The sequence below is a fragment of the Molossus molossus genome, unplaced genomic scaffold, assembly GCF_014108415.1.
Source record: "Molossus molossus isolate mMolMol1 unplaced genomic scaffold, mMolMol1.p scaffold_m16_p_1, whole genome shotgun sequence".
NCBI lineage: Eukaryota > Metazoa > Chordata > Mammalia > Chiroptera > Molossidae > Molossus > Molossus molossus.
Genome location: NW_023425344.1, coordinates 119,928,082 through 120,068,926, shown reverse-complemented (window position 1 = coordinate 120,068,926; position 140,845 = coordinate 119,928,082). Strand labels below are relative to the sequence as shown.

Below are 140,845 nucleotides of genomic sequence, written 5' to 3'. Positions count from 1 at the left end.
TACAAAAACCTATATCTACATGTTTATAATAGCATTATTCACAATCACCAAAAACTAGAAACAACATAAATGTCCATTCAGTTAGTGAATAGATTTAAAAAGCCAGTGGCACATCTAGACTATGGAATACTACTCAGCAATAAAAAAGTACTAAGCTGCTGAGACACAGAACGTAGAGAAATCTCAGAAGCATTATGCTGAGTGACAAGTAAGGCGACCTACTTTTTAGAAAAACAACCCAAGACAGCCATGCCATGCCAGACCCCTCAAATTCAGAGTAATATAAAATAAATAATTATACACATAAATGCTATTACTTTTAAAATATTATTACCCATATATTAAAATGTGTTTATATGAAACTATATATTATTCTGTACTGTTTTCTTTTTATTACATAAATTCCATTAATTAAACTAAACAACATTTAACAGTGGCAATTAGTACTAATGGTAGGAGTAATTTAAAATATATGTATAAGAAAAATATATAACAATATTTTAATACTTTTTCTATCCTTCAATATGGCAATTTATTTTAACTTTTTAAAAACGCTATTGGATATTTAAATCTCATAGATTAATTATCATATAATCTTCAAATACATAAATGTAAGACTTCTAAAAAGAAAAATGTAAATATAGTGGTATTAATTGAACAGATATAATCTATATTTAACAAAAAGGATGGCATGTTTCCTTCTGTCCCTACAGTGGGATATTTTCACTTGGTTTCTTTCCCAATAATACTTCTCCAATTTGCCTGCAGCCTTTAGGACATCCTTCTTTTCTTTGGTGGTAAATAGAGACCAATGTAAAATTCAGTTTGACATTGAGCTCTGCTCTTCTCAAGCCCACATTACACTGGTTCCTGGAGTCCGTTCAAGCTAAATATACTCTCAGCAAAAGTGTTTGAGCGTGGACTACTTTGGATTTTACTTACTAACATCAGCAGATATTTATTTATTGGATTCTAGAACTTTATTTTGGACTTTTGGACTTCAGAAGTATAAGATAATAACTTGTGTTGTTTTAAGTCACAAAATTATTGAAATTTGTTACAGTACTGTTTGCATATTAACACCAAAGTCAAGAATGACTATAAGGCTTTTTCCTGGGGAATAGTGCTAATATTTCTCAACGTGGGAAAGGTTAGGGAGGAAAGTTTAGAAGAAGGATAAGAAAAATCTGAAATTGTCCTCTCCAGGCAGACTATTAGTCATCTATGTGGATATGTTGATGAGCAAGTTGGCTGTGGTCTCAGGGGCAGACTGAAAAGAGATGGAAATGTGGGAGCCACCAGCATATAAATAGTATTTAGAAACCTGGGGTTTTATACTCACAGAGAAAACATATTACATTAATAATGGAAAGACAGCTTATTAGCTTCCAAATGGAGACCACATACAGTTATTTCCCCTCATTTCTTGCTGTTTAAATTACAGTTATTCTCTCTCTCTTTTTAAATTTATCTTTATTATTGAAAATATTACAGATGTCCCTCTTTTTTTTCCTAATTGACTCCCACCTTTCTTCTCCCACCCACGCCCTGCTTTCCCCAAACGACTGTCTGTGTCCATTGGTTATGCATATACACATATAAGTTCTTTGGTTTCTCTTCCCACCCCTCCTCCCCCATTCCCTCTGAGATGTGTCATTCTGATCCCTACTTCCATGTCTCTGGATCTATTTTGTTCATTTGCTTATTTTGTTCATGTATGCCACAAATAAGTGAGATGATGTGATACTTGTCTTTCTCTGACTGGCTTATTTCGCTCAGCATAATACTCTCCAGGTCCCTCAATGTCGTCTCAGAGGGTAAGAGATCTTTCTTTCTCACAGCTGCACAGCACTCCATTGTGTATATGTATCACAGCTTTCTTATCCACTCATCTATTGATGAACATTTGGACTGTTTCCAGATCTTAGCTATTGTAAATAGTGCTGCTATGAAAACGGGTACATATATTCTTTCTGATTGGTGTTTCAGGCTTCATAGGTTATATCTCTAGAAATGGGATCACTGGGCCAAATGGCAGCTCCATTTTTAACTTTTTTTGAGGAAACACCATATATATTTTTTTAAGTGGCTGCACCAGTCTGCATTCCCACAAGCAGTGTTCTAGAGTCCCCTTTTCTCCACATCCTCACCAGCATTTGTTGTTTGATGATTTGTTGATGATAGCCATTCTGGCAGGTTTGAAATGATACCTCATAGTTATTTTAATTTGCATCTCTCTGATGATTAGTGGTGTTGAACCATACATCTCTTGGCCATTTGTATGTCTTCCTTGGAGAAGTGTCTGTTCAGGTCCTCTGCCCATTTTTTAATTGGATTGTTTGTCTTCCTTTTGTTGAGTTGTATGACAACTTTAGATATTTTGGAAATTAACCCCTCATCTAATGTATCATTGGCAAATATGTTCTCCCATACAGTGGGTTCCCTTTTCATTTTGATGTTTTCTTTTGCTGTGCAGAAGCTTTTTAGTTTGATGTAGTTCCATTTATTAATTATTCCCATTCGTTCTCTTGCCCTAGTCAATGTATTAGAAAAATTTCTGCTACATGTGATGTCTGAGATTTTGCTGCCTACATTTTCTTCTAGGATTTTTATGGTTTCATGACTTACATTTCAGTCTTTTATCCATTTTGAGTTTATTTTTGTGAATAGTGTAAGTTGGTGGTCTAGTTTCTTTTTTTTGCATTGTACAAACCTGTCCGATTTTCCCAACACCCTTTATTGAAGAAATGGTCTTTACTCCATTGTAAGCTCTTTCCTCCTTTGTCCAATATTAATTGAGCATAATGTCTTGGGTTGATTTCTGGGTTCTCTGTTCTGTTCCATTGATCTGTATGCCTGTTTTTGTGCCAGTACTAAGCTCTTTTGATTACAATGGCTTTGTAGTATAACTTGATATTTGGAATTGTGATCCCTCCAACTTTGTTTTTTTTCAAGATTGCTATGGCTATTTGGGGTCTCTTTTGGTTCCATATAAGCTTTTGGAGTATTTGTTCTAGATCTGTGTAATATGCCATTGGTATTTTAATAAAGATTACATTGAATCTATAGACTGCTTTAAGTAGTATGGACATATTAAAGAGGTTGATTATTTCAATTCATGAACATGGTATATGCTTCTACTTTTCTTTCTCTTTCTTTTTTCAATGTCCTGTAGTTTTCTGAGAACAGGTCTTTTACCTCCTTGGTTAAGCTTATTCCTAGGTATCTTAATTTTTGTGTTGCAATGGTAACTGGGATTTTTTTTTTAGATTCTCTTTCAGTGTGTTCATTACTGGTGTATAAAAATACCACTGATTTTTAGATGTTAATTTCATATCCTGCTACTTTGCCAAATTCATTTATTAGCTCCAGTAGTTTTTTGGTAGTCTTTGGGGTTTTCTATGTACAATATCATGTCATCTGTGAATAATCACTGTTTCCTTTCCAATTTGGATGCCTTTTATTTTTTTCTTCTTGTCTGATCAATGTAGCTAAGTCTTGTAGTACTCTGTTGGAGAAGAGTAGTTAAAGCAGATATCGTTGTCTAGTTCCTGTTCTTAAGGAAAATGCATTTAGTTTTTGCCCATTGAGTATAATGTTGACTGTAGGTTTGTCATATATGTCCTTTATTATGTTGAAGTATGATCCTTCTATTCCCACTTTGCTGAGAGATATATAAAAAATGGGTGCTGGATTTTGTCAAATGATTTTTTAGGATCTATTGATATGATCACATGGCTTTTATTTTTCTTTTTGTTTATGTGGTATATCACATTTATTGATTTGTAAATATTGTACCAGCATTCCTGGGGTAAATCCCACTTGGCCATGGTGAGTAATTTTTTTAATATATTGCTGGATCTGATTTGCTAATATTTTGTTGCAGATCTTGGCATCTATGTTCATCAGGGATATTGGACTGTAATTTTCTTTCTTTGTAGTTCTTCATTTGGTTTTGGAATTAGGATCATGCTAGCCTCAAAAAAGAGCTTGGAAGTCTTTCTTCCTCTTGAATTTTTTGGAATAGTTTGAGGAAAATAGGTATTAGTTCTTCTTTGAATGTTTGGTAAAACTCACCTGTGAAGCCATCCAGACCAGGGTTTTTGTTTGCTGGGAGTTTATTGATTACTATTTCAATTTCCTTAGTTGTTATTGGTCTGTTCAGGTTTACTGAGTCTTCCTGGTTGGGTTTTGGTATGCTTCTAGAAATTTGTCCATTTCACCTAGGTTGTCCAATTTGTGGACATATAATTGTTCGTAGTATTTTGTTATGATTCTTTATAATTCTGTGGTGTTCGTTGTTACTTCACATCTTTCGTTTCTGATTTTATTTATTTGGGTCCTCTCTCTTTGTTTCTTGGTGAGACTGGCTAAAGATTAATCAATCTGGTCTATATTTTCAAAGAACCAGCACTTGTTTTCATTGATCTTTGGGCTTTTGTTTGTTTGTTTTTTCAGTCTCTCTGTCATTTATTTCCACTCTCACTTTTATTATTTTCTTTCTTCTACTTACTCTGGATTTTTCTTTTTGTTCTCTTTCTAATTTTTTAAGTTGTAGGATTAGATAGTTTATTAGAATTTTTTTGTTGTTGTTTCTGGAGGTAGGCCTGTAATACTATAAATTTACCCTCAGGACTGCTTCCGCTGCATCCCATAGACTTGGTCTTGTTGTGTGTTCATTTTCATTAGTTTCCAATAATTTTTCAATTTCTTCCTTGATCTCCTTGGTAACCCATTCATTGTTTAATAACACTCTATTTAGCTTCCATGTGTTTGAATGTTTTTGAGTGTCTTTATTGTAATTGATTTTTAGTTTCTTGCCATTTGATCTGAGAAGATGCTTACTATGATTTCACTCTTCTTGAACTTGTAAAGACTGTTTGTCATATATGTCCTAACATGTGGTTTATCTTTGAGTATGTTCCATGTTCACTTGAGAAGAAAGTATATTCTGCAGCTTTAGGGTGAAATCTTCTGTAAATGTCAATTCAATCCATTTGATCTAGAGCATCATTTAGGGTCTCTGTTTCTTTGTTAATTTTTTGTCTAGAAGATCTATTCAGTAATGTCAATGAGGTGTTAAATTTTTCTACTATGATTGTATTGCTGTCAGTCTCTTCCTTGAAGTTCTCCAGAGGTTTTTAAGTATATTTTGGTGTTCTTATATTGGGTGCATCTCTGTCTACCAGAGTTATATCCTCTTATTGGATCAATCCCTCATCAGCAGATTTTTAGACTTGCAGAAATTAATTTCCAATTCTCCAAAAATATCCATCCTCTTTGTGTCTAAAGACTTGCTTTGTTAGGCCAGCTGTTTGTCAGTTAGGTACTTTGAATCCATGAATTCATCACAGAAGCTCTCCATGTCTAAAATATTCATCATTTAAAAACATTTCAAAACACATAAAATGTCATCACACATTAAACTTCTTTTCTCAGAAAAAAAGTAATTTTAAAGCACAGAGGTAATTTGAATTTGTGAAATTAAAGATGGAGTTTAAATAAGTATTAGGTGTAGTAACAAAATTCAGAAAGCCCTGTTTAACTTGACTGTCCTTAACTGGTGATAATTTTTGTTGTTTCCAAAGCAGTCTTATTTCCAAGAAATTAGTCATTATTTTCCAATGGATGACTTTTTGTCTCAACCTATACCTAAATGGAACTAGTCAGTTGCACCTAGTTTATCTTTTTCTATAGTCTCTTCAAAGATCATCCAAAAGTTTTGGAGAAACAATATACAAATTTCCATTTTGCAGTAACCCCTCTCTCCATTTTCACCCCCAATATATTTCCAAATTAAAGAAGTTTTCACACTTTGAAAATATTATTTTACAACAGGTCAACACTTTCACATCTTTTCTACAAGATATCTTGTAGGTATGTGTCTAATGAGGCTCTTCTTCCACTCCTATAAATAAAAAATATCAGTAAGTGCTTCTGCACTTTGAGAAAATTGAAAATTGACCCAAAAATTTTATTATGAAAGTCTCAACAGCACAGATAAATCACACCTCTTTTTAACAGTCTTATGTAAAAGGTGTGCAGTAAAAGTATGTAAAAGAAAGATTTAAAATGTTTTTCTTTGATAAGAAGTTCATAGACTGAATGGAGTTTTCCAAAATTTACATTTGTAGCATTTGCCAAATATGTAGATAGATGAGCAAAGTCTAGTTTGCATTTGGACAAGATATCAACAATCTTTTGTTTTATATATTCTTCAATTTCATGGAGCTCTTCATAGGAATGAGGACAACAATTTGCAATTCCATCTTTCAAATCAAAATACCTAAGAGTTGGGGAGAACAGGCTTTTGTTGCCATGTTCAACACTGCTTGATGCACTGTAGGATTTATGCCTGCTGGAATAGAAGATTCAGCTCTGCACTATAAAAGAGTCACACATCTGTTAGCAAAATTTCTTGCATTTGTTTCTCAACAGAACATTTTAGTTGCCACCTCTGAACCAGGAAACTACTTAGTTTCATAAAGCAATCAAGGAAAAAATTTAGTAATAAGAGAATTTGTGTGATATGCCCAGGATAATTCCATGGCTGCTGTGTTCAACTCAGCATTTGTGTCTTTTTGGAGGATAAAAAAATATAATTGATTTAAGAATACCTGCCTCATTCTGGACTTGTGAGATTCAGCCTCCATGTGTGATGAACAGATCTCTCCCTCCCCAGCCAGGCTGCTGCTCACAGCCTGGCAGACTCTGGCCCCACTATGAGAACAGTTGAAGCACATCTCTTGGAACAAAATAAGAATGTGCCACCTCTCTAAACTAGAGCTGGTTTTCAGGGTGACTTTTTCCAGGCTGATGCACAACTTATCAACTGTGTAGATGGAAAGGCAGGAGGTGATGCTATAATCATCACTGCTGCTTCTCAGCCTTACACATGACTGAGAGAAGGTGGGGGCATGTTTGGCAATGTGAGTGATGGGAGGATTTCACTAACTTAATATTCTCAATTCTCTGCATTGAGGGAGGCAGATATGAGCAGATTCTGCTCCTGGGGTGCAGTCTGCATTCATGGACCAGACAGCAAGTTGGGTGCACAGATCAGATATGACTTTGTCATCAGTTATCCTTGGGCAGGGTCCTGATCCATTCAGCTTCCTGGGAGCAGAAGGTGCTCTGCTATACTGGGATGAATGAGGGAGAGGTTTGCCGGTTGGCAAGATTCCCAGGAAATACAGAGGGCTAGGCCACCTGACCACAGGTTAGCTACAAACTAGGCCAGTGGAAGGAGTGAAGTGAGCTTCTGCCGGCATCCTGAGCACCAGAGACAGTGTTCTCACCAAGCGGAGAGGAATATCTCTTACTGTTGGATGATTACATTGTTTCTAATTTGTGGCCATTCCAGACAGCTCAGAGAAGGAATAATCAGATAAAAACATTTTTTTAAGTAAAAGGAAGAGAAAAACTCATCAAAGTTAAAATCAAACCATAAAAATACTTAAAGATGGATAAGTGTTTGCAAAACTCTCCACAGGAAAGCCAGTGATTGGGATATTCAGTGACTGGCGACATTCATGTGTGCTCAAATTGCTTTTGACGAGTCAATTTCTTGTCTCAGTGGGATGCTAGTTCTGTTGGACAATGTTGCTGTTCCATGACTCTGAGAGTCATAGACTCCAGGAAGCTGGCAGAAATGTGGGGCTTGTCCGAGGGTAGATATGGGATCCATAAATAGTCCAGAGCCGTCAACAGTGATGAAAAGATAAATGAGGCCCAGCCAAGCTGCCAGGAGGTGGGACTTGCCTCAACAGCAGCTTGCGGGAAGGTGAACAGATTTTAACTGACCTGCTTTGTCAAGAGTAACTAACAGACCCACTTCCTGCCTCAGTCACAGGCGGACAAGGCTGCTTCTGAGACACATGTGCATATCCAGCTCCAAGAAGCTGGAAAAGGTAAATATGAAAAAAGCAAGCAAGGGCTGGCAGGGAACTAAAAAAACTGGTAATAATTTTTGCATCTCCAACCAGCTGTTTTAATTTCATGTGAGACTGTCATATTCACCATGTCAATTCTTGAAGGGGGCAAAGTAAAGAATGAGAATGGTTTGTGAGGAGAGTAGGAGCAAAGGTTAAAGGAGTTTAGATAGAATGTCCCGCCCTAATAAGGGAGAGGGGCAGGCTGGTAATGCTAAAAAAAAGTGGAGAAAGATATAAAAGCCTAAAGAACAAGTGTCTGGTTGCCCTGTGTTGCGATATTTGGCCATCAATTTCCACAGCTGAAACCCCAGAGTGTTGAAGTAGGTTGCCCCAGTATCAATTAAAATGAAATTGGCCTCCCTGCTACCATCAGATTTTCCTGAGGTTCGGAGTTGGAGATGATGGCTGGGCGTCCGTTCCTGGGCACCTTCAGTCTTCAGCCGCAAGACCAATCGGATCAAGGCCTGGATTGCCCATTCTGATAGCCCGAGGAAGGGATGAGGACTGACTTAAGCAGTCTGACTTCCAGTGGGGTCCTCCACATTGAGGACATGGCTTAGGTGGTGGTTGGGGATTGGAGCTTTGCCTCACCCAATGGCCAGTCTGATTGCATTTAAAGCAAGGACCCAGGGGTCGGCTCTGCTGATTCTGGTGGGCACCCTTCTGTCCCCTGAAGATTAGTGCTGACCCTTTGATTAGTGGGGCCTCTGATGGCAGAGGCCAGCATTTGGAATTCTGCTATTATTTGATGTTTAGCTTCTTCATTGCAATTATTAAAAACCTTAAAGGCTAGATTTAGAAGTTCCTGTTCAGGGACCATCTTCCAGTTTTTGTAACTTTCTCCTAATGTCTAGGGCCAACTGAGAGGTAAATCTCAAGTTTAGAATGACAGTTCCTTCTGGGCTAGTAGGATCTAAGTTAGTATATCTTCTCATAGCCGGTGTAAGGCGGGATAGAAAGGTTGCAAATTTTTCATTCCTTTCCTGGATTATTTCAGACAGTTGTTCATAGTTAACAGCCTTGTGTGAGGTTTAAGTCCCTCAATGAGACATATTGCCATATGGCTTCTGGCTTTCCTACCCACCCCATTGTCCTGATAATTCCACCTGGGGTCCTGCCTATGGACTGCTTTGGCCTCTGCCAGGTTAATGGGGGCTCATCATCTCAGATTATTGGCATGGGCCTGAGCATTAACCCAGACTTGATTTTTATCTTCTGGATTAAGGGTGGAGGAGAGAGTAACATGAATATCATTCCAGGTTAGATCATAAAACTGGGTAAGGTACTCAAATTCCTGAGTATAATTGGTGGGATCCTCAATAAAGGATCCTAGTCTTTTATTTATTTGTGACAGATCTGAGAGAGAGAAGGGGACATGAACTCTGACAATCCCTCATGTCCCTCTACTTCCCGCAAGGGGCATTCTAAAATGGGGGCCAACGTAGGGACAAATAGGGACCAAAGATGGTTCTTGATTGCGTGTGTGAGGGAGTTGTTTGTGGTGGTAGAAGAGTCGGAGCTGAAGTTGGAGGTTCAGGGTATGTTGGAGGGTCCACAGAAGGGGTTGGAGAAGGAGGTCGTGACGGAGATGCTGAGGGAGGAGGTGGTGGAGCAAGACTGGCTGGGTCAAAGGAGGAAACAGGAGAAGTTATCGTGTCATCTTCAGAGGGAGGTTTGGGAGAATTAGAGTGGAGTAAGAAGATCTGGGAGGGAGAGTAAGAATTGCATAAAGAGGGGCTTGTTCTGAGTTCATAAAAGGCCTGGATAAAAGGAACCTCAGACCATTTTCCTTGCCTTCAACAGAAATTGTCTAGGTTGGTGAGAATGTTGAAAGTGCCATTCTCAGGCTATTGTGACCCATTGTCTAACTTGTATTAAGGCCACTCAGTGTTGCAGTAAAAAATAAGTTGCTTGGGACTTAAGTCCTGAGTGTAAGTCCTGAGTGAGCGTAGGGTCTGTAGATTTTTTTAGGAGACATCCTAGGGGTGTTGTCCCCTGTTGTGGTGTGAGATGCCACAGCCTAGTGGTCTGATGGATACACTAGTGGTAGAAGAAGGAGTCCCTCCTTCTCCCCTAGAGTAAAGTAAAATGCAACTCACCTATATCAGGTGTCCCTCAATATATAGTGAGCTGAGGGAACCTGGTCCCTGAGAAGCATGTCCCAACCAGCAATGGATTTCGGGAGGGATGACCACACAGACATGACTGAGAGACCTGGCTCTCTTATGACCCAGACAGGGGATAACAGGATAGCCTGGAGAATCAGACTGGTAGGCAAAAACACTCACCAGTGAATTAGTGTCTGATGTTGATGCTCTATCAGCAGGAAAGGTTGGAGGTCTGGTATCCGGCTGAGAATGTAATTGATCCCTGTCTGAAAGGAAGCCTGGAGAACTGCAGGGGCCCACGGCTGCCCGCTATGCGGGATCCTCACAGACCTCCCGGGTTTCGGCACCAAATAAAAGGTCTGAGTTGGCAGGAGATCACATCCACAACACAAGGCCAATGTAGAGCAAAATGATTTTATTGCATGTGCCTGGGTGCAGGCGGGCTGAACCTGAAAAAGAAGTCAGCTTCGAATAACAGTTGAGGTGTAGGTTATATACTCTGCTTCTAGCTTCCAGCAGTTCCTGCTGACATACTCTGCATGGCCCATTGTCCACTGTGCAGTTGGACTGGTCTGGTATCTCATCCTGCATCTGCTGGGTGATTTATTGTCTTGTGGATAATCCACAGTTAAGGCTAAGCAAAAGTCCTGCAAGCAATGCATTTTTCAGTTTTCTCCTTTTGCAAGCTTTTGCTTTTACCCTTTAAAACATTATTAACACTTTCAGTCTCCTGAGTTGAGCAACCATCCATCCATCCATCCATCCATCCATCCATCCATCCATCCAGAAAACATATATTTAGTAACACCTGTACATTAATCAAAGTCTAAGCTCTAGGAAAGATAGGCAAGATAGGCACTACTGCTGCAGGAATACACTTCCAGGTTTCTGATGTTATTGAGTTTTTATTCCCAGCAAACAAGGTCTATAACTTGTCAAACAAACACTAATCCAGTCTCAAGAAGATACTTTAATTAGAAAGAAAGACTACTGCAATAGGGAGAACATGCCCACCTCAGAGATGTGTGAGTGTATTAATATCAAACAGAAAAGGCTCTTCTTTCATAGCCTAGAGAAGAAGTGAGCAGAGATAAGCAGTATCTTTGGAGGGGAAGTTGAACAAGCAAAGAAAAATACCAATAAGGTCTGACAGAAAGGTGTTCTGCTGTGGTCACCTAGTTCCCAGAGGCTGATAAGAGGAACATATTCCACTTATTTAATATTTATTTTTGCTTGCTCAAGCTTGGGAGAAAGCTGGGTTCAGGGTCCTGTAGGACAGAGACACACCTGCCTAAGTGTGTCAAGGCAAAGCAGAGGGTTAGCCATGGGGCAACTGTGGACACTTGATCCATCTCCAGTGACTGATGCTTAAGGTAAGTGTTGGGTGAACGGCAAATACAAGACCATTGTGATGAATTTTATTCCCCAGTCATTTTCCAATAACCATCCACTCACATGCTCACATACAGACAGACCCATGGGCTCCTGTCCTGTGCTGACTTTGATTGCCTTACTTTATATAGTCTTTTATATATTTCTGGGCCACAAACAATACCTTCCCTGCTGATGGGTAAAATTTAACCTAATTATACCTATAGAGCACATCCTATAGCCAAAGAAAAAGGAGGAAATGGTTCAGATATATTCTTTTGTTTGTTGAATAGAAAAGCCAGAAGATGGACATAGAATTTGTAACTTTCAGACCTTGAGAGGAAAAATACAATAAATAAAAAATTTTACAGGAAATTATTAACTACACTTATAATTATTTTTTCAATTACAGTTAACATTCAATATTATATTAGTTTTATAACAGGGAATGAATACACTACACTTATATAAAGCTACCCATATTAATCTTAAATGTTAAACCCAGCCTATTACTCTAACCTGATATTGTTCTCTTGAAGCTAAAGCTTGCATGTTAAAAGATTTTTTTAGTGTACTTTACAATTCAGGAGTTCAATCCCTGTGTGAACCTAAGGAGCAGCCTGACCTATAAGGCCCTGGCTAACGCCAGACACAGGAATTCAACAAGATGGCCAACTCAAAGATGCTGACCATGAGAATCCATATCAGAACCAGCAAGGACATTGCCTGCACATCCATAACTCTTCCTTGTTCTGCTTTTTTCCTCTCTATCCTATAAAAACCTTTGCCTGCATTGAGATCTTAAGATGGGTTTTTCTGAGGACACAAATTCCCCATCTTCTCGAATTGCCAGCAATTTGAACAAACCTCTTTTCTTTTTGTCACCAGCACCTGTCTTTTGAGTTTGACTTTTGTTGCAGCAGGCAGCTGAACCTGGGTTCAGAAAGTTTCAGGTGTATGGTATAGTGGTTAGACATATATATAATTTGTGATGTCTTCCCCCGATATATATCAAGTACTCACCTGACACCATACATAGTTACTGCAATATAATTAACCATGTTATCTATGCCATACTTTACATCTCTGTGATTATTTTTATTTATTTATTTTTTTAATGCTCACCCGAGGATATTCTTCCATTTTTTGTTCAGATAGAGTGGGAGGGAGAGAGAGGAAGGGAGAGAGAGAGAGAAACATCGACGTGAAGGGACACATCGAGTGGCTGCTACCCGCACGACCAACCAGGGCCGGGGACAAACTGCAACCGAAGTACATGCCCTTAGCGGGAACTGAACCCGGGTCTCTCCGGACCACAGGCCGACGCTCTAACCGCTGAGCCAAACTGGCCAGGGCATCTCTGTGATTATTTTGTAACTCCCAATCTGTACTTCTTTTTTAAAAACTTATCTTTAGCCCTGGCCGATTTGGCTCAGCGGTTAGAGTGTCGGCTCGTGGAGAAGAGAGTTCCTGCTAAGGGCATGTACCTCGATTGCAGTTTGTCCCCAGCCCCGGTTGGGGTCGTATAGGTGGCAAACACTTGATGTGTCTCTCTCACATCAGTGTTTCTCTCTTCCTCCCTCCCACTGTATTTTTTTTTTTTTTTAATTCTCAACTGAGGACAGTTTTTTTTTTTTTCATTTATCTTGAAATAGAGCAGGAGAGAGAGAGGGAGAAAGAGAGAGAGATAGAAACATTGACATGAGAGAGACAAATCGAGTGGTGGCCACCCACACGACCTTAACAGGGGCCGGGGACAAACCGCAACTGATGTATGTGCCCTAAGTGGGAACTGAACCTGGGCCTATCTGGTTTGCGGGGCGATAGTCGAACTGCTGAGCCAAACTGGCCAGGTCCCTCCCTCCCACTCTATCTGAAGATAAATGCAAGAATGTCCTCTGGTGAGGATAAAAACAAAAACTTATCTTTATTGTTGAATGTATGACAAATGTCCCCTCTTTTTTCCCCATTGATCACCTCCTCCCCAATTCCACCCCTTCATGCCTTCCCCACACTATTGTCTGTGTACATAAGTTATGCATATATGAATGGAAGTTCTTTGGTTAATCTCATCCCACCCTCCCTCCCCACTTCCCTTTGACATTCATCAGTCTAACAACCGATTTGTACTTCTTAATTCTTTCATCTTTTTCACCCATCCCCTCAGCCCCCTCCCATCTGGCAAGCAACAAAATGATCTCTGTATCTGTGACAATGTTTCTATTCTGCTTCCTTATTTGTTCTGTAGATTCAATTGTTGATAGATATGTATTAATTGCCATTTTGTTGTTCATATTTTTTGTTCTTCTCCTTCAAGAAGACTCTTCAATAATTCATATAATACTGGTTTGGTGGTGATGAACTCCTTTAGCTTTTTCTTGTCTGGGAAACTTGATACGTCCATCGATTCTAAATGATAGGTTTGCAGGATAGAGTAATCTTGGTTGTAGGTCGTTGCTTTTCATCACCTTGAATATCTCTTGCCACTCCTTTCTGGCCTGCAAAGTTTCTTTGGAGAAATCAGCTGACAGTCTTATGAGAGCTCTTTTGTAGGTAACAAACTGCTTTTCTCTTGCTGTTTTAAGATCCTCTCTTTGCCTTTAACCTTTAGCATTTTGATGATGATATGTCTTGGTGTGGACCTCTTTGGGTTCATCTTGTTTGTGACCCTCTGTGCTTTCTGGACTTGTGTGTCTGTTTCCTTCACCAAATTAGGGAAATTTTCTGTCATTATTATTTCAAATAGGTTTTCAAATTCTTACTCTCTTTCATCTCCCTCTGGCACCCCCATGATGGGAATGTTGGCATGCCTGAAGTTGTCCCAGAGGCTCCCTTACACTAGCCTCATTTTTTTTGGATTCTGTTTTCTTTTTTATCTGATTGGGTGTTTTTGCTTTCTTATATTCCAAATTGAGGGTTTGTTTTTTGACTTTATCTACTCTACTATTGATTCTCTGTAAATTATTCTCTTTTCTATTAATTAAATTATTTTTGTTACAGATGGTTCTCCTTTTTTCCCCATTGACACCCTCCTCCTGATTACCCCCCCACACACACACATCTCCAGCAGAGTTGTCTATGTCCATGGTTAAGCATACATGCATATAAGTTCTGTAGTGTAACTCTTTCCTCCTTCCACCCTCCTCTTCTGAGGTTTGTCAGTTTCAAACCCACATCCATGTCTCTGGGTCCATTCTGTTTATCAGTTTGTTTTGTTCATTATATTCCAAAAATAAGTGAAATCATGTGATATTTGTTTTTCTCTGATTGGCTTATTTCTTTCTTTCTTTCTTTCTTTTTTTGTGGCTGGTACATTGGTTTTAATTCAAAAAAGAAATTATGATGCCAATGGCTTGGGTAGACAGCAGCTTGGGGTGGGGGATAAGAAAAAGAAATATAAAGGCTCCCTGGTGACACCCCTCAGACCTGGTCTCAAATGCACACTCTCTACTGATTGGCTTATTTCACTTGGTAGAATACTCTCCAGGTCCCTCCATGTCCTTTCAAAAAATAAAAGATCTTTCTTTCTTATAGCTGCATAGTATTCCATTGTGTATATGTCCCACTGCTTTTTTATCCACTCATCTATTGATGGATACTTGGGATGTTTCCAGAGAGTGTTACTATGAACATAGGGGTACATATGATTTTTTCTGATTAATGTTTCAGGCTTCTTAGAATATATTCCTAGGAGTGAGATCCCTGGGTCAAATGTCAGTTCAATTTATATTTTTCTTTATTTATTAAATTTTTTATTAATTTATTTTTGTTACAGATGTTTTTCCTTTTTTCCCCATTGACACCCTCCTCCCCATCCCTCCCACCCCGTACCCAGCTTTGTTGTCTGTGTTCATTGGCTATGCGTACATGCACATAAGGTCTATGGTTTTTCTCTTCCCTCCCCCCAACCCCCTTCTGAGGGTTGTCAGTCTGTACCCTACTTGCACATCTCTGGGTATACCCTGTTCCTCAGACTGATATGTTCATTATATTCCACAAATAACTGAGATTATACAATACTTGTCTTTCTCTGCTTGGCTTTTTTCACTTAGGATAATACTTTCCAGGTCCCTCCATGTCGTCTCAAAGGATAAGAGACCTTTCTTACAGCTGCACAGAACTCCATTGTGTATATGTACCACTGCTTTTTTATCCATTCGTCTACTGTTGGACACATGGGCTGTTTCCAGATCTTAGCTATTGTAAATAGTGCTGCTATGAACATGGGGGTACATTATTCTTTCTGATTGGTGTTTCAGGCTTCTTAGAATATATTCCTAGAAGCGGGATCACTGGGTCAAATGGAAGTTCAATTTTTAATTTTTTTAAGGTAGCACCATATTGTTTTCCATAGTGGCTGCACCAGTCTGCATTCCCACCAGCAGTATACTAGTGTCTCCTTTTCTCCACACCCTCACCAACACTTCTTGTTTGATGATTTGCTGATGGTGCCCACTCTAACAGATGTGAGGTGATACCTCATTGTTGTTTTAATTTGCATCTCTCTGATGATTAGTGATGTTGAGCATTTCTTCATATGTCTCTTGGCCATTTGTATGTCCTGTTTGGAGAGGTGTCTATTCAGCTCCTCTGCCCATTTTTTAATTGAGTTCTTTGTCTTCCTTTTGTGGAGTTGTATGAGCACTCTATATATTTTGGAAATTAACCGCTTATCTGATGTATCATTGGCAATGATGTTCTCCCATACAGTGGGTTGCCTTTCCATTTTGATGGTTGTTTCTTTTGCTGTGCAGAAGCTTTTGAGTTTGATGTAGTCCCATGTGTTCATTTTTTCCTTTGTTTCTGTTGCCTTAGGTGATGTATCAGTGAAAATTCTGCTGCGTATGGTGTCCGAAATTTTGTATCCTGCCTTTTTTTTTTTAGAATTTTTATAGATTCACGGGTCACATTTAAGTCTCTTATCCATTTTGAGTTTATTTTTGTGTATGCTATAAGTTGATGGTCTAGTTTCACTTTTTTTTTTTTTTTGCATGTAGCTGTCCAATTTTCCCAACACCATTTATTAACGAGGCTGTCTTTCCTACACTGTATGCTCTTGCAACCTTTGTCAAATAATAATTGAGCATACTGCCTTGGGTTCATTTCTGGGTTCTCTATTCTATTCCACTGGTCTATATGCCTGTTCTTGTGCCAGTACCAGGCTGTTTTGATTACAGTCGCTTTGTAGTATAACCTGATATCTGGTATTGTGATCCCACCTACTTTGTCCTTCTTTTCCAAAATTGCTGTGGCTATTCAGAGTTTTTTTTTGTTCCATATGAACTTTTGAAGTATTTGTTCTAGTTCTGTGAAATATGTCGTTGGTATTTTGATGGGGATTGCATTGAATCTATAGATTGCTTTGGGTAATATGGACATTTTAATGATGTTAATTCTTCCAACCCAAAACCAGGGTATGTGCTTCCACTTTTTCATATCTTCCTTTATTTCTTTTTTCAATGTCCTGTAGTTTTCTGCAAATAGGTCCTTTACTTTTTTGGTTAAGTTTATTCCTAGGTATCTTAATTTTTTTGCCATGATGGTAAATGGGATTGTTTTTTCAGTTTCTCTTTCTGTGAATTCATCATTGGTGTATAAGAATGCCGTCGATATCTTGACGTTAATCTTGTATCCTGCTACTTTGCCAAATTCATTAATTAAGTACAGTGGACTTTTTATGGAGTCTTTAGGATTTTCTATGTATAATATCATGTCATCTGCAAATAATGACAGTTTCATTTTCTCCTTTCCAATTTGGATCCCTTTTATTTTTTCTTCATGTCTGATTGCTGTGGCTAAGAAATCCAGTACAATGTTAAATAAGACTGGCAAAAGTGGACATCCCTGTCTTGTTCCTGTTCTTAAGGGAAATATTTTTAGTTTCTGCCCATTGAGTATGATGTTGGCTGTAGGTCTTTCATATATGGCATTTATTATTTTGAGATATGATTCCTCTATTCCCTCATTGCGGAGCATTTTTATCAGAAATGAATACTGGATTTTGTCAAATGCTTTTTCAGCGTCTATTGATATGACGCTGCCTTGGGTGGTTTCTATTCTTCATTTTGTTTATGTGGTGTATTACATTTACTGATTTGCAAATATTGTACCAGCCTTGCATTCCTGGAATGAATCCCACTTGGTTTTTGATATATTGCTGGATCCGATTTGCTAGTATATTGTTCAGAATTTTGGCGTCTATGTTCATCAGGGATATTGGCCTGTAGTTTTCTTTCTTTGTAGAGTCTTTTTCTGGTTTTGGAATTAGAATTATGCTGGCTTCATAAAGTGAGTTTGGAAGTCTTCCTTCTTCTTTAATTTTTTGAAATAGTTTGAGGAGAATGGGTGCTAGTTCTTTTATTGAATGTTCGGTAAAACTCCCCCATGAAGCCATCTGGGCCTGGGCTTTTGTTTGCTGGCAGTGTCTTGATTGCCTCATCAATTTTCTTACTTGTTATTGATCTGTTCAAGTTTTCTATCTCTTCACTGTCCAGTTTTGGGAGACTGTATTTCTAGAAATTTGTCCATTTTGCTTATATTGTCGAATTTGTTGCCATATAATTGTTCATAGCAGCTGTTAATGATCTTTTGTATTTCTGTGGTGTCAGTTTTTACTTCTCTCTTTCATTCATGATTTTGTGCATTTGGGTTCTCTCTCTTTGTTTCTTGGTGAGTCTAGCTAAGGGTCCATTAATCTTGTTTATCTTTTCGAAAAACAGCTCTTTATTTCATTGATCCATTGAATTGTTTTTTTGGTCTCTATGTCATTTATTTCTGATCTGATCTTTACTATTTCCTTCCTTCTACTTGCTCTGGGGTTTTCTTTTTGTTCGATTTCTAATTCTTTAAGTTGTGAGGTTAGGCAGTCAATTAGAAATTTTTCTTGTTCCTTGAGGTAGGCTAGTAGTGCTATGAACTTCCCTCTCAGTCCTGCTTTTGCTGCATCCCATAGATTTTGTGCTCTTGTATGTTCATTTTCATTGGTTTCCAGGAAGTTTTTAATTTCTTCCTTGATCTCCTCGGTGACTCATTAATTGTTTAATAACATGCTATTTAGCCTCCATGTGTTCCAGTGTCTTTGCATAATTTTGTTGCAATTGATTTCTAGTTTCATGCCAATGTGATTTGAGAAGATGCTTGATATGATTTCAATCTTCTTGAACTAGTTTGTCTCCTATCATGTGGTTTATCTTTGAAAATGTCCCCTGTGCACTTGAGAAGAATGTGAATTCTGTAGTTTTGAGGTGTAATTCTCTGTAGGTATCTATTAAATCCATTTGGTGTAGTGCTTCATTTAGAGTCTCTGTTTCCTTGTTAATTTCTTGTTTAGAGGATCTATCCAGTGGTGTCAATGGGGTGTTGAAGTCTCCTGCTATGATTGTATTGCTATCGATTTCTCCTTGGAAGTCCTCCAGAAGATTTTTAATATATTGTGGTGCTCCTATATTGGGTGCATATATGTTTATCAAGGTTATATCTTCCTGTTGGATAGATCCTTTCAATATTATGTAGTGGCCTTCTTTGTCTCTAGTTATGGTCTTCATTTTGAAATCTATTTTATCAGATATGAGTATTGTTACCCCAGATGTTTTTTGCTTTCCATTTGCGTGGAAAATTTTTTTTTCCATCCCTTCACTTTCAACCTATGTGTGTCTTTTGTTGTGAGGTGGGTCTCTTGTAAACAACATATAGATGAGTCATGCTTTCTTATCCAATCAGCTCCTCTGTGTCTTTTTATTGGAGCATTCAGTCCATTTACATTTAAGGTGATTATTGATAAGTACTTATTATTGCCATTTTTGTTTAGTGTGGTTATATTTTTCTTCCTATTTCTTCTACTAATTACAGCAGTCCTTTTAACATTTCTTGTAGTGCTGGTTTGGTGCTAATGTATTCCCTTAGCCTTTTTTGTCTGGGAAGCTCTTTATTTGACTTTCTATTTTGAATGACAGCCTTGCTGTATAGAGTAGTCTTGGATTCAGATTCTTGTTTTTCATGACCTTGATTACTTCATGCCATTCCCTTCTGAGCTTTAGTGTTTCTTGTGAGAAGTCAGCTGAGAGCCTTATGGGGTTTTCTTTGTAGGTAACCTGTTGCTTATCTCTTGCTGCTTTTAGGATTCTCTCTTTGTCTTTACTTTTTGGCATTTTAATTACCATGTGTCTTGGTGTGGACCTGTTTGGGTTCTTCTTACTTGGGGCTCTCTGTGCTTCTTGAACTTGAATGCCTTCTTCTTTCACCAAATTAGGGAAGTTTTCTGTCACTATTTCTTTGAATATATTCTCTAACCCTTGCTCATTTTCTTCTTCTCCGGGGACAGCTATGATACGAATATTATTACGTTTCCAGTTGTCCCACATTTCTCTTAAGCTGTCTTCCTGTTTCTTAATCGATTTTTCCTTTTGGTTTTCTGATTGGTTGATTTTTTCTACCCTGTCTTCTAATTCGCTGATCCAGTCGTCAGCTTTCTCTACTCTGCTCTTCAGACCTTCCAATGTGGTCTTTATACCTGATATGTCACTCTTGATCTCTTGTTGGTGGTTTTTAATTTCCAGTTGGTTTATTTTCAGTATCTCTATGCCCTTACTGATGCTGTTGAGCTTCCTCAAGATCATGGCTCTGAATTCTAGCTCTGTTAACTTGCCTAACTGCTCCACATTAATATCTTCAGTGGAGGTCTCTTGGTCTTTCGTTTGGCTTTTGTTTCTGTGTTTCACCATTTAGGCTATCACAGTGAACTTTGGAGCCTGCCAGGTTTTCCCTGTGGGTATTGGTGTTCTGCTGTTTGTGGCTCCCTCTCCTGTGTTTAGATGAGCGAGGGAGGACCCACATTAAACACCACTGTCAAGTCTTACTTTCATGGCTAGAGTTGCTCCCCCAGGAATGGTACTGTTATCCTCTAGCTTCTTGCCTGCAGGCTAGCAGTCCAGGTTACTTAAAGAGTTTTAGGTTGTCAGTTGATTGAAAAACTCCCTCAGGTGCTCAGTGTAAGGGGATTTCCTGAGGGTGGGGCAGATGCTGGTTGTTATTGAGCCTGAATTTGCATTTCAATGGCCCACAGGGTGGGGTTGAATCTCCGAGGGAGGGGCCGCTGCCTCTCCCCAGAGCCCTGGGAAGGAGCAATATGGCCACTGTCCTGTGTGGCTGCAACTCAGCAAAAATTCTGAGTGCCGTCCAAAGTCCAAGTGTCGCCACAGAGTTCCAGTTCAGTCTGCCCTCCCTCTGTGGGAGCCCAAGGTGAGTGGCTGTGGCTATTTTAGCCTCTGTCCTGGCTCTGCACTGTGGAGCCGCTTGGGAGTGTAACCGGAGGGTGCTGCTCACAGCTAAGGCCGCTGCCGAGGTCCTGACCATAAGCTTCCAGCCCCCGTATCGCGCCTTCACAAACCTACCAGGATCGAGTCAGTGTCCCTGGTTATATGGTCCTCGCAAGCTGCTTTTCTGTTGTGTTTTCCCGTCGATTTGTCTGTGTTTTAGTTGTAATTCCAGTTTAGTCCTGGAAGACGGTCTGTGTAGCTTTCGTTCACTCTGCTGCCATTTTGGAAATCCCCATCAGTCCCTTAAGACTCAAATTGGAAAAGTAAAGGAGAGGGAGTACAGCCCTCTTACACCCAACAATATCTTAAACCTAGCTCTCTATATTCTTAATTTTTAAAATCTGGATGCATCGGGACACTTTGTGGCTGAAAGGCATTGGTGTTCTCACTCTGGTAAGTCCACTGAAGTTTGCTGGAAAGATCCCCTAACTAACGAGTGGCAAGGACCAGACCCAGTACTAATCTGGGAGTGAAGTTATGTTTGTGTTTTCCCTAGGAATCAAACAAATCTGCAGTGGGTCCCAGAGCGACTCATCCGACAGGACGGAACCTCTTTTTTTTTTTTTAGTTTCTCTTTCTGTGAGTTTATTGTTGGTGTATAAGAATGCCATCAATTTTTTTTTTCCGATAGAGTGGGAGGGGGGGGAGAGAGAGAGAGAGAGAGAGAGAGAGAGAGAGAGAGAGAAACATCGACATGAAAGGGACACATCGAGTGGCCACCACCTGCACGCACAACCCAACCAGGGCCGGGGAAAAACTGCAACAGAGGTACATGGCCCTCAGTGGGAACCGAACCTGGGTCTCTCTGGAGTGCAGGCTAGCGCTCTAACCGCTGAGCCAAACTGGCCAGGGCAAGAATGCCATCAATTTCTTGATGTTAATTTTGTATAATGCTACTTTGCCAAATTCATTTATTAGTTCTAGTAGGTTTTAGATGGAGTCTTTGGGGTTTTCTATGTATAATATCATGTCATCTGCAAATAATGATAGTTTTACTTCCTCCTTTCCAATTTGGATCCCCTTTATTTTTTCTTCTTGTCTGCTTGCTGTGGCTAAGACTTCCAGTACTATGTTAAATAAGAGTGGGAAAAGTCAGACACTCCTATCTTGTTTCTGTTCATAACAGAAATGCTTTTAGTTTTTGCCTATTGAGTATGATGTTGGCTGTAGGTTTTTCATATATGGCCCTCATTATGTCAAGATATGATCTCTCTTTTCCCACATTGCTGAGCATTTTTATTAGGAATGGGAGCCGGATTTTGTCAAATGCTTTTTCAGCATCTATTGACATGACCATGTGGTTTTTATCTTTCATTTTGTTTATGTGATTTATCACATTTATTTATTTGCGAATATTGGACCAGCCTTGTATCCTTGGGATGAATTGCACTAGGTCATGATGAATAATTTTTTTGATGTATTGCTGGATCCTATTTGCTAATATTTTGTTAAGGAGCTTTGCTTCTGTGTTCATCAGGGATACTGGCCTGTAGTTTTCTTTCTTTGTAGTGTCTTTGTCTGGTTTTGGAATTAGAATTATGCTGGCCTCATAAAATGTGTTTGGAAATCTTCCTTCTTCTTGGATTTTTTGGAATAGTTTAAGGAGAATGGGTGTTAGATCTTCTTTGAATGTTTGGTAAAACTCCCCTGTGAAGCTGTCCAGGCCTCGGCTTTTGTTTCCTGGGATAGTCTTGATTACATCTTCAATTTTTTTAATTGTTATTGGTCTGTTCAAGTTTTCTATCTCTTCCCAATTCAGTTTTGGAAGACTGTATTTCTAGAAATTTGTTCATTTTGCCTAGATTGTCCAATTTATTGGCATATAATTGTTCATAATATTTTTTATCGATCCTTTGTGTTTCTGTGGTGTTAGTTGTTACTTCTCCCCTTTCATTTCTGATTGTGTTTATTTGCATCCTCTTTCTTTGTGCCTTGGTGAATCTAGCTAAGGGTCCATCTATCTTGTTTATCTTTTTAAGGAACCGACTCTTCTTTTGTAAATTATTCTTTATTTCAGTTAGTGCATCCTTTATTTCTAACTGGTCCTTTTTTATGTTGATGTTCTCACCAGGTTCCTTGGAGGTCTCTTTCAGTTCCTTGAAGGTTTCACTGAGTTCCTTGAGCATCCTTATGACCAGTGTTTTGAACTCTGCATCTGATGGATTGCTTATCTCCATTTTGTTTAATTCTTTTCCTGGATTTTGTTCTTTTATTTAGGACATGTTTCTTTGTCTCTTCATCTTGGCTGCTTTTCTGTGTTCGTTTCTATGTATTAGGTAGAGTTACTATGTCTCCTAGGCTTCATAGGGTGGCCTATGGTTGTAGGTGTCCTGTAGGTTCCAGTGGCAAAGCCTCCCTGATCACCCCAGCTGGGCCCTCAAGGTGCACCCCTTGTGTGGACTCTTTACCCTTCTATTATAATTGAGTCTTGATTTCTGTTGGCACATCAATGGGAGGGATTTACTCAGGCTGATCAGCTGCAAGGACTGGCTGTGCCCACTGACCACTGGCCCCAACTACACCAGAGGGTCAGCTGTGTAGGGGACCACCACTCAGAGCAAGACTTACTTCAGCAGAGTTCTGGTACCCACTGAGTCTACTCATTGAGTGTGTCACTTGTGGAGGTGGTTGGGGATTGGCACCTCCATGTAGTCTGAAGTTGTCCACTGGGTGTGCTATCTCTGGGGCAAGGTCAGCCACTGCCTATGTTCTATCTGGGGCCACCAGGCATAAACCACAAAGTGATCTGCCAATGGCTGCTTCTTATGCTGGGCTTAGAGGTGCCCAGGAAAAGCCAAGTTGCAAACCAAGGCTGGATGCTTCTAGTGCCGGACCTGGGGCCACTTAACAAGAGGTATTGGGCTCGCTGAGACCAGATGCTGCTTGATTGAGAGATTTAAGAAAATCTGAAGCAGAATTCAAACAGGCCACTCCAATGGTAAAGCCATTGGAAACAACTTGGGTGGGCCTGAAAGTTGGGTGGGCAGGGCTTCAGGGAATCACCAAGGTGGGGCAAACAGAGTGAGCTAGGTTGCTGGAGTCCCAGATATGGTGGCCATCTGTAAGCCCTGTGGGAAAAGGGCTCACCAAAGGACAAAGGCTCCACCAGCATGTCTGTCTGAAAGAATGATGCCTCTCCAGCCCTTGTCCAGAGGTCAAACAACTCAGTTCTTTCCCGCATGTCTCCAGTGCCTTTTAGGCTGCCTCCCCTCCATGCTAAAGCTCAGAGGGAGCAAGTCCAAGTAAGTCCATGTACAGGTTCTGTACGAGGAACTGCCTGGGTCTCCAGTAGTCTCAGCTTCCTTCAGCCTCAGTTCCCGCTGGTTTTACAGCCAGAAGTTATGGGGACTTCTCTTCCTGGCACTGAAACCCAGCTCAGTGGGAGGGGGACCCCTTACTCCTGAGAGAGAACCTTCACAGCCAAGGTGTCCCTCCCAATATTTAGCATCCACATGTGGGTGTGAGACCAGTCTGTCCGCACTTCTGCCCCTCCTACTGATCTCAATGTGGCTTCTTTAATTTTGTAGTTGTAGGACTTCCACTCAGCTCAATTCCAGGTGATTCTGAATGATGACTGTTCTGTAGTTTCATTGTAATTTTGATGTGGTTGTTGGAGGAGGCAGGTACCGTGTTTACCTATGCCACCATCTTGATTGGAAATCCCAATTTGTATTTTTTAATCCCTTCACCTTTTTCACCCAGTTCCCCAACCTTCCTCTCATCTGGCAACCATCAGTTTGTTCTCTGTATATATAAGTCTGTTTCTGTTTTGTTTGTTCATTTATTTTGTTTTTTAGATTCCACATATAAGTAGAATCATATGGAATTTGTTTTTCTCTGTCTGACTTCATTCACTTAGCATAATACCTTCTTGGTCCATCCATGTTGTGGCAATTGGCAAGATTTCATTCTTTTTTTATTTTTCATTTTTTTCTTTATTGATTTTTAGAGAGGAAGGGAGAGTAAGAGAGAAACAGAAACATCGAGAAGAGAGAACATCAATTGGCCACCTCCTGTATGCCCCCAACTGGGTATTGGGCCCACAACCTCGGCATGTGCCCTGACCAGAGAATCAAACCAGAGACCTCTTGGTGCATGGATCGATGCTCAACCACTGAGCCACATTGGCTGAGTGTGATTTCATTCTTTTTTATGGCCAAGTAATAGTTCATTGTATATCTGTACCACACCATCTTTTTTATTTATTTTTTTAATCCTCAGCTGAGGATATATTTTTCATTGATTTTAGAGAGAGAGGAAAGGAAAATGAGAGTGTGTGAGAAACATAGATATGTTGCCTCCTTTACGTACCCTGACCAGGGATCAAAACTTCAACCTGGGAATATGCCGTGACTGGTAATCAAACCCACTACCCTTTGGTGCACAGGACAATGCCCTACACTGGCTAGGGAAGTACCATATCTTCTTTAACCAATCATTAATCTATGAGCACAAGAGTTGCTTCCATATCTTGGGTATTATAATTAACACTGCAGTGAACATAGGGAAGCATATATCTTTTCAAATTAGTGTTTTGGATTTTGTCAGATAAATACCCAGAAGTAAGATTGCTGGGTCATATGGTAGTTCTAGTTTTATTTTTTAGAGGACTCTTCATACTGTTTTTCATAGTGGTTGCACCAATTTGCAATCCCAACAACTACACACAAGGACTCCCTTTCTCCACATTCTTGCCAACACTTGTTTGTTGATTTATTGATGATAGGCATTTTGACAGATGTGAGGCAATAGCTCATTATGGTTTTAATTTGCATTTCTCTGATGACTGGGGACATTAAGCATCTTTTCATATGTTTATTGGCCATTTATATGCCCTCTAGAACAATGTCTATTTAGGTCATCTGCTTTCTCTCTCTTTTTAATGTTTTTATTGTTTTTTGTTTGTTTTTTAGAGAAAGAGGAAGGGAGAGAGAAATAAAAACATGGATGTGAAAAAGATGGCAGTGGGCAGAATCAGAGTGAGGGTGTGTAAAAGTGTGAGTGAGTGTGAAAGAGAGGGTGAGTAGATATGAGTGTGGATGAGCAACCTTGAGCAGTGCAGAAATGTGGGGCAGAAGGTTCCAGTGCTGTGGACAGGGAGCAGTCGGCTACCATGGTGAGTAGCTTGTCAGAGTGTTTCTCCCTGTGAGGTCGGAAGGCCTTGCCATTTTGGAAGATCCCTTGTCTTATCTAGGAGGAGGCAGCAGGGAGCAGCCTAGCTGAGTGACCTGAATCCACCAGTGTGCCTTGCACCATGGGACTAGTGGATCCCGCTGCATCAACATCAACCAGCGCATAGCAGCAGCACTGTCAAGGTACCTGCTCAGGGAAGCAGCAACCCAGCCAAGAGCCAGGCACCATTCCCCACAGCAGCACTAGATTGGAGCTGAGCACCACCCTCAGCAACAATAGTGCCAATCCAAGAGCCTAGCACCTTCCCCCACAACAGCAGTGACTGGGCGGGAGTAGAGCCACACCCCCAAAAGCAGCTGAGGCTGAGGAGCCAAGACACACCCCCAGCAGCAGAGGCTTAGGAGATGAATCCCATCCCCAGCAGCATCAGCAGAGGCTGATCAGGAGCAGTGCCCCAGACCAAGCAGCAGCAAGGATCAGGCAGCTGAGACCCGCCCCTGACAACTGCAGCAGCGAATTTGGAATAGAGCCCCTCCCCAAGCAGCAGCAAAGTCCCAGGAGCTGAGCATCCTCAGCTCCCATCAGCAGCAGAGGATTGGGAACTGAGAGCAGCCCCTGGCAATAGCAACAGCAGTAGCAGCACAAACCAGGAGCTGACACTCACCCCCAGCAGCATCAGCAGTGACTGATCAGGAGCTGAGCCCCACCTGGCAGCAGAGCACCCCAGCAGTGTACCAGCTGGACCTATGTATACCAGAAAATACCAGTGGGACCCACACACCCTAGAAGTGCACCAGCTGGACCCATGCACCCCATCAGTGCACCAGAGGGACCCAAGCACTTCAGTAGCACACCAGATAGACCCACAACACCAGCAGTGCAACAGGTGAACCCATGTGCCCCAACAGCTTCTACCATGAAAGACCAATACCAGCCACCAGTGGTCAATCCTCCAGGACCCATAGCAGGCAAGAGGTGCCATGCACCAAAAACAGTCTGGGAGACACAGCAGCTTTATTTGATACACACCAACCTGCCTACACATTCCAACATCCCTCACCAGATCTAAAACTACCGGACTGCTAAAATGGTGAGACAAAAACAACAACACCTAAATGATAGAAAATGAGGAATCACCAGAAAAAGAACTACATGAAATGGAAGCAAGCAATTTGTCAGACAAAGAATTCAAAGCAATGATTTTAAGGGTGCTCAAACAGTTTGGTGAGAACTACAAGTAACTTAATGAGAATTATAAAGAGCTTGGTGGGAACTACATCAGCTTAAAAAAAGAGGTAGAAACTATGAATAAAAATCAAGTGGAAATAAAGAATGACAGCAGATATCAAAAATAACTTAGAAAGTCTCAGTAGTAGATTAGAAGAAGCTGAAGATCAATCAGTGAGTTAGAAGACAAGGTAGAAAAAAATAAATAGAGCAGCAAATGGGGAAAATTTTTAAAAAGCAGGAGGAGAGTTTAAAGGAGCTTTGGGACAATATAAAATGTAACAACATTCACATCATAGGGGAACCAGAAGGAGAAGAAACAGAAAAAATAGAGAAACTGTTTGAAGAAATAATGACAGAAAACTTCCCTAATTTGGTGAAAGAAAAAGTCACAAAAGTCCAGGAAACACAGAGAGTCCCAAGCAAAATGAATCCAAAAAGATCCACACCTAGACACATCATAATTAAAATGGCAAACATTAAAAACAAAAAAAGAATCTTAAAAGAAGCAAGAGAGACACAGAAGCTACCTACAAGGGAGCTCCCATTAGACTGTCAGCTGATTTCTCAATAGAAACACTGCAGGCCAGAAGGGAGTGGCATGAAATGTACAAAGTAATGAAAGGCAAGGGTCTGAATCCAAGACTACTCTATTCAGCAAGGCTCTCATTCAAAATTGAAGAAGAAATAAAGAGCTTCACAGACAAAAAAAAGCTAAAGAAATTTACCACCACCAAACCAGCACTGCAAGAAATGCTGAAGGGACTGTTGTAAGAAAAAGAAGAGGAGAGAGAGAGAGAGAGAGAGAGAGAGAGAGAGAGAGAGAGAGAGAGAGATAACACAGGCATAAAATAAAAATGGCAACTAATAAGTATCTATCAATAAAAACCTTAAATGTAAATAGCTTACATGTTCTAATCAAAAGACATAGGGTAGCTCATTGGGTAAGAAAACATGACCCATATATATGCTGTCTATAAGAGACCCACCTCACAACAAAAGACTCACAAAGGATGAAAGTTAAATGGAAAAAAAATTTCCAGGCAAATGGTAATAAATAAAAGCTGGTGTAGCAATACTCATATCTGATAAAATAGACTTCAAAACAAGGGCCACAATAAGAGACAAAGAAGGTCACTACATAATATTAAAAGGATCAATCCAACAAGGGATATAACCCTGGTAAACATATATGCACCAAATATAGGAGCACCAAAATATATTTAAAAACTTCTGGAGGAATTCAAGGGAGAGATCAATTACAATACAATCATAGTGGGTGACTTTATCACCCCACTGACACTACTGGATAGATCTTCTAGACAAAAAATTAATGAGTAAATAGTCTTTAAATGATAAACTAGATCAGTTGGACTTAATTGATATTTACAGAACATTTTACCCCAAAGCTGCAGAATATACATTCTTCTCACAGGATATTCTTTTTTTTTTTTTTTGTGGTACCTCTAGCAGGAACCGAACCTGGGACTCTCTGGTCCACAGGCTGACGCTCAACCGCTGAGCCAAACTGGCCAGGGCTCACAGGATAGTCTTGATGACAGACCACATGTTAGGTCACAAAGTAAGTCTCTACAAATTCAAGAAGATTGAAATCATATCAAGCATCTTCTCAGATCACAATGGCATGAAACTAGAAATAAGTTACAACAAAAACACTCAAAAATATTTAAACACATGGAGGCTAACAAATTCAACAACCTATGCAAAATGTACAAATTCTTAGAATCATATACTAATCCAAAACTCAACTGGGAAGCGTCAGAAAACCTAAACAGACCAATAACAATTCAGGAAATAGAAGAAGTAATCAATAAAATCACAGCAAACACACACTCTGGTCCAGACAGGTACACAGGGAAGTTTTACCAAACATTCAAAGAACTATCACTGTGAGGTTAGGGGGTTGGAAAATGAACTGTCTTTTGACCTTGTGTTAAGCACTCTCAACCTTGTGTTAATGCGTTCTCGGATTCCTAGCTCAGGGGGGGAAACCTGGCTCAGGTGTACTGGGCACTTCATTTGCATGTGTATAAGGATTGTTATCTTTTGGCTTCAAGGTCTCTTTCCATAAAAGACAAAGCTAGGGTGTATGCAGTAATGCCATCTCAAGGATATAATTCACTTAAAAACACTTGTAACCTGGGGGTACCAATCTGCAAATAAATGAGACTGCATCCAAAGATCTGGAGCATTTTCTCCCTTGCAAATATCCTCCTCACTCCAACCAGCATGTGGTTGTAGGTTCATTGCATTGCACCGATCCTGGCAGGCTGAGATACAGCAACTACCTGTTCTCAAACTATTTCAAAAAATTCAAGAGGATGGAAGACTTCCAAATTATTTTTATGAGGCCAGCATAATCCTAATCCCAAAACCAAATAAATCCACTACAAAGAAAGAAAATTACAGACCAATATCCCTGAAAAACATAGATGCCAAAGTCCTCAACAAAATATTAGCAAATTGAATCCAGCAATATATATTTAAAAATTATACACTACAGCCAAGTAGGATACATCCCAGAAATGCAAGGCTGGTACAATATTCATAAATCAATAAATGTGATACACCACACAATGAAAGATAAAAATTATGTAATCATATCAATAGATGCTGAAAAAGCATTTGACAAAATCCAGCATCCATATTTTATAAAAACTTCCAGCAAAGGAGGAATAGAAGAATCATATCTCAACATAATAAAGACCATTTATGACAAACCTACAGCCAACATCATACTCAATGGACAAAAACTAAAAGCATTCTCCTTAAGAACAGAAAAAAGACAGGGATGTCCACATTCTCCACTCTTATTTAACATAGCACTGGAAGTCTTAGCCACAGCAATCAAACAAGAAGAAAAAATAAAATAAATCCAAATTGGAAAGGAAGAAGTGAAACTGTCATTATTCACAGATGACATGATATTGTACATAGAAAACCATAAAGACTCCCTCAAAAACCCTATTAGAGCTGCCCTGGCCAGTTTGGCTCAGTGGTTGGAGCGTTGGCCTGCAGACCAGACAGTCCTGGGTTTAGTTCCTGCTAGGGGCACGTAACAAAAAACAAACAAACAAACAAAAAACTTAGAACTAATAAATGAATTAGGCAAAGTAGCAGGACACAAAATCAACATCCAGAAATCACTGGCATTTTTATATACCAATAATAAACACATACAAAGAGAAACTAAAAAATCAATCCCATTTACCATTGCAACAAAAAAACTTAAGTATCTAAGAATAAACTTAACCAAAGAAGTAAACGACCTGTTCAGAGAAAACTACATGACATTGAAAAAAGAAATAAAGGAAGATATAAAAAATGGAAGCATATACCTTGTTCCTGGATTGGGAGAATTAACATCATGAAAATATCCACACTATCCAAAGCAATCTACAGATTCAATGCAATCCCCATTTAAATACCAATGACATATTTCCAGGAAATAGAACAAATACTCCAAAAGTTTATTTTTTTTAAAATTTTTATTATTATTATTTTTTATCCTCATCTGAGGACATTTTTCCATATTTTGTTCAGATAGAGTAGGAGGGGGAGATAGAGAGAGAAACATCGACGTGAAAGGGACACATCGAGTGGTTGCCACCCGCACAACCCAACCAGGGCCAGGGACAAACTGCAACTGAGGTACATGCCCTTAGCGGGAACCGAACCTGGGTCTCTCTGGACCGCAGGCCGACGCTCTAACCGCTGAGCCAAACCGGCTAGGGCCCAAAAGTTTATATGGAACCAAAAAAGACGCTGAATTACCACAGCAATCTTGAAAAGGAAGAACAAAGTAAGAGGGATCACAATACCGGCTATCAGGTTATAATACAAAGCCACTATAATCAAAACAGCCTGGTACTGACACAAGAACAGGCATATAGATCAATGGAACAGAACAGAGAACTCAGAAATTGACCCAAGACATTATGCTCAATAAATATTTGATGAAGGTGGCAAGAGCATACAATGGAGTAAAGATAGCTTCTTTAATAAATGGTATGGGTTCCATTTGACCCAGTGATCCCACTTCTAGGAATATACCCTAAGAAGCCTGAAGCACCAATCAGAAAGAATATATGTACCCCCATGTTTGTAGCAGCACTATTTACAATAGCTAAGATCTGGAAACAGCCCAAGTGTCCATCAGTAGACGAATGGATAAAAAAGCCATGGTACATATACACAATGGAGTACTACGCAGCTGTAAGAAAGAAAGACCTCTCATCCTTTGAGACTACATGCAGGGACCTGGAAAGTATCATCCTAAGTGAAACAAGCCAAGCAGAGAAAGACAAGTATCATATGATCTCACTTATTTGTGGAATATAAGGAACATAACAGTCTGAGGAATGGGGTAGTCCCAGAGATGTGGAAGTGGGGTACAGACTGACAATCTCCAGAAGAGGAGGTGGTGGGGGAGAGATAAACCACAGAACTTATATGCATGTATGCATGAACAGTGGACATGGACAACAAAGCTGGGGACAGAGCAGGGAAGGAAGGGGAGGGGGAATCAGTGCGGGGAAAAAAAGAAACATCTGTAACAAAAATTAATAAAATAAATAAATAAATAAATAAATGTATTGGGAAAATTGAACAGCTACCTGCAAAAAAATGTAACTAGACCATCAACTTACATCATACATAAGAATAAACTCAAAATAAATACAAGATTTAAATGTGACATGTGAATCCATAAAAATCCTAGAAGAAAATGTAGGCAACAAAATTTCAGACATCATACACAGCAGAATTTTTACTGATACATTACCTAAGGCAACAGAAACAAAGAAAAAAATGAATAAATGGGACTGCATCAAACTAAAAAGCTTCTGCACAGCAAACAAACAAACAAACAAACAAACAAAAACAAATAAACATCAAAATAGAAAGGGAACCTGCTGTATGGGAGAGCATAACTGCCAACAATCAGATAAGGGGCTAATTTCCAAAATATATGAAGTGCTCATACAACTCAACAAAAGGAAGACAAAGAACCCAATTAAAGAAATGGGCAGAGTACCTAAATAGACACCTCTCAAAAAAAGACATACAAATGGCCAAGAGACATATGAAGAAATGCTCAGCAGCACTAATCATCAGGGAGATGCAAATTAAAACAACTGTGAGGTATCACCTCACACTTGCCAGAATGGCTACCATCAAAAAATCATAATACCTGGAGAGTATTATGCTAAGGGCAATAAGCCAATCAGAGAAAGACAAATACCACATGATCTCACTTATTTGTGAAATATAATGAACAAGGTTGGCTGATGAATGAAATAGACCCAGAGACATAGAAAGGAGTATGGTTCAGATTGACAAACCTCAGAGGAGGAGGATGAGGGAGATGGATGAGATGAACCAAAGAACTTATATGCATGCATGCATAATCAATGGACATAGACAACAATGCTGGGGTGGTGGGGGATGGGATGGGGAGGATGGTGTCTAGGGGGGGAAAAGGAGAAACATCTGTAACAAAAATAAATAAATAAAAATTGGGGAGGGGGGAGAATATATGTATCCCTATGTTCATAGCTGCACTATTTACAATTGCTAAGATCTGGATACAGTCCAAGTATCCATTAATGGATGAGTGGATAAAAACATTGTGGTACATCTACACAATGGAGTACAATGCAGCTGTAAGAAAGAAAGATCTCTTATCCTTTGAGACGACATGGAGGTACCTGGAGAGTATTATCCTAAGCGAAACAAACCAATCAGAGAAAGACAAATATCACATGATCTCACTTATTTGTGGAATATATGAACAAAATAGGATGATGAACAAAACAGACCCAGAGACATAGAAGTAGGGTTCAGACTGACAAACTTCAGAGAAGGGGGTTGGGGAAAGGGAAGAGATAAACCAAAGAACTTATGCATATAAACATAACCAATGAACATAGACAACAATGCTGGGCAGGTGGGCGGTGGTGAGAATGGGAGGAAGGTGTCAATGAGGGAAAAAGGAGAAACATTTGTAACAAAAATACATTAATTAAATAATAAAAAAAAGGAGTGGAACTAAGAAGTGAAATTCACACTGACAAACCTCAGAGGAGTGGGGGGAGGGAGGGGAAAAGATAAACCAAAGTACTTATATGCATATATGCATAACCAATGGATATAGACAACAATGCTGGGGGCGGGGGCAGGATCAGAAGGAGGGTGTCAATGTGGTGAAAATAAATAAATAAATAAAATTGTATTCTGTTATGCCATAAAAAAAATAAAAACAAACAAACAGGACTTCTGGTCATGATGGCACCATAGGTAAACACGGTACTCACCTCCTCCGACCACCACATCAAAATTACAACTAAATTACAGAACAAACATCCTTTAGAACTGTCTAAAATTGAGCTGAATGGAAGTCAGACAATTATGAAATTAAAGAAGCGGCGACATGGAGATGGGTAGGAAGGGTGGAGGCGGGTTGGCTGCTCCCACACCCACGTGTGTTGGATAAAAATCAGAAGGACACCTCAGCTGTGAAGATCCTCCCTGAGGAGTGAGGGGTCCCCTCCCAAACCAGGCTCCCAGTGCCAGGAATAGAAATCCCTATAACTTCTGGCTGTAAAAACCAGCAGGAACTGAGGCTGAGAGAGGCTGAGGCTGCTGGAACCCTAGGCAGTTCCTCTTAAAGGGCCCACACACAGACTTAGACTTGCTACCTCTGAGCTTGGAGGGGAAGCAGCTTGAGGGATGGCAGAGATATACAGGGAAAAACTGAGATGTTGGGCCCTAGGACGAGGGCTGGAGAGGTGGCTTTCTCCTGGACAGACGTGCTGGTATAGGCTGATGTTGCTTTGATGAGCTCTTCCCTGGAGCTGCAAACAGCTGCCATATCTGGGACTCCACTATTTGCCCCACCCTGGTGATGCCCTGAGGCCCCACCCCATCCAATTTTCAGGCCCACTCAAGCTGTTTCCAAAGGCTTTACCATAGGATTGGCCTGTCTTGGATCCTGCTTCAAAGTTTCCTAAAACCTCTCAAACAAGCAGCATCTGGTCTCAGCCAGCCCCATACATTCTTGTTCAGTGGCCCCAGGCCTGGCACTAGAAGCAACCAGCCTTGGTTCACAACATGCCTTTTCCTGGGAACCTCCAAGCCCAGCATAAGAAGCATTCATGTGCAGATCATTTTGTAGCTTATGCTGGTTGGCCTCAGATAGAACATAGGCAGTGGCTGACCTTCTTCCAGAGATAGCACACCCAGTGGACAGCTTTAGACCACATCAAAACACCACCACCCAACCACCTCCACAAGTGACACACTCAATGAGTGGACTCAGTGGGAACCAGAGTCCTACTGAAGTAACTCTTGCTCTATATGATGGGCTCCTACACAGCTAATCCTCCAAGGTAGTCAGAGGCCAGAGGTCAGTGGGCACAGCCAGTCCTTGCAGCTAATTAGCCTGAGTAAATGCTTCCCATTGATGTGCCAACAGAAATCAAGACTCAATTATAATAGAAGGGTATAGAGTCCACACAAGGGGTGCACCTTGAGGGCCCAGCTGGGCTGATCAGGGAGGCTGTGCCACTGGAACCTACAGGACACCTACAACAAACAATAGGCCACCCTACGAAGCCTAGGAGACATAGCAACTCTACCTAATACATAGAAACAATCACAGGGAAGCAGCCAAAATGAGGAGACAAAGAAAATGTCCCAAATGAAAGAAAAGAATAAAAATCCAGGAAAAGAATAAAACAAAATGGAGATAAGCAATCCATCAGAAGCAGAGTTCAAAACACAGGTTATAAGAGTTCAAGGAACTTGGTGAAAAATTCAGGGAACTTAGTGAAACCTTCAAGGAACTTAAGGAGACCTCCAAGGAACTTAGTGAGAACATCAACATAAAAAAGGACCAGTCAGAATTGAAGGAGGCACTAACTAAAATATAAAAATTAATTTACAGGTAATCAATAGTAGAGTAGGTAAAGCCAAGAAGTAAACCATCGATTTGGAATATGAGGAAGCAAAAAACACCCAATTAGAACAACAAAAAGAAAAAAGAATTCAAAAACATAAGGATAGTGTAAGGAACCTCTGGGGCAACTTCAAGTGTGCCAACATTCGCATCATAGGAGTGCCAGAAGGAGAAGAGAGCGCAAGAATTTGAAAACCTATTTGAAACAATAATGACAGAAAACTTTCCTAACTTGGTGAAGGAAACAGAAAGACAAATCCAGAAAGCACAGAGGGTCTCAAACAAGATGAACCCAAAGAGGTCCACACCAAGACACATCATCATCAAAATGCCAAAGGTTAAATACAAGGAGAGGATTTTGTTACCTACAAAGGAGCTCCCATAAGACTGTCAGCTGATTTCTCCAAAGAAATTTTGCAGGCCAGAAAGGAGTGGCAAGAGATATTCAAGGTGATGAAAAGTAATGACCTGCAACCAAGATTACTCTATCCTGCAAAGCTATCATTTAGAATTGATTGATATATCAAGAGTTTCCCAGAAAAAAAAAAAAAAAAAAAAAAGCTAAAGGAGTTTATTACCACCAAACCAGTATTATATGAAATGTTGAAGGATCTTCTTGAAGAGAAGAAAGGCAAAAATATGAAAAATAAATGGCAATGAATACATATCTATCAACAATTGAATCTACAAAAATGAGCAAGCAGAACAGAAACAGACTCATGGATACAGATAACATTTTGTTGCTTGCCAGATGGGTGGGGGCTGAGGGGCTGGGCGAAAAAGATGAAGGAATTAAGAAGTACAAATTGGTTGTTAGACTGATGAACCTCAAAGGGAATGGGGGGGAGGGAGGGCCGGATGAGATAAACCAAAGAACTTCTATGCATATATACATAACCAATGGTCACCAACAATAATGTGGGGAAAGCAGGGGGTCAATTTGGAAAAAAGGGGGAAACATCTGTAATACATTCAACAATAAAGATGAGTTAAAATTTGAAAAAAAGAAAAACAGACAAACAAGAATGTGAGAGAGAAACATCGATGTGAGAGAGAAACATGGATCAGCTGCTTCCTGCACACCCCGTACTGGGGATCTGTCCTACAACCCAGGCATGTGCCTTGACTGGAATAAAAGCAGGACCTCTGATTCTATGGGATGACGGCTCAATCCACTGAACCACACCAGGCATCTGCTCATTTTTTAATCAAATTGATTTTTTTGGTGTTAAGTTGTATGAGTTGGTGAATATCTTGTCCCATTCAGTAGGTTGCCTTTTAGTTTTGTTGATGGTTTCCTTTGCTCTACAAAAATTTTTTAGTTTGATGTGGTCCCATTTGTTTATTTTTTTCTTTTGTTTCCCTTGTCTGAAGAGGCATATCCAAAAAAATAACACTAAAAGCGATGTCAAAGAATTTACTGCTTATATTTTTTTCTGGAAGCTTTATGGTTTTATGTCTTACATTAAAGTTTTTAATCCATTTTTAATTTATTCTTGTACATGGTATAAGAAGGTGGTCCAATTTCCAGTTTTGCACATTATCTGTCAAGTTTTCCTAACACCATTTATTGAACAGACTGTTTTTACCCCATTGTATATTTTTGCCTCCTTTGTCATAGATTATAATTGACCATATAGATGTGTGCTAATTTCTGGGCTTTCTATTCTGTTTCATTGATCTACATATCTGTTTTTATATCAGTACCATGCTGTTTTGATTACTTATAATAGCCATGTTGTATAGTTTGGTATCAGGTAGCATGATACCTCTAACTTTCTTCTTTCCCAAGACTGCTGTGGCTATGCAAGGTCTTCATATAAATTTTAGGGTAATTCTAGTTCTGTGGAAAATGCAATTGGTATTTTGAGTGGTATTTCATTAATTCTCTAGATTGCTTTGGGTAGTATGGACATTTCATTTGTTTGTTTGTTTAAATTATTACCCAAGGATATGTTTATTGATTTAATATGTACAGAGAGAAAAGCATCAATGTGAGAGAGAAACATCTATTGGTTACTTCCTGTATAAGCCCCGACTGTGAATCGAACCTGCAACTTAAGTATGTGCCCTGACCGGAATCAAACCTGCAATCTATTGGTGCACAGGACAATGCTCCAACCAACTAAGCCACCTGGCCAGGGAAGATAATATGGACATTTTAACAATGTTAATTCTTCCTACCCATGAACATAGCATATACTTCCTTTTTTTTTTTTTTTATCTTCAATTTCTTCAATGTCTGTTAATTTTCCAAATAGGATTTTAGCTCCTGAGTTAAATTTATTCCCAGGTATTTTTTTCTTTTTTGATGCAGTTGCAAATGGGATTGTTTTCTTAATTTCTTTTTCTGATACTTCATTATTGGTGTATAAAAATGCAAGAATCAATCAATGAATGCATAAATAAATGAAACAACAAATGGTATTTCTTTTTCTCTTTCTCTCCCTCTCCCAAATCAATAAAAAATAAAGACAAAAATAAATGATCATTTCTCACAACCTTGTGGTTGGCAACTTGAGCAGTTCTGCTGATCTTGCCTGGGATCACTCATGTAGCTGCTTTCAGCTGATGTGGCTCAATTGGAGCTGCAGAGTCCAGTATGTCCTCAAAACTGCATGACAGTTGGTAAGGGCTGTCGTCTGTGTCTCCTATGTTCTCTTCTGTGAGGCCTTTGTACTGAAGGAGGTTTCACAGGGCTTCTTCACAGCATGCTGGTCAGAGGGTTCCAAGAGAATGAAAGAGGAAGCTGCAAAGCCTCCTAAGACCCAATATCAGAAGTCACATGTCCCTTCTTCCACATTCTGTTAGTCAAAGCAGTCACAATTCTAGCTCATGTCAGCTAGTGTGAGAGGAACTGATATTTGGGACCAGATAATATAGATAATAATACTAATAAGTATGCATGGTGTCAGATGGGTACAAGATATATCAGATGATCACTTAGAAAGTTATATAATGTCTAATCACTGGGGTGTACACCTAAAACTAATATAATATATGTCAACTATAATTAAAAAATAAAAAATAGCCCTGGCCAGTTTGGTTCAGCAGTTAGAGCGCTGGTCCTCAGACCGGAAAGACCCAGGTTCGGTTCCCACTAAGGGCATGTACCTTGGTTGCAGTATGTCCTGCCCAGGTTGAGGTTGTGTGGGTGGCAACCAGTCGATGTGTCTCTCTCTCTCTTTTCCTCCCTCTTTCCCTACTGCTCTATCTGAAGATAGATGCAAAAATGTCCTCAAGCCCTGGCCGGTTTGGCTCAGCGGTTAGAGCATTGGCCTGAGGTCCGGAGAGACCCGGGTTCGGTTCCCGCTAAGGGCACGTACCTTGGTTGCAGTTTGTCCCCAGCCCTGGTTGGGTCGTGTGGGTGGCAACCGCTCGATGTGTCGCTTTCACGTCGATGTTTCTCTCTCTCTCTCTCCCTCTCACTCTATCTGAACAAAATATCGAAAAATGTCCTCGGGTGAGGATAAAAAAAAAAAAAATGTCCTCAAGTGAAGATAAAAAGAAAAAGAAGAAATGATTTAAAAAACTGAACTCAGACTTTCTGAGATTCAGTTTTCTCCTCTGTAATAAAAGGATAATAAGAGGATAATATAGTACTCCTAATTTATTAGATTAGGGAGCTATTATAATAAATGAAATTGATAATTCACACACACAAAGAATATATTGAGCTGGGGATACATTTAGTTTAGGTTTAGTGACAAATGTTCATGTGGTCACTTCCTTATATAGTGGTGAAATTGTAAAAATAATGCTTGGGAATACTCCCATCACCCACTGGGTTGACCTACCTGACACTGTGTCTTCAAGAGGCAAGGCCAATGTTGTATCATACTATGAATTTGTTCTATGGTATTTGGCAATTATGTATATGAGTAGTAGAGAACTGGCTGGTTTGGCTCAGCAGTTAGAGCAGTGGCCCTCAGACCAAAGGACTGCGGGTTTGATTTCTAGTCAAGGACACGCAGGTCGGATCCCTGGCTCTGGTAAGGGTCGTGTGGGAGGCAACAAATCGATGTGTTTCTCTCACATCAATATTTCTCTCTCTCTCTCCCTCCCTCCCTCCTTTTCACTCTATCTAAAACTCAGTAGAAAAATATCCTTGGGTGAGGATTAACAACAAAAACAGCAACAAGGTTTGAGATGTATGGAGCCCAAAGCTAGTTGTGAAACGTTCTTTTCATCACCAGATGTACAAAATTGTAAGGAGAGGGTTCAGTTCTTGAAGTTTGGTCAATGCCAATAGCCTCTTCTTTGAGGAATATATCAGATATTATAAATAGACCAACACCTTCCAATTATTGAGGGAAAATGGTCCCAAATCTAGACTTCTATACCCAGACAAATTACGGATTAAATGTGAGGACACTTTTTCTCTCTTTGAGTGGGAATCCCATAAAAGAGAATTTAGTAGGATCCCTGCATCTGTGGGACACAAAACTATAATACTATCAAACGTCAATTCCACTGTGTGAAGTCCCACATTTTATGAATCTCAGCTGGAAATGCCAGAAAAGAAATTTTGATCAAACATGCTAAAGGAAAGACTGAATTATCTTTTTTTTTTTTTTAATTCTCACCAGAGGACATTTTTCAATTTTTTGTTCAGGTAGAGTGGGAGGGAGAGAGAGGAAGAGAGAGAAACATCGACGTGAAAGGGACACATTGAGTGGCTGCCTCCCGCACAACCCAACCAGGGCTGGGGACAAACTGCAACTGAGGTACGTGCCCTTAGCAGGAACCGAACCCGGGTCTCTCTGGATCGCAGGCTGATGCTCTAACTGCTGAGCCAAACCAGCCAGGGCTATCTTTTATTCTCTCAATGGAAAACATAAAATGTTATAAAATTACCATTAAGAAGAAGCTTTCTGCCCTGGCTGGTTTGGCTCAGCGGTTGGAGTGTCAGCCTGTGGTCGAGAGAGACCCGGGTTGGTTTCCCCTAAGGGCACATACCTTGATTGCAGTTTGTCCCCGGCCCTGGATGGGTCATGCGGGTGGCAACCACTCGATGTGTCCCTTTCACATCGATGTTTCTCTCTCTCTCTCTCTCTTCCTCTCTCTCCCTCCCACTCTATCTGAACAAAATATGGAAAAGTGTCCTCGGGTAAGGATAAAAAAAAAAAAAAAAAAAAAAGAAGAAGCTTTCTAGCCCAGCTGATGTGGCTCAGTGGTTGAGCATCAACCCATGCACCAAGAGGTCACTGGTTTGATTCCCAGTCAGGGCACATGCCCAGGTTCTGGGCCTGATCCCCAGTTGGGAGCATGCAGGAGGCGCCCAATCGATGTTCTCTCTCATCGATGTTTCTGTCTCTGTCCCTCTCCCTTCTTTTCTCTAAAGTCAATAAAGAAAAAGAAGAAGAAGAAACTTTCTAATGTGTTAACTTGGCTACCAGGCTGAACTATGTTTCCCAGCATTCTCTTTCTTATGTTTCTATTTAGGGTGACCACAAGAGACATTTTGGAGGGAGATGTGGAGGCAGGCGAGAAGCAGCAGCCACTTTGTAGCTTATAAATGGTGCTGCTCTCTTGCTGGCTTACCTCCTTGGTGAGGGGCAGCAGCAAGGCCTGCAACTACTCCACCTCCCCCAGGATCCTCCTTCGGCTTCTCCAACTCTTGAACCAAGTGTGTGTCCTTAGCTCTGTGAGGTAGGGCACCAATTTTTCCTGTAGGACACTCACATCATCAGGGTGGAGACAGTTCCAGTCTGTCCCCGTGAGTCTCAGCTCACAATTTTGGGTTTTAACTGGTCCTTACTATCCCCCATTTTACATCAATCTTTCTTTCTACCCTGCCTGTCCTATTTACTTCAAGCTCCAGCTACAGATGCAAAGGCAACAGCCTTATAAAACATGCTTAACCAGATTCCACATGTGTAAGGACAAAGCCCTATAACAAATACATAGATAGATAGATAGATAGATAGATAGATAGATAGATACATGTATACATACATAATTCAAAAATACATAAATAGATGGATAGATGATGGGTGGGTGGGTAGGTAGATAGATAGATAGATAGATAGATAGATAGATAGATAGATAGATAGATGATAGATAGATAGATTTTCTAGTGGGATGTTCCTTCTAGTTGAAAGTATTTCTACTTGAACCTCAACTAATACAGAAGTCATCAGAGATACAAGTAAATTTTCAGAACAATTATTATAGAGGTGTGCTATACAGTTTAATGATAGACTATTTTCCTGGATTTGTGATGTTTGCGGTATTTGTAATATTTTAAAAATTGCAATTTGTTGACTTCTCTTCTCCCTCTCAATAAGTATGTTCTGTCACGTGTAACTTTGTACAATTACATACATTTTAGGCCCTACAAAACCAAGATCCTCTTCTACTTCTCTAGAGAATGTGCTCCATCAAAAAGAGGGGATAAAGCGAGAAGAGGAAAACAGAGGGTCCAGGAAACAGGAGGTTCAACATGGGACAGGGCAAAAGCAATCTGGAGGCTGACGGTGCCTGGAAGCTGCAGGGTGGCAGCGGTGCACCAGGGCTAGTGAGCCCGTAGGTGGGAACAAAAGGATGAAGAACTTCAGGGGAGAGTCTCCAAGAAACTGATCATACATCTCATTTAAAATATATATTAACAGGAAATATATATTTATGCAATAAGTTATAGGATATAGTAACAGATATAAAGAAAATAAGCAAATACAAAAATAAGGCAATTATCAGCAGCAGGGAGAACAAAAAGCTATAAAAGAAAAGAAATGTAAGCATATTGAGTACATGAACCAGCTGTGAATAGTGTTTGTGTAATAGTATAAACACTGAACATTGATTTAAGCAGAAATAATTTAATCATATTGGAAGACTAGCGGGAGAAGGGTTGGGAGGGAAAGAGAGAGATCAACACTATGTGTTTGTGAGCTAATTCTTCAACTTCCACAGAAAGTCAAGTCAATAGGTAACACACAAAATTGAAAAAATAACAGAAGAGCATGTTTCTTAAAAAAGTATGGTAGGAAATATTGAAAGAAATAGCTGAAAAAGTTGAAAGTGTTTGCCCTAGAGAACTGAAAACAGGACTTCTAAAAATTATAAACCTTAGAGAATTATATGATTAAAAGTAAATTGTAATATTAGGAAAATATATTAGGCATATAGTTTTTAAAGTAGGAATTGCAATATTAACATCTGAAAAAATAAAATGCAAGGCAAAATGCATTGAAAAAAATAAGGAGGCTATTTTAAATTGATAGGCGATATAACAGGCGTAAACATTTATTCATCTACTAATATCACTTTGACAGAAATATAAGGAGAAAACAAATCTACAATCTAAGTGGGAGATTTTTAACAAATCTTTCAAAAGATCAGATCAGATAATCAGAAAATATGGGTAGGATGGTTTGATAATAATTAAGTAGCTTGATGTAAAACGTGACCTAAAATACTTTTCACAGTAATTGGGAATAACATATTTTCTTCAAGCACACCCCCACCCCCAAATTAAACATTCTTTAGCCCACAAAAGAAAACAATAAAATTAAAAGAACAGAAATCATACCATAACACCTTCACAAACCACATGTAATAAAGTTAAGATTAAAAAAAAATAGCCAAATGAAACAACAGCAACAACCACCACAATACTGTCCATTTAAGAAATTTAAAATACATGTATGAAAGCTCTTGAGTTAAAGAGGAAATTCAAACTGGAATTAAAAACTATTTTATTCTGGTAAAATATACCTAATATAAAATTTAACCATTTTTGATTATAGAGTTCAGTGGCATTATGTACATACTGTTGTACAATCATGACCATTATCCATTTCCACAAGATTTTTATTATCCCATACTGAAACAAACATTTTAAAAGAACAAAAACATTACATAGTAAAACTTGTGAGATTATCTAAAACAATATGCAGAGGATCTATAGCTTTCAATGAATTTACTCAAAAGCAATAAAGGTTAAAAAAAATTAATTAAGTTCTCAACTCAAGGAGCTAGAAGAAAAAATAAATAAACCCAAAGAAAGTAGAAATAAAAATTAGTAAAAATAAAAATTAATGAACTGGACCAAAAATATAAAATACAAAATAATCAAGATTACAATGAAAATTTGATAAATCCACAGATAAATTTTAACTTAACTTTCTCTGAAACCAATAGAGAAAGCAAACAAAAACAAAATAGAAAATATAAACAATAGAATGAACAAACATGGTCTAAGTAGCACTTGTCAGCTCTGCACTGGGACTGAATATATGATTCTGAACCCAACAATCAATAATAAACATTCTTTTCAAACATGTATCAACATTTACAAAAATTAGCTACATACTATTCCTCAGAGCAAATTTTAGTAATCATCAAATAACCAACCATCATACAGTCCATATCCTCTGACAACAATACAATGAAATTAGTATCAACAACAAAACAAAAATGGCAGGCTAAAAAGTATGTGTCAAAATAATTCATGAGACTTCCAGTCAAGATGGCGGTTAGGTAAATGCAGTATGGCATCCTCCCACAACCACATCAAAGTTACAACTAAACTACAGAACCACCACCATTCAAAACCGCCTGAAATCAAGCTGAACGGAAGTCCTACAACTACGGAATTAAAGAAGCAGCCGCATCCAGACTGGTAGGAATGACAGAGGCACGACGGGCTGGTCACACCCACGTGTGGCGGTTAAAAATCAGGAGGACACCTCAGCTGAGAAGGTCCTCCCTGAGGACTGAGGGGTCCCTGTCCCACACCAGGTGCCCCACTCAGGGTTCCAGTGCCAGGAAGAGAATCCCCATAACTTCTGGCTGAAAAACCAGCGTGAACTGAGGCTCAAGGAGGCTGATGCAGCTGGAGCCCCAGGCAGCTCCTCTTAAAGGGCCCACACACAGACTTATCAGATTCACTCCCTCTAAGCTTGGAGGGGAGATAGCTGGAGGGGCACCAGAGACATACAGGGAAGAACTGAGCTGTTAGACATTGGAGCGAGGGCTGGAGAGGGGGCTTTCTCCTGGACAAATATGTTGTCAGAGGCCTTGTTCCTTTGGTGAGCCCTTCCCTGGGGCTGCAGACAGCCGCTACATCTGGGACTCCAGCAACCTGGCTCACACTGGTAGCCCCGCCCTGGTGATACCCTGAGGCCCCGCCCCACCCAACTTTTAGGCTCACCCAAGTTGTTGTCAGTTGCTTTACCATAAAATTGGCTGGACTTGGATCCTGCTTCAGGTTTTCCTAAATTCTTTCTAACAAGCAGCATCTGGTCTCAGCTAGCCCCATATTTCTCGTTAAGTAATACGTAGAAACAAACACAGGGAGGCAGACATAATGAGGAGACAAACAGGTTCTAGATGAAAGAACAGAAAAAAATCTCCAGGAAAAGAACTAAGCGAAATGGAGATAAGCAACCTAACAGATGCTGAGTTCAAAATACTGCTTATAAGGATGCTCAATGAACTTAGTGAGAACCTCAGCGAACTTAGTGAGGGCCTCAAGAGCATAAAAAAGGACCAGTCAGAAATGAAAGAGGCACTAACTGAAATAAAGAATAATTTACACATATTCAATAGTAGAGTAGATAAAACCAAGAAGCAAACCATCGATGTGGAATATAAGGAAGCAAAAAACACCCGATCAGAACAGCAAAAAGAAAAAAGAATCCAAAAACATAAGGATAGTGTAAGGAGCCTCTGGGACAACTTCAAGCGTGCCAACATTCGCATCTTGGGGATGCCAGAAGAAGAGAGAGAACAAAAAATCAAAAACCTATTTGAAACAATAATGGCAGAAAACTTTCCTAACTTGGTGAAGGAAACAGACATACAAGTCCAGAAAGCACAGAGAGTCCCAAACAAGATGAACCCCAAGAGGCCCATGCCAAGACACATCATCATCAAAATGCAAAAGGATCAAGACAAAGAGAGAATATTAAAAGCAGCAAGAGAAAAGCAGTTAGTTACCTACAAGGGAGTTCCCATAAGGCTGTCAGCTGATTTCTCCAAAGAAACTTTGCAGGCCAGAAGGGAGTGGCAAGAAATATTCAGAGTGATGAAAAGCAAGAACCTACAAACAAGATTACTCTATCCTGAAAAGCTGTCATTTAGAATCCATGGCCATATAAAGAGTTTCCCAGACAAGAAAAAGCTAAAGGAGTTCATCACCACCAAACCATTATTATATGAAATGTTGAAGGGTCTTTTTGAAGAAAAAGATAAAATATATGAACAAACAAAATGGCAATGAAGACATATCTATCGACAGTGGAATCTACAAACAAAATGAACAGGCAGAACAGAAACATTCTCATAGGTACAGAGAACATTTTGTTGGTTGCCAGATGGGAGGGGGTTTGGGGGAATGGGCGAAAAAGGTGAAGGGATTAAGAAGAACAAATTGGTTGCTAGACTGACAAACCTCAAAGAGAAGGGGGTTGGAGGGTGGGAAGAAATAAACCAAAGAACTTATATGTGCCCTGGCCGATTTGGCTCAGGGGTTGGAGCGTTGGCCTGCGGACCATAGAGTTCTGGGTTTGGTTCCTGCTAGGGGCACGTACCAAAAAAAAAAAAAATAAGAACTCATATGCATAACCAATGGACACAGACAACAGTGTCAGAAAAGGCAGGAGGGGACGGGAATGGGGAGGAGGGGTCGATGGGAGAAAAAATGAGGAACATCTGTAATACATTCAACAATAAAGATAAAAAAATAATAATAATAATTCATGAGCCAAAGAAGAAATCTCATGGAAATAAAATATTTAAAACTAAATAATAATATAAACACTATGTACCAAAACATGGGGGATGCTAGAAAGTGGTACTTAGGAAGACACTAATAGCTATAAAAGCATATTTTAAAATGAAGCCAGCATGTCTGGCCAGTGTGGCTCAGTGGTTGAGCATCAACCCATGCACCAAGAGGTTGCAGGTTCGAGTCCCAGTCAGGACATATGCCCAGGTTGTGGGCCTGATCCCCAGTGGGGGGCATGCAGGAGGTGGCCAATCAATGTTCTCCCTCATTGAAGTTTCTCTTTCTCTCCCTCTAACTCCCTATCTCTCTAAAAATCAATAAAGAAAAAAATTTTTAATGAAGAAAGCTTATAAATTAATGAATTAAGAACTGAATTCAGCCCTGGCCAGTTTGGTTCAGCGGTTAGAGCGTCAGCCTGTGGTCCAGAGAGACCTGGGTTTGGTTCCCGCTAAGGACACGTACCTCAGTTGCAGTTTGTCCCCGGCCATGGTTGGGTCGTGCGAGTGGCAACCACTCGCTGTGTCCCTTTCACATCGATGTTTCTCTCTCTCCCTCCCACTCTATCTGAACAAAAAATGGAAAAATGTCCTCGGGTAAGGATAAAAAATAAAAAATAATAATAATAAAAAGAACTGAATTCAAATGTAAACATTGAAGAGTATATCGGTCTGAGTCAGAGGGAGCCTGTACCATACATTCTGCAATGCTACTCAGAAAGGAAATTATTATGTTGGTACCAACAGGATTCTGGGCAGCCTCACAAAAGAGTTCCCTGTTCCAGTGTGGCATTATAGCATTATAGCAGCAAAAGACTTTTGTGAGAGGCACCAGTGGGAGCTGACTCATGCCTGCAGATCTTCCAAAATTCACCCAAGCAAGCATCACCATCAGGCTGGCCCTGGGCCACAGGCTAGCTTTCCATGTAGTTAGTATGGAATAAATATTCTCCTTGATTTACAGTCAACAATTTGCTCTGGGAATACCCAATAGAAATAGCACTTGTCAGCTCTGCACTGGGACTGTGCTTGGCCCATCCATCAGACTTGCCCCATGTGACATTTTGTTCTTACAATATCCCAGGACCACAGTAGCTTGAGATGAGGAGGAGTAGAGCCCTGGACCCCTGATGGGATATGGATGGTGGAATAACACCCTCCAGGTGCCCTTGGGGAGACTGGATTGAACAAGATGGAAGCTCCTTGAGCTGTAGTGCTCGTAATGACAGTGCTGTATATTTCATATGGACACATGCATGTTTATAAGTGCATGCAAAAAAATGATCTGAAAAGATACATGCTGCCCTGGCAAAGTGGTCTCATGGCGGGAGAGCTCTGGGATTGCAGGTAGTGGTCAGGGAGAGTTTCAGTTTATCAATATTTAATTACTTTAGGACAAGAGTACATTCATATATTACTCATGCCCTGGCCAGTTTGGATCAGTGGTTACAGCGTCGGCCTGCTGACCAGAGAGTCCTGGGTTCGGTTCCCTCTAAGGGCACTTACCTCGGTTGCAGTTTGTCCCCGGCCCTGGTTGGGGTCGTGTGGGCAGCAACCAGTCGATGTGTCTTTCTCACGTCGATGTTTCTCTCTCTCTCTTCCCCACTCTCACCCCCCTACTCTATCCGAAGATACATGCAAAAAGTAAAAATGTCCTTGAGGATAAAACAAAAACATATATTACTCATGATTTAATAAAAAATCATTTAGAAAGAGATTGGGAGGAGTAGAAAATGTTAACTATGGTCCTGGCTGGGTGACTTCATTGATTGGAATGTCTTCCTATACACCAAAGTGTTTCAGATTCGATTCCCGGTCAGGGCACATACCTAGGTTGTGCAATGGATCCCCAGTTGGGGTGCATACGGTAGGCAACCACTCAATGTTTTTCTCTCACATTGATGTTTCTCTCTTTCTTCCTTCCTCTCTCACTCTAAAATTAATAAAAACATATCCTTGAGTAAGGATTATAAAAAACAAGTTAACTATGGGTGGGCATATTATAAATAATAGGCTATTTTCTATACACTTCTATATTTTTCAATGTATTGTGACAGCACTACATTTGCACTTTCTGTGATGGTGGAAATGCTTTATACTTCTGCTGTCTGATACACAGTAGCCACCGGCAGAATGTGGCTATTGAATACTTGAAATGTGGCTGGTGTGGTTGAGGCACAACATTTTTCATTTTATTTAATTTTAATTACTTAAAATTCAAATGTAAATATTCAAGTGTGGCTAGAGACTACTGTATAGGATAGTGCAGTTCTGTAATAAGTACATATTTGGTTTTTGCCTTATTTCCATTGGTTATTTTTGCAGTTTTAAAAATTGAGGTATAGATTTTCCATCAAGATGGTGGCATAGATAAACACAGTACTCAGAATCTCCCACAATCACATCAAAATTATAACTAAACTACAAATAACCATCATTTAGAACCACCTCAACTCTAGCTGAACAAAAGTCCAATAACTAAGGATATAAAGAAGAAGCCACAATGAGCCAGGTAGTGTGGTAGGCATAGCAGAGCAAGGACAATAGGCCAGGTATAGAAGGTTATCAGGGCAGAAAGCCCAAGGACCTCGCAACAGGCAACTCTCCCTTAGCATATGCCAGTCATGCAGATTAGACCCCCTTAGAGAAGGAACAAGAAGGCAGGAGAATAGCCCTTAAGCATTAAGCCCCAGGACAAGGAGATTCTGACCACATCAAATACATCTAGGGCTCAGTAGTGTTTCAGCTCCAGGCCCAGAAAAGCAGCAAAACCAGAAAATCAACACCAGGACCAGATGCACTGACTAATGATCCCCTGCCCTGGCACTGACCAATCAGTGGAGACCAGGATCCTGAAAGGACACTCCAAGAAAGCTGATAAATACTATATTGGAATCCTTCCCTGGGACCTCCCCTAAAATCCTCACCCTTGCCCTGGCCGGTTTGGCTCAGCAGTTGGAGCGTCGGCCTGCGGTCCAGAGAGACCCAGGTTCAGTTCCCACTAAGGGCATGTACCTTGGCTGCAGTTTGTCCCCGGCCCTGGTTGGGATCCTGCGGGAGGCGGCCACTCAATGTGTCCCTTTTACGTTGATGTTTCTCTCTCTCTCCCTCCCCCTCTACCTGAACAAAAAATGGAGAAATGTCTTTGGATGAGGATAAAAAATAAATAAATAAATAAAGTTAGACTCTTCAAAAATAAGTAAATAAATAAAAATAAAATAAAATCCTCACCCTTAAAAGTTCTGAGGAGGAGGACCCAGCACTCTCCCTCCTGGGAGTAACCTTCCCTCTCTTCCCCCAAAATGCATTTTCATTGCCTCTCTCTTTTCTCCTAAGCTCCAAGGACCCTTCTTTTGCCTCTGTACCTTGTTTCCTAAGCCTATTTCTTCAAATGCTTACTTCTTCAACCTCTGTGACTTTCTAAATAAACGTTCTTTTATAATTTGAGTCTTGACTCTAAATTCTTTCCCAGCCACAACTCAAGTACCATGGTTGTTGAACCAAGGTCCAGTCTGACCCCACAGGTCTAACATCTGGTGCTGTTTCCATCCCTGCCAGAATTAGGAGGAGCAGAGACAGGAATGGGCTGGTCCCACACCCACATATGGCAGTTAAAAATCAGGATGGATATCTTGGCTATGGAGGTTCCCCCTGAGGATCCAGGGGTCTCAGCCTCACACCAGATTCCCCAGCCCAGGGTTCCCACAACTTCTGGCTTTAAAAACCAATTAAGATGCTGAGCCCACCCCCACAAAGCCAGCAGGGAACCATATCTGAGTTTCCATCAACCTAATCCTATTCACCCAGCCCTGGCGATTCTCTGAGACCTCCACCTCACCCAACTTTCAGGTCTACACGCCCTTTCCAGTGGCTATTCCATACAAATGTTCTCTCTTGGCTCATGCTGCTGACTTTCCTAAAATCTCTCGAAAAAGCAGGATTTGGCCTCTTCATACCCTATACCTCTTGCTAGGTGGACCTAGGCTCAGCACGAGCTGAAGCTGGCCTTGTTTCATAGCCAGCCTCTCCCAGGCACCTCCAAGCCCAGCACAAGTAGATGCCATCTGCAGATTGCTTTGTAGCTCATGCCTGGAGGCTGTGGGCAGGGCACAGGTGGCAGTTTACATTGGCCTGCACATCCTGGGAGGCTTCAGAGCCAGTGAATCCAGTGGATAGCTTCAGACCACACCTAACCACTACTTAACCATCTCCACAAGCAACATATTCAAGGGCTGAACTTGGCAGATGCCCGAGCTTCACCAAAGTGAGTCCTGCTTTGTGGCATCAGCACCTGCACAGCAGACCCACCCTGTTGGTTGTGGCCAGTCCTTGCAGCCGATCAGCTTGGGGTAAATCCCTCACATTGACATACCAACAGCATTCAAGCCTCAATCACAACAGTAGGGTGTACACAGCCCACACGAGGGGTGCACCTGAAGTGCTTAGCTTGGGTGACTGGGGAGGCTGCACCACTGGGCTCTAAAGGACAACTACTATATAAGGCCACTTTACCAAGACTGGGAGACATAAATCTACCTAATACAATAGAAACAAACACAGGAGGGCAGCCAAAATGAGGAGGCAGAGAAACATGTCCCAAATAAAAGAACAAAACATAATTCCAGAAAAAGAACTAAACAAAATGGTGACAATCTATCAGATGCAGAGTGAAAAACACTAGTTATAATGAACAACAACAACAAAAAAAACCCAGACTCATAGATACAGAGAACAGGCTGGTGGTCACCAGAGAGGAGGGTATTGAGAGATTGGGTAAAAAAGGTAATTGAGAAGTACAAATTGGTAATTACAAAATAGTCATGGAGATGTAGAGTATAGCATGAGAAATACAGTCAATAATATTGTTGAGGAAGTTTTTCATTCAACTGAGAAACCAAGGCTCTTCAAGTAACTGAGACTAATAGCCTCCAGGCAAAAAAACTAGAGGATAACTGAATCATTCCTGGGCTTGCAAATCTACCCAGGAAAGTAAGAATTGACACTGGTGTTTAACGTGGGTCCTCTCATGCTCATCCAAACCCAGAAGAGGGAGCCACAAAAAGCAGAACACCAACACCCACAGGCAAAATTTGGCAGGCCCCCAAACCCACTGAGATAGCCAAAATGGTGAAACAAAGAAACAAATCTCAAAGGAAAGAACAAGAGACCTCTACTGAAGATGAGATAAATGAAATGCAGTTAAGCAAGTTATCAGAGGTAGAATTCAGAGTCATGATCTTCAGGAAGCTCAACAGCATGAGTAAGGACATGAACACCATGAGTAAAGACATAGAAACATTGAAAATCAACCAATTGAAAATGAAAAACCACCAAGAAGAAATGAAGAATGACATAGCAGAAATAAAGAACACATTGGAAGGACTAAACAGCAGACTACAGGAAGCTGAAGACCAGATCAGTGAATTAGAAGACAGGGTAGAAAACAATCAACCAATCAGAAAATCAAAAGGAAAGAACAATTAAAAAACAGGAAGACAGCTAAAGAGAACTGTGGGATAACGGGAAATGTAATAATATTCGCATCATAGGAGTCCTCAAAGAAGAAAATGAGCAAGAGTTACAGAATATATTTGAAGAAGTAGTGACAGAAAACTTCCCTAATTTGGTGAAGAAGGAAGACATTCAAGTTCAAGAACCATAGAGAGCCCCTAGTAAGAAGAAGCCAAATATGCCTACATCAAGAAATATAGTAATTAAAATGCCAAAAATTAAAGACAAAGACAAAATCCTAAAGGCAACAAGAACTAAGCAACAGGTTACCTACAAAGGAACCCCCATAAGGCAATCTTTTCAGATCACAATGGCAGGAAACTAAAAACCAATTGCAACAAGAAGATGCAAAGACATTTGAACACATGGAGGCTAAATAGCATGTTATTAAACAATGAATGGGTTACCAAGGAGATCAAGGAAAAAATTTAAAAATTCCTAGAAAGCAATGAAAATGAACACACAACAATACAAAATCTATGGGATGCAGCAAAAGCAGTTCTGAGAGGGAAGTTTATAGACCTACAGGCCTACCTCAAGAAACAAGAAAATTTTCAAACAGACTATCTAACCTCACAACTTAAAGAACTAGAGAACAAACAGAAAGAAAACCCCAAATCAAGTACAAGAAGGGAAATACTAAAGATCAGAGCAGAAATGAATGACATAGAGACCAAAATACAAAAAAACAAAAGAACAATTCAAAGGATCAATGAAACAAAGAGCTGGTTTTTAAAAAAGATAAACAAGATTGATGGACCCTTAGCTAAACTCACCAAGAAACAAAGAGAGAGAACGCAAATACACAAAATCATAAATGAAAGAGGAGAATTAACAACTGACACCACAGAAATACAAAGGATCATTAACAAATACTATAAACAATTATATGGCTACAAATTAGACAATCTAAGTAAAATGGACAAATTTTTAGAAACACATAGTCTCCCAAAACTGGACCAGGAAGAGAGAGAAAACTTGAACAGACCAATAACAACTAAGAAAATCAAAGATGTAATCAAGACTCTCCCAGCAAACAAAAGCCCAGGCACAGATGGCTTCATGGGGGAGTTTTACCGAACATTCAAAGAATTAACACCCATTCTCCTCAAACTATTTCAAAAAATTAAAGAAGAAGGAAGACTTCCAAACTCATTTTATGAGGCCAGCATAATTCTAATTCTAAAACCAGAAAAGGACACTACAAAGAAAGAAAGCTACAGGCCAATATTCCTGATGAACATAGATGCCAAAATCCTGAACAAAATACTAGCAAATTGGATCCAGCAATACATCAAAAAAAAAAATTATTCACCATGACCAAGTGGGATTCATCCCAGGGATGCAAGGCTGGCACAATATTCACAAATCAATAAATGTGATACACATAAACAAAATGAAAGATAAAAACCATATGATCATACAATAGATGATGAATAAGCATTTGACAAAATCCAGCACCCATTTCTGATTAAAACACTCAGCAATGTGGGAATAGAGAAATCATATGTCAACATAATAAAGGCCATATATGAAAGACCTACAGCCAACATCATACTAATAGGGAAAAACTACAAGCATTTCCCTTAAGAAAAGAAACAAGACACAGATGCCCACTTTTATCGCTCTTATTTAACAGAGTACTGGAAGTCTTGGCCAAAGCAATCAGACATGAAAAAAAATAAAAGGGATCCAAACTGGAAAGAAGTAAGTGAAACTGTTATTATCCAGAGATGACATGATATTACACATAGAAAACCCTAAAGACTCCATCAAAAATTTACTAGACTTAATAAATGAATTTGGCAAAGTAGCAGGATACAAAAATAACGTCATGAAATCAACAGCATAATTCCAAAATGGCGCGGGAGTGAATGGAAGCTACACAGACCGTCTCCCAGGACCAAACTGGAATTACAATTAAAACACAGACAAATCGACAGGAAAAAGCAACAGAAAAGTAGCTTACAAGGACCATATAACCAGGGACACTGACTCAATCCTAGTAGGATTGCAAAGGTGCAAGACAGAGACTGGGAGCCCACGGTGGGCAGCTCAGCAGCGGCCTTGGCAGTGAGCAGCACCCTTGAGTTAAACTCCCAAGCAGCTACACAGAGCAGAACTGGGACAGAGGCTAAAATAGCCACAGCCACTCAATTTGGGCTCTGGCAGAAAAAGGGCAGACTAGACTGGAACTCTGTGGCGACACCCGGGATTTGGATGGTGCTCAGAACTTTTGCTGAGTTGCAGCCACACAGGACGGTGGCCACATTGGTCCTTCCCAGGGCTCTGGGGAGAGGCAGCGGCCCCTCCCTCGGAGATTCAACCCCACCCTGTGGGCCATTGAAATTCATCTAATAGCCAGCATCTGCCCCACCCTCAGGAAATCCCCTTATGCTGAGCACCTGATGGAGTTTTTCAATCAACTAACAACCCAAAACTCTTCAAGTAACCTGGACTGCGAGCCTCCAGGCAAAAAGCTAGAGGATAACAGTACCATTCCTGGACTAGCAACTCTAGCCAGGAAAGTAAGACTTGACAGTGGTGTTTAATGTGGATCCTCCCTCGCTCATCTAAACTCAAGAGAGGGAGCCATAAACAGCAGAACACCAATACCCACTGGTGAAACACAGAAACAAAAGCCAAATGAAAGAACAAGAGACCTCCACCAGAGATGAGATCAATGTGGAGCAGTTAGGCAAGTTAACAGAGCTAGAATTCAGAGCCATGATCTTGAGGAAGCTCAACAGCATCAGTAAGGGCATAGAGATACTGAAAATAAACCAACTGGAAATTAAAAACCACCAACAAGAGATCAAGAGTGACATATCAGGAATAAAGACCACATTGGAAGGTCTAAAGAGCAGAGTAGAGGAAGGTGAGGACTGGATCAGTGAATTAGAAGACAGGGTAGAAAAAAATCAATCAATCAGAAAACCAAAAGGAAAAAACGATTAAGAAACAGGAAGACAGCTAAAGAGAACTGTGGGACAACTGGAAATGTAATAATATTCGCATCATAGGAGTCCACGAAGAAGAAGAAAATGAGCAAGGGTTAGAGAATATATTCAAAGAATTAGTGACAGAAAACTTCCCTACTTTGGTGAAGGAAGAAGGCATTCAAGTTCAAGAAGCACAGAGAGCCCCAAGTAAGAAGAACCCAAACAGGCCCACACCAAGACACATACTAATTAAAATGCCAAAAAGTAAAGACAAAGAGAGAATCCTAAAAGCAGCAAGAGATAAGCAACAGGTTACCTACAAAGGAAACCCCATAAGGCTCTCAACTGACTTCTCACAAGAAACACAAAAGTCCAGAAGGGAATGGCATGAAGTATTCAAGGTCATGAAAAACAAGGATCTGAATCCAAGACTACTCTACCCAGCAAGGCTGTCATTCAAAATAGAAGGTCAAATAAAGAGCTTCCCAGACAAAAAAGGCTAAGGGAATACATTAGAACCAAACCAGCACTACAAGAATGTTAAAAGGACTGCTGTAATTAGTAGAAGAAATAGGAAGAAAAATATAACCAAACTAAATAAAAACGGCAATAAATAAGTACTTATCAATAATCACCTTAAATGTAAATGGACTAAAGGCTCCGATAAAAAGACACAGAGGAGCTGCTTGGATAAGAAAGCATGACTCATCTATATGTTGTTTACAAGAGACCCAGCTCACACCAAAAGACTCACATAGGTTGAAAGTGAAGGGATGAAAAAATTTTTTCCAAGCAAACGGAAAGCAAAAAAAAAAAAAAAGAAAAGCTAGGGCAGCAATACTCATATCTGATAAAATAGATTTCAAAATGAAGGCCATAAGTAGAGACAAAGAAGGCCACTACATAATATTGAAAGGATCTATCCAACAGGAAGATATAACCTTGATAAACATATATGTACCCAATATAGGAGCACCAAAATATATTAAAAACCTTCTGGAGGACTTCCAAGGAGAAATCGACAGCAATGCAAACATAGCAGGGGACTTCAACACCCCGTTGACAGCACTGGATAGATCCTCTAGACAAAAAATTAGCAAGAAAACAGAAACTCTAAATGAAGCAGTAGAGCAAATGGATTTAATAGGTATCTACAGAGAATTACACCCCAATATTACAGAATTCACATTCTTCTCAAGTGCACATGAGACATTCTGAAAGATAGACCACATGATAGGAGACAAACTAAATCTCTACAAGTTCAAGAAGATTGAAATCATATCAAGCATCTTCTCAGATCACAATGGCTTGAAACTAGAAATCAATTGCAACAAAAACATGCAAAGACATTGGAACACATGAGGGCTAAATAGCATGTTATTAAGCAATGAATGGGTTACCAAGGAGATCAGGGAGAAATTAAAAACTTCCTGGAAACCAATAAAAATGAGCACACAACAACACAAAATCTATGGGATGCAGCAAAAGCAGTTCTGAGAGGGAAGTTCATAGCACTACAGGCCTACCTCAAGAAACAAGAAAAATTTCTAATTGACTTTCTAACCTCATAACTTAAAGAATTAGAAATCAAACAAAAAGAAAACCCCAAATCAAGTACAAGAAGGGAAATAGTAAAGATCAGAGCAGAAATAATTGACATAGAGACCAAAAACAAAACAAACAAACAAAAAAAACAATTCAAAGAATCAATGAAACAAAGAGCTGTTTTTCGAAAAGATAAACAAGATTGATGGACCCTTAGCTAGACTCACCAAGAAACAAAGAGAGAGAACCCAAATGCACAAAATCATAAATGAAAGAGGAGAAGTAAAAACTGACACCACAGAAATACAAAAGATCATTAACAGTTGCTATGAACAATTATATGGGCAATAAATTCGACAATATAAGCAAAATGGACAAATTTTTAGAAATACACAGTCTCCCAAAACTGGACAGTGAAGAGATAGAAAACTTGAACAGATCAATAACAACTAAGAAAATTGATGAGGTAATCAAGGCTCTCCCAGCAAACAAAAGCACAGGCCCAGATGGCTTCATGGGGGAGTTTTACCGAACATTCAACAAACAACTAACACCCATTCTCCTCAAACTATTTCAAAAAATTAAAGAAGAAGGAAGACTTCCAAACTCATTTTATGAGGCCAGTATAATTCTAATTCCAAAACCAGAAAAAGACACTACAAAAAAAGAAAACTACAGGCCAACATCCCTGATGAACATAGACGCCAAAATCCTGAACAAAATACTAGCAAATCAAATCCAGCAATAAATCAAAGAATTTATTCACCGTGACCAAGTGGGATTCATCCCAGGGATGCAAGGCTGGTACAATATTTGCAGATCAATAGATGTGATACACCACATAAACAAAATGAAGAATAAAAACCACATGATCATATCAATAGATGCTGAAAAAGCATTTGACAAATCCAGCATGCATTTCGGATAAAAACAGTAATGTGGGAATAGAGCGATCATATCCTGACATAATAAAGTCCATATATGAAAGACCTACAGACAATATCATACTCAATGGGCAGAAACTAAAAACATTTCCCTTAAGAACACGAACAAGACAGGGAAGCCCACTTTTGCCACTCTTATTTAACATTGTACTGGAAGTCTTAGCCACAGCAATCAGACAGGAAGAAAAAATAAAAGGAATCCAAATTGGAAAGGAGGAAGTGAAACTGTCATTATTTGCAGATGACATGATATTATACATAAAAACCCCTAAACACCCCATCAAAAATCTACTAGACTTAATTAATGAATATGGCAAAGTAGCAGAATACAAAATTAACGTCAAGAAATGAACAGCATTCTTATACACCAATGATGAACTCACAGAAAGAGAAACTGAAAAAACAATCCCATTTACCATTGCGGCAAAAAAAATTTAAGATACCTAGGAATAAACTTAACCAAAGAAGTAAAGGACCTATTTGCAGAAAACTACAGGACACTGAAAAAAGAAAGAGAGGAAGATATAAAAAAGTGGTAGCACATACCTTGTTCATGGATTGGAAGAATTAACATCATTAAAATGTCCATATTACCCAAAGCAATCTATAGATTCAATGCAATCCCCATCAAAATACCAACGACATATTTCACAGAACTAGAACAAATATTTCAAAAGTACATATGGAACCAAAAAAGACCCCGAATAGCCACAGTAATTTTGAAAAAGAAGGACAAAGTAGATGGGATCACAATACCAAATATCAGGTTATACTACAAAGCTACTGTAATCAAAACAGCCAGGTACTAACACAAAAACAGGCATATAGACCAGTGGAACAGAATAGAGAATCCAGAAATTGACTCAAGGCAATATGCTCAATTGATATTTGACAAAGGTGGCAAGAACATACAGTGGAGTAAAGATAGCCTCTTTAATAAATGGTGTTGGGAAAATTGGACAGCTACATGCAAAAAATTGAAACTAGACCATCAACTTACACTATACACAAAAATAAACTCAAAATGGATAAAAGAATTAAATGTGATGCATGAATCCATAAAAATTCTAGAAGAAAATGTAGGCAACACAATTTTAGACATCATACGCAGCAGAATTTTCAATGATACATCACCTAAAGCAACAGAAACAAAGGAAAAAAAGAACACATGGGACTACATCAAACTAAAAAGCTTCTGCACAGCAAAAGAAACAACCATCAAAATGGAAAGGCAACCCACTGTGTGGGAGAACATCATTGCCAATGATATATCAGAAGAGAGGTTAATTTCCAAAATATATAGAGTCCTCATGCAACTCAACAAAAGGAAGACAAAGAACCCAATTAAAAAATGGGCAGAGGAGCTGAATAGACACCTCTCCAAACAGGACATACAAATGGCCAAGAGACATATGAAGAAATGCTCAACATCACTAATCATCAGAGAGATGCAAATTAAAACAACAATGAGGTATCACCTCACACCTGACAGAATGGCCGCCATCAACAAATCATCAAACAAGTGTTGGCGAGGGTGTGGAGAACAGGGGACAATAGTGCACTGCTGGTGGGAATGCAGATTGGTGCAGCCACAATGGAAAACAATATGGTGTTACCTCAAAAAATTAAAAATTGAACTTGCATTTGCCCCAGTGATCCCGCTTCTAGGAATATAACCTAAGAAGCCTGAAACACCAATCAGAAAGAATATATGTACCCCCATGTTCATAGCAGCACTATTTACAATACCTAAGATCTGGAAACGGCCCAAGTGTCCATCAGTAGACGAATGGATAAAAAAGCATTGGTACATATACACAATGGAGTACTATGCAGCTGTAAGAAAGAAAGATGTCTTATTCTTTGAGATGACATGGAGGGACCTGGAAAGTATTATCCTAAGTGAAACAAGCGAAGCAGAAAAATACAAATACCACATGATCTCACTTATATATGGAATATAACAGTATGAGAAATAGGTTAGACCCAGAAACAGAGAAATAGGGTACAGACTGACAAACCGCAGAAGAGGGGGTTATTGGAGGTGGGAAGAGATAAACCACAGAACTTATATCCATATAGGCATAACCAATATGGACATGGACAACAAAGCCGGAGACAGGGCAGGGGGATGGGGAGGAGGGTCAATGGGGTAAAAAAAGGAGCAACATCTGTATCAAAAATAAAATTTAAAAAAATTAAAATAAATAAATAAATAAAAATGTCAAGCTCCAAAAATCAGTAGTGAGTAGAAAGCCAGTGAAGTAGTTATTTTGTTCAGTTGAGCCCTGGTCTATCTTTGGGAGTCAACTACAGTCAGAACTATTTTCTACGGAGTGAAGCAGACTTACAACACAGGATGATTAAAAGCACTATCTCTAAACCTGAGCATCATGCCAAGGAGTAGTCAGGAAACACTTTAAACTCAATGTCCAATTAGTATCAGGAAGCTGAAAGATGTAATTCCATATTTAATCTTATTTCCATTAAATTTAATTTTCATTGATGACCCTACATAAATAAAAGTATTTGACTATGAAAAAAAAAAAAAAAAAGAAATCGACAGCATTCTTATACATCAATGATGAACTCACAGAAAGAGAAACTAAAATAACAATCCCATTTACCACTGCGGCAAAAAAATTAAGATACCTAGGAATAAACTTAACCAAAGAAGTAAAGGACCTATTTGCAGAAAACTACAGGACACTGAAAAAAGAAAGAGAGGAAGATATAAAAAAGTGGTAGCACATACCTTGTTCATGGATTGGAAGAATTAACATCATTAAAATGTCCATATTACCCAAAGCAATCTATAGATTCAATGCAATCCCCATCAAAATACCAATGACATATTTCACAGAACTAGAACAAATACTTCAAAAGTACATATGGATCCAAAAAAGACCCTGAATAACCACAGCAATCTTGAAAAAGAAGGACAAAATAGGTGGGATCACAATATCGGATATCAGGTTATATGACAAAGCTACTGTAATCAAAACAGCCTGGTGCTGGCATAAGAACAGGCATATAGACCAGTGGAACAGGACATAGAACCCAGAAATTGACCCAAGACATTATGTTCAATTAATATTTGACAAAAGTGGCAAGAGCATACAGTGGAGTAAAGACAGCCTCTTTAATAAATGGTGTTGGGAAAATTGGACAGCTACATACAAAAAAATGAAACTAGACCATCAACTTACTCCATACACAAAAATAAACTCAAAATGGATAAACGACTTTAATGTGACTCATGAATCCATAAAAATCCTAGAAGAAAATGTAGGCAACAAAATTTCAGACATTATACACAGCAGAATTTTCACTGATACATCACCTAAGGCAACAGAATCAAACGGGAAAATGAACACATGGGACTACATCAAACTAAAAAGCTACTGCACAGCAAAAGAAACAACCATCAAAATAGAAAAGGAACCTGCTGTATGGGAGAGCATAATTGCCAATGATACATCAGATAAGGGATTAATTTCCAAAATATATAGAGTCCTCATGCAACTCAACAAAAGGAAGACAAAGAACCCAATTAAAAAATGGGCAGAGGAGCTGATAGACACCTCTCCAAACAGCACATAAGAGACATATGAAGAAATGCTCAACATCACTAATCATCAGAGAGATTCGAATTAAAATAACAATAAGGTATCACCTCACAACTGTCAGAACGGCCGGCATCAACAAATCATCAAACAACAAGTGTTGGCGAGAGTGTGGAGAAAAGGAGACTCTAGTGCACTGCGGGTGAGAATGCAGACTGGTGTGGCCACTATGAAAAACACTATGGTGTTACCTCAAAAAATTAAAAATTGAATTGCCATTTCACCTAGTGATCCCACTTCTAGGAATATACCCTAAGAAGCCTGAAACACCAATCTGAAAGAATATATGTACCCCCATGTTCATAGCAGCACTATTTACAATTGCTAAGATCTGGAAACAACCCAAATGTCCATCAGTAAACAAATGGATAAAAAAGCAGTGGTACATTATCACAATGGAGTACTATGCAGCTGTAAGAAAGAAAGTTGTCTTATCCTTTGAGACAACATGGAGGTACCGTGAGAGTATTATCCTAAGCAAAACAACCCAGCAGAGAAAGACAAATATCACATGATCTCACTTATTTGTGGAATATAATGAACATAACAGTCTGAGGAACAGGATAGACCCAGAGATGTGGAAGTAGGGTACAGGCTGACAACCCTCAGAAGCAGAGGGGATAGGGGGAGAGATAAACCACAGAACTTATATGCATGTACACATCACCAATGGACATGGTCAACAAAGCTGGGGATGGAGTGGGGGGATGTGGAGGAGGGTGTCAATGGGGGAAAAAAGGAGAAACATCTGTAATGAAATTAATAAAAATAATAAGAATGAAAAATATTGTAATAATTTTGCATGGTGCCAGTTGGGTACTAAAAGTATCAGGAGAACACTTTAAAAAATATACTGTCTAACCACTATAATGCACACCTGAAAATAATATAAAATAATATTGCATGTAAACTGCAATTAAAGAAATGATTAAAAATTTAAAAAATAATAAAACCACCAAAAGTAAAAAAACAAAACCAACAATTGTTATAAGGATACTCAATGATCTTAGGGAAGAGTAGAGGAACTTAGTGAGAACTTCAACAAAGAGATAGAAAACATAAAAATAGAAATAGAAAAAATAAAAAAGAACTGGTCAGAAATGAAGAATACATTACAGGGAATCAGTAGTAGAGTAGATGAAGCAGAAGATCAAATAAATGATTTGGAAGCTAAGGAAGAAATAAATCCCCAATCAGAACAGCAAAAAGAAAAAAAAAAATTAATTAGGATAATGTAAGGAGCCTCTGGTACAACTTCAAACACATCAACATTCACACTATAGGGGTGTTGGAAGGAGAAGAAAAAAAGGCAAGAAATTGAGAACCTATTTGAAAAAAATAATTATGTAAAACTTCCCTAAAGGCACCCAAGTTCAGAAAGTGCAGAGTCCCAAACAAGATAAACCCAAAGAGTCTCACGCCAACAAAGACACATCATAATTAAAATGGTAAAGGTTAAAGACAAAGAGAGAATCTTAAAAGCATCAAATGGAAAGCAGTTAGGTTCCTACAAAAAAACTCTCAAAAGACTGTCAATTGATTTCTCAACAGAAACTTTGCAGGCCAGAAAGGATTGCGTGAAATTTTCAAAGTGATGAAAAGCAAGGACCTACAACTAAGCTCACTCTACCTAGAAAAGCCATCATTTAGAACCAAAGGACAGATAAAGAGTTTCCCAGACAAGAAAAACTAAAGATGTTTATCACCAAACCAGTATAAAGAGAAATGTTAAAGGATGTTTTTTAAGAACAAGAAGAAAGCCCTGGACGGTTTGGCTCAGCACTTGGAGCATTGGCCTGCGGACCAGAGAGTCCCAGGTTTGGTTCCTGCTAGGGGCATGTAACAAAAAAAAAAAAAAAAAAAAAAAAAAGAACAAGAATTAAAAATAAAAGATGAAATATATGAATAATAAAATGGCAATAAATACATATCTACCAACAATTACTTTAAATGCAATTAAATGTTCATCAAAAGACATTAAGGGGCTAAATGGATGACAAAACAATACCCTTACATATGCTGTCTACAAGAAACTCACTTCAGATCAAAAGACACACAAAGACTAAAAGGAAAGATATGAAAAAGAGGTATTTCATGAAAATGAAAACAAACAAAAAAACTCAACTGGAGTAGCAATACTTACACCAGACAAAACAGGCTTTAGAACAAAGGCTATATAAAAAGAGACAAAGAAGGATCCGGCAATTCCAATTCTGGGTATTTATCCAAAGAAACCCAAAACACTAAATTGAAAAGACATATACATCCATATGTTACTGCAACATTATTTACAATGGCCAAATTATGGAAGAAACCTAAATGTCCAGCAATAGATGAATGGATAAAGAAGAAGTGATACAGATGTATAATGGACTTAGTCAGCCATATAGAGAATGAAATTTTGCCATCTGCAACAACATAGATGGACCTAAAGGGTATCATGCTGAATGAAATGTCAGAGGAAGACAAATGCCAGATGATTTCACTCATATGTGGAATCTAAAAAAACAAAACAAAATAAATGAACAAGCAGAACAGAAACAGACTCACAGAAGAAAACATTTTGAAGGTTGCCAGAAGAGAGGGGAGTTGGAGGGACGGGTAAAAAAGTTGAAGGAATTTAGAAATATAAATTGGTAGTTACAGAACAGTCATGGGGATGTAAAGTACAGCATAGGGAATACAGTCAATAATATTGTATTAACTATGTATGCTGTCGGATGGGTACTAGATTTATCAGGGTGATCACGTAGTAAATTATATAAATGTCTAATCATGAAATTGTACACTTGAAACTAATATAATATTGTACATCAACTGTAATTTAAAAGTAAAATATATATATTTTAAAAACTGAGGTATAACAAATCTAACAAAGTATACAAGCCTCAGGTGTACAACTTGATGAAATTGTGTGTGTGTGTGTGTGTGTGTGTACCCATATAACCACCATCCAGTTTGAGATAGATCTCATTTCCAGCACCCCAGAAGACTCTTTGAGCACCCTCTCGATTTTAGTCAGTACCTTCCAGCAATATTCTGACTTCTTTCACCAAAAATTAGTTCTGCCTGTATTTGAACTTCATATAAATGAAATAATGCATCACATATTCTTCTGTGTCTACGTCTTTCACTTGGCATTATGCCATCTATCGCATTGTGTGCAGTGTGGTATTCCATGGTATAATATAACACAAGTGTTTGTCCCATTCTAGTTTTGGTAGATATTTTGGTTATTTCCAATTTGGGGCTATTATAAATAAGTTGCTATAAACATTTTTGTGCTTGTGTCCACAAAAGACTTATTGGTCTGATTTCTACTGAGTATAAAGTCCAAGAGTAAAACTGCTGAATCATGAGCAATTTTAATTTTAATACCTTGAATTTTAGTATAGTGTTGAAGATGTTTCCAAAGTGGCTATACCCATTTACCTTTCATCATACATAACTTTTATAATTAGCGGGGAAATATTAATTTGAGAAATAAGAGAGCAGCAGAGAAAACTTTTATCTATACAAACTCCATAATTAGCAAATTTAACAATATGTAAAATATATTATCCTTTGCTCAGATTGATAGAGGTATATCGGAAGGTTTGGCCTGGTGGCTAGGAGCTCTGGTGTTGGAGTCAAACAACCAAGTACAAACCCAGGCTTGCAAATCACCAGCTATGTGATCATAGCAAATTGCTAGCCCTCTCTGCTTTTTGGTTTCTTTGCCTGTAAATCGGAATAATAATATTATCACTTCACAGGATTATTATAAAGATTAATAAAATGCTTATAAATTCCATAGTATGTGCTTGGAATATGATAAAGAGCTCAACAAATATTAGCTACTATCAATATTATCAGTATTTATACTAATATATGGTGACCATTAGCATTTTTGGCCAGTATAAATTTTATTTTATTACATTTTAAAAATAATAATGTATTTTATTAAATTTTATTAAAAGGCCACTTTTATTAAAAAGCACTGATAATTAATTCGGCATTCCCATTCTTTTCCTATTTCAACACTGATCAATTATTTTTTCTTTTGTTAATCCTCATCTGACAATATTTTTTCAATTGATTTTTAGAGAGTAGAAGGGAGGGAGGGAAAAAGGGAAGAGGAGAGGAGAGGGAGGAAGAGAAAGAGAGAGACATCTATGTGAGAGACACACATTGATTGGTTGCCTCCCACACACCCACTGACCAGGAACCTGGGATTCAACCTATAACCCAGGTATATACCCTTGACTGGGAATAGAACCCAGGACCCTTCAGTGCATGGGCTGACCAGCCAGGGCCAACACTAATCACTTCTTATGAAGTTCCTCTGATCTCTACAATTGTGCAGTTTATCTCTCAAATGGTTGGATGCCTCAAATGGCTTTTAGACTCAATTTAAGGACCAGTTTGCTAGAGTGATGCTAAGAGAAAATTCATCTAATTTGCCACAACTAAATTAACTTCTAACATACAAGGGGACATATTTAAGCAGCAAACTGTTGATAAAAAAAAAAATTCTCCTTATTCTATGTGGACTTAAACTTAATAATTAAACTTACATTCACATGTCCAAAGCACACACAATGAGCACAATTTAAATATACCTAAATTACTTAATAAACCAAAGGAGGATACAAAGTCTTTTCAACTAATTACACCCAACAAAGTTGGTTTTATTTTCTACCTTCATGGGTGTTAGGATGGCTTTTTAAAAAAATCCTTATCAAGTCTCATTAGGAACACTGGCCATATTTTGAACTAAGTGCAAAACATTTTATAATCCAATCTCTTACATGCCAGTTACAGCAGATCTTTCATTTTCAATACAATGTTATTTTCTATTAAGCCTTAAGGCAAAATCTTGTCACTGAACACACGTGTGTGGGTGGGCGTGTTGCAAATGCAATCAATTGACACACCACAACTGAAGTGGCTCTGCTTTCTCCATCCTCAATTTTCCAGCAGAATTGCTCATGTCAATTTCTTTATGTTGGAGATTTATAAGGTAAAGGTATTTGTTAGGCCAGACTTGGCAATTTATGGCCTCCACACGGGGCCTTTCCTAGATCCCTGTACCTGGGCTTGGCTTTTTGGGCCAAGAATACACCTCATCCCTGAAAGGACAAGGCTCTCCCGTTTCTCTTGCTCAGTGCTCATGCAGTCATGGTTCTTTCTCTGCGAATGATACCTCTTGTTGTGCAGACAGCAGGTCCCCCTTTCCCTGTGGAGTGTCTCATAACTGAGGTTCTTTTTTTTTTTTTTTCCATTTTTGTTGTTGTTGTTGTTCAGACAGAGTGGGAGGGAGAGCGAGGAAGAGAGAGAGAGAGAAACATCAATGTGAAAGGGACACATCGAGTGGCTGCCACCCGCACGACCAACCAGGGCTGGGGACAAACTGCAACCAAGGTACGTGCCCTTAGTGGGAACCGAACCTGGGTCTCTCTGGACCACAGGCCGACACTCTAACCGCTGAGCCAAACCGGCCAGGGCATAACTGAGGTTCTGATGTTAAATCTGAGGTGAGGCAGTCATAGCAAGATGCCACCTCCTTTACCTACCTACCAAAATGCATGGCCCTCAGACGAAGAATTACCATCACCACTAGGGACTAACAGTGCAAACGGTTCCTTATTCACGTAATCTTCAGAGATGTTAGCTTTAGTTGTGGTTGTTATTCGGATGTCATGGGTGGAGAGAGTTGCATTCCAGGCATCAGATGAGGAAGCAGAGGACCCCACACAGTTGCTTCTTCCTCAAAGAAGCAGTACCTCTCTTTGTCCTTTTATATTAATGGACTTTCTCAAATGATCTTCAATGGTCCTCATTCCTGCTGATCTTTTAGGAGACACTGGAGTGGGGGGGCACTCCTTTCAAGTCACCTTCCTGTAGACAGGTTTCCAATATGATTCAAGGCCACATCTCAGGCAGGGAATCGGGTTTCTACAGCTCAGAGACTTACTGCTCCTGATAAATTGCTCTGAGTACCAAGGCTACTGCTGTCATATTGCATTCTCTTGACTATTTTCCAGCGCCCTACTCCCTCCACACACACTCTCCTCAACCCATTAGACTCCATTCCCAAGTCACATCCAAATCAGTTTTCTGACAAAACACACTGGAGAGAGCTGAGTGAGCACAGCACCTGAAGCACCAGATGCTCAAAAAATGTCTGTGAATGAAAAGCTTTGGAACTCTGGAGTGAGAGATGGAGGTGGAGATTATACCTTCAAACCTCTGCAGGTTCTCATGGGGCACGTGCCAGTGGCAGAGTCAGGCTGAGGGATTACTGGAGGGAGAGGCATACTTTAAACTGATCAGCAATTGGTTCCTTGAGGGCAGGGAGTGAATGGTGAACTCCCATCTCTGTATAAGTAAAACCACCTAATGGGAACATTGTAGAAAAGGAATTAAACATCAAATGGTTAAATGGATTAGCAAGTCTTCAGGGTCCCTTTCAACCCTTGGCTTTTATGAGATTCTTGAGGGAGAAAAAAGGGAGAGGTAGAAAGAAAAAGAAACCAAAGAGGAGAGAAGGCAGAAAATTAAATAATAAAATTTAAAAGGAGACAGGAAGGAAGGCCGGAGGCTGGGGATCATTTTTTGCCATGTCAAACATTCAGACAGGAATGAGAGAGCTCTAAGAAGGCTGGTATCTCAGGGGACAGTCAGTGGAGTGTCATGGCACCCTGGTCTTTCACCTCCAGCACTCACCCACTCCTGTCCTGTGGGCAGAGCCTTTGGGCCTGGCCTTGTTCAGGGGGCATGAGCCCTAGATGAGCAGTGTGTGTTTCTCCTTAGGAAGCGTGGCCCAGGACAAAGAAGTGACAGAATTCTCAGCAACTCTGCATATTTCCTTGGGGGCACTCAGGACCCTAGGGGAAGGAAAGGTCCCTAGGGGAGTCCTTAATCAATAGGACAGTGGGAACAGGAAGAATTCCTTCTTCTCCTTCACCTTAATCCCTTGACCAGAGGATTGGATTGGACCCAAAAGATAAGCACTCAGGGGCCCAGCCAGGCCTGTGCCCAAATACAAATACAATCATGTGGGTGGATTCCTAAATCAATCATAGGAATTGGGCCAGCCCTGACCCTTGCTCAAAGGCAGCATTTTCAGGTAGAAAAAAGCAATCCTTTTCCTAAAAGATTGTATTTCTGAGCTGTGTTCCTGACAAAGTGGGGTAGGCTACAGTGGCAGGGCTTGGGCTGTGGCTCTCAGAAGGGAATTTCCCTCTAAGACAGCTTTGCTGGTCTGGGCAGGGAACCTGGACTCCAGCCCTGGGAAGGGTCACACTCATCACCTCTGCCAGGAGACAGGCTTGGATAGCAGGCTTGGTATGTGGACCTCGGCCTGGTCCCCAGCTTGGATTTGGTCCAAATAGAAAGATCTACCACCCACAGAGGGAATAGGGATGGAATCTTCATTTGCTCCCCTCAATTTTATTCCTTTCCTCTTCCATCTCCCTCCCTGACTATTCCCTGTCCTTCAGGGAGATTTGGCTGAAACATACAGTCAGCCTGATCCATAACACAGCATACACTGTGGAGCCCTCTGTCTCTCCTGTAACCCACCCAAAAGCCTCGTTCCAGAGACTATTAAATCAGTGTACTTTCAACCCGACACTATATGTGTACCCACCTTAGCCCACCCAGCAGCTTCACACACTCTGACAGTTGTCCATGCACTATTCACTGAGCACCCATCCCCCAAACACTTGTGCACAGGCACTGACTTGTTCTGTGGAGTCCATCTTGCCAGGTTGCCCCTTCTCTGCTCTCTATTATTTGTCTGCTCTGTAGTTAGCTATTTGTGACTTCTTTTGTGCAAGCCACAGCAGTCTTGCCCCTGTTAACCTCTTCACTGGTTTCTCAGAGAATTTAAGAGGCTGGTGTTGAGATACAAAAACTAGGCAGTCCTCTCTCTCTCTCTCTCTCTCTCTCACACACACACACACACAGCCACACCCCATGACAGAGACAGGGTCGACCCAAGCAGAATTGTGTACACACACAACACACCCCGGAGTTTCTCATCTTCAGTCAACAGAGACTCGCCCTCTCCTTGCGAGCCCTCTCCACTCACTACCAGCCAACCACCCCACACACGTGGTTTCGTCCCTCAACACCTGAGCTGGAGACTCAGGGAGCAGGCGGGGGTGTAAGCACCTGACAAAATCACGGGACAATCAAACAAACACGAGATCTTACAAAGAATCTCTAGGGGAGGGGCCCTGGGGCTCCTACCTTCAGCGGTTTCCTCCTGCACCCTCCCCCAGGCTTCCACTCTCAGTCCGATGACAAAGAGTCACTGAGCCCAGTTCAAATCGATTGTTTTATTGACTGTGTACATACAGACACGCCTTTAGAAAAGGGCGCGGCCCCGGGGAGCTACTCGGCCCCGGGCCGCACTTGTGCTGCGTTTCGCGGACCCGACTGTTCCGGACGCCCGAACCCGCCCCCGCCCCCACCCCCACCCCTACCCGCTCGATGTTTTCCTTCAAGAACAGAAAAGGACCCCAAGCCGGAGTCGTCGCCACGCCTCTGCCCTTCTCTTCCCTCCCCGCCCGCCCGCCCGCCCGCCCCCTACACTACAAGAGCACACTTTACGGGACACAGACTTTTCTCCTACAGAGCACGCTCATCTAGGACTACAAGCCGGGCGAATACTATTGTCATGGAAGGAGGGGCGGGGTGGGGAGGGACCAAGGGCTCTTCCCAGTCCGGATCCCGCTGCAGGTTACGCACAGGCTTTGTGCGAAACAGGGCGCACGCCCAAAAGGCCAGTTGCTTCTCATGGCCTCCGCGCTTCTCCAGCTGAAGTCTGGGCCCCGAGCAGCAGCGGAAGTGGAGTTGACCAGTGACTGATCTCCGGAAAACCCAACCAATCCACAACGAAATTGGCTGGGGACCAAGCCTGCACCCTCTGCGGGAAAAGGGTGCGCGGTTCGTAGGCTCTTTAAGTTAGGGCGGGAGAAAACGGTCCCCTGCCCCCCAACACACACACACACACACACACACACACAATTTTCCCAAAGGTTGGAAGAAGTGTTAGCACCAGAGCCGGAGTGTCGCTGTCTGAAAACAAGGAGAACATGAAAATCCGAGCGCGGAGCTGAAAGGCGCCCGGGGCACCTGGCTCAGCTCCAGCTGGGAAGCGGAGTGGGGTAGGGGAGCAGAAGGGTTTGGTTCCCAGGCGCAAGAGCGCTTTGAAACTAAAAACTAGGGAGTTGTCACCAAACTCTAGCTTCTAGGACATGCACCCCAGAAAGGGCAGAGTCGGGGTTGAGGGGAGATCTCACAGTGCTCCACACTAGAGACGTCTTTTTGGAGTCCGGGACCAAACCCCGTGCCACAGTGTTACCGCCAGATGTTTCCAACGTCTTTTCCCATTTACTCTGGCTCCAGGGCTCACAGTGGGGCGGGCTGCGGGGCAGATTTCGAAGATAAATGCGTGGGGATGGAGAGGCGTGGATTTCGCCTCACGGTCAGCGGTAGTGTCTTATATGAGGAGAAAGGAGCAGGGAGCTGTGCTTGCCGGAGGGAATTTAGCCCACAAGGACATTGATGATCGTGGGTGTGGCGAGGGACTAGTGAAATCGTTCCACTCCCCACTGGAAGTCCCCAGGTGTCAAGAGTGGGGGGTAAGAGGGCGGAGTAAATGGGAGGGGGGGGGCATAAATCCTGCCAGCCCTAGGTTTCTGTTCCCAGGCGCCCAAGGTGGGGGTTGAGACTGGGAGTACAGGGCTGGCTTGGGGGTTCAGCCTGCTGTCTGCCTGTAGTTGCCGTTAATCTCCTGGGCAATGTTGACCGCCTCGGCACCCAAGGGCAGCCGGTCACTGTACTCGGAGCCCACCTCAAATTCCTCTTGGTTGGCCTTGGACTGGGACTCCACTAGCGAGCAGGCAGCCAGGCTCTCCTCCCTCTGCAAGTCCCCACCTGAGTGCCCCTGCTCCGCGTCTTCGTCAAGTCCATCCCCGGGAGTATCCTCTGGCTCCTCACCGCCCGTTTCGCCGACTGCTGGGTAGCTCTTCTCGGACTCGAGGTAGGAAGCACGCGGGTCGAAGTCAGTGGCAATGCGCTTCTCCATGGGATCGGGGATCTGCGGCCGCAGGATCAGACGGTAGGGCTTCCCCGGGTGTTTGGCCAGCAGATGGCAGCAAGCGGCTCCCAGCAGGGGCACGGTGGCCAGTACCAGGAGGAACACGCTCACCGCTACGATAACCAGCAGGGAAGGCAACTCCTTCTTGGTAGCGAACACCACTTGCACTTGGCAGGACTCCCCTGCCTGCGCCAGACACACGGAGTAGTTGGTGCCAGGCCGCAGGCCGCGGAACCAGTAGGCATTGACGCCCTCCTCCACGCGCGACCACTGTACTGCTGCGCCGCCCCCCGCCGGGCACAGATAGAGCCTGCGCAGGGGCCGCTGCCCAGACCGCCCAATTTCCCCAGCCCCGCCAGGCCTGGGGCCCCAGCGCGCCGCCAGCGGCGTCAGCTGCACCCGTGCCTCGCGCTCCGCAACGTCCAGCGCGATAATGCCCAGCTCAAAGACGTGTGGCTTAAGGTCCGCGCTCTGGTTGAACGCATGATTGGACACGTATCTCGAGGGGTCCCCGTGGCCACAGCGATGCTCCTCCGCCGGGTCCGCAGATACCTGATCGTCCTCCTCCTCTCCTTCGTCAGCCTCCTCCTCCGGCTCCGCCTCCGTCTCCCCAAGGAAGCTACCCCGGGCTGGGCCTCGGCCTTTGATTTTACCCTCGGGCTTGGAGGGTAAGACGCTGTTGCCCTGGCCTTTAGCTATGGACTTGCGCTCAGAGGTCGGGGCCTCCACATCCGGGTTTCCCCCGGAGCTGGGAGCATGCTTCGGGGAACCTGCAGCTGCCACCACCACGCGTACTGACGTGGAGTTGGCGCCCAACTCGTTGTGGGCACTGCATGTGTAGACGCCTGTCTCCTTGGCACTCAGGAGGGGCACCAACAAGGAGCCGTTTGTGAGTGCCAAGAAGCGTGGGGTGGCTGGAGGTGCGGGCCAAGCGGGTGCGGGAGACGGGTTTGGGGCCTCTGTCTGCGTCTGCCCGTCCCCATCTCTTTCTTCCTCCTCGTCTTCCACCCCGGCCCCATAGTCCTCCCCGCTCAGGACTGGCGACTCTAAGACTACAGTGCCACCCGGGATCTGAAGATGCCATTGCAGGCGGGGCGTGGGGTGTCCTTCGGCGACGCAGTGTAGCATAAGCGCCATGCCCGCGCGCAGGGGGCTACCCGTAACCTCAATAGGCGGCTCGGCACTCAGACGCACACTGGGTGGTGCACAGGGCAAGACCGGCAAGCGATGCACAGGAACTCCCTTCAACGCGGTTGGCGTGGCGCACGCAATGGAGTCAATCTCGGGTAGCGAAACTCTAGTGCTCTCAGCCCATGCCTGCAGCCACACAAGGCTGCAACCGCAGTGGAAGGGGTTGTGATAGAGTTGCAGATGTGACAGTGCGCTTAGAGCATCGAAGGTGCCAGGAGCCAGTGTGCGCAGCCGATTGTTGTTGATGCGCAGGGAGCGCAAATCGGGCAGCGCACCGAGTGCGTCCCGTGGAAGCGAGCCCAAGCGGTTATGGTTCATTTTGAGCAGCTGCAGCGCGCTCAGGTTACGCAGGTCGCTCCAAGGGAAGCTGGATATAAGGTTGTGGCTCAGGTCAAGGTTCTTGAGCAGGCTTAGCACGGCCAGCGCGCCCCGTTCCACCGTGCGCACCTCATTATGCGCCAGCCACAGCGACGTGACCTGCGTGACATCGGCGAAGGCCCCACGCCGCAGCACGGTGATCTTGTTGGCTGACAAACTAAGCGTAGTCACGTTGGCCGGCAGCCCTTCGGGCACCTCGCGAAGCTCCTTGTAGGCGCAGTCCGCGAACTGGTGCGCGTATTTGTCCACGCAAGCGCAAGGCTCTGGGCATGCTCCTGCCACTCCTAGCAGCACCCAGGCTAGCCACACTGCTCGCGAGGGCACCATTGCGGATCCTGCAGATGGAAGCGGGGGAAGAGCGGAGAAGGTGATTCACCGAGCCCCATCTTCCTTTCCCTATCAAGCTCTGCCTCGGAGAACCAGACTAGAGTAGGCCCGGGTAACAACTTCTGTGTCCAGGAGCCTCTCTTGGGCATGGGTGGAGCTCAGTAAAAGCTTGGGGATTCAATTCATGCTCCCTCTCGGAGTCCTGACTTCCTTTTCCAGAGGCCTTCTACCTTGCTTTTCCCCCCTATCTACCCCCTCACCCTGGCCCCTCTGCACAGCCTCTGCTGATGGCTAGTCTACCTTGAGCTCTGCACTAATCCCAGTGTTTCTACGCCTTTGTTTAACCCCGTGAAAAGGATACACAGAAAGGGTATTTTTGTCTGTGACCGTGTCCTCCCTCCAACTCTTTGTCCCGTGTACAGCACTGGCACACGCCCATAGAGTCGAACAACAATACAAACACACTCTCGGGCTCCGCCATCAAACAGCTAATTTCCTCAGGGGTTTAGAGGTTTACAACACAATTTGTAGACACACAAACACAAAGGCACCCTGACATAGACACAGTATACACTGAAGACGTCATTGTTCTCTCAGCTGAACCCAGCATTTGTACAGTGTTCTCCACAACGCCGCAAAGCGCTTTTCTATTCATTGCAGTAGTTGACAGACACAAGACCTCACGTGAACCGACCCACACACAGGGACACAAGCGTGCACTGGTGCGTGCACACAGCCCTCCACTGAGACCGAAATCCTAGTGGATCAGCAATGCGGAGAACTTGAGGCAGGTGGCAAGAGCCGTGGAACCCACGGAAGCCTACTCGCAGACCTCTCGGTCTCCGCGACCTAAGCTGCCTACTCTGGGTTGCAGATCTCTCCGGGGAAGAACCGGGGCTGCTCAGTCAGCCTTCCATCTGAGGAAGGAGGTCCTCCCGCATGCATGGACCAAGGAGTATGGTAGGAATGTTACTAAAATCCTTGCTCATACAGAAGAGCCCAGGGGCTCCCAAGGGAGCAGAGGGGTCCCTAGCCCCTGGGTCATGGAGGCTCCCACTAACTAAGGAAATAAGAGAAGGTTCAAGATTTTGCTCCTTTTCTGCAGCTCTAGGATACCCCAGAGCCCTCTCTAATAAAACCTTCTTATCCCCAGCCACACAATCGCACTTACACACAGATTGCCCGTTCCCACCTAGGGCTCCGGGCAGGTTTGGCAGAGTCCCTCCCACACCCCCGTCTTTGGGGACCCTTGCTCCTCATCCCACCTTTGCTCCGGGGAGAGGGCTCCATCCCATCTCTCCCTGGTCTCGCGGGGTCCAGCACCCTAGGCTAGGTCTACCCCGACTGGGATCGAGGTTGTGGGGCGGTTCCGCCGCTTACCCGCTGCTTGTTGACTCGCTGAGAGCTGCCTCGGGCTTCAACACCTTTTCCAGACTTACTTGACGTCTCAGAGAGGACGACAGCCCTAGGGCGCTTTCCACATCTGTTGCTGCGACTGTGGGGAAGAGAGGGGAAAGGGGCGGGTAAGAATGGGGTCTACCCTGGCCCTGAGTCCCCACTTCAGTCTTTCCTTTCGTTTCTGTTCTCTCCACCTCTCGCTAGCTGCAGATTGAAGAGAGTCCTCGCGCGCTCCCGGCTCCGCAGGGACGCGCACAGCCTCTCCCACCTCCCGCATCGTCTACATTTGTTAACGCCATAGAGGTTCTACTTCTGACCGAGACTTGTTTGGGCCCCCACGCCCACCGCCCCCGGCTGGGCTCTTTCCAGTTCACCGCACCCCATAACCCATGTCTCCCCACATTTACACATCTGCAGATATTGCCGCTATTCCGTATCACATCGCCCCCCACCACATGTTCAAGCACATTAGCACAAACCCTCACCGCCTCCACACAGTCAACCATCACATGTTAGAATTATCCATCATCATGTAATAATCGCGACGATATGTTGAGCTTGCACTACGTTCACACACATCTTCAAAGGCACACCTTCACCCAGGACACGCACACATTCACGGGTACTCACCCGCAAAAGCGGGTCCCGCCAGGGGCAGTGAGCTTCGCTGCTAATGGAATGAGAGCCGCTTTTATGACCTGCAACACATGAGACAACCCATCCTGGAGGAATTTGGGGGAAAGCAAAGCGCACAACTAAAGGGGGTCACGTTTTGCATTTAAACTCTTTTTGCAAATGCAGGTAGTGGGACAGACAGATCTCCAGTGGGACGGGCTGAGCCGCGCGCAGCTGAGCTCGCGTGTTCCCTTTTTCCCCGTACCCCTCATCAACACCCCCGCTTGCTGCCTTCTTCCAGAAGCCACGTTCAACACGATGCATAATTGATAGTGTTAGCAGAGCACCTCACCCTCCCTACCATTTTTGCCTGGATCTGGGCAGATACAAGCCCAGCCCCCCACCCTTCTCCCCGGCCTGTCCAACCGGAAGACCAGAACGCTTGGCCCTGCAGGGAGTACTAAGGAGCGACGCTCCTCCCCAGCTCAATCCCTATTCTGCCCAGCCTTTTAAGCCCGACTCTTTTACGTCTGTTCTTTTGTGGCTGAACTAGCGTTGAAGCCCACTACCCAAATCGCCGGCTGGTGCTCACCGCCGAGAGGGACCACGAGGGGCGCGTCATATCAGATTCCTCTCCCAGGAAGTCTGCCCGAGCGCACCCAACGCCTCACCCTCGGGTCTTGACAACTAGAGGCGAATGGGGGCATCGGGGCTGTAGCAAACAGCACCAAAAGGGATGGTTATAAAACGTCTACTCTTCTTGAGCAAAGTTAGCTGGGAATGCCGATACCTTCAGACTCACAAACACACCGCCAACCCCACACAGTGTTTCCACAGTCTGTGCCGCTCGCCACCTTCCCAGTGTCTCACACGTTCACACAACAGCTAGCCTCAACACACTACAATACTCGCTGTTCCGGACTCTGATGTCCTGTCTCTGGCGAAACCCCTACATTTTCTTTAACGATCACGAAGCAAAGGCTCAGGGATGCCAGGCATTTGGCTAAAAGTCGATTTCTGTCCCTCTGCACTGCCCACTGCAGCCCTGGAGACAGAGTTGATGGCCAGAATCAGGAAATGGGTACAGGCTCCCGGACATAGCAAAGCTCTCGCGTTTCCCAGTTTTTTCGTAGGCACTGAGCTTTCGGGTCGCCCTAGGTCCTCCAGCCCTCACCCTGGGCTGGGGGTGGGGTGGGGTGAGGTCTGTGGGGGTGGGTCGTTGCCAAGGGTTGGGGCCCTCTGAGAAGCTCAGTCTCCAGATTGAGCATTTTAATGAAATAGAGAGGTGGGGGAGAGAGACGGGCGATGAGTGCTGCATCTAAAGAGATCACCCGACCCGGGTTTCGAGGATCCTTTGTAAATTAAATATGAACAGACTGGAGCACGCACGCTCCGCCACCCTCCCTTTCTCCACCTACTGCAACCGCCACCGGAGGCCATTTGGGTTGGGACCGGCGCTTCTCGCTCAGCCCAGAATTCAGAACCCAGAACTTCATTCCATCTACTACTGTAGACCCCACAGCGGACCCAGAGGGAGGGCATTGGGGGGGGGGGGGTGAGAGCACCTTGACCTTGTGATGGGACGGGGGAATGGGGTCCATAGTTCGGAAGTTAGTCCTTGCAGTTTGGGCCTGGCTGGGTTAGGGAGTGGCGCAGCAGGCGCACCTGGCAAAGCCTCTTTGTCTGCGAAGCAAGGGGGTCTTCCTGGGAGTGTTGTCTGAGTCTTGGGAAACCTGAGGAGGCAGTTGAAAAAGCTATGGCCGGGGAGGAGGGGTCTGAGGGAGGCAGAAGCCCAGCATCGAAGGTGGAGTCGAGTCCAGACGGTGGGTGCCGGAGCCTTTCTCGTGTGGGGGCGGGGCGCCTAGCGCGGGCGTAGGGACCCAGGCTGGGGCGTGTAGACGCAGGGCTGGTGGACTCTCCTCCATCCAGTTCCCACCTCTCTTCTGGTTCTTTTTTTGCGAGGAGGTGGACGGAGAGGCGGGCGAACAGGGGACATCTTGGAAGGGTTGAGGGACTGTAAGACGGAGGCTGGGAGTGGAAGTGAGAATGGTTTTGCTCACTCTCCGCGGAATGTTACCCTGGACCGAAGGGACCGGTCCTGCCAGCGTCCCTGAAACCTCCGGAGCCCGTGGGCCAAGAAAAACATTTTCCCATGCTTTCTTGCCCGGGCTGCAGAAGCCGGGGAAATTCAGCTGGGAGATAGGCGCCGGGACCACGGCTAAGGGCGCAGCGGCCACTCAGAGAGGGCGCGGGCTCCCGCGGGCCCCTGTGGTTCCCGCCCACTCTCTAGCGAGAGCTTTTGTTCCCCGAGCGTGCCCTGCGGATAGACAACCCTTACCCCAGCCTTCGACCCTGGAGAGCCCAGTGCCTGACCCGGCAGCCTGAAGCCCGAGTTGCCCCTGGCAAGGTCCGCGAGAACTGGGGTAGGAGCCACGACTCCCGGGTTCAGCCTCCGAGCTCAGCTAGAAGATTGAGCGCTTGTCGTTTTGCGCCGCCAGGCGCGCAGGAGCAGTCTAATGACCATAATGTTAATAATGGTACAGTTACTGGAGGGGTTGGGGACAACAGGAACCAAGATACCACCCCCACCGCTGCTCACGTCTTTGATCGTTAAAGAAACAGGCCCCTAATCAGGAGAGTGGAAGTAGGTGTGGGGAGAGGAAGGCGATAAGGTTCCAAGCCTTCAGTGCGGGATTCCCAGATTCGGAATCTGTAGAATCCGGACTAAGGCTTTTTGGCCAGGATGGGGTATGGTCCTTAGACAGACCCAGAGTCTGAGAGCTGGAACTCCGGGCAGCTTTTTGTTGAACGACCTGTAACTTCGACGTTGTGGACCCCGCCGGTCCCAAGGGTGATGTGGGACGAAACCCAGTAGATCCCGGCACTGGCTTCCCTGGCTCGGTCCACTCAAGGTGCCCCTCTTAGGCCTGGTTCGCTCCCGCCCCCTGCTGGACACTGACTGACGGGCGCGGAGGCCCGGATCAATGGCAGGGGGCACTGGGCAAGGGGAGTTATGGCTGGACCCCCGCGCCAAGGCCTTAGCTGCACCTCCATGGGGCAATGTTTCGAAGTGGGGCACTCAACCAAGGCACCAAAGCTTTCCTTGCCATGTCTGCCCCGCCTATGTCGCAGGAATCTGCAACCTCCTTACCTGTCTAACACAGGTACAGCACCGCTGAGCACACTACTGTGTCTCCAGAGCCCAGAACACAGTATAGGCACCCTCTGAATACTCGATGAACCAACGGTCCCTGGCACAAACCAGTGAGCTTAGTTCTCCTGGGACAAAACCTTCCTGTAAACCTTCCCCACCCTCCCCCTTGCCTGAGTCTTTTCTCTTTGAGCCCTGTTTGGAGCCCTAGAAGACTCTCTTTAATTCTCATGACTTTGTCAGAGACCTATAAAATGTCTGAGATCTAAAAAAGAAAGTTTTTTTTTTACTCTAAGAGAGAACAAGAAAACTGCAGTTGGAAGTAATGGATGTTTGATTAAGGTTCAGTTGCAACCACTGAATGCAGAGCTGTACAGACCTTGTATTTAACATGACACATTCATGATTTAATGGATGTGGGAGGGCCTCTGAAAGTAGAAGAGCCAGGGCCTAGGAGGGCATCACATATGCCCAGCATGGCAGCCTGCTCAAGAGAACCTCCCCACAGTTGCCCTACAACCAAAATCTCTTAAACACTCAGCTTCTGTAGTCCTGCCCGCCCCCCCCCCCACACACACACATGTTCACAGTGTTCCCATAATTTTTCAAAAGCTGCTTTCCTTTTCTAACTTCCAGCAAAACGTCCACTCCTCTGGGAAGTCTGTCTCTGTTTATAACTTCCCCCCCCCACTCCTACCTTCCACATCTTCTTCCCCTTATACACACTCTACATAGTGGTTAGAAGGAAAGTTTCTAACAACAGACTCCACCATGTACTAGCAGTGTGACCTTGACCAAGTTACTTAACCTTTCTGTGCCTTAGAAAAAAGGGTGCACATAAGTATAAAAATTTTATTGGGTTGCTTTTGTTGTAGCGTGTCAACAAGATAACCAGAGACGCACAGTCGAATTGTAAAGAAGCACTTCATTACACCGGCGAGCTAGGGGGTACAGCTTCCCCAGATCCTCAGCAGGGATTCCTCTTGCTCACGATTTTAAAGACAGAAGCCCTATCCCCCTTGTAACCCCCCCAATAGTGGGTGTGACAGCGATTACAGAAGTAAAAATTAGCATTATTCACAGGGCTCACGAGTACCTGAAAATGGCTGGATACCGGAAACTGCTAATGCCTCCCAACAAGTGGGGCAACTATAATCTTAGGCAAATTCCTTTACTTCTAGGGGTAATTAACTTATTATTGGAAAAATATCGAGGAAGGTCCATTGATGATAAAAATGGAATCTAGTCACCTTAGCCTCGGGGCCCAGGTCATTTTAAGGAAAACATAAGTCGATGCATGCAAAGCTCCTAGTACCTAGCACTGAGATAGTGCTCAGAAATAAACTGTTATTTTTTAACAATACCTATATATTAGCCACATTATTGCCTTGCAGAGTGGGGTCCAGGAAGGATGGGATGTTCTGCTGCACATGCCCCCATCCCACATGCTTTTGTCCTGACTCCTCCACAGGTGAAGCACCTTGGCCCTGCCTTCAAATGTCTTTCTTCACTCCCCAGTCCTCCCCCCCTCCCCAACACACACACACATCATGCTATAGGTAGCAATCAGGATTACCATTAGTATTTATAAATATTACTAGTCTGAGATATTTCAACCCATGTTCTGATGCTGTGGCTGTCTCCAGCGCACCTGTTTGGGCAGCGAGGCTTGCAGCTACAGCCGTGGTGGAAGGTTTTTAATTAAAACCACAATCTGTTTAAGTATTTATTGGGCTCTGGTTTTAATTATTTTCTAGGGAAAAAAAAAAACCCAGAAAAACAAAATCCACATTTGCATATGGAAAGACTGTTGATTCGGAGGAAAGTAACAACCTGTGGCAGTTTGCTGGAGGCAACTGGAAGGAATTTCCTGAATGATTCAAATGAAGCTTGACATTATTAATAATCTGGGATCCAGTCCGTGACCTGCCTCTCAGTGCTTTCATGAAATTAGCTTAACGTGCTGGCAAGGCCCTTTATTGTCATCACGATTAACGACAACTCTTCCAGTGGCATCTCTTGTAATTATCTGCGTCTGTGCGTCTGTGCTTATCTCACTAAAGATGGGGGACCCCTGCCTGGAAAAGGCAGCACTCCTGCTTGTGAGGGGCAACACACTTAGCTATTCTACCCAGTGCAGGCAAGACTGGCTCTCCCCAGAGGGGAGTCCTGGGCAGCCAGCCCCTCCACAGCAGGGTGAAGCAGGGAAGGTCAGGGCAGGGAATCACTTCAGATCCTCATCTGCAGATAACAAAATTCTCATCTCAAAGTGTTTTAAATGATTGAGTATATATCTCACAAACAAGAAGCAGGGCTGGCTTTAGGGCTGGTAGACTGAATGATATCTGCGGCCCAGGTTCTCTGTCTCTCTCGTCTGCCACCCTTAACAGGGTTGCAGCCCAAGACTTGTGTTCCTTGGTGCTATTGGAGGGCTCAGCAGCAGCTAGGGTCATATGCTTACTGGCAACAGACTAGTGGATAGAGACAATGGATTCTTTCCAGAAGCCACAGCCTCCCCTTAGGTCTTATCAACACATATTGGCTTAGGACTCCTCATCTGAGCCAGTCATTGGCAGAGGGGATGGAATCTATTGGCTTACAGTAGTGATCATCTAGCCCTGAAATGAATGTTGAGGAGTCAATCCCAAGATTCACTACAAGCAAGAAATCTCCTTTAAATAGAAATGTTGGGAAATTGCATGATCAGGGGAATCTAATATTGTATCAAAATGAATTGAAATGAGACTGACCATAATTATAATGAACCATATTGTGTCAAAATGAATTGAAATGAGACCGACCATAATTATAATGAACCGTATTAGATACCCTCCTTATCTGGAGATTAGACCAGTCTGTGTTCACAGAGAGGGAAATGCCTGAAAGTGTCCATCCCCAGGGCAGCCCCTGGCCAGTGTCTGACTCACTGTGAGTTCACTGAGGCCACTTCCCTGCCTAAATCAGGACAAACTTTGAGGCATTTGTCAGGATCAGGCTGTATGTGAGCAGGGTCGGGGCTCCGTGTGTGAGCAGGGTCGGGGCTCCGTGTGCGAGCAGGGTTGGGGTTCAGTGTTTGAGCAGGATCAGAGAGCGCTCTTGGGTAGGCATACATACGAACTAGAGGATTTTCTGCTTTCACAGAACTCTTGAAAGGATAAAAATGTGTTCTTAGAAATGCCTGTGCTGGGATCCAAAGCTATATTCAGAGCAATGAAAGCTTCAGTCTTCAGCTGGGTATTTATGAGCAGGAGATATTTATAAACTCAAAGACGTTCGTACATGACTTTACATCCTGAACATGTCACCTGGTCCCATGGCCAAGAAGAGAAGCACTTTACTGTCGAAGTGGAAAACAGAAGGAAGAATTCTATTCTGGTCTTATGACGAGTGGCGAGGCAGCACAAGGCGCCAGCTTCACAGACTCGCTGTGTGATCTTCAGCGACTCCTAAGAATGGGTTGGATGTGCTCTGAGGCCCTCCCAGTGCTGCTGTTCCCTGAGACCTTGGTCCTTGGGTGCTGTGGCTTTAGGAGAAACTAGTTTAAGGATGGGTTGGGGCTTCTAGGGGGCCTCCACCCATGCTTCCTGCAGGAGGATGTCTTCAGAAAGTCTGAGGATTGTTGCTGGCCCTCCTCCTCATGGTCCTGGCAGTTTCTTTGTTTTTCATCCCATCACACTGCACCTGCCTCATCTCTTGCGGTCATCAGTACACCCGGGCCAAGGAGCTAACTCTGCCCCTAAAACTGCCGCTCATTGCTCTGTGGGCAGGGAGAGTCCTTCTGCTACAAAACACTCCATGAAGGCCCTTCACATAGCCAGATTCAGCGGGTCTAAGGAGGACAGCATTAGAGATAAAATCTGATCACTGAATAGATGTGTGGGCCCAGGAAGAAAGGTCAAGTCTACCAGGAGCTTCCTGGCTGGTGGGGATGTACAGAAGAGAGTCATGACTCTTGCAGTTCTGGCCACTGCTTTTGGCTCTGAGACCCTCAGTTCTGTTGCCTGGTGCCATCAGAGGACATGGAGAGGGGCCACAATCAAAACATTCTGAGTCTCGCCCGAGGCAGGCTCCAAGTTCAGGAAGTCTCTGCCTGTCCTGTCCCAGGGTACTCTGTGCAGATATCGCACCTCAAAGTTTGTCCTGACTAAAGCAGGGAAGTGGCTTCAGTGAACTCACAGCAGTCAGACACTGGCCAGGGGCTGCCCTGGGGATGGAAACTTCCAGGCATTTCCTTCTCTGTGCCTGTAGGCGATCAACTCCGGTAGCTCAAGGGCAGGTGTGGGAAGAAAGTTGCAGATGTGAGCTGTCAGAAGCAAAGCACACAGAAGCCAGGGGATGCGCATGCAGAAACAGGTCTGCTACAGCATCCATTCCACAAATAGTAATTGAGTCTCCCCATGTTGCCAGGCATGGGTACAGCTGTGAATCAGGCAGACAGCATCTCTGCTCTAAGATCTTACAGGCTCCTGCACATCTCAGCATGTTCAGCTCTTTTGTGTGTGAACCTTGGGGCTTCTGGAAGGTTAGCGTCTCCAGGACAGGCTCCATCTGCTCCAACAGGTCACTTGGGGCCACAGCTGGAATGACAGTCTGCACCCACCTTAATGAAAAGGGAGCTGTCCAGAGTTTCAGAGCGTCAGAACTTGGAGCCTAGAGGTCCTCCACCCCTACTCCTTCACTTTATTGGAGGGAAGACTGGGGCCAAGAGGGAGCTCACAGAGTAGATGGGACTGTGAAATGCCCCCAGAGTGCAGCTTCTGTGATGCAAGACAGGCCAATCTTGGTGGCCATCACTGACCTTGATGGTTGAAGGCCCTCGAGACTGTCCAATGAGGCCTCTCTGATGGTTGTTTCTGGATGGGACAGGTGGTCCGCTGCAGGTCTATGTTAGCCCTTGTACTCCCCGAGACCGAGGCTGTGCCATGATTGCAGCAGCTCTGGTAATGGCACGCTGGTCCCCAGCCAGGCCCCACAGAGAGAGTACCTCCAGGCAGGCAGCTGGTTGGGGCAGAGATCTGGAGGAAGGAGAGCTCTTCCTGAGGTGGCATGTTGCAGGGGTACTTCTGATTCTACACCCAGGCAAAGCCAGTTATAATGGCCACATCTTGGGGACAACCAGGTACAATTTGGTGTAAGGGAGCCTGGAACAGGAGATTAGGGGTCACGGGGTTGTACCTGCTTTTCCACGACTTTCTGAGAGACTTTGGAAAAGTCTCTCTCCTTTCTTGGCCTCAGTTTCTCCTCTTGTGCTATGGGGCTAGATGTCCCTCCCCACCCACCTGCCTCAGCTGGGACAGTAGCTTGGATCTATCATGTTTTTGCTTCACAGACCTGTTCCTACCCAATCCAAAATGAGGAAGGGTATGTCCCATGCGGGACCTCCCAGGAGGGACCACCCCCAGGCATGGCTCTCTGCAAAATTTGAAATGCTCCAAATAGATTTTGTTGGGAAAGCTAGGGTGGATGGGCCAGGGAGGGTGAACCCCCACAGTGCCTCTGAGTGCCTCAGCCTCCTCTCCCTGAGCCCTTATCTCCAAACCCAGCTGGAAACTTGATGTATTTATTTGCATCTGCCAGGAACTCCTTTGTCCAATACACGTCTCTGCTGGTGCTGAAAGAAAGTGACCTTCCTGCAGATGGCTGTGTCTGGTAGCCAGTGGGGGCTGAGGGAGGGCGTGCTGTAAATCCTTCCAGTCTGCAGTGTGACCCTATTAGGGTAGAGGAGACAGTCCAGGAGACTGAGAGAGAGATGGGAACAAAGGGACCAGGAGAAGTAGTTGGGGATAGAATCACCCAGATCCTAAATGGACCAGAACCAGGAGAGAGAAGAGAGGGAGAGAAGGGAAGAAGGAGCTGGGAGAGGAGGGCAGTGGGAAGGGAGAGTGGGAGAGTCAGCACAATGCCTTCTCCTCTAGGGGGTTGGGTGTCTAGTTAGTTTTTATCAAACATTGCCAGTTCACAAAGTTTAGTACTTTATGTATATTTTCTCATTTAATCCTCAATTTTCTAAGTATGTATTATCACCTCCAGTTTGCATATGAGACCACAGAGACTAAGCAGTTTGTCCAAGGCCACATACCCAAGGCCACACAGCAGAGCTGGCATTGGAGCCAGGAGCCATGAAAAGCCCATGTTCTAACTACCACATGGCACCTTTCCTATCTCCCAAGCGGACATGAAAAGGGCACCACTGTGGGCACTTCCTCCTTGGTTGGTCAGTTTTACTGTAGGATCAGTCCACCCTGGTGTCAGCTAAGGCGTTCTGGCTGGGGAGCTCCAGGAGACAGTCAGCCCTTGGGCAAATTCTGACCCAGGCCCTCTGCATTCACTCTGGGCAACAAACACAATTCTAGACAATCGGACAAGCGACACTGAATTTCACAATACCTCCTATCACACTTGTTTGACTGGCTAGCTTTGAGGAAAGTATCTGTAGTTAGCTTTTACAATCTGCTTGGCTATCAAGTTTGGGATATTTATATTTATAAACTGACTTGAACATAGTCTGGGCTTTAAAGAATGTCTCTGGATTGAATTTTTTTCATTATTTTTAGTGTATACACACACACACACATATCTATATGTCTATGTCTATGCCTATGCCTATGCCTATGCCTATGCCTATGCCTATGCCTATGCCTATGCCTATGCCTATGCCTATGTCTATGTCTATGCCTATGCCTATGCCTATGCCTATGCCTATGCCTATGCCTATGCCTATGCCTATGCCTATGCCTATGCCTATGCCTATGTCTATGTCTATCTATATCTATATTTTATCCTCACCCGAGGACATTTTTCCATTTTTTGTAGGGAGGGAGAGAGAAGAAGAGAGAGAGAGAGAAACATCGATGTGAAAGGGTCACATCAAGTGGCTGCTCCCACATGACCCAACCAGGGCCGGGGACAAACTGCAACTGAGGTACGTGCCCTTAGTGGGAACCAAACCTGGGTCTCTTTGGACCGCAGGCCGACACCAACCGCTGAGCCAAACCGGGCAGGGCTCACTGGATTGAATTTAAGAAAGTTCCTTGAGCCAAGAATGAAAGAATACCCCCTCACTGGTCACTGGTCAGCAAATGCATTTTGTAAGAGTGGGTAGACTTCCAAACTCTGTTTGTTCTTTCTTTCTTTCTTTCTTTCTTTCTTTCTTTCTTTCTTTCTTTCTTTCTTTCTTTCTTTCTTTCGAGTCAGTTAAAATTCTAGACCCTTCTTTCAATAGAGTCACCATAGGCATCTCCTTTATTCAACCAAAGTGTCTGGAGCTGACACCTGGATTCAGACATAAAAATAAATTATGGTGCTGCCCCCTCCCTCCCCCAGCCTCAGTCTAGACCAAGGTCACTCCAGGGAAGTGTGTCCTGAGACCTTTGCCCATGTTCCCTTCCACCTCCCTGCAGCCTAGTCCCATCTCCTTCCCTCCTATGAGCCAAATGGAGGGGTTGGTATCCCCTGACACTTCTGACTTGCATTGTGATTGGGGATACGGCCTTCCCCCAAATCATGCATTCTTAATAGGGGCAATATTACACCATAAAGAATCTAACAATCTTAGATATTCCAGTGATTTCTGACCCTCCAAAGGACCAGAGTATACAGATATACAGTACATCTGTGTAACAAAGAAGTCAAATGTTCTCTATTTGCAGGTGATATGATTGGTATGTAGAAAATCCTAGCCCAGCTGGCGTGGCTCAGTGGATTGAGCGTTGTCCCATGCACCAAGAGGTCACCAGTTCTATTCCCAGTTGGGGTACTTGCCTGGGTTGTGGGCTTGATCCCCAGTAAGGGTAGTGTAGGAGGCAACTGATGGATGTTTCTCTCTCATCAGTGTTTCTATCTGTCTCTCCCTTCTTCTCTCTCTAAAACCAATAAAACCTATTTTTTTTTAAAAGAAAATCCTAAAGAATGTATATCTATGGTATTAAAATTTCATTGCAGGGAGTCATGACTAAGAAAAATGTCTAAAAAGTTTACTTAAGAGGGCAATAATGGAAAAAAAAGATTTGAGAAGCACTAGTCTAAAATAAAAAAATTAGAATTAAGGTAAGTTTAACTGTTGGGACTGGAAGGAGGGGGTGTGAGCTTTCTGGGGCCTGACTTTTGCATCTTATGAGACCAGCAGACCAGAAGGGCACAGGAAGGAGAGAGCAGAAAACTGACTCCCCCAACACACAACAATGCACCCAGCAGTTTGGGCCCCAGATGGCTCCAGTGTAAACATAGGCTCCCTGTGGGGCAAATCCCAACTCTGCCACATGCAAGCTGAATGACCTTGAATAAGGTATTCAATCTTCCATTCTACATTCATCTGAGATGTGAGGATGAGAACGTAACAGCACAGGGTTGTTGGGGAGTCTAAATGAGGTCACCCGCACTAAATTAGAAAACACCTAGTGTCTAGTGCATAATTATCTTTCGGTCCTGTTAACTGGGAGCCTTAGTCACCTGGTTGCTCTAGAGGCTCTCACTCCTGGATTTCTGCCCTTCCCACCTCAGTGAGCTCCAGCAGAGTCCCTGCTGGGTCTTCTAGAAGACGATGCTGGGGAGGGGTGGCACAGCCCTGGGATGCCATATTAGGGGGTCTTCCTCAGAAGCTCCTGCCCATCTGTCTATAGTTTCATGGACTTTTCACTTGCTAAAGTGACAAATACCTGTAGCCCCAAAAGTGACTCTAACTTCATTCCTAATTAAATTCCTAACTTCATTCCTAAACTTAATCACCAGTTATGACCCTAAATTTGATATAACCCCAAATCCTAACTTTAGGCCTCACTCCAACTCCTAACCCACCTCATCCTTACCCCAGTTCTAACCTGGGCCTGCACCCTTGCTCTAACCCTCATCCATAATCTGCATTCTAATTCCAACGGTAACCCAGGGTTTTCCAAAATTGTCACTCACTCCCAGTCACTAATTTTGCTATTTATATCTTTGTTCCTTGGGAGCTTGTAGCTTAATATTTGTCCTAGACTTAAAAAACATCCCACTGTAGAGTCATCACTGCAAGTGTGTCCCAGAAACGATTAACGTTTTAAAAGTGTTTCTCCACGCACCGTCTACCTAACGATATCTCCTGTACCACCGGAAGTACGCAAGGCACGTTACCGCCCTCACACCACTAGTTCCCACCCACAGGGCGCCCGGCCCTTCACACCAGGCCGGGTGGGGCTGCTGCACCCTCTGCTGGCGGAGTCTAGGAGCAGCTTTAGCTCAGCTCCGCTTCCCTCTGGGCGGGTCCGTAATGTACTCTCTGACTTGACATTTGGCGTCACAAGCTGTGGGTTACCCTTAATTGTGAATGAAGAAAGGTGAGAAAGGATCCCCTTACTCTAGGCATAGGGCCTAGGGCATCTGGGGTGGGGTAGAGACACGTCTGAAGTCAGAGGAAACAGGAGCTGGGCAGGGGCTGGGCCTGCTGGGAGGTTTAGGGTGCAGGATAGACTCTGGGATATGGAGTATTGTCAGGGTTGGGACTAGGGATCAGAGTGATTCTAGGGTAGGAATAAGAATGGGTGTGAGGCAGGCCAGTGCTGGATGAGGGGAAGGTGCAGGGCAGGAGCACAGCAGGGCCAGGCACCAGGTAAAGCAAAATTTTAAGTAACTTTCCTAGGGTGTGAGTGAGCCCTTGGGTCTCAGCAGGCACTGGAGCAGGGCTGAGCTGGGCAGGGCTGCGCTGAGCTATCCCAGGAAGTCTGCTTTCAGTTCCAGATCTGTGCGGCTGAAATCTCCCATCTGGGTGTACTGGAGACACCCCCTGCTCCCCTTCAGGGCTCCCTCAGAACGAATGACAGATAACTGTTCTGTTCCAGATCTTGTTCTTCATTCCCTGAAGACAAGCCCGTGTACTTTTTTTTTTTGCTAAGCTCTAAGATGTTAATGTAATTTATAAAGCAATAACACTGTCATCTTAGTTGTCTGTAAAATAAGATCTTATATTTGCATGGTTTTTCACATATTAAAGAGCTATTTTCAAACATATTCTCACTGGTTCATATAGTATCCTATGAGATAAAAATGACCCTCATCTCATTTTACAGGGTCAGAGCCCGAGCCTGTTGTACCAGACAAGTCACAGGCGAGGACTGAAACTCAGTGTACTAACCTCTAGCCCAGCAGATTCGTAGGTAGCTGACATGGATAAACCTGACACAGATTCAACGATGAAGCACAGGTAACATATTTGGACTTGCTCCTGGAGATTAAAAACATCAAAACTGAAATCTGGGCACCTGAGACAGGGAGATGGGGTTAAGGATGGTGTCAGTGACCAAATCTCATTACCTGGCTGCTCACCCAGGCCAGGGGAGGGCTACCACCTACACTGCCTGTGCCATAGGAATCCTTGCAAATACTAATTTGAATTCTACCTGAGACATCCGAGACAGCAACACATTAGTCACACATTGCTAATATCCTGGGCCTCCCCTACCTAAGAAGAGTTTTACCACTTTTAGCCCTGGGGACACAATTACTCAGGGGAGCGGAAGCAAAGTTCCTACAGACCTTGGTGTCTGACTCCTGACTTCCACTAGGGGTAGTCCTGGAAGCTGGTGCTTCATCCCCTCCACAGGCCTCTCCCCTTTGGAGATAATCCTGGGCAGGCCCACCCTTGTTTCCCCACTTGGAACAGGGGGTTCACATCAGGAGGACCTCGAGCAATGAAGGGCTTTCTGCTCTCTTAAGTCCTGAAAGATTCCCACAAAGAACAGTTTCTTGAGGCCCGGAAGCACCCCCTTCACCAGGCAGGAGGCTGCTCTGTGGCTCTATGGTGGACAGCATCAGGTTTTGAAGATTCACGTCTTTATAAAGGCTTTGAAAGTGGAGAGAGGGCAGAGCAGCCTTTGTTATAAAAGGTGTGGTGAACAACATCTGAAGGTAATGGGCATTGTGGGGCTGGGCTTGAGCTAGGATCACTGGGCACCACTTAGTCCAGGGCCAGGCTGACTTGCATCTGTCAAGATGATGGCAGCCCCTCTTCCACTCGCCCCATCAGCCTGTTCCTGCCAAGCTTCAGAGGCAGAACTTGCTTTAAATTGGAATCCTATTTGAAATGCATTCAAGTTTACTGTTAGAGCCAGTGCTCTCATTGTGGTAGCAAGATTCCATGTAACCCCTTAGTGAGTTTTCAGGGCACCCAGTGGATGGGGGCTGAGGTGTGGACAACAGACTTCACACTTGTGAAAGCTGAGCCCATAAAGGCTGAGTGTCTGGGCTGCATCCCAGTAGCAATAGCCGAGGAACAGAGATGGGAAGGGGGAGGGGACAGTGGTTCTGCCAGTCAGAAGGGACAGCTCTGACCTGCTAGTGTTCTGCTGCTGACCTCTGGTGTGACCACAGGTTGAGCACCTTAGCTGGTTGCTAGGGTTCAAGAATGAAACCATCTTGTTCACTGCCTCAGTGGTGTGTTGTCCATTCTTTAAAAAAAATTGTTTTCTCTTTATTGATTTTAGAGAGAGGGAGAGGGAGATAGAAATGTCGATGAGAGAAAACGATTGGCCGCCTCCTGCATGGGGATCGGGCCCACAACCTGGCATGTGTCCTGACCAGGAATTGAAATGATGACCTCTTTTTGCATGGGTCGATGCTCAACCACTGAGCCACACCAGCCGGGAGTGTTGTCCATTCTCAAAATCCCAGGATGGCAGAGGTGAATGGGACTCTAAGACCATCCTGGCCAACCAGCCCAGGAAGGGGTTACATCCGATGCACAGTCGTGGTCGGGCCAGGACCTGCTCTGCTGCTCCACACTGCTTCTCCTTTGAGGAGCAGTCTGCACAGCAACGGTTCTGGAACTCAGTGGGCATCAGTATCACCTGGACAACCTGCTAAACTAAACAGCTTGCTGGGTCCCACCCCAGAGAGTCCAGTCTGATTCAAGTCTGGGGTAGAGGTTGTTGGAGGAAACCAAGGTGTGGGTCCCTGGACTCCACAGAGAGCAGCGCTGGGTTAGAGGACATTCCTTGGCAGGGCTGAGGCGGGCAGCACAGACAAACAAAGGGCCATGCTGAGAGGGGTCTGAGGACCAAAGAGCCAAGTCTTGACTAAGGGGAGGTGTTTGTGTGGCCAAGAGGAAGGAAGCAAGTGTGGAGGGAAGTGGGGACAAGCATGGCACAGCGGCATCTTTCTGTGCAGATGTGAAGGGAGTGAACAGAGAGCCGGCCTCCAGGCAGGCAGAAGTTGAGAGAACCCAAGCTCAAGAGGAACAGTTTGGTTTGAAAGGCACTTCGGGTACTGGTGGGGCCACGGGTGCTGCAGGTGGTGTCCTTGGGATGTGTTAGCAGGTCCCCTGGGCAATGGCCGGGGGATCAGGGAGGAGATGAAAGGACATCTATGGATGTCCTCGGGGAAAGGTGGGGGCCACTTTGAGAGCCCAGAGGCCATGCCTTCATCACCCAGGACCTCCCTAATTCTGGCTCCTGTAAGAGAGGGGACCCAGGGACCTGGTGAGTTAACTCATTGGTGCACCAGGGATCTGCTGGCTCCGGGGGTAGCTGCTTGGCCTAGGAACCTTCTCTGTGGGATTTTTAGAAAAGAGGAATTTGGTCCCAGAGAATGAGAACTAATTCTGGACCAAATGTCAGCTGTGTATTAGACTAGGATCTGGGAATGCTGTGATGGGCAGGGCCTGGCTGAGGGACACCATCCCTCTCTGTCCCAAGCCAGTCATTCCGTCATCTCAGCTCTGCTGGGGGGCCCTTTTGGCCAAGTTATGGCTAGCGAGAGGAGAAGAGATGCCGTCTGCTACTGCCAAGGCTGGCCCCTCCAACAGGCTTTTGAAGTAGGTGCTCATAGCCTGCAAGTTGAGAGCAGGCTGGGCAGGGGGCGATGAGGTGGCCTGCAGGTATCGGCTATACTTCTTCAAGCCCCCCTGCGGGTCTTGGTGGTGTGCCGTCAGCAGCTCTATGAAGCTCACGTTGTGCAGGGCCAGGAGCCGGGCCTCCGCCCGGGACAGGACAGCGGCCTGCACCAAGGGCTGCAGGGACCCGAAGCACTGCAGGCTGCTGAAGGAGTAGAAGTGCTGAGCCAGCTGGGGGCCCGGGGAGACCTCGAGGAGGCGGCACAGGTCACGCATGGTCAGTACAGCAGCCAGGGCACTGTGTTCGCTCATGTTTCTTGCCAGGTAGGTCTTGGCCAGACTCTTGAGTTTGAAGCTGCTGGCCTGGGGCACATGCTCCTGGATGAGGGGCAGGGTGGCCAGGAATCCGGAGATGGCCTCCCGGAACTCCCACAGCTTGTTCATGTCCTCCAGGGCCCGGAAGAAGTTGGGGAGGCTGGGCCCCCACAGCTTATAGCAGGCCAGGATGGGTCGGCACATGGAGCTCAGGAAGCGGAGGAAGTGCTGTAGCCCCACCTCCAGGGACACCGCCTTGGAGTAGATGCTGAAGGCCTCAGGCTGGATGAGCACGCGGAACTTGCTCTCCTGGTTCACGGCTGCCAGCTGTCTAATCTTCTGGGCTGGGCAGGAGAGAAGGGCAGGGTGAGGCCCCAGGGACAGGGGAGGCACTGGGCGGGATTAGGGGACCTCCAGGACTGCTGACCCACTATCCAGAGCCTGCTGTCAGCTCTGCTGGGGAGATCTGCTGCCCTCCAACACCTCTGGCTCACTGGCTGGGAGTTCAGCTCCCCCTTCCCTGACAGATTTCTGAGTTCACCAACCCCTTTAGATCCAGGTTCTTCCTGTCTCTCTTCTGTCAGTCTCACCCACCTACCCTTGAGACTCAGCTTCTAACTAGCCCTCCACTTCGTACCCTTGGCCTCCAGTCCCATCAATCACTTAGCTAAGGCTCCCAGCCAGCTGGAGCCCTGGGACACCGGCCTGATCCACTGCACTCACAGTGTGGCCCGGAGCTTCCTGTGAGGTCTGCAAGTGACTTCCCTGTCCTGCAGGAACACCTGGTGCTCTGGTGGGGCTAGCCCCAGGCTGAGCCTGTGCCACAAGGCAGGGCCACAGCAAACACTACAGGAGTTGAGGGCCTTCTGGGAGAAGGGTCATATCTCTCTGTGACCGGCTCTGTTAGCCTCCCTGTGCGGCCCCCTGTGGAATGGGTCTTGTACCCAGAAATGTGCAATCACACGCCCAATGCCTGGCTGGAGTTGGTGGTCTCATAGCAGTGATTTCCTACACACACACTGCGTTTCTGCTTAGAGGTGCCTTCCCAAGGCTCTCCACGTAAGAGAAGCGCTCCTCAGAGGTGAGCTCATGGAGGCGCTTGTCTAGTGCTCTCAGGCACTAGTCCAGGCAGCTGTCCTTATTCAAACAACCAAGTGGTACACTTGGGAGTCCCAGGGGAAATGCAGTAGGAGCTCTCTGCCCCCTCTCTGGCGTGGTCACGGCAGGGCCCAGAGCCTTGCAGGTGACAGGCTGTACTTATCTTGGGGACTTAGAGACTAAGTTAGAAAGTGGTGGGGATGGTCATCAGAGAACCCACTTTCACTGTCAATCTTGAGGTCAAAGAAAACCAGGGGCCTGACTTCTGAGTGGAGGTCTGTGAGGTTGTCATCCAGGACCCTGAGGGAGTTGGGGCCCTCCAGCTGAAGGTCACTGGACTCGCTGCTGCTGTCATCCAGCTCTCGAAAGGACTGCAACACAGAAAAACCAACAGATCAGGGGTCTGGAGGGTGACAGTGCACATATTAGTCATGTGAGCAGGTGCTGGTAAGCAGGTGTGTGTAGTCACATGTGTGGGAACATGAGCAAGTGGGTATGGCCCGGGCTTCTGCATGCACATGCCCAAGGGCATGTTATTGGAGAAGGAAAGTGTGTGTCTAGGTGAGTACATGTGCATGGGAATGTGTGCATGATTGGACGTGGATGTACATGTGCACTTGTGCAGGCTGTGTTTCAGCCAGTGCACCTGCATTAGTGAGGAGGGATGAGAGGATAAGATCATGTGGGCAAATGTGTGTGCATCTGGGTGTGTACGGGGAGGTGTGAATTTGTGAAGCTGTGTGAAAACTTGAACATGAGTAAGTGTGCACAGGGGTGAGTAGTGCTGGGTGTGGAGGCTTAAAGGAGGGGCCAGTGCTATAGTGGGTAGGGCTGGAGGTGCCTGCTCCTCACTTCATCTCGAGCAGACTCAGAAGAAACATGAACTGAAGACAGGAGGAAAGAGCCTCATCTTGAACTCCAGATGTTTCTCTAGAAGGGGCCAGGAGCCTGGCTTTTCTTGTCCTCAAAGCCAGCTGAGGTCTCAGTGTTATTCAAAGGGGAGGGGGAGGACTGCTCAGCTTCTAGGACACCACACTGGGTGGACATGCAGAGCCTGGCACTGAGAGCAGTGGAGGGATCGAGCTCAGAGCCGGGGGCCATCATGCAGCAACCAGGAGCTGGCTGCTTAGGGGGCCCTGACAGCCCTTCAGGGCAAGAACAGTTTGAAATGCCTCTGGTATTGGGGAAGGGCTCCAGTCCCAAGGGGCTGAGGGAGAGGCATCTTCTCATAATAGAGAGTTACCTGCTCGTTATCTGCACAGCTGCCAAACCCAGATGTTGTTTTTGGTGGCCTGCTCGGAACTTCCTGTGAATGTCACTTGTGGACATTAGCCAGAGACCAGGAGGGAGGGACATGATCAGCATCCTAGAGCTGGTTGGGGGAACTGCTGGGACTCAGTTCAGAGCAGGCCGCAGTCTTTCCTCCTATGGACTGCCTCTGGCGGGTTGATGGAGTTGGCCTCACTTGGGCCATCTGAGGTCTCCATGAACCCTGGCCTCTGACTATGTCCCTGTCCTGGGAGATAATTAGCATATCATCCTAGGCCCTTCTACTCTCTGGGTAAAACATTTAATGAACAAAAAATCAACCAAGAGCTAAGTCATTACTCATTACCCATAGCTAACATGTGCTGGATACTCCTAGGAGTGGCTGGTTTTTACTTTGCATTTCATAGCCCTATCCCAGGCTCACCAACTTCCTCCTACTCATTGATAGAAACATTCACTAGAAATCCATCCGGAGCTGGTTTTACTGAGAAGCTTGAATTCCGAGACTTTAGACAGAAGGCCCTAATAAGAAACTTTGTCAAATGCCTTGCATATCAGTGCCCTTGAATCGGCCGTGCGGCCAGGGCTGGTTTTGCACAGCTGTCTCTAACTCTCTCACTGTCCCAGCTTCTTTGCCTCCTTTGTAAGGTGTCTTCTACAGCATCTTCCTGGAGTTGATAGCTGGCACACCAGAAACTCCACCTTCTGCCCCTGTGAGAGCCCAGTGCCTTTCTCTCAGCTTCCAGAGCCTGTTCTGTTCACAAGCAGCAGCACTCTTGCACTTGGGCTGGTAGAGAGCTGGGCTCCCCTTGCTGTTCTCGCCCGGGCCTCAGCTCCCACCAACGGCTGAAGATTCATCCCCTTGGCTGAATCCTCTCTGCCACCCACTGACATGGGACACTGGGCTTTCTATTCTTCCTTCTTCTCTTTGCTCCAAGTGTAAGTACAAAAGCCCTTGCAGTGATCCTGAGGGCTTCCACCTGTCTCCTTCCTTCTGCGATGTCTTTTCAGGCCTCAGAGCCAGAATCTTCTTTTAGGATATTCTCTTCCAAGTTAAGCTCCCTGGAAAGCAGAACGGCTGCATCTTTGGGCCAGTTCCCTCATCTTTATGTGGGTGGGGGGGAGGGGTGATTCATGATGGCCATCAGAGCCTCGTTTTTAGAGCCTGCCATTGTCCTGGGGTCATTTTCTTTTATACGGAAATGTCCTCTGTCCTGAACTTACTGAAGACCCTGCAGGCTCCCTTAATGAAAGGGCACCATCTCCATTCCACTGAGCCTATCAGGGGAGGGAAGCGGATCTCCCAGCCCTGGCTCCTCTTGCCTTGGGAACTTCCATCAAGTATGGCTTCTCTGTGGGGCTGGTCTCACGGGAACACCTTCCACTGAACTCCAGCCATCTGTAAGCTCAATTCCCCTATCCTGGGAAGTACCGGAACACTTACAAAAGACTAAAAAGACCCAGGTTTAACAAAAGGGCAATCAGCACACAGAGGCTCTGGTGCAAAACACCTTTCTGCCCCTACTCACTAAGAAAACCCTCCCTCATGTTCCACCCCCAACCCCTCTGCTTATTCCACAATCAGGATATTGAGTAGGTGGGGGAACAAAGAGAGGGGCTGTGAAAAACCAGAACCCAAGCCAGGAAAAGGCCTTTCCTTGCAAAAGCTGAGGTTTGTTTGGCTGGGAAAGGGACGGGGCAGACATGAAGCCGGGCAGATGAAGTCCCCGCCTGAGGCCTGGAAAGTGAGCAGTGGGGAACGCTGAGGACCCCGGGGGTGGGAGAGGGTGGTAGCTGAAAGTGGAAGAGGAATTGAAAAGTGCTGCCGTGTGTTAGGCTTGGATCCCTTTGAAAGATGCAAGTAAATACTGGAATTTATTTATTTTTTTATTATACTTGGCTAATGAACTGTTTCTTTGATGTGTTTCTCAGACTGAGCCACAAGGAATCCAGGATTTTTTTTAGAATATACACGCAGTCTGGTTCACAAGCTATATTTCACCTCAAGTCAACCACATTCCAACTCAACCCGGCAGGTCGAACAGCTACACCAAAGGATGCTCATGGAAGCAGCTGGGCTGACAATTTAACCACCTTCCAGAGGTCTAAGTGGTTTATCTAGGAAGATCCAGTTCTCATCTCCCCTTCTGGGTAATATCCTGGAAGTGAGTCACTGCCATTCAAGGCTGATACATACACATGTCTCAGCAGCACTTCTCTGACACAACTGTGCAAATGAAGCCCCCGACTTTGTCAGGGTTCTCTCCTTTGTTTCTGATTAGCAGCTTAAAAAACTCTTAATGCCCTGCCTTCACCCAGACCAATTCAATTAGGGTCTCTGTGGATAGACCTAGGAATCTGTCATTGGTAAAACCCCAAATGACCAGTGCCAGGCAGGGCTGAGAAGGACTGTCCTAATTACTGATTGAGTCCAGGTCTGTTCATCAGGCAGTGAGATAGGAGTCAAACCGTTTGAGATTCAGCATCTAGTCACCAGATGACATCTACCTACTATCTGACATTATTGCATACCAAGAGTGCCCAGCTCCTGAGGGACTTTCTCAGCATCAAAGCTTAGGCAACATCTGGGATTAATTTGGCAAGACACATGCATTGCTAGTTTTTGCAGATATAAAACCGCAGCTTTTTCTTGCAGTCTGGAAGGCCCCAGAGGTACCTCACCTGTATCTGTGAATGAGCCCAACTTGTTAGCTCACCATTGGCCCCACTGCCCACTGCCCCAGCCCCTCCGCAGGCTGCTGCTGTCCCTCTGGGAAAAAGGTTTCCATCTTCCCAGTGGAGCACCTTTTTTTTTTTGACACACACTCACCAGCATCACTGTCCCTCCCCTGGACCAACTGCTCCCCACAGGCCTCCCTCCCACTGCCACTCCTGACACAGACCCTCGGCTAGGTGCCCTCCTGCTTCCACTTGGTCTGCCGAATGCCAGTTCCTGGGGCTAATCGTCTGTTGCAAGAGTGATGAGAACACTTATTTTTTCTACCTTGGGTCCTAACACAGGGCCTACGGCAGAGGCACTGCTGACAGGTATCCACCACCAGGCCTGGGTCTTGCCCTTCTACCTAACTACAGTCATGGCCCTACTCCCTCATCTAGCGGGGGTGAGGCCTCTTTCAGAGGGCCCCTCGCTCTCACAGCCTCTCCCCACCCAGCAGGCCTGCACTAGAGCCTCCAGACATGTCCAAATGGCAGCGACCCACACCCCTGCAGCCCGAGTAGGGGTGGGGGTGACTACTTGGAAAGTGCATGTTAGCAGGCCGGTACTCTACAACTGTCGCTGGAAGCTGGGAGAAAGGCCACAGGGAGGACATGGGAATGCAGGAGCCTCGAGCACCCAAGGAATGTCCCCCTGCCCCTCCCTCCGAGCTGCTTCAAACATTCTGGAGCGCCAGGGGTCTGGAAAGGGCATGGAAGGTGGGTAAGAAATGCATCAGGGGGACATAACTTGTTTTCTTTAAACTTTTTTATCAAAAAGTTTGGGACTCCTGTAATGGTTAATTTAAAAACTGTCTGAAGAACACCTACACAAAAGCAGTGGTCCTCTGGCTCCCTCCACACTTCCAGACTAGTGTCAAAGGTGAGCAGCTAATTCTTCATCACCTGCAGTGTGCTTCTCCCTCCTTCCTCGATCGACCTCAGGCACCACCTAGCTCCGTGCTGACAGCTGAGGGCTGGCCTGACACCCACACACAGCCTCCGACACCCACTGGTGTCACTGCCTCCAGTGCCTGGCTCTCAGGAAGTCCAGTGAGACCAGTGGCATCCAGTCCTTTTCTCTAGCTTTCCTTCCCAGGCTCAATTTTGTTTCAATTATATCTTGGTTATGGGAGGCAAAAGTGTCAGATTTCAGAGGAACTTAGAACACCGAAAGACAAGACTCAAAAATGTGAGGAATAGAAAGGGGGTGTCCTGGGCAGCTTCGGGGTCTCAGCTTGTGTAACTGGGCAGATGGCGCAATTCACCAAGCGGAGCAAGAGATGAGTTCGAGGTCTCTGGGACATCTGAGTGCAGCTGCAGGAGGGCCGCTGGCTGTGCTGGTCTGGTGTCAACAGCCCCTGGGCTGTAAGTGAAGAAGACACAGGCCTGGCTGAGATCATGGGAGGGAAGAGGGCCCAGAACCAAAACTGGAACATTGGAAAAACAGAGCCCTTAAAGGAGAACAGCAGCAGTCAGGCTGCGGGAGGGAACCGTCCTGATCCAAGGGGAACCATTAGACTTGGAGGCAGGGAGGTTACTCTGGTGTGGAAGGCAGGGTCCATGGCACAGTGAAGGAGAGCAGGGAAGCGGGGTGAGCAAGGAGAGCCTGGGCTAGAAACACAGGAGGTGAGGAAAGGGGGGTTCTGAGATGGGAAGACTCCTTCCTTCAGCATGTTTACATGGCTCATGAGGAAGTGGAAATATCTGAAGATGCAGAGGAGGATGGGGAGATGGGGTCGGCTCTCAAGGAGGCAGGGGTGCTGGGGCCAGGACAGAGGAGTCCCAGAGGGAGGTAGATGTCCCTCCACCTTAATAGGACAGGGGGAAGAATCTGATGGGGCAAGGTCAGTCTGTGAGTGGATATTGGATATCAAGATGTCTGAGGGTTCCTATTGTCTTCCCAGGCAAGGGTGTGACCGCCTGCCCAGACGGAGGGTAGGGATGAGGGCCCAGAGCTCAGGCTGAGGAGGTGCAGTGAGCTGGGGTGGAGGGTGGGAGAGCGCGGCAGACCGACTGGCTTTCCTCCTGCTGATCTCCTCCAACAGTGCAGCTCTAGACGGCAGTGCGAGGCGAGCTACTGAACCCCTCAGGGCTGTCCTCGGAGGGCAGGCCTAATGGGACGCCAGGAGGAGACAAGGTACTGAGATCCTGATGAAAGATGGGCTGAAATGGTGCACAGACCTTGCCAGCTGGAGGTAAAGGCAGAGGAGCTGGGTGGGAGAGCGTGGAGGTCCTGGAAGTTACTTTCGGAGCTTAAGGGACAGGAGGCTGTGGTCAGTGTCGAGTGGGCCAGTTTAGAGATGGACAGTTCAGCGATGGTGAGGTTTCATGGGTGGCCTTGCGGTGAAGGAGAGGTCGAGGAGCAGAGAGGTCAGGGTGGACGATGCTGCAGCCCCCCAGGAAGAAGGGATAGGAACCTTAGGAAGCAGGAGCTAGAGTCTTCCCTATGTGGGGGAAGTGGAAGGACATCTGATATGAGCTGGAGAAAGTGGGTTCACCTCAAGACCTGGAACCTCAAAGGCACAGGCAGTCTTACCAGATGGTGGGACTGAAACAGCCCAGAAGGCACAGAGGGCCTTGACCCCACCTCTGAAGCTCAGAGTGTGGCAGAAAGAGGGACATAGTAACCCCACAGGAAACCAAGCTTCAGTGCAGGGAGGTGACAAAAGCCACCTGCAGGGAAGCTGAGTCCAGCAGGGCATCTGTTGGTCATGGAGAAAGGGTTTGCGAGGGTGATCTTTCAACAAACATTTATTGAGCAGCCACATCTGCCAGGTCCTAGGACTGACACAGCCCCTGCCCTCATGGGCTTAGATCCTGGCAGAAGCCCAGTGGAAAGGTGGGGGGCAGAGGGAGGAACAAAGGTTGAGAGAAGTTTTGTTTTCTTGAGCAGAGGCCCAGGCATGTGAGGAGTGGTGGCCTGAATCTGTCACACCCTCCAGGCTAAAGAGGACTAGAATATCTCTGCCCAGAGTCCATTACTTCCTTGGTTCACTCCTTGACCAAGATGTATGAATGCCTACTGTGTGCAGGGCCTTCAGGTGTGGGCTGGGTGGGGCAGCGGGATGGAGGAGGCAGGAGCAGAGCGGGGTGTTGGCCACAAGGTTACAAGAGGATGGTGGCCAGTGGCGGTTGAGGGAAGCACTTGAGGATCTCAGGGGCTTGCCTGAGGGGAGCCCAGGCTGGGGGGGGGCTTCTCTGGGGAAAGGATTGGTGGGGATGTATCTGGAGGGACTTCCAGTGTGACCTGGATTTGGGGATTCTCTACAGGGGTCCTGTCAGAATCCTGGGGGGAGACTCTTACCCCAAGAGTCTGGGGTGATTGGCCTCCTACCCTGATCCCCCTCAGAGAGGCATCAAGCTGGGGAGCTACAGAGGAGAGAGGAAGAGCAAAAAATTTGTTGAGCCACTGAGCTATACGAGGGGATCCCCGGAGGGAGTGGCCAATAGGCTGCCCTGCCCTTCGTGCCTGTCGGGGTTGGCTGATGGCCTTTTGGAAGCAAGCAAGATACTCCTGGGGGTTGGCTGGATGGTTGGGAGGCTGTGTAACGGCAAGGGTGGAGGTTTGGATCATGGGGGAAGGAGAAGTCCACACAGGGGCACGAGGCACTTTGAGTGGTAAGTGGTGACGAAGGCGGGTGGCTCTTTGTATTCCCCGAGACAGTTGGCTGATCCCACGATGGATGGTGGCATGGTCCTGGAACCTGGCAGGCTGGCTGGGAGACTTGGCATCGGGGATGACAGCTTGCTGGGTGGGATTGTGGGGAGACCAAGCCAGGCAGCGGTGTATGCCTCGGGACAGACGGGAAGCCCGGCAGGTGTTGGATGTTCCCAGTGTTCTCAGCAGGGGACAGGCTGGCCGGGAGTGTGTCCTGGTAGTCTCCTCGGGCTCCATGCACTTTCCAATACAGAACCTCAGACTGAGGGCTGGAAGGGACTCAGGGGCCTCCCAGTCCAACCTTTCACTCTGTTCAGATCCTCTTTTCCCCTGGACTAGTGACTGCCCAGCCCCATTAACAAACATCAGGGACAGAAGGGTCACAACCCACAAACCACTGTTCCCTTTTAGGATGGCTTTAAAAGAAGTTCTTTCTTACCTGGAGTGACAATGGCTTGTGTGGTCTCTACGTTGTGTTGCCCTGTGCCCTCACCCACCCCCTGCACCGGCCCTCATTGGTATCCAACCTCCTTGTTGAGGAGGGGACAGAAGTACATAAAGAAGCTCTCAACAAAGGTGATGGCTAGTCCAGAAAAGAGACCACTTTGGAAGGAAGCACTCTATCAGCAGTTCAGAGAGAATAAATGGTTATTGAAGGCCCCTCGTCTGGAGGGAGGGTTGGGGTGGGCCAGGCCCACTGCTGGCATTTGGAGACTGTCCTCAGGACAGCTCAGGACTTACTGCCTCACTGGAAAACGCCCCGGGCACAAGGCAGGTCTGAGAGTCACCTGCTGTAGCTATGTCCCCTGGGACCTGGAATGGGGGAGGCAGGAAGCCCAGGCCAAACTTCTGGGCCACTCACCGAGTTTTCGGCATCCGAGTCCTCTGAGCTGCTGATCACCACAATGCGCTCCTCTGAAACGAGGCAGGGGAGGCAGCATTAGGCCTGTTGGGTGTGCTGGCTCCTTCCCCTCCACCCCCCAGTTCTCCTGTGGGAACACTTGCAGGCCAGTCGACCGGGTTGGTGACATGTAGTCTGCAAGAGGTGATGTCAACAGACACCACGTGTGCCTGTGTGGCTCTGTGTTACAGTGGCTTTCCGTGACTGCCGGCTGGGCCCTGCCAGGAACACTGAATTCAGCTGCTGGCCCCGAAAGCAGAATCTGCTCCCCAGAGAGGCCTCACAAGCACCGCCTGGTTCGGAATCGTCCGCAATCCTACAGGAGCACATCGGTGTGTTCCTACTCAGACCCATGAGTTGAGATGTTCAAGTTAAAAGATACCCTACATTGCCCTGGCTGGTGTGCTCCGTGGTTAGAGCACTGGCCTGTCACTAAAGGGTCACAGGTTCCATTCCCAGTCAAGGGCACATATCTGGGTTGCTTGTTCAATCCCGGCCCCAGTTGGGGCGGGCGTGGGAGGCAACCAATCGATGTATCTCTCTCACATCAACGTGTTTCTTTCTCCCTCTCTCCTCCTCCCTTCTTCCCTCCCTCCCTTGTTTCCACTCTCTCTAAAAATCAATGGAAAAAATATCCTTGGGTGAGGATCAACAACAACAGCACAGATGCCCTATATCTGGTTAAAGACTTGATTTACCAATAGCACTTGGCAAGGAATATCACTTAGGGCTGGGTGTGTAAGCAGGACCAGGGCTCAGGCTGGGACCTAGAATGAGAACACAGCTGGACTGCCTTGAACCTCCCATAATCCTATGGGCTGACCTCAAGTCTTGCCCAACGACTCCCTACCAGGCGGTGGCCAGAAAAGATACCTGGGACAAAAGAGGTGGCGGTAGCCTTTGCAGAAAATTTGGGAACCGATGGGTGTGAACTTGACTCAAGTCATCTCTGAGAATGTGCTAGACACCCACCAAACAAACGTTTCTTGGGGATACCCACTCTGTGCAGAGGCATGGTGCCGAGTTCTGCATGAGTGTGCGGGGTGAAGGAGCTACGGGGCCATGGGCTTCAGCCTCTCGTGTTCCCGCACTGGAACCCCAGCAAAGCACATGGTCACAAAACCGCAGGCACTCTCACCCTCCCCCCCCCCCCAGGCAACCTGGCTCTCCCTGCCCCGTCTACTGGCCGCTGAAGGCAGGACACAGGGAATGCTGTTGGCTTTGGGCTCCCTGGGTGGGGTAGGATGCAGAGCAGGGGTCCCACCCAGCCCCTGGAGGACAGCATGCAGGCCTCGGCCTTTGTTGCCCCCGACCTCCCTACCTGCCTCCCCAGAGACGCCAGTCTCATGGCTGCTGTTGAACAGTAATTCCTCATTCCCTACGGCGTGGCTCTTGGGTCTGGGGGATCCCTCCAGGGGTGGTGGCGAGACTGCCTTGGAGGTGCTGGGCCTGGGCTGCTCGGGGGAGCTCCAGGACAACCTGGCCTCCTTCTCTTCCTCAGACTCCATCTTGATAGCCTTCCTGGGGCACTCGGTCTGGCACGACTTCCTCTTCTGTGGCGTGGCTGTGTTGGAGATCTCCTGTGCAGTGGGGAGTCACAGTGCCACATCAGGAGCCTCCCGGGGCCCTAAGGTGGTGGGCAGAGACCCAGACCTGGGTGGCAAGGGCCTGTGGCCATCCCCTCTGCTCTCCACTACAAGGAACCTGTGTCTCTCCACACAGGAAGCCCTCCTAGGTTGCCATGCACACTGGCCATTGTCTGCCAACCACCGGCCTCTGCCTACCCTGGCAGTGGCTCATATGCTTAGCGTAGAGGGCAACTTCCTGACAGGGCAGCTAAGGGCAAGGAAGGGCATACACCAGGTGCTGACTAAGGTCTGGATTCTCACCAGCTCCACCTCTTATTGCTTGCTGAGATCTGGGCTCTCAGGAGGGGAGGTGGGGACTACAAAGAACTTACCTCTCTGCGGGAGGGGTCTTTGATGGAGTAGGCGTACATGGGCACAGGGTGTGTCCTGGGCACTGACTGTACCACTGCCACAGGCTGAACCTCAGCTGGGCCTAGGGCCTGCGCCTGAGCCATCTGTGCCCCCACTGGCTGCAAAGTCAGGAAAGGAGAATCAGAAATAACTGCAGCAGGACAAGGGCTGGGAACCTCGGCCTGGGGTCAGCCCAATCCCCAGGGCCTCACCCAGCCACAGGTACAGGCTGCCTAGTCCAAAGCCCAGAGCCTCTAGGGCCCAAGAGTCCTCCCCACACCCTCCTGGCTTCACCTCATGACCCTGAGGTGCTGGCATCCAGGAATCACTGCCCAAAAACTTCTCAAGGCGCACTCAACATCTACCCTACATAGCTCCAGGGACCAAGTGCTCGCAAGAATCACCTCCTCTACAACAGCCAAATTGTAACAGGAAGGACACTTTCATCTGAGCTGAAACTGGCCTCCCTGTGGCCTTCATTTTGCCTGTGGGCCTTCACTCTTCCTGGGTCAGAATAGCCACTACACCTTGGAAAAATCACTTAAAACTCCTGGGGCCTCAGTCCCTCTATGTAAATGGGAATAATCGTACTATCTGCCTCACAGAGTAGATGATAGTGTTTTTATTACTGCTCTGTGCCATTTACAGTGCTGAGTGCTTCATGTACCCATCTGAAAAGGAAGTAGAGGCAGCTCCTCAAAAAATTAGACACATCATCTTCAAGATTCAACAATTCTGCTCCTAAGTATGTATCCAAAGAAGAGAAAACAGACTTGCAAACAAAAACTTGCATATGAACGCTCACAGCAGCACTATTCACAATAGCCAAAAAATGTCTATCAACAAAATGTGGTACACCCATAGAGTGGAGTATTATCTGGCCAAAAAAAGGAGTAACATTTTGATACACACACATGAATGAACCTTAAACACATTATGCTTAGTGAAAAGCAGCCACAAAAGGATACATATTGTATATTTCCATTTATGTGAAATATCCAGAATAGCTAACTGCACAGAGACAGCAAGCAGCTGGTGGGCGCCAGGGGCTGGAGGAGGGCACAATGGGGAGTGAATGCTTCATGACTTTCGGGTTTCTTTTTGGGTTAATAGAAATATCCTGGAACTACATAGGTGGGATGGTTGTACAAGACTGTAAGTGTAGCCTGGCCAGTGTGGCTCAGTGGTTGAGCACTGACACATGCACTCAGCGGTTGCTGGTTCGATTCCCAGTCAGGGCACATGCCCAGGTTGTAGGCCTGATCCCCAGCATGCAGGAGGCAACCAGCTGATGTTCTCTCTCATCAATGTTTCTATCTCTCTCTCCCTTTCTCTCTAAAATCAATAAAGAAAAAATATCTAAAAAAAAAGATTGTGACTGTACTGAATGTCACCGACTTTTACATTTTAAAATGGTTAAAATACCTTTCTTACGTGAATTTTACCACAATAAAAAGAAATTATAGTTAAAAAAAAAAAAAAGAGGTCGGTACCATCCCATGATTATCACCAATCCACAGAGAAGGCAACTGAAGTACAAGAGAGGGGGAGTTATTTCCTAAGGTCACAAACCTAATAAGGGCCCGGAATAGGGTTTGAACCCAGTGTTCTGAAATGAAAGTTCCTGTCCAGTGCCTGTGCAGCTTGCTTTTCTCCATTCACTGTCTCCTTTACGACCCTCCCAGCATCCTTCCCTGTTGTGTGAAACAACAGCCTGCTGAGAATGAGTGAGTGATGTGGGAAGTGCCCCTTTGAAAGGAGAGGCCCACACTCCTGTCCCTAATCTGACCGCTTAGTGCCTCAAATTCTGTGTGAGCTCAGTGGATGATCATCGCTCAAGAGCCTGCATTCTGTCCACACAGTGAAGGAAAGGCATTCCAACACCGCGAGGGCCCTTTATTAAGTAGAGCTGCATTGGAAAAGCCAGGTGACCAGGCTGTGAGATTACAAGGCTAGGGATACACTTTCCTACTTGAAACAAGTTCTGCCCTTCCTGTGTGGAGAAAGACATGGTCAGGCCCACCCTTAGAGGGGGACGCCAAAGATGACCTGGCCGGACTTGGGCTAGGGTAGGCAGGGAAGGCCCAGAATGATGGGGCCATGACCGGGGTTCTGGACTGGAGCCAGGCAGGGCTCTTTTTGGTAGCAGTGCTCTGATGTGGGCTGTGGGCTCCTCCACAGTCTGCTATAATGGACTGACTTTATCCTCATTCCTGGGTTTCTTTTGCTCAACATCTTTACAAAAAGGGAGGAGAGTTGTCTTGGAATAAGAGAATGAAGGCTGTGTGGAAGAAGGGGAGAGAATGGACAATCTCTGACTCCGGGAAAATGCAATCTCCACTGAGTGCTCTACGCAGTGTTTTTCATACCGTATACACTGCGACCCATTTAGCAGATCATGAAAGCAATCAAGTGGATCATGACCTGCATTTTGTTGTTGTTGTTTTTAATCCTCACCTGAAGACATTTTTTCCATTGATTTTTAGAGAGAGTGGAGGGTGGGTGGGTGGAGAGCAAGAGAGAGAGAAACATCAATGTGAGAGAGACACACTGATTGGTTGCCTCCCTCATGTGCCCTATCTGGGGCTAGGGATGGAACCCAAGTGCCCTTGACTGGAAATTGAAACTTCGGCCTTTTGGTGCCTGGGCCAATGCTCTAACCACTAGGTAACACCAGCCAGGGCATGATCTGCATTTTTTTATATAACAGAACAGAAAATATTTGAATGATCCCATGTAATAAGTGTAATTTGTTTCACACAACTTCTGTTTTAGCTGGAGATACGTGTGTATATATATATAGAGTGTAGCCTAGATATAAAATATATTTACAATGTGTGGTGGTCAAAAAGTTTGAACCATCTATTAAAAAAAAAAAAAAAAATAGCTCTGGCCGGTGTGGCTCATTTGGTTGAGCATCACCCCAGGCACAGAAAGGTTGCTGGTTCAGTTCCAGATCAGAGCACATGCCAAGGGTTGTGGGCTGCATTCCTGGTCAGGGTGGGTGTGGATGGCAACTGATCCATTTTTCTCTTCTGCATAGATGTTTTTCTCTAAAAAAATCAATGGGGACGTGTTAAAAAAAAAAAAAAAAAGTATGGGTGAGAATGTGGAAACATTGGAACCCCTGTGCACTGTTGATGGAAATGCAGAATGAATTTTCCACTATGGAAAGCTGCCGGGCAGTTCCTCAACAAATTACAAATAGAATTACCATATGATTCAGCAATTTCACTTATAGGTAAATTTTATGTTACATGTATTTTGTCATCATTAAAAATTTTTTTTTAAGTTGAAAAGATCCTCCTCTACCCTTTCATGTCTGGCTCTACTGGCTGCTGATATGTAAGAGAACTTTCCCTGTGGGCCATGAACTTCCCAAAGGCAGGATCTGGTTCCTCTTTGACTCTCCCTAACACCTACCCATAATGTTAATGAAGCAGGGGACACATGAAGGCTCAGTAAAGGGAAAAAAAGATATCATGATGGCTGATTTGTAGTTGTTTTATAGCTTTACATTTTTTATTTTTTCATTCAAGTATTGTAACATCATTGCAAAAAGAGCCTATGAGAAACAAAGACGTGAAATGCCTGAGCCACCCCACACCCCCTGCAGTCCTAGTTAAGCCTGTGGGCATATTTTATCATCTCTGCTTAGGCACATGGTTGTGATAAAAGTTAATCATCAGTTTCAAGAGAGATGAGTTGGTACCAGAGACCCAGGTAGGGAGGTAGATCTGGGAGTTGCCTTCCTCCTGAATGATGGCCCTGACTCTCCTGGGACAGCTGGACCTGCCTGCCTCACTTGAGCTGCCTCACCTGTCTTTTGCACTCACAGTGTTATTCATTTCTTTTTCCCCAGCCTCACCTGCTGGCCGAACCCCTCCTCCAGCCTATTACTTAAAGACCACAAGAGGCTCTGTAAAAAGAACATTCTCCTGATGCTCTAAGTCAAACTACTTTACTTAGTAATGGGTAGTGAAAGGTCACCTCAACATAAAAACACAGCCAAATGCCTAGACCTTACACAGTCAGTATGTACTCTCTTGCTGTTCTTCAACCAGCAGCTGGCACCTGGCAGGCAGCTGAGATCCGTGGACCCAGGGCACTTTCTACTATTATTCACAGGCTTTCTTTAGGGACATTATTCTAGCACTGTATGTAATACAAAAAAACCTAAATATGCATGGACAGAGAATTTGCTAAATAAAGCATGCTATATCCATTCAATGAACCACTACGCAGATGCAAAAAGACACCAAGAAGGAATACTTCACTGGATGAAATAGCCTGAGGCACAACACTATGTATACGTGGCACTATACTACCTATGTGTAAAAAAAAAAGGAAAAAGCAAATATCTATAATTGTATTTACTTGTACTCACATAAAGAAATTCTGAAAGGGCCCTGGCCGGTTTGGCTCAGCGGTTAGAGCGTTGGCCTGCGGTCCGGAGAGACCCGGGTTCGGTTCCCGCTAAGGGCACGTACTTCGGTTGCAGTTTGTCCCCGGCCTTGGTTGGTCGTGCGGGTGGCAGCCACTCGATGTGTCCCTTTCACGTCGATGTTTCTCTCTCGCTCTCTCTCCCTCCCACTCTATCTGTACAAAAATTGGAAAAATGTCCTCGGGTGAGGATAAAAAAAAAAAAAAAGAAATTCTGAAAGGATATGTAATAATAAAGATAGGTATGTGAGCATAAGAACGGACAGATGTTGGGGGGCCAAGGTGGAAATGTGACATTTCTATGTTTTTATTTCTGACCATGTGATTATATTTCCTATCCAAAAATTAAAATGTCAATTCTTTTACTTTTGAAGCTATGTCTATAGGGATACAGGAACTGGCTTCTTGTCCTGCCCCAGCTCACAATGTGGCCTCGAGTTAAACATTCTCTCTCTGGACCTTAGCTTTATCCTCTGTAAAAGAGAGGGTTACACTTCAGTCTCTCTCCTAGCTCTAAAATGCTTGGATCTAAAAGTCCTGCCTCCTCCAGGAAGCCTTTACTGATTGCTACAGCCCTCAGTAATCTCCCTCCCCTATGGGTCATGCCATAGCAAAGCTAGGAAGGCTTGCCTCCCTGACCACCCCCACCAACGGACCTGCTTTCCATGGATATCTGATCAGTTCTGGACCCAGATCCTAGACAGGCAGGCACATGCAAACCTAGGTGAGCAGGATGGAGGGAGGAGACCAGATACCTGGTCCTTGAGGGAACTGAGGAGGCTGATCCTGGTGGAGAGTACCATGCATGTAAGCACCCAAGATGGCAAACCAAAGGGGTGCCATTGCATTTCTACCCAGGGAAATACTCTTAAGTCAGAGCAGTCCAGAGATGGGAGTGACAGCCTTCAAGATTGAGCAAGCTTCCTGTCCTTGAAGATGTATGCATGAAAACTGAACGGCGACAGGTCAGGGGCACTGCAGAAGGAATGCCAACATTAGAATGGGTATGGGCACCTTCCAAACCTGAGAAACTATGTTTTTTTGATATATGCTGACCCTGAAATTATACCAATAGAACCCAGGCTGCTGAGTGGAGGTCCGACTCCTGGACCCATTCTCCATTCCTCTCCAAGAACCATGTGTGGGGGAAGAGGATGGAAAGGTCCACACGTTGACCCGAGGAAAAGACTCAAATATCTGGGATGGGGCGTAGGGAAAGGAGAGGTCATCAGGGACACCCATCAACCACTTCCTTCACCTCCTGTCCACCCGTAAGTTTAACTGCTCCTGAATCAATCAAGAGCTACTGTGGTATCTAGGAACCCAGAACAGCCAGCCCCACCTTTCCTCTCTCTCACTAAAAGCTCTAGTCCAGCCATTTCTCAGATGCTTTCCCTAGTCTATCACCTGCAGACACAGGTATAACAAGACTTGGTTTCCTTTCTGACATGGGGAAACTCCCAACCTGCCTGACCTGCTGGACCGTACCACCTCCATCAGCCCTCAAACCCACCTTACCAGGTCAACGTCAAAAGATTCCCTGGGAGTGCTGGTAACCTCTGGGCTGGCTTTCCTGGGTAGAACTGCATCTGCAGAATACAGAGAAGGTCATAAGCAGGTCAGGGGCTTCCCTGGTGAGAGGTATCCTGCCCTAGGACAGTGACAGAGGGAAAGAGAGAATATGCCTATTGCTATTCTTGGAGACCACTTCCCCAGGGTCTCTCACAATACTGGAGCAGCTCCACAGAGGGACTAGCAGTTGGAAGGAAAACTCCCTGACTGCCTGCAGTACACATGAACCCATTCAGAAGGGAGAAAGGGGTGGCATTAGTGAGCACTTGCCTTTGGCCCCAAATAAGTGCACCTCTCTCCATCTCTGGGCCAACACCAAAGCAAAGTGTGAAAGACACAGTAAAGGTGTGTTACTGTTTGCTTCCTTCTCTGCATACAGTGAGAGATCCATGACATTCTTCTGACCCTCAGCCTGGTTTTTATTGAATATAATCTAAATCCCTCCTGCTTTAGATTAAAATAGTAACTCTTTTCTTTGTCACTGACCAGCTACAACCCCCAAGGCAAGCTGTTTAAAAGTCTGTGGGGTCATTTCCTGTATGTGGGGTAACATTCACTGCCTAGATGGAGAAGGAACAAGTCTGTTCCCACTCTAGGACTTAACATTTATGAGCCCATGTCCATCAGCTCCAAGAGCAGGAAGGAGTGAGCCCTCTATCACTGGCACCCAAATTCTTAGCCTCCCTCTCCTTTTTCACACTAGCTGTCCAGAGCTCAGATTCCAGCCTAGAAATTTGGTCAAAATGCCATTAAAGTCTCCTCAACCTGGAGACCCTCTTGTGCACCACCCGCTACTTGAAAGTTTTTTGAAAGTCTCCCCGGCGTATCCACTCTGTGGAGCTGCCACAACTCCTGGATTTGGACTGCAGAACCAAGCACAGTCTCTTTCTCCAACTATGTGATATGCCCCATTTTGACTTCCAGCTGGACTGGACAATTTGACGTGAGGAGCTGGTCTGCTGTTTCCGACCTCCCAAGTGCCCAATAATGTGGCCGTTGGTCCAGATGGCAGGCCAATCTGGGGACAAATGATCTTCTCCACCAAACCATAGTATGCTTTTGTGTAAGCACCCAGCCACCCCAGGGGTTTTTCTCTGCCCACTTCTACCCTAATTTCATATTCCAGTTGACTTCTCTGTTGTTGAGCACAGGTGGCTTAAGAGAACCGCCTGGTGTGGTTGATACCTCTGGGGTTAAAATGATATCTGGTCGAGTTCTCAGCTTTGTATGTTCTTAACTTCCTCAAGGGTCATAAGATCACAGCTAATGCACAAGGTCTTGTAAATTAGTAAAACATGACCCCTCTGGGTGGCTGCAACCCCATGTCAGGGGCTCCTTTCCCCCTTATCCTGTGTCCTGGAACCTTCATATGATCAAATCCAAGAGACAATTAAAAAACAAAAACAAAAACAAAAAACCCTAGTTTTCTTCTCTGTCATAAGGAAATTATCTCTTCTGCCCTGCCTTCCCTAGAGAGTAGTAAGGCACAGGCCTTTAAATGGTAAACAGGCCAGCCATGAGGGTGGCTCGGGTGCTTACCAGTCCCCTGGGTGACGCAAGAGGCGAGGTCCTGCAGGCGCTCCTTCAAGTCGTCGAAGCTGTCAGTGCGCACAGCAGCTTGCAGGCCCTGGGGCTCCTCCTGGCGCAGGAGGCGGAGCGCCTCTTGCAGGAAGCCGTGCATGTCCAGCACCTCCTGGTCCGACGCGTAGCGCTTCATCCTCTGCACGAGCACAGTGCCTGTGCGGATGCGCTGCAGCACAGCGTCCAGGTGGCCCAATTGGCCAGCGATCTTCTTGTACTCACATTGGTACCGTGTGTTCACCGCTTCCAGCAGCTCGCTTTCCTGTGCCAGCACGTGTTCTACTAGTTGGCGCACACGTGCACGGATCAGCTCCTCCGTGTCGGTGCGCACGCGCCCCAGCTGGCTGACAGCTGACTGCATGTGAGCCTGCGCCTCGCCAAAGGCGCAGTCCTGCTCCTGCAATGCCTGCGTCATGGTGTCCAGCTCCTCCTGCCGCTGCTGGATCTCCGCGGTGATGTCGCACTTGAGGTCGCTGTGGCCGCTGTCCAGGAGTGCACAAGAGCAGCACAGTGGCTTGGAGCAGCCTCGGCAGTAGATGCTGAGGACATACAATGGGGCAGTCATGCTTTTTTTCCCTGTAAGTTTTTACTAAATTCCTCTTTACAAACATTACAAAACTTTGAATCACGTATGTTTCCAGGTTTGTGCTTTCCCCAATTCAGTGTTTGTGGTTATGGTGATAGTATCCAAACTACCAATAAAACATTAAAATATGAAAATGTGTTACTGAAGTAACAGTGGCTAGCCTCCATCCATGAAACAATGCAGATATTTTTTTAAAAAATCAAGCATCTCTTCCTACCACTTCTGAAGTTCCTTTCCCCACATCAGAGGTACATCCTGGGTACATCCTTCCATACATCTCTCCACTCAAACCACCTTACACAAATATCCAAACTATGGAGCTGCTTGCAGGATTTCTAAAGACTTGATACAGTCATCCACTTCATCCTTGCTAGATCTAGCCTGTTAGAGGAGAATGATATCCTCATTTCACAGATGAAGAAACAGACATTCAGAGGTTTAAAAATTGGTTCAAATAAATGCATCAATTTTGGGGGGTTGATGCTTGTACTTTAAAAAATGAGATCATGCTATTCCATTACTTTGTAACTTCCTCTTCTAATTTAACTTTCATTCAGGATATTGTCCTAGATCTTTTAAGTATAGATCTAATGTATTTTCTTTAATATATATTCCAGATGGACCTGAACTGATTCAGTCATTCTCCTGTTAATAGACATTGCAATGATTTCCTAGTTAGGCATCCCCGCCCCCCTTTTCTTTTTGGTGAAAAAAAAAAAATGTATTCTAGATCAAAGAATGTGTATATTTTTATTTATTTAATAGATTTCAGCTAGCAAATAATTCCATAGCATTTACTATCTATATTTCAGACACTATCATAAACATGACAAATATTAATTCATTTAATCCTCCTAAAATCCTATGGGGGTAGGAAGTATTATGCCCATTTTAAGGATGGGGAAACTGAGCAAGAGGTAAAACAACTTGTCTAAGGTCACACAATTAGTAAGTTTTAAGAGTCTAGATGCAAACTGTAGGAGGCAGAATAATGGCCCCTATCCGCGTACTAGTTCCTGGAACCCGGAACTATGTTAGCTTACACGGCATAAAGAGCTTTTCAGGAGCGATTACACTAAGGATCTTGAGATGGGGAGATCATCCTGTATTATCTGCATGGACCCAATGTGATCACAGAGGCCTTATAAAGGAAAGGGGAGGAGACAAGAGCGTGAAAGAAGGGAGAAATGATCATGGAAGCAGAGGTCAGAGTGATACTATCCTGCTGGCTTTGCAGATGGAATGGGATCATGAACCAAGGAATTCTGGCAGCCTCTAGAAGCTGGAAAATGCAAGAAAATATTTTCTCTACAAGAGCCTTTAGAAAGAAGATAATCCTGTTGACATCTTGATTTTTATTTCAGTGGAACCCAATTCAGACTTCTGATCTCCAGAGCTACATAATAATACATTTGTATTGTTTTAAGCCCTTAAATTTGTGGTAATTTGTTACAGCAGCAATAGCAAACTGATATAAAAACACAGGCAGTCTTGCCCTGGTCAGTTTGGTTCAGCAGCTGGAGCATAGGCCCTCAGACCAAAGGGTTGCAGGCTCATTCCTAGTTAAGGGCACATTCTTGGGTTGCAGGTTTGATCCCCGGCCCCAACTGGGGCTATGCAGGAAGCAGCCAATCAATATGTCTCTCTTACATCGATGTTAAATCAAGGAAAAATATCCTCGGGTGCTCGAGTGATTAACAAACAAAAATTAAAACTATAGGCAGTCTGGCTCAGAGCCCATGCTCTTAATCATTGCAATGTTGCTTCATTTATTACTAGGAAAAATAATGTTAGTTACTTTCCCAAAAACAGTTACTCTCACCAGCAATGATAATACATCAGCCCACCTAAGGCCAGGAGAAAGGCTCTTTGGGCTATTTTGGCCTCAATTACTTACTGAGATTAACTTGTCCTGGAACTGCCAACAGAGAGCCTGATAGCCAACCTGACTAAAAAATTAGGGCACTGGTCCTCACCTTTGCTGACTCTCAACCTTCCCAAGTCACCCAAGAAGGTAAGGTATCAAGGCTTGATCCTCCTGAGCAAACAGAAGACTAATTCCAGGCTAGCAGAGATTTTCCGGAGAGTCCAGAGTTGGAAAAGGGACTGGGGGTTGCCACTGGGTCATGAGCATTCAGCTACTCCAAGCTTGGGACATCTGATCTAAGTAACAGAGACCCATCACCTAGAGACAGGGCCATAAATGAGGTAAGTGGCAGCTGGAACAGAGAAAAGAGCCTGGCAGATGTGGATCTGACCTCAGCTCTGTGCCCTTGGCAGGTCACTTAACCTCTATGCACCTCAGTTTTCTTATCTGTGAAAGTGGGATCATTTCCACAACATATGGGAGTGCTGCAGAGGATCACATCAGAGAAGTCCTATATAAATGTTCTTAACAAAGACAATTATTATTATAATTGAATGAAATATTAGTGTTCATCAATGTCACTATTAATGAGAAATACTAAGCAATTATGAAAAGAATTAATAACTACAACAGAAAGCAATTAGGCAATATCCATCAAAATCACAAATGTATTTATCCTTTGACCCAGAAATCCCCCTTTTAGATATCTATCCTGCAGCTCTAGCTCCAGGAAATGACATCTGTACAATCCAACACAGCCCATAACAGCAAAATATAGAAACAACTTAAGTGTCTATCACTAGGTAATGAATTATATCAATTAAGATGCACCCATACAGTGGAATATTATGAAGCTTTTTTTCCCCACTGACCCCCTCCTTCCCAATTCCACCCCCCTCCTGTCTTCCCTACACTATTGTCAGTGTCCATTGGTTATGCATATATGCATAGAAGTTATTTAGTTTATCTCATCTGGCCCTCCCTCCCCCCTTCCCTTTCAGGTTCATCAGTCTAACAACCAATTTGTACTTCTTAATTCCTTCATCTTTTTCACCCATCCCTCCAGCCCCCACCCATCTGGCAAGCAACAAAATGTTCTCTGTATTTACGAGTCTCTTTCTGTTCTGCTTGCTCATTTTCTTTGTAGATTCAATTGTTGATAGATATGTATTAATTGCCATTTTATTGTTCATATTTTTGTTCTTCTCCTTCAAGAAGACCCTTCAACATTTCATATAATACTGGTTTGGTGGTGATGAACTCTAGCTTTTTCTTGTCTGGAAAACTCTTGATCTGTCCATCATTTTTAAATGATAGCTTTGCAGGATAGAGTAATCTTGGTTGTAGGTCGTTGCTTTTCATCACCTTGAATATCTCTTGCCACTCCTTTCTGGCCTGCAAAGTTTCTTTGGAGAAATCAGCTGACAGTCTTATGGGAGCTCCTCTGTAGGTAATGAAATGCTTTTCTCTTGCTGCTTTTAAGATTCTCTCTTTGTATTTAACCTTTGGCATTTTGAGGATGATGTGTCTTGGTGTGGACCTCTTCGGGTTCATCTTGTTTGGGATTCTCTGTGCTTCCTGGACTTGTGTGTCTTTTCCTTCGCCAAATTAGGAAAGTTTTCTGTCATTATTATTTCAAATAGGTTTTCAAATTCTTGTTCTCTCTCTTCTCCTTCTGGCACCCCTATGATGCAAATGTTGGTATGCTTGAAGTTGTCCCAGAGGCTCCTTACACTCATTTTTTTGGAATCTTTTTCTTTTTGCTGTTCTGATTGAGTGTTTTTTTGCTTTCTTATATTCCAAATCAATGGTTTGCTTCTTGGTTTTATCTACTCCACTATTGATTCCCTGTAAATTATTCTTTATTTCAGTTAGTGCATCCTTCATTTCTGACTGGTCCTTTTTTATGTTGTTGATGTTCTCACTAAGTTCTTTGGAGGTCTCCTTAAGTTCCTTGAAGGTCTCACTAAGTTCCTTGAATGTGTCACTAAGTTCCTTGAGCAACCTTATAACCAGTGTTTTGTTTTGTTTTTTTCTTTGGGGAAGGAGAAGAGAGTGGGGGAGATGAGGGGTGTGTTTTGAACTCTGCATCTGATTGATTTCTTATCTCTGTTTAGTTCTTTTCCTGGAGTTTTGTTCTTTTCTTTCATTTGGGACATGTTTCTTTGTCTCCTCATTTTGGCTGCTTTCCTGTGATTGTTTCTATGTATTAGGTAGAGTTGCTATATCTCCTAGGCTTCCTAGGGTGGCCTATTGTTGTAGGTGTCCTGTAGGATCCAGTGGCACAGCTTCCCTGATCACCCCAGCTGGGCTCTCAAGGTGCACCCCTAGTGTGGACTGTATACCTTTCTGTTGTAATTGAGTCTTGATTGCTGTTGGCACATCAACGGGAGGAATCTACTCAGGTTGATCAGCTGCAAGGACTGGCTGTGCCCACTGACCACTAGCCTCTGACTACCTTGGAGGATCAGCTGTGTATAGGGGCCCAACACACAGAGCAAAAGTTACTTCATCAGGACTCTGGTTCCCACTGAATCCACTCATTGAGCATGTCACTTGTGGAAGTGGTTGGGTGGTGGTGCTTTGACGTGGTCTGAAGGTGTCTACTGGGTGTGCTGGCTCTGGAGCAAGGTCAGCCACTGCCTGTGTTCTACCCAGGGCCACCAGGCATAAGCTACAAAGCGATCTGCCGATGGCTGCTTCTTTTTTTTTTTTTTTGTCCACTGAGGCATTTTATTTGCACATGTGTATTACATCCCTAAAAAAAGAATCCCAGGACTTTCCCTCCTGTGTGTTTTCGTCTTGCTTCTTCATGGTCCATGAAGCCTGCTGAAGTTGTCAGTACAATGAAACCAAACTGACGGGATGGAAGCAGGTTGTTCTGCCATTTTTCTAGATCTTTGAGTTGCACATCAAATCTGGGGCTGATTACTCCACACTTGTTCAATCGGCCTATGAGGTTCACAACAATTTTCCCAGCTCTGTGGTCATCAATAATTTCAAATTCGCCAATGTAACCATGCTTCATCATCACAGTTAGAAACCAGATGATGACTTTGGAGCACGGCCTAATAAGAACCTGGCGTTTACCTCTCTTTTCAGCATTGTTGATACTCTTCAGAGCATCAGCCAGGACATTCATGCGCACCATTATGGCGGCACGGAAAGATGGCGGCAAGAGGACGGGAGGGCCGACGGCTGCTTCTTGTGCTGGGCTTGGAGGTACCCTGGCAAAGCCAAGTTATAAACCAAGGCTGGCTGCTTCTAGTGCCAGGCCTGAGGCCACTTAACGAGAGGTATGGGGCTTGCTGCAACCAGATGCTGCTTGTTTGAGAGATTTTAGAAAACTATGAAGCAAGATTTAAGACAGGCCAATCCAATGGTAAAGCCATTGGAAACAGCTTGTGTGGGGCCAAAAGTTGGGCGGGGCGGGGCCTCAGGGAGTCACCAGGGCGGGGCAACCAGTGTGAGCCAGGTTGCTGGAGTCCCAGATATGGTGGCTGTCTGCAGCCCCAGGGAAGGGCTCACCAAAGGAACAAAGGCCTCTGACAGCACATCTGTCTGAGAGAAAGCTGCCTCTAAAGCCCTTGTCCGGAAGCCAAACAGCTCAGTTCTTCCCTGTAAGTCTCTGGTGCCTTTTAAACTGCCTGCCCTCAGAACTTAGAAGGAGCAAATCCGAGTGTCCGTGCACAGGCCCTTTAAGAGGAGCTGCCTGGGGATCCAGCAGCCTCAGCCTCCCTGAGCCTCAGTTCCCGCTGGTTTTTCCAGCCAGAAGTGATGGGGATTCTCTTCCTGGCACTGGAACCCTGAGCGGGGCACCTGGTGAGGGAGGGTGAGCCCTCACTCCTCAGGAAGGATCTTCACAGCCGAGGTGTCCCTCCTGATTTTTATCCACCACACGTGGATGTGGGACCAGCCCCTCTGGGCCTCCGCCCCTCCTACCAGGCTCGGTGTGGCGTCTTCTTTAATTCTGTAGATGTAGGACTTCCACTCAGCTTGATTTCAGGTGGTTCTGAATGATGGTTGTGCTGTAGTTTAGTTGTAATTTTGATGTGGTTGTGGAAGGTGGCGATATCGCATTTACCTAACCGCCATCTTGACCAGAAGTCTCGCTAAGGAAGCTCTTTACATGAAAAAAATCTCCATGGCAAAATGAGGATAATAATAGGAGTAATAGGAGGATTAAATGAGATAATATATATAAAATGTTAGAATAGTGACTAGCGTATAATGAATGTTCGATATTTGTATTATGATGTGTATTTTAAAATTTAAAACATCAAGGTGCAGATGTGTATGTAATATATATGCTACCTTTTGCGTTAGGAGTGGAGAAAAATAATAATATATTCATATTTGATTATATTTGAATAGAGAAATCTTTGAAGGACACATAAATTAATAAAAGTAATTATGGATGGGGCAGGGTAGACATGGAAGGAGCTATTTCACTGTATAGCTTTTAGATTGCTTTCATGTTTGAACTTTGTAAATGTATTACCTATTTTTTATTTTATTTATTTTATTTTTTATCCTCACCCGAGGACATTTTTCCATTTTTTTTGTTCAGATAGAGTGGGAGGAAAAGAGAGGAAGAGAGAGAGAGAAACATCATTGACGTTAAAGGGACACATCGAGTGGCTGCCACCCGCATGACCAACCAGGGCCGGGGACAAACTGCAGCCAAGATACGTGCCCTTAGCAGGAACTGAACCTGGGTCTCTCTGGTCCGCAGGCCGACGCTCTAACCGCAGAGCCAAACTGTCCAGGGCTATTACCTATTTTTTAAATTAAAAAACAGAATACTAATAAATTGGGCAACTTTACAGGATATAGAAATAAAGGAAGGAGAACTAGAGCCAGTTGCCATTTTCCCTGCTTTGGACCCACAGAAAAGGGGCTGAGTCTGAAGTTGGCTTCTCCTTAGAAAGAGTGCTCCAAGCCTGGGAGGGACACACCTCAAGTGGCCTGGCTGGAGGGAGAACAAGACCTTCTGGGTCAATCACAGTCTCTACTGGGTTCTATTTCTAGGCCCTCTCTGCCCCAAGGGGGCCTCCCTAGGGAAAGCAGCCACAGCTCCCCTCAGGGAAGTGGACAACTGGCATTAGGTCTTTTGTGAGTTGGTGGACCTGAACTAAACTCCCTGGGTCCAAAAGCCCCCAGTCTTCTGATGAGACTGAGATGTAGACCCTGCTTTGGAACAACTCATTAAGGGGCTGTTCTCGGACTAGGAATGACCTCCTTGGCCTAGGATTCCTTCACCCTCATTCAAGAGATACTCACTGAGAACCTACTGTGTTCTTAGCATTTTGGGGAAGCCAGAGGTGAGGTGGACCCCAGCCCACAAGGAGCTCCATGACAAGAACCCAGACTTAACTAGAAAGAAAGGAGTAGCTTTGGAAAGCAAAATGACAGTTATTTGTTCCTGGAATACTCAAAAGAATGAACTAAAACAACACAGAATTAATAAGAAGTTGCTCAGCCAAGTGGCTAGATTATCCCAGAATTCAGGAAAGAAAATAGCTTCATCCTACCCCAGCAAAGCAAATGAAAAGAAAAATGTCTCCATGTTCACATTCACAACAGCAATTTTTAAAGTGTTTCCAAACAAACTAACAAATACCTCAAAAACTCTAGACGTAATCCTAATAAGAAATATGAAAAAAATCAAAATTACAAAAAATAAAAATAATTTAAAAAAAAAGAAATACAAAAGACTATATGGAAAAAGGACACAAATACCTACTGAGAGAGAAAGTCTGAAAAACAGCAAAGTGTATCAAGGTCCCAACTAGAGAGACTAAATAGTTTAATATTAATTCTCCTCAAGTTCATATAAAGGTTTAAAGCAATTAGTCAAATTAGGAATGAGATTTTGAAACTTAACCAACTAATTCTAAATTTCACATGATGAAATAAACAGATAAAATAGGTGAAAAATTTCTGAAAAATCGGTGTAAGGAAGGGGAATTTTCTCTGCCAGATAATACATTATAGAACTCCCATTATTAAAAGAGTATGAAGCTAGTCTAAAACTCAAGAGAATGATCAGCAGAACAGACCAGAGAGTCCTGAAATAGGCCCTGGCATCTATAAGAATGAATATTATATAATATTAAACCGATAAGAACAGATACTAAACTTGATCTTAGCTAAAAGGCCGAGACGCAATGAATATGTTATATAATAAAGAAAGCATCACAAACTAATGGATATTAAAGGGGTTTTCAACAATTGGAATCAGAGAAAAATGGCTGGCGAGGGGAGAAGGGAGAGGCCGAGAATTAAGTTAGAGCTTTGTTTCACACCTGCTCCAAGGTACATTTCTGATGGCTCACAGAGCTAAATGTGAAAGTACCCCATAGAGATACTGTAGCTGACTATCTACTCTCATAATGGTAAGGACCTCATAACCACAACAGAAATGGAAGAAATCACACAATCAATAGATGCAACTACCTAAGAATTCAAAACTGTATAATTTTTGGAAAGATATTCACAACTTCCTATAATAAGAAAAGCAAATTATGGGACATAAGTGTTGTTTATTTTGTTTTAGATGATTACAGAGATAGCAGGAAGGAAGGGGAAAAGTTTATATTGATAGGAGTTACCCCTTTCTCTTTTTCCCTCCCTCTTTTCACCTATTTAGGTTTTCCAAAAGTTTCCATAATCAATTTCAAGCAAAGGAACTTGGATTTTAAATACTGGTTTGGCTCAGTGGTTAGAGCGTCGGCCTGTGGACTGAAGGGTCTTGGGTTTGATTCCCAGTCAAGGGCATGTACTTGGGTATGCAGGAGGCAACTAATGTGTCTCTCACTCTCTCACATCAATATTTCTCTCTCTCTCTCCCTCCGGAGCTTCCTCTCTCCCACTCCATCTAAAAAAAAAATCAATGAAAAGGTATCCTCAGGTGAGGATTAACAACAGTAACAAGAAAAGCGGAGTCAATGGGGAACCCTCGAAGAACATTCACTCTAGGAAATTACCACAAAGCTCCTCCTCTTGAGATTTTTTTTTTTCTTTTGGTACGTGCCCCTAGCGGGAACCGAACCTGGGACTCTCCAGTACGCAGGCCAATGCTCCAACCACTGAGCCAAACTGGCCAGGGCTCCTCCTCTCCCTTGAGATGTACTGTTTCACTTACCCCTTTATAACTTATTCAGTGAACTAAGTTATTAACATTTTACTTGAAGCCCCCGTGTGTTTCCTGGGTTTTCAATCTTCCCATCCTAAAGCTGCCTCTGTCTAAACTGCCATGCCAGAGGCCACCTGACAGCAGAAAGCATGAGTTTTGGAGGAGGATAGACTCAGACCTGAATCTGACCTCTTCTGATTCCTAGCTGTGAGGCCTTGAGTAAATTACTGTCTCTGAGACTTAATTTGCCCATCTATAAAATGAGGATAAGGATGCCTCTCATAGGCTGTTGCAAGGACAGATGGGCTGGTGTATGTGAAATGATCAGCATGGTGCCAGGTACATGCTGGACATTCTGGAGCCATTAAAAAAGAGGGGGCACTAATTATACATATACACATGGGTAGCCCCACTGTTGGTGGGTGAACCTCTCAGACTGGCTTCCTGCTATGCCTTGGGTGACATAGTGGAGGAAACAACATTTCTGAAGCCAGTAGAGGAGACAGATATAGAGCCTGGGATACTTGCAGAGAGTGCAAGCATTATTCTTATGGCCCTTCCTCATCCAACTATTCATTGGTTGAGAAGGTGGCTGAGATGGGAGAACCTGAGGGCTCAGAAAGGAAGATACTAGAGATAACAGTTAAGAGAAGCAGCAAGGAAAGGTGAGTAGAAGAAACCTTGTCTGTTTCACACTATTGTCTTATGCTGGCCCCACACCTATGAATGAGGAAAGTTTGCGCTTTTCTTTTCCATTCTTCCATGCTGGTCCCTGCTTCCAAGACATACAGCTGGCATATCCATGGTATACAGTGTTCTGTTGGGCCACATCACTCATTCAGTAAGTAGCAGGTACACTGCTGCTGCCCTCCTGCCTTTTTTTTTATTATTATTATTTCTTTTTATTTATTGATATTAGAGAGAGAGGAAGGGAGAGATAGAAACATTGATGAGAGAGAACATTGATGAGAGAGAACACTGACAGACCGCCTTCTGCATGCCCCCACTGGGGGATCAGGGTCACAACCCGGGCATGTGCCCTGGCCAGGAACTGAACTGGCGACCACCTGATGCATGGGTCGATGCCCAACCACTGAGCCACACTGGCCAGGCCCCTCCTGCCCTCTTTATGGCAGTGAATAGCACTATCTACAATTCAAAGGCCACTTAAGCCAGAGACCAAGGGAAATTCCAGATTCCTCCCTGTCCTCTACTGCTTTAATAACTCCTCATTGCCTTGTTGAGTCTACCTTCATTTACGTAAAAAAAATTACTGAGTATCAACTGTGCACAGGCATGTGGCTAGGATATAAAGATGACTAAGGCAGAGCTGGTCAGTTTGGCTCCATGGTTACAGCATTGGCCCAGGAACCCGAAGGGTCTTGGGTTTGATTCTGGTAAAGGGCATGTGCCTGGGTTGCAGGTTTCCCTGGTTCTGATGGGGGCTGTGCAGGAGGCAACCAATTTGATGTATTTCTCACATCGATGTTTCACTCTCTTTCTCTCTCTGTCCCTCCCTCCCTCTCTTCCACTCTCTCTAAATTAAAAACATTTAAAAAATAAATCAATGTAAAAATATTCTTGGGTGAGGATTAACAAAAATAAATAAATAAGTAAATAATATGACTAAGGCAGAATCCTGATTCCTGAATCAGTTCCCATTGCTACTACCTTTGTTCTTGCCCCAATCATGGCTTATCTCCGTTGGGACTGTTCCCTAACAGGCTTCCCTACCTCTGGTCTCTCCAACCATCCCTTCCCAGTGCCACCAAGATGCAATTTCTAAAATGTGAATATGCTGAGGAGACTGTAATAATGCCCCTCAGAAGTACAGTTGGAAGAGTATCAATTGCAAGACACTTTTAAAGCATCATATAAGTTATATGTTCATAAAGGAGACTCAATTTTTGGAACACTTAGGTCACTTGGAGAAATTTATTGAGTTTTATTATAATGCACTACAGTTACATAGTATTGAATATTAGTGAACATTAATGCAACATGAATTTACATGCCAGTAAATGTTATAAGACAATAAGACAAAGTTTATCACATAGATAAATACAGTGATTATCAAGCTATTTAAATCTGATCCAATTTCAGGAAATGGAATGGCAAAAAATGGCTAAAACAATCAATTGATTAAAGCCATGAATAAGAAAAACTATATTTGATAATTAAGGTAACAATAATTCAATAGTATATGAGTTAAGTAGCATGGTGTAAACAGGCAGTTCTTCTCTTAGTCATGCCAATCTCGAAATACCCCACCAACTCTAACAACTTTAGTAGGATAAATCCAAATTATAAAATATGCCAAAACAGGACTTTGTTAGAAAATTAAATGACTAAAGTTAACAATTAAATGTTAATTGACATAGAAACAGGCAGTGAATCCTATGTGACACAAATAATTTTACTGTTCTCAAGTACTTTTATAAAAATGTGTGTACAACCTGGCCTGTGTGGCTCAGTGGTTGAGTGTCGACCCGTGCACCAAGAGATCGGTGTTCAATTCCCGGTCAGGGCACATGCCCGTGTTGTGGACCCAATCCCCAGTGGGGGGCATGCAGGAGGTGTCCAATAGATGTTCTCTCTCATCAAGTTTCTCTCTCTCTCCCTCTCCCTTCTTCTCTCTCTAAAATCAATAAGAAAAAATATTTTTAAAAAATATATATTTTTAAAAATGCGTGTACAATGATTTTATGTAGCTTTGAATGTATACTCATTCAACAGTCATTAAATAAGTTCCCTCAAATTGTAGTAATACTGTTAAGATTAGTAACCTAAAAAAAACCTAAAGATAATAAGTTAAAAATGGTAATGCTAATAATAATAAAGCAAGAAGAGGAAAATGAGGAGGAAGAGAGAGAAGAAATGTAGGAAAATTTCACTGAAACAGAATTTTTATATTGAAGGAGCAAGTCAAGTTGCAGAATAATTTGACACAAAACGCTCAACACCAAGATAACTTGGTTGTATCAGTGTGGCTCAGTGGTTGAACATCGACCCATGCACCAAGAGGTTGCCTGTTCGATTCCTGGTCAGGGCACAGGCCCAGGTTGTGGGACCGATCCCCAGTGGGGGGCAAGCAGGAGGCAGCCAATCGAAATTCTCTGTCATCGATGTTTCTAACTTTCTCTCCCTCTCTCTCTAAAATCAATAAAGAAAAAAAAATGTTTTGACTTCCGGTCAAGATGGCGGGTAAGTAAACGTGGTATCACATCCTCCCACAACCACATCAAAGTTACAACTAAACTAGGGAACAACCATCATTCAAAACCGCCTGAAATCATCCTGAATGGAAGTCCTACAACTACGGAATTAAAGCAGCAGCCACATCCAGACTGGTAGGAGGGGCGCCCCGAAGGGCTGGTCCCACACCCACGTGAGGCAGATAAAAATCAGGAGGACACCTCGGCTGAGAAGGTCCTCCCTGAGGACTGAGGGGTCCCCGTCCCACACCAGGCGCCCCGCTCAGGGTTCCAGTGCCAGGAAGAGAAGTCCCCACAACTTCTGGCTGGAAAAACCAGCATGAACTGAGGCTCAGGGAAGCTGAAGTGGCTGGAGCCCCAGGCAGCTCCTTAAAGGGCCCGCAAACTTATCGGACTCTCTCCCTCTAAGCTTGGAGGGGAGGCAGCTCGAGAGGCACCAGAGACACACAGGGAAGAACTGAGCTGTTTGGCACTGGAGCGAGGGCTGGAGAGGGGGCTTTCTCTGGGACAAACGTGCTATAAGAGGCCTTTGTTCCTTTGGTGAGCCCTTCCCTGGGGCAGCAGACAGTCGCTATATCTGGGACTCCAGCAACCTGGCTCACACTGGTTGCCCCGCCCTGGTGACTCTCTGAGACCCCGCCCCGCCCCGCCCCGCGCCAGCCAACTTTCAGGCCCACCCAAGCTGTTGCCACTTGCTTAACCATAGGATTGGCCTGTCTTGGATCCTGCTTCAGGTTTTTCCTAAATTCTTTCAAATGAGCAGCATCTGGTATCAGCTAGCCCCATACCTCTCGTTAAGTAATACACTGAAACAAACACAGGGAGGCAGCCAAAATGAGGAGACAAAGAAACAGGTCCCAAATGAAAGAACAGAACAAAACCCCAAGAAAAGAACTAAGCGAAAGGGAGATAAGCAACCTAACAGATGCTGAGTTCAAAATACTGCTTATAAAGATGCTCAATGAACTTAGTGAGAACCTCAGTGAACTTAGCAAGGGCCTCAAGAGCATAAAAAAGGACCAGTCAGAAATCATGAATACACAGTTAGAATTGAAGGAGGCATTAACTGAAATAAGGAATAATTTACACAGCTTCATTAATAGAGTATGTAAATCCAAGAAGCAAACCATCGATTTGGAATGTAAGGAAGCAAAACATGCCCAATCAGAACAGCAAAAAGAAAAAAGAATCCAAAAAAATGAGGATATTGTAAGGAGCCTCTGGGACGACTTCAAGCATGCCAACATTCATATCTTGGGGGTGCCAGAAGGAGAAGAGAGAGAACAAGAAATCAAAAACCTGTTTGAAACAATAATGGCAGCAAACTTTCCTAACTTGGTGAAGGAGGCAGACATACAAGTCCAGGAAGCACAGAGAGTCCCAAACAAGATGAACCCCAAGAGGCCCACACCAAGACACATCATCATCAAAATGCAAAAGGTTCAAAACAAAGAGAGAATCTTAAAAGCAGCAAGAGAAAGGCAGCTAGTTACCCACAAGGGAGTTCCCATAAGGCTGTCAGCTGATTTCTCAAAAGAAACTTTGCAGGTCAGAAGGGAGTGGCAAGAAATATTCAGAGTGATGAAAAGCAAGAACCTACAACCGAGATTACTCTATCCTGCAAAGCTGTCATTTAGAATCGATGGCCATATAAAGAATTTCCCAGACAAGAAAAAGTTAAAGGAGTTCATCACCACCAAACCGTTATTATATGAAATGATGAAGGGTCTTTTTGAAGAAAAAGATAAAATATATGAACAAACAAAATGGCAGTAAATACATATCTATCAACAATGGAATCTACAAACAAAATGAACAGGTAGAACAGAAACATTCTCATAGATACAGAGAACATTTTGTTGGTTCCCAGTTGGGAGGGGGGTTGGGGGAATGGGTGAAAAAGGTAGAGATTAAGAAGTACAAATTCACTGCTAGACTGACAAACCTCAAAGGGAAAGGGGTTGGGGGGGTGGGTGGGAAGAAATAAACCAAAGAACTTATATGCATAACCAATGGACACAGACAATAGTGTGGGAAAAGGTGGGAGGGGGGAGGGAGTAGGGAGGAGGGGGTCAATGGGGGAAAAATGTGAAACATCTGTAATACATTTTACATCCAACAATAAAGATTTTTTAAAAAATGTTTTAAAAGAGAATGAAAAATATCTTTAGGCATCAAAACAGAAAAAGCAAATAAATTGGGCCTCAGACATCTCTTCATGAACGTTTGAAGATGGAAGACAATGCAGCCACATCTACAAAGTTCTAAAAGAAAGATGTCAGACAAGATGTCATTCAAGTATAAGAGCAACCGATAGACATTCTCAACACTAAGAGACTCTGGGAATTCAGAAAAAACTGCTGATTGACAACATGCATCTAACCAAGAGCTGAATCAAAATAAAAAACTCATGAAAAGTGATGTCAAAGTGAAAGGACCAGTGCGGTCCACTGGAGTCATTGTGACATGGAACCAAGACTAGATACATGGGAGGGGACCATCGTGATCTTTCACAGCAGAGGCTCACTACAGTCTAAAAGGGAAGCGTTTCACTAAAAGCAAACTATAGTAACTGCCAACCCTTAATGTCTCAGTAATTGTTTTGCTTAATCTTTTTTTTAAATCCTCACCTGAGGACACTTTTCCATTTTTGTTCAGACAGAGCGGGAGGGAGAGAGAGGGAGAAACATCGACGTGAAAGGGACACATCGAGTGGCTGCCACCCACACGACCCAACCAGGGCCGGGGACAAACTGCAACCGAGGTACATGCCCTTAGCGGGAACCGAACCCGGGTCTCTCTGGACTGTAGGCTGAAGCTCTAATCGCTGAGCCAAACTGGCCAGGTCTGTTTTGCTTAATCTTAGAGAGATCTAGGAAAATATTTTAGGATGAAGAAATATTTCTTTGAAGCTTAGCAAGTCCAATTTTACTTTAGTCCCTTTTCCTTCCATTAAAGTAAAGGAAAATTAAAATGTAACACTGCTTATATAGCATACTTCCTCTTAATAATCTAATTCTAAGGGAAATACACTGTGAGTGTATTTATAGAATTCTTTTTTGCAGCTCAGCCCAGTTGTTAGTTGCAGCAGCAGGAAAGGAGCACCATTTGCATTCAGGCTGCCGTACATCCTGTGTGTCCCCAACTCAGGCGAGCTCTCCTATTTGGGTAAGCTCCCATGTATACTCCGGCCTCTTCCTCATTTATACAAGGGGAACAGTTCTTTCTTCCTTAAAAAATATCATAGGAGGGTGAGGGACTTAAGATAACAGCACAGGAAAAACATCTCAAAAGTTGGGAAAGCACTCTATGGTGTTAACAAGTGGTTGAATCAAACCAGACAGCCCAGTCTCTGACCATATTGGAAAAGGGAACTTTCCGACTGGGGAGGGGCTGCCAAGGCATCAGAGTGCCAGGGAGCTTTGCTTGAGGCTGCCATCAGACCTGTTTCCACACTTTGGTATCTGCTCCACTGGCTTTCACACACCTGGAATCTTTCTTCTTTGCTTTCATTTGCAGTGGTTGCTGGACATTTTCCCAAGACACATGAAGGACACACTCTTCTTTCTTTTTGTACTATGCAGAACTAGACTTCCCCTCTAGGGAGCCCCACACTCCCCATTCTCAGCCTGTAAGGGAAAAGATTCTCACTCTCTGACATTGGATTTGAGGATGAGGGTGTGTAACTTTTGGAGCTGCTACAATCATTTGGCAGCCAAGAAGGAGAAGCCCTTCTGTGAATGGAGCTGAGCTGGAGGAAATCCAAGCCTCATAAGAAATAAAAAGAAAATAGGTCCTGGTGACACAATTTCAATATCTAACAAGGTTAGGCCAGAGGCCAGCTCAACACCTATTCACTTACTTAAGTCAATTCACTCATTTTTCACTTAAACCGCTAACTAAAAATTTGTCACTAATTTATACATTTGTTTTAGTTGAAACTAATACACACAAACCTCTAAGGTCAAGGTACAGCTCAAATGTCAACTCTTTCATCCGGGTTTCCCAGATCCTTCCAACTAAACACAACTTTCCCCTCCTTAAAACTGCCCCCTCCCCTGCACTTTATCTGACCACGTGTTCTGATACGTGAGGGTCCCTGCCACAGAGTGCAGGGCTGTGCGCACCCACAACTTACTGCAGAAAGAAACCCTCCATAGATCCAGACATCGAAGACAGGAATTCTTATTATCCCAGCAACAGTGATCACAGTGCCAGGAATAAAATAAATGCTCAATAAAAGATTGTTCAGGGGCTGACTGGACAGATGGACAGACATGGTTCCAGGTAGTTTAATCTTATAAATTAGGAATCAGTGACAAAAACCTGTTATTTTCCAATCCCATTGCTAAAAATTCTTCTAAAATGTCTATGGCCTCCATCCCTGAGCGGCAAAACCTACTCTTAACAGCTGGAGAAAGCAGAGATCAGGCTTCAGGAGAACTGAGACAGGGACACTAACCCTAACCCTGATCTTGGTTTGGGTTACTTTAAATTCCTTGTTGCTTTCTCCAAAACATAAAAGGACACCAGGGGCAGGGGGGATTCCTTTTACCCACATAATATTTAACCAAATCTACCTTTGCTCTCCCCCACCTCCCACCCCATGAAAGGAAAAGCAGTTGTTCCAGCCTCTGAAACCAAGTCTCCTGTGAATTCACAGAAAAACTTGAAAGTGGGTCATCTGACTGTGCCCTAACCCCAGGCAGCAGCCTTTCCTCTGCCTATGTGATGCTCCTAGTAGGCCAGCATTCAATCCCAGGGAGATCACCAATCCCCAATTAAGATGTGAATTTACTGGTAACTTCACAGAGGGTATCAGGAGGGCACCAGGCAGGTCAAGGATGAGGAGCCAGGCAGACACCTAGAACGCAGACTTTCAGCAGGACAAGAGAGCTCCTTAGAGTTTTCACTCTTGGCACCTGGCTCCCCAACCCACCCCCAGCCCTGGCCCTAAGCAGGCTCATCAGGACTGTCTTTTCCATTTCCTCTTCAGTCAGCAGACCTCCCTTCCTTGCCATGAGCTTTGCCACTGCATCAGGTCCACCTCTGCCCTGGAACCTCCCCTGGCCTGCCTCTCCACAATCTGTTGCCAATGATTCCAACTTCTGGTTTGGGAAACTCTTTTTCAGTTTATGATCTCATCGCACCTCCCAAACTTAATGTCTTTTGTTTTCTCCACTCAACTATAATTCAAGCTCTTTTTGGCTACAAGTTTTGAAGACCCTGGATTAATTCCCCCACCCTATCTGGTCTAGCTTAGGGATATGACACCCCGACAAGGGTCTTAGCTTCACCTTACTCTTGGGTGGGAAGGCACTCCTCAGTGTCCTCATCACACATAATGGAAAGGGTGGGAATCACCTTGACCTCTAGGTCAGACAGGCTCTGGCCTTCTCCCTACCCCTTCATCTCTGCACTTTTGCAGGCCTCACCCCGACCTACACCATGCCCTCAGTCTCCCACTGGGGCTCCCTTTTTCCTGGTCCAGATTCTTTGCTGCAGTTTCTGTTGGGCACACATACCCAACAGCATGGTGGTAAATCTCAAATTCTTTATGGAATGAAGTGAAATATAAATAAGCATGTGGCCAAAGAAGCAAATACTGGTATCCCTGTTCCCAAACTCAGCCACTTCAATCAGAGTAGCACAGAGAAGAGAGGACCTGATCTTTCCACTCTCTGCCTTTCCACCCATCAGTGGATTTCCAGCAGAGCCCCATAGGGTGCCATGCACACTGTGTTCTATAGGAACTGGTAAAACAAGAGTAAATTGCATGAGAAAGGAGCAAGCTGAGGACATTCTATGTCATGGAAATTATAGAATAGAGCCCAGATTCCTCTCAGCTCATCTTGTTTGACCCCAATTCCACTTTTCCAACCCCTGCTTTCATGCACACTTATTTTCCCCCTTATCTAAAGGATTCTTTTTATTTGTATATCTATCTTATAATCACTGGCATTTTATTAATATTCTGCATCCTCCTCCTAGAAAATTTGAGTCTCAAACAAATCTCATGGAAGACTTTTCTTTACCTGCACCAGCTCATAACATGGTTTATCCAAGGATAAAGAGCACCGTGCAAAAAGGAGGTAACAATAAATGTTTTTTGCGGGTTTTTTTTTTAAATCCTCACCAGAGGATATTCTTCCATTTATCTTCAGATAGAGTGGGAGGGAGGGAGGGAGGGAGGGAGGGTGGGAGGGCAGGAGGGAGAGAGAGAGAGAGAGAGAGAGAGAGAGAGAGAGAGAGAGAGAGAGACATCGACATGAGAGAGACACATAGACTAGTTGCCTCCCAAAAGACCCCGACCAGGGCCGAGGACTGAACCAAAACTGAGGTATGTGACCTTGACCGGAATTGAACCCACGACTCTTTGGGCCACAGGCCAATGCTCCAACCACTGAGAAAAACCAGCCAGGACACAAGAAATGTTTGTTAATTAGATATTCATGAAGGCCTAAAGTCAGCAGCCTCTTATTTTCTGTTTCTTTTCCTTTTTAAAATTTGAATTTATTGGGGTGACATTGGTTCACAAAACCATACAGGTTTCAAGTGTACAACTCAACAAAATATCATCTGCACACTGCATCATGCACACCTTTACTTGCAGTTCCTGAAATGCAGCAGACTTCATACTGTCTCTGCCTGCTCCTCCCCACTCCATGCCCTTTCTCCTTCCTTATATGTCAGGCTATGTGGCCACCCTCTCGGAAGCTGCCTTCCCAAGCAGATGCAGACTGGGCAGGTGATCATTTCTGAGATCACTTGCCTTTGTGCCTGCCTTCCTTTTTCCTTCTGCCCTTAAACTGATTGAGCACACACTGGGGACAGGGATACTGGCAAGGGTGGATGTAAAGTAGAAGGCAGTGTGACATAGGGAACTATCAAAGAGCAGAGTGACTGACAATGGTCAGCGGGTTTCCTCATGGCTCTTTGCAGTCTTGATTGTTAGGAGCGGATCTGGTTCCTTTACAAGACTGTGACCTCACAGAGGGCCAAGGCTACATATTTATACCCTATTATATAGCAGAGGGCCTGTCACGTAGTAGGAAGGTGGATTGAAAGAACAGATTCCACAGACACGGTGATCAAATGCCAATGACCCCACTTTAAGACCAACTCTGATGCTGTTCTCTAATGTGTGTCCTAATCAGCTCAATGTCCAAGAGTAGAGTGACTTATTACTGAAAAAAGTTGTGGGTTATTTCTAGCATTGAGGTTTTGTGCAGAAAAAAACAAGTTGAGTTTCTCCAGTCACCACTGGTAAATTGTGGAACAATGTGATTTGTATATCATTTGTAAGTAATAGGGTCAAATTTTTTAAGCCACCTGCCATGCTCACAGGTCTAGAATCCTGCCCTTTTGCTGGCTGAACCAGCCTTGCCCATTGTACCTGGGGAGAAATCCACCCCTGACACCCACACTAGAGGTAGGACCACTTGTAAGCTACCGCCATCTTGAGGAGAGGCCCCTCCTTACTGCAGAAGCAGGAGGTAGAAATCGTGGTTTATACAACTGCCGCCAGCCCACATCGGCCACTAAAACTAGACAATCTAGGTGTCAACATTCACATGTGAGCAGACAACACAGAACCACAGGACCTATAAAGAGAATAAATAGCCAATGGGGACCAAACTGATTCTCAGTCTACACTTAAAAAAGGGTAATTATAGGAAACATAGAACATCAAAAAATTCTAAGTTTGTATTTCAGGGAGATTAAAAAACACTGCATAGAGAAAACATGAACAGGCTGACAAGAAATAGCATACTGAGAACATGAACCTTTTTTGTTAATAAAAGAGCATGATTGTTAAAAAAAACAAAACAAAACTCATCATAGGTAGTAAATAGTAGAAAGGGGGCTCAAAAAAAAAAAAAAAGGAGTTGGTGAATTAGAAACTCAATTCAAGAAACTCTCTGAGATTCTGGAAGAAAAAAAGAAGCAAACTAAGAGAATTAATGATAAAAAAAGTATAAAAGATATAAGAGATGGATTTGGAGTTTCAATATCCATATAACAATAATTGAAAAATAAAACAATAAGCAAATGAAGGGAAATCAATATATAGAAAAGCAGAAAATAATACCTTTGAGTTGAAGAAAGACTTAAATTTTCAGGTCAACACTGTCATAGAGGAGCATTACAAAAAGAGAAAAAAGGACAAGACCTGCATCTGATATGGCCTGATCAACCATTTTAAGAAAAAAGAAAATAATTATATGAAATCCTTAGCAAACATAAGGAATTGTGATGGTGACCCCAGAGTTTTATTTCTTTATTTTTTTATCCTCACCGGGGACATTTTTCCATTTTTTGTTCAGATAGAGTGGGAGGGAGAGAGAGAGGAAGAGAGAGAGAGAGAAAAGAGAAACATCGACGTGAAAGGGACACATCGAGTGGCTGCCACCCACACGACTAACCAGGGCTGGGGACAAACTGCAACCGAGGTACGTGCCCCTAGCGGGAACCGAACCTGGGTCTCTCTGGACCGCAGGCCGATGCTCTAACCGCTGAGCCAAACTGGCCAGGGCAACTCCAGAGTTTTATACCTAGCTAAACTTTCCTTTATTGGACAACAAAAGAACATGGAAGTTAAGACACTTAAGGCCTCAGAAAATACATTTTTTTTAAAACAAACAAAAAATTACTCTAAGTAGCCCAGCCAAATAAGAATTCAATTACATTAAATAATTCAAGAAGGGGGAAGATATGCTGTAGAAAAAATTATTGTGAGCAATGAAAGCAATTAAAATCTAAAATATGGGTAACAAGCAAATTATAATGTGATTATGACACTTAATAACTTAAGAAAGGATGCTTAGAAAAGGCACAAAAGGATGCACACATCTCTATATATGCATACCTATATATATGCATATATTATATCTCATACATCTTTCTACCTTGTTTAAATTTTTAGCAAACATATTTGTGTGTGTATGCATACATTTATCAAGAGTAGATTATCACCATTCTTCCAGATAAGATAAAGCCTTTAGCATACTTTTTCTCCTCCCCCTTTTTTTCCTACACCTAGATTTAGTTGAAATAATATGAAATTTTAGTTCTAGATTATTATCAGGTTGGAGGCATGGGGGAGGCAAGCAATCAATGTGTCTCTCTCACATCAATGTTTCTCTTTCTCTCCCTCCCTCCCACCCTTCCGTTCTATCTAAAAATCAATGAAAAAATATTCTCAGGTGAGGAGTTGCAACAACAACAAAAGAAAGAAAGAGAGAGAGCGTGAGAAAGGAAAGAAAGAAAGAGAGGAAGAGAGAAAGAAAAGAAGAGAGGAAGAAAGGAAGGAAAGATCACTGAAATAACCACATATATATATTAGAAATTAGAAAGGAGATACAGTTACAGACATAGAGGAGATTTTTAAATTATGAAAAATAGCTCAGGATGAAGTGGAAAATGTTCCAGAAAATCTCTCAAGATCCAAAGCAGACCAATAACATAGAAAAATAATCTACTCTTCAAAAAAGGCATCAGTCTCAGACAGCTTTTCAAGAAACTTCTATAAGCCTCAATTGCTTACCTTCTTGAAATTGTTCTAGAGCAGAGAAAGGATAAGAATAGTAAGATTTCTAACATTTATTGTTAACATATGCAAGGCACTGTGCTACATATTATCACATTCAAAAGAGGAAAGTTTACAAATTCATGGAAAGAAATTAGTATAAAATAGATAAGGAAACTTGACAGAGAAATCACACATATGCACAAAAATTGATCACATATAGATAATAGCCTAAATAAAATGTTATAAATAGAACCTAGTTATGAGTTAAAATAATAATATAACATTATTATATATAATATAATATATATAATATATAGTATAACATTATCAATAGTATACTACATAAAGATTTCCTCCTGGGAATTAAAAAAATGGTTCAATATAAAGAAACCTATTAATAAAATTCATCATACTAAAAGGTGAAAGGAAACGTTAATAGAGTCCAAAAGAACACTCATTCCTGAGTTTCTAACAAATATTTTTATTAGTTAAAAATAAAACAAAATAACAAAATTCTTAGTAAACAAGAAATGGAGAAGCACCTTTCTCAATGTGATTTTATTTATTTTTGTTAATTCTCACTCAAGGATATATTTCCCTTGATTTTTAGAGATAGTGAAAGGAAAAAAAAATGAGGGGGAGGGAGAGAGAGAGAGATAGAGAAACATTGATGTGAGAGAGACACATTGATTGGTTGCCTCTCACACACTGTTAGGCTGGGGATGGAACCTGCAACCCAGGTACATGTCCTGGACTGGGAATTGAACCTGAGACTCTTCAGTGCACAGGTGGACACTCAAATCGCTGAGCCAAATGGGCCAGAGCTCAATGTGATTTTTATCATTTTTTTATTTTTTAAACTCATCTTTATTGTTTATTATAGATGTCCCCCCTTTTTCTCCCCATTGACTTTCTCCCCCCCAATCCCGCTCCCCTCCTGCCTTCCCCACACTATTGTTGGTGTCCATTGGTTATGCATATATGCATAGAAGTTCTTTGGTTTATCTCATCCGCCCCCCCATTCCCTTAGAGGTTCATCAGTCTAACAACCAATTTGTACTTCTTAATTCCTTCATCTTTTTCACCCATCCCTCCAGCCCTCACCCATCTGGCAAACAACAAAAAGTTCTCTGTATTTAGGCGTCTGTTTCTGTTCTGCTTGCTCATTTTCTTTGTAGATTCAATTGTTGATAGAGATGTATTAATTGCCATTTTATTGTTCATCTTCTCCTTTAAGAAGACCGTTCAACATTTCATATAATACTGGTTTGATGGTGATGAACTCCTTTAGATTTTTCTTGTCTGGGAAACTCTTGATATGTCCATCGATTTTAAATGATAGCTTTGCAGGACAGAGTAATCTTGGTTGCAGGTCATTGTTTTTTATCACCTTGAATATCTCTTGCCACTCCTTTCTGGCCTGCAAAGTTTCTTTGGAGAAATCAGCTGACAGTCTTATGGGAGCTCCTTTGTAGGTAACAAAATGCTTTTTTCTTGCTGCTTTTAAGATTCTCTCTTTGTATTTAACCTTTGGCATTTTGAGGATGATGTGTCTTGGTGTGGACCTCTTCGGGTTCATCTTGTTTGGAACTCTCTGTGCTTCCTGGACTTGTGTGTCTGTTTCCGTCACCAAATTAGGGAAGTTTTCTGTCATTATTATTTCAAATAGGTTTTCAAATTCTTGTTCTCTTTCTTCTCCTTCTGGCACCCTTATGATGTGAATGTTGGTATGCTTGAAGTTGTCCCAGAAACTCCTTACACCATCCTCATTTTTTTTGGATTCTTTTTTCTTTACGCTGTTCTAATTGGTGTTTTTTGCTTCCTTATATTCCAAATCGATGGTTTGCTTCTTGGCTTTACCTACTCTCCTACTGATACTCTATAAATTATTCTTTCTTTCAGTTAGTACATCCTTCATTTCTGACTGGTCCTTTTTTTATGTTGTTGATGTTCTCACTAAGTTCCTTAGAGGTCTCCTTAAGTTCTTTGAAGGTTTCACTAAGTTCCTTGAAAGTCTCACCAAATTCCTTGAGCGACCTTATAACCAGTGTTTTGAACTCTGCATCTGATGGATTGCTTAGCTCCATTTTGTTTAATTCTTTTCCTGGAGTTTTGTTCTTTCTTTCATTTGGGACATGTTTCTTTGTCTCCTCATTTGGCAGCTTCCTTGTGATTGTTCCCATGTATTACATAGAGTTGCTATATCTCCTAGGCTTCATAGGATGGCCTATTGTTATAGGTGTCCTGTAGGATCTAGTGGCACAGCTTCCCTGATCATCCCAGCTGGGCCCTCGAGGTACACCCTTCGTGTGGACTGTATACCCTTCTGTTGTAATCGAGTCTTCATTGCTGTTCGCACATCAATGGGAGGGATTTACTCAGGCTGATCAGCTGCAAGGACTGGCTGTGCCCATGGACCACTGGCTTCTGACTACCTTGGAGGATGAGCTATGTAGGGGCCCAGCACACAGAGAAAGATTTACTTCATCAGGGCTCTGGTACCCACTGAGTCTGCTCATTGAGTGTTCACTTGTGGAGGTGGTTGGATGGTGGTGTTTCGATGGGATCTGAAGCTGTCCCCTAGGTGTGCTGGCTCTGGGGCAAGGTCAGCGTTTGCCTGTGTTCTATTCGGGGGCACCCGGCATAAGCTACAAAGTAATCTGTAGATAGCTGCTTCTTGTGCTGAACTTGGAGGTGCCCAGGAAAGCCAAGTTGTGAACCAGGGCTGGCTGCTTCTAGTGCCAGGCTTGGGGACACTTAAGGAGAGGTATGGGGCTCACTACCACCAGATGCTGCTTGTTTGAGAGATTTTAGGAAACTCTGAAGTAAGATCCAAGCCAGGCCAATTCTATGGTAAAGCCACTGGAAACAGCTTGGGTAGGCCCGAAAGTTGGGTGGGGCGGGGCCTCAGGGAATCACCAGGGCGGGGCAAACAGTGTGAGCCAGATTGCTGGAGTCCCAGATATGGTGGCCATCTGCTGCCCCAGGGAAGAGCTCACTAAAGGAACATCAGCCTCTACCAGCATGTCTTTCCAGGAGAAAGCTGCCTCTCCAGCCCTTGTCCAGAGGCCAGACAACTCAGTTCTTCCCTGTATGTCTCTGGCACCACTCAAGCTGTCTCCCCTCCAAGCTTAGAGGGAGCAAGTCCAAGTTAAGTCCATGTGTAGGCCCTTTAAGAGGAGCTGCCTGGGGCTCCAGCCACCTCAGTCTCCCTTAGCCTCAGTTCCCGCTGGTTTTTCCAGTCAGAAGTTATGGGCACTTCTCTTCCTGGCACTGGAACCCTGAGTTGGGAGGTTGGTGTGGGACAGGGACCCCTCACTCCTTCAGTGTGATTTTTAAAAGCTACCTAAAGAAGTCAATAGTAGGCCTCGTTGATTTGGCTCAGCGGTTAGAGCTTTGGCCTGCAGACCAAGAAGTCACAGGTTCAATTCTGATCAAGGGCACATACCTCAGTTGCGATTTGTCCCTAGCCACTCGATATGTCCCTTTCACGTGGATGTTTTTCTCTCTCTCCCTCCCCCTCTATCTGAACAAAAATGAAAAAAATGTCCTTGGGTGAGGATAAAAGAAAAAAGAAGTCAATAGTAAACATCATACTAAATAAGAAAATTTTTCATGAATGATAGGAACAAGATCAAGTTGCTTTTTCTAACACTATTATTCAATATTGTTCTGGCCAATGAAACAAAGCCACAAAGTAGTGTGTGTAAATACTGACAGAAAAAGTTTTTATTATTTGCAGATAATATGATTGTATACCTAGAAAATCCAAAAGAAGCAACTGAAAAACTTATAAGAATAAAAGAGTTTTATATAATTGGCTAGATATAATTAATATACATAAATTAAGAGCAATAGTGAATGCTAATGATAACTCATTAGAAATCATAATGGAAAAGGATTCCATTCTCAATGTTATTAAATATTCTAAATTTAACTATAATTTAAAAGTTCAAGATGTATGTGAATAAAACTATAAAACCCAAAAGTTATAACCAGAGATGAGGCCAATTCTCCCCAGATCTATTGCAATTTCAATCAAAATCCTAATGAATATGTAAGTTCTGAAACTGCATAAAAGTAAAAGAACAAATTATTTTTGAAGAATGGGAACTTGTCCTATCAAATATAAAGCTACAGAATTCCTTGTAACAGTAAGGATTAGCGTAGGAATAGTGAGATCATTGGCACAGAACAGAGATTTACAAACATACTCATGACTACATGGACATTTAGTTCATGATAAAAAGGGCATTTCAGATCGAGGCTAGAGTGGACTATTAAAATGTCTCAATGAGAGACCCGGGTTCGGTTCCCGCTAAGGGCATGTACCTCGGTTGCAGTTTGTCCCCGGCCCTGGTCGGTTGTGCGGGTGGCAACCACTCGATGTGTCCCTTTCGCATCGATGTTTCTCTCTCTCTCTCTCTCTGTTCCTCTCTCTCCCCACTCTACCTGAACAAAAAATGGAAAAATTTCCTTGGGTGAGGATAAAAAAAATATATATATAAAATGTCTCAATGAAAGTTGAGAGAACTAGCTTTCCATTTGGAGAGAAAAAGCAAAGTGAAGGTTTCTACCTTATATACCACACACACAAAAATAAATGACATTTGAATTAAAGGTTTAATTATAAAAACAAAACCATGAAATTATTAAAATAGAATATAAGAAAATATTTTTAACATTGGCATGGTAAAAAAATATTTCCTAGGATGATCAAAGCCACAAACTATAAAGGGAGATTGATGGATTGGACTACATAAAACTAAAAACTTAAACACTGATACCTCATGTTGTATGAGGTATTGTGTTTACACTCTTAATAGGCTCTTACAATTAAAGAGATTAATTTATCCAAGGGGAAAAAAGGCAAAGGACCCAAATAGGCAATTCACAAATGAAGAAAGAAATGGTAAACAGACATATGAAAAGCTGCTGAACCTCAACCTTAAAAATAAGCAAAGAAATCCAAATTCAAAAGATAATAGCCACTGTTGAGGAAGGGGAGGGTGGAGAAGGGAGCAGTGGGAAGTGCACGTGGTAAACTTCTTAGCAGGAAGTGAGTCACACTAAGTTCAGCAGGAATGCGGTTCTCAGTGGGTCCCCTATCCTTCATTTTAAAAGCACATCCCCAAGAACAAGCACACAATACACATACAATATATTGGGAGAGGTTGTCCCAAAGTTCACATAGGTACGCTTCCTTTTTGGCCAAAAGGAGTAAAAATAAGACCTCAAAAGACTATATCCTCATTTCTGTGTATATATATTCACAAAGAAACTCTGGAACATTCTAAACTAGTGACAATGATTACCTGGATAGGGGAGGAAGAATGGTGGGAATTAGGCAGAGTATAAAAAGAAATAGAGACTTGCCTTCTCTATAAGTTTTGTTATTTTTGAACCATATAAATGTATTATTTATCAAAAAATGAATTAAAACATTGTGTTGTTTAATAAAAATGATAACTGGAGTTGATTTTTTCCCCATACATACATTCCCAGATGGCATGGAGTTAGGTTTTGACTTTTTAGGCAGAAACTGCCTGCATCTCTCTCATCCTAGAATCCAGCACTCATGGAAAATTTCACTTTCTGAATGGCAGTTTGGTAACATGTATCAAAATGTAAAATTTCCATATACCTTTACCCAGCAATGGCATTTCTAAAACTTTACCCTAAATGAATTACTGAATAGAGTGAGAAGATGATTCTGCACTATTATTTACTATAGGGGAAAACTGGAAACTATTAGGATCCACTAGCATGGCATAGCATAAATCATGGTCATCACTACAGATGCTGCTGTTTGTGGACCACACTTAGAGTTGCAAGACCCTAGAAGCTCCTTGTCCCACGTTCTCAGCTTTGTGACTCTTGATCTCTGCTTCACATTCACCCTGTACCTGGTTCTTGGATGTGTCACCCCACCCCGGGCTCACCTAGTCAGTGTAGGGTTGCGGTGATTGGGGTTGAAGCAGAAGATATTGTTGGACTTGCGCGTGCCATCCAGGAACTGGCACACCGACTGGCTGCGGAGCTCTGCCAGGGGCCGGGCCTCGTGCTTGAGAAACCACTGGTGCGCCTCGAAGCACTTGGCGCAGAGAAGCTGCTCACACTCAAAGCACCAAAACTCTGCCGGCTCTTTGCAGCGGGTGCAATCGGCCTGCGTGCCCACGATCTGTCGGTACACCGACAGGCGCCGCTGCAAACTCTCGAAGAAGATGTTATCCAAGACTGGCGCATTAGCTTGGCAAATAGGGCACTGCATGCCTGGGGCCTCCAAGCAACCTGAGCATAGTGTATGCAGGCAAAGCAGCAGCTTTGGGCACTTGGCTTCTGCCTGGCAGCGCTGGCAGCGCAGGAACTGGAACTCCTCTTCCGTGGCTTGCTGGGGGACCAAAAGAGAGAGGTGAGACCTAAAGTCCCAGGAATCACTACCCTTGCCCCCAACACCATCAGTCACCTGCCCCAATGGCTGGAGGCTGGGATGGGACTTCATATTCCATTCCAGTTAGTCACTGGATGTTGTAAAACCCAGGCTTATCAGTATTACGATTCCCCATTTACTCAGGCTTTCCCACTCTAACGCCACAATTTATTATCTACTTCCCATCAGACACAGTACCAGGTCCTGAGATACAAGGATATATAGGATACATCCATCCCTACTATCACTGACCTCAGTTTAGAAAGGAGATACGTTAAGTATTAACCTTATATGAAGTTTGGTGGTTCCTCAAAAAGTAAACATAAAACTACCATATGATCTGGCAATTCAACTCCTAAATACATACCCAAAAGAACTGAAACCACTCACCCAAACAGATACTTATATACATTTACAGCAGCACACTATTCACAACAGCCAAAGGTAGAAACAATCCAAATGTCCATTAATGGATAAACAAAATGTGGTACACATAATGAAATATTATTCAGCCTTTAAATGGAAGGACATTATGGTAAATGAACTAAGCCAGACATGAAAAGACAAATGTTGTGTGATTCCACTTATACAAAATATCTAGAGTAGGCAAATTCACAGAGCCAAAGTAGATTAGAGATTACCAGGGGCTGAAGGAAGGGGAGAATAAGGAGTTACTGCTTAAAGGGTACAGTTTCTGTTTGGAGTGATGAAAAAATTCTGGAACTAGATGGTGGTGAGTGTTACACAACATTGCGAACATAATTAATGTCATTAAACAGTACACCTAGAAATGGTTAAAATGGCAAATCTTGTGTGTATTTTACCACATTTTTTTTTAATGCAAAAAAAAGTGCATAATACAGTACACGGCACATGAGAAGTGCTCATAAATGTTAAGCAATATTATTCCTAGTTGTAATTATGCAAATGACACAAATTACTGCGATTGGTGTTATTTGTGCTTTCAGAAGGTCCTGGAAAAACGTAGAGCAAGTGATCTAAGTAGCCCTTTTAGTGGGTGGTAGGCTGGGGTTTGTTCAGGAGAATGCTAAGCAAAAGCTTCCAGAGGAAAACCTAATCAACTGCTTTGGGAATGGGGGTGGGGCGGGCTGGGTGTTCCAGGAGAAATATCTGGAAGGCTTCCTGGAGAAGAAACCACAGGAGCTGCGAGGCCTTAACTGAGTCACCTCTCTTGTCTGGGCCAGTTTCCTATTCTGATCTGGTTCTTTAGTTTTGTTTTCTCCAACGTGATCCCTCCCCCTCCCCCCACCCTCACTGGGTCCAGAGCCATGCGCCTTGCTCCAGGCGGGGCCAATAGGGCTACCTGTCTGGGGCCTTCGTCAGAGCAGGGGCAAAGAGGCAAGTCACCAGTGCGTAGGTCGTAGAGTCCGGGCCTAGGTGCCACAGCTCAGTGGCCAATAGCAGCCCAGAGAGGCTCCCCTAACTCACCCTGGTCATCTTTTTCATCTTGTCTGCTCTCCCCTACTCCCACCGGAGCCAAGAACGTCAGGACTCCAGGGTCTGGTCTTCCCTCTGTGAACTTGGCCAAGTTCCCTCTCCCTTCGCACCTCTTCTCTCATCACAGCAAATTAACAACTCCATCTCCCCAAACCCAGTAGTACCTCTATGGGGCTGTGGTCCGGGCTGGGCTGGTGGCTTTCGGAGACAGACTCCGGGGGAGGCATGGTGGGAGCGTGGGGCAGTGCGGAGTCCTGGTGGGACCCCGGAGATTGGGCGGCTGCAGGCTCCTGCTGCATGGACCTCAGCGTAGTTTCGATTCTCAATTTGATCTTGGAGGGCGGAAGAAGCTGAACGAGAATCAAGCGCCAGAAGGCTGAGTTTCCGGAGCTGTCCGAAAGGGGAGGTGCGGGCTCTGGGACTGTCTCACGAGAGGAAGTGAGACAGAGCTGGGGGCGGTTCTAGGGGCGGAGAGGAGGACTGTGGGTTTTGAAGACACGCCCAGGGCCGGGAGGAGCACGCAGGAGGAGAACAGTAGACGAGCAGCTGACCTGGGGTAATGGGAAAGTGTCAGAGCTGACATGGGGAGGTAGCCTCCGCCCTGGGCTTTGAACCATTCATCAGCTCTCAGTGGCACAGCTTTGTGCCAGCCCCCAGCTAGAAACCCGGAGCACGGCGATGAGCCACACATGGCCGTTGCTTTGGAAAAATACCAGTGGAAGATATTCTTTGGAAGAATATCTAGTGGAAAGGCAGGCCCCAAAACAGA

At 44.0% G+C, this 140,845-nt stretch overlaps 3 protein-coding genes and 1 pseudogene across 10 annotated transcripts; all 4 read right to left on the bottom strand.

The window, feature by feature from the left end:
* Positions 1-69,018: 69,018 nt before the first annotated feature.
* Positions 69,019-72,359, bottom strand: ISLR2 (immunoglobulin superfamily containing leucine rich repeat 2). Its single transcript, XM_036257916.1, has one exon. It carries the CDS (start codon positions 72,351-72,353, stop codon positions 70,116-70,118), a length of 2,238 nt encoding a protein of 745 aa, XP_036113809.1. The 5' UTR covers positions 72,354-72,359; the 3' UTR covers positions 69,019-70,115.
* PML (PML nuclear body scaffold) lies at positions 72,285-140,426 on the bottom strand. Of its 8 annotated transcripts, XM_036257841.1 has the most exons (9): positions 140,241-140,426; positions 138,131-138,579; positions 109,809-110,389; positions 108,216-108,286; positions 102,236-102,373; positions 101,597-101,855; positions 100,237-100,289; positions 91,950-92,100; positions 89,092-90,975 (listed from the first exon to the last, which is right to left on the bottom strand). In XM_036257841.1, the coding sequence occupies exons 1-9, from the start codon at positions 140,373-140,375 to the stop codon at positions 90,197-90,199; spliced, it is 2,616 nt and encodes an 871-aa protein (XP_036113734.1). In that variant the 5' UTR covers positions 140,376-140,426; the 3' UTR covers positions 89,092-90,196. The 8 variants fall into 8 exon arrangements, with proteins under 8 accessions (XP_036113758.1, XP_036113734.1, XP_036113750.1 ...); XM_036257857.1 differs by lacking the exons at positions 89,092-90,975; positions 91,950-92,100 and adding an exon at positions 96,505-97,079; XM_036257849.1 differs by lacking the exons at positions 89,092-90,975; positions 91,950-92,100; positions 100,237-100,289 and adding an exon at positions 100,320-100,591.
* LOC118627600 (40S ribosomal protein S15a-like) lies at positions 115,050-115,481 on the bottom strand. Its single transcript, XM_036257928.1, has one exon. The coding sequence runs from the start codon at positions 115,452-115,454 to the stop codon at positions 115,062-115,064; it is 393 nt and encodes a 130-aa protein (XP_036113821.1). The 5' UTR covers positions 115,455-115,481; the 3' UTR covers positions 115,050-115,061.
* On the bottom strand, positions 118,367-118,475 carry LOC118620978 (annotated as a pseudogene).
* Positions 140,427-140,845: the final 419 nt, after the last annotated feature.

What these genes read in the sequence shown, in the direction of transcription:
- ISLR2 (XM_036257916.1), bottom strand. Translation starts at nt 72,353, where the DNA reads ATGGTGCCCTCGCGAGCAGTGTGGCTAGCCTGGGTGCTGCTAGGAGTG.
- LOC118627600 (XM_036257928.1), bottom strand. Translation starts at nt 115,454, where the DNA reads ATGGTGCGCATGAATGTCCTGGCTGATGCTCTGAAGAGTATCAACAAT.
- PML (XM_036257841.1), bottom strand. Translation starts at nt 140,375, where the DNA reads ATGCAGCAGGAGCCTGCAGCCGCCCAATCTCCGGGGTCCCACCAGGAC. An exon ending in TTGCGTCACCCAGGGGACTG is followed by an intron (nt 108,287 to 109,808) that starts GTAAGCACCCGA and finishes TGTATTCTGCAG; the next exon opens with ATGCAGTTCTACCCAGGAAA. An exon ending in CCTCAAGATTGACAGTGAAA is followed by an intron (nt 90,976 to 91,949) that starts GTGGGTTCTCTG and finishes TCTCCTGCCCAG; the next exon opens with CCCAGAAGATTAGACAGCTG.